Raw genomic sequence first — 112,201 nt, forward strand, 5'->3', positions numbered from 1 at the left:
CCTGGGATAGAGCCCCACATGGGACTATTCCCTTGGCAGGGAGCCTGCTTAAAGACTCTCTTTCCCTCCCCCTCCCCTCATTCTCCTTCTATTTCTCTGTCTCTCAAATAAACAAATAAATAAAGCTTTAAAAAGAAAAAAATACATAAATAAAGTGTACAGATTGGGGCACCTGGCGGACTAACTCACTCGGTAGAGTTTGCAACTCTTGATCTTGGAGTTGTGAGTTCAAGCCCTGTGGTGGGTGCAGAGATTACTTAAATAACTTTAAAAACATAGGGTGCCTAAGTGGCTCAGTTGGTTAAGCGGCTGCCTTTGGCTCCGGTCATGATCCCAGAGCCCTGGGATCCATCCCTGCTCAGCAGGGAGCCTGCTTCTCCCTCTGTCCCTACTTGTATTCCCTCTCTCACTCTCTCTCTCAGTCAAATAAATAAATAAAGTCTTAAAAAAAAAAAACAAAAAAAAAACCAGAGGCCCAGGCAGGGGTCAGTGGTTTGCCTAGGACTGGTCAGCTGGCAGAGCAGGGACTGGCCCAGTTTTCCCCTCTCTCGAGTCTCTAACCTTAATACCCTCTGATAAGGCCCTGTGTTGAGCCAGGAGCTGGCTTTCCACTGATGGGACACAGCTAGCCCTAGAGCGACAAGGTACTCTTCTTTTCTGGTTGTTGGTGGTAGCAGTTCTCAGTTGAGAATAGTATAGTGGCTTTGGGTTGCCTGAGTAAGGACAAGACCTCTCTCTTTGTGCCAGCTGACCTTTAAAGGGCTCTCTGTTCTCATTTCCTGCATCGTGGAGCTTTTATCTTCTCACCCAGAGTCACCTTGATGTTTGCCCTTTAAAAGTACCAAGACTGAGGGGCACCTGGGTGGCTCAGTCCTTGGGAGTCTGCGTTCAGCTGAGGTCATGATCCCAGGGTCTTGGAATTGAGCCCACATCAGGCTCCCTTCTCAGCAGGAACCCTGCTTCTCCCTCTCCAGCTCCCCCTCCTTGTGTTCCCTCTCTCGCTCTCTTTCTCTGTCATAAATAAATAAAATCTTTAGGGGCGCTGAGTGGCTCAGTGGCTTAAGCCTCTGCCTTCGGCTCAGGTCATGATCTCAGGGTCCTGGGATCGAGCCCCACATCGGGCTCTCTGCTCAGCAGGGAGCCTGCTTGCCTCTCTCTGCCTGCTTGTGATCTCTCTCTCTCTCTGTCAAATAAATAAAAAAATAAAATCTTTAAAAAAATTAAAAAAAATCAAAGTACTAAGATTGAGAATTCAGAGCCCAGGGTTTTTAGCATCTTGAGGTGCTTTGGTTAAATACCATCTTATCTGGTGGTTTGAATAATGGGGCCTCTGTGAGCATAGAGTTTGTTGCCTTACCACGTGATTTCTCCAACCCAGAGTGGAAGCATAAGCATCAGAGAGGCAGAGAATGAAGGTTAGTACTCCGCTTCTTTGCTTTTGTCTTGAGCTTTCGGTCTGCAAATCAGCCTTCCAGGACACTGTGGAAAGTGGTACCCTTCCTCAAACGAAACAAAACAAAAATCCTCCAGAATAGAAATAATGAAGCTGAAATGCCAGTGAGTGAAGGACCTCTCACTTGGAACTATACTATGTGGGGGAAGAAATCATCCACAAATGGATCAAGCTGGAAAGACTTCCTGTGGGGGATGCAAAGGCTCATGGGAAGAGCACCGGGGACTCCTGCAGCAGCTTCTCACCTTCTCTGCTGATGGTTCTCCCAAAAGCTTATGTTTTCTTGTAGGCTTATCTCTGTGAAGTGCTTTTCTCTGGGGGTCAGGGAGAAGGGAGTAATGTTAGCAACAACGGCCACCTCTGTCTGTCTCTCCCTCTCTCTTCCCTTCCACCTCACAGACACTCTTTACCCTCTGGGGAAGAGGCACCTACTGGAGGAAGGCATGGTTGATTCCCATTATTGGGGTCCAGGGCTCTGGGTTCCTAGAAGAACCCCCTACCAACCAGGAAGCCACCACCTTCCTAGGCTCACAGCAATCTCATACAATTACATCTTTTTGTCCCTTAATTTTCCTCCCTCCAATACATTTTTTTTCTGAAAAAGTTTAATCTGAAGACTTTATCTCCCAGCTGATTGCAGAAACAAGCCAGGAAAAGCAACAATGCTGCTCCTTGGAGATACCTCAGGCCCTTTTGCTGTGGTTAAAGGAAAAATCCCTTCCCTGGGGGCACTTGGGGCTTTTGACAGGAAGAGAGAATTTTCCTTCCTATATGCTCAGTTCCATCATTCCCCACTGCCGCCTGAGCCCTCAGCCCCAAACCCAAATTCATCCTCATTTGTAATTGCTCAGTTTGGGGTTTGTGTGTTTGAGCCCCACATTGGGTGAAGAGATTACTTCAAAATAAAATATTAAGAAAAAAGATGACCCAAAACCCTAGTCGCTGCATAATTTCGTGTCCTTCCAGAGGAGTGGAGTCTTCTTTAACTATAATGAGAGTTTTGTCAAAGATTTGTTCTGATTTGGGGTTTACCTCCTAACCAGCCATAGGCTTTCTCAGGACACTGTTTCCCAAGCTTCAGTCTTTTATGTGCCACGATTCTTGTCACACTTGCCTATCTCCTGCACCATGTTTTACTTAATATTTTTTCCTAAACCAACTCACTAACCCCCCTCAGGTACATTCATTTCAAAAGGAAACAAAAAAAATGATGTAGATAGGTATCAGAATCCTGTGTCTTAAATAAAGTGGTAACCCTAAATATATGTTTCTTTTTTTTTTTTTTAAGATTTTATTTTATTTATTCGACAGATAGAGACCACAAGTAGGCAGAGAGGCAGGCGGTGGGGGGGAGGGGCGGGAAGCAGGCTCCCTGTGGAGCAGTGAGCCCTATGTGGGGCTTGATCCCAGGACCCTGGGATCATGGCCTGAGCTGAAGGCAGAGGCTTCAACTCACTGAGTCACCCAGGTGCCCCTAAATATATGTTTCATGGAAAACAAAAACAATGTGAGCAGCTTGGTTCTGTCCTATAAGGCTCTGAATCGGAGGCTTGTTCTGGAGCTGGCTTGAGTGTGTTCTCTCTTTCTTTCTCTTTCTCTCTCTTGTGCACGTGCCCACGGGCACAGAAGGAGATTATCGGGTGTTACAGATTTACTGAGGCTTTCATCTTGACTTAATTAGGATAGAAACGGAAAAGGGAAAAACATTCTGGCTATAGAGGCCACCATTTCAAGTGTCCCTGCACCATCTACAATTACCTCGTTCCACAACTTAAGATAACGTGGCCCTGAGAGATGGTGCACTACGGAAGACTGCGTCTTCCCTCCCTGCTCAGGGGAGTCTTTTCACCTTTATTTTTCAAAATTAATATGCCCTGGAGTGAAAGCCTTAAACCTTTGTTCAGGACACAGTGTCTTAGAGTTACCCCAGGATCTTTTCTTCACCACCTTCTGGACAATTAGCACCAAGTTGTGACCCTGGCTTCTGCTTACTCGAATCTTCCTGGGCCCCTCTGCTTCCCTCTGCATCTACTGTGGTTCAGACTCTAATCACTTCTCTGACAGATTATTTTGATTTGAGCCCCTCTGTCTCTAGTCAGAACCCTCTTCCCATCTGTTCTCATTCTGCTAATGTGAGTTCCCCTGAACACAAATCAGATGTCACTCCTCCACTTCAAACTCCCCAGGGGCTCCCCAGTGCCTCCAGCAGAAAGTTCCAGTTCCTACCTCTACTCTTCCCCACCTCTAGCTCCATTTCCTGTCATCCTCCCCCACACATCCTCCACCCCAGCCACCTTGCTTTGTGTCACATCATGTACTTTCGTGAATCCAGTCTACTTTCCCTGTAGTGTCCCCTCCACTGCCCACCTTGTCCAGAGGGAGATCTCTGTTGAAAATGGTGCACAACACATTTAGATCGGATCAAAGCAGACCCGCTAATAGTAGGAGTTATCGGGAAGGCTCCTCGGGCTAAAACCATGGTATTTTTTCCTAGGAGATCTCTAGGGATATTTGCCTGCTTGCTGGGTTAAGGCATAGTGTGGCCCGGGGGTCATCTGTTAACACTGTTGGGTAGGAAGAGCAGACTACCAGAGGAATGCGACCCAGTCATATCTAAAGATTTAGATGATGAGATGTCACTTCTTGTGGAAGGTTTTTGAAAGGGTACAAAGAATGATTTGGAGGATTCTGGTGATGAGATGGGCGCCTGAAGACGCACTGCTTTGTCTATACTAAACCAGTGTTGTTCGTTACTGTGCTCCTGGCGCTGAGCACAGAGCCTCACCCATGGTGGGGACAGTAAATATTTGTTAAATGACTTCAGTAATATGGTATCCTACATTAGTAACTCAAAGCATTGCTATTCTTCTAAATATTTCTTTTTTAAATTTTTTTTAGATTTTATTTATTTATTTGAGAAGGAGTGAGAGAGAAAGAAAGAGAGAAAACAGTGGCGGGGAGGGGAAGGGAGCAGGGAGTACGACGTAGGGCTCAATCCCAGGACCCTGGGATCATGACCTGAGCCAAAGGCAGACACCCAAAAATTGAGCCACCCAGGCGCCCCTCTCTTAAATATTTCTGGTAATTTTATTTTTAAAATATAATTATTAAATTAACCTTGACATTTTACAAAAGATGGTTGTACTAAAAACTAATTCATGATCTTTTTTTAAAAAAATTATTTATTTGACAGAGAGAGAGAGATCACATTAGGCAGAGAGGCAGGCAGAGAGAGTGGGGGAAGCAGGCTCCCTGCTGAGCAGAGAGCCCAATTCGGGGGCTTGATCCCAGGACCTTGAGATCATGACCTGAGCTAAAGGCAGAGGCTTAACCCACTGAGCTACCCAGGTGCCCAAAAGTTTCAATAATTTTATGCCATACTTAATTTTTTCCCCTATAATTGTATGCTTTTCCATTTTTAACTGTTGTGTAATGTTCCTCTAAATAGAGTATGTATAGGTATATATATTTTTCTTCTTTTGAATTATTTTCTTGGGATATATTTAACTGTCATGATTTCTTTGCAGAAATAAACAGAAATTATAAATTTACTATTCTATGGAATTTTTTGTTTTGCAGAAATAGACCGTGGCCTAAAAATTTCTGAGAATCACTGGTCAATATTGCAAAGGTTTTAATGTCTTTACAGTGATCAAAAGTTATATTTAAAAAAAATTTTTTTAAAGATTTTATTTATTTATTTGACAGAGATCACAAGTAGGCAAAGAGGCAGGCAGAGAGAGTGGGGGAAGCAGGCTCCCTGCTGAGCAGAGAGCCCAACTGGGGGGCTTGATCCCAGGACCCTGAAATCATGACCTGAGCCGAAGGCAGAGGCTTTACCCCACTGAGCCACCCAGGCGCTCCTATATTTAAAAAAATTTTAAAAACGTTATATTAAATGCATTTTTGCCTTTTGGAGTTTATAATTTGAGTGGGCAGGCTAATCAGTTTGCCCTTGGAAAAATTACACATGTCAGCAAATGAATTCCAAATTAAAAAATGCAGTGAACGGTGATACGTGAACCTGAACTATGTGTTAAACAATGTGATAAATGTATTTTATCTGGATTTTATTTAATCATCAAAAGAGCCCTATGGGGGTGCCTGGGTGGCTCAGTGGGTTAAAGCCTCTGCCTTCGGCTCAGGTCATGATCTCAGGGTCCTGGGATTGAGCCCCGAGTCAGGCTCTCTGCTCACCAGGGAGCCTGTTTCCCTTCCTCTCTCTCTGCCTGCCTCTCTGCCTACTTGTGATCTCTGTCTGTCAAATAAATAAATAAAATCTTTAAAAGAAAAAAAAGAGCCCTATGAGATAGCTCCATTTTGCAAATGAGGTTTATGTTTTCAGAGAGGTTCTGTAACTTGCCCAGTGTTTGCCCAGCTAGCAAAGTGTTGAAGATGAAATGTAGGCTCCAGAACCCAGGCTCTTACCCATTCCCTAAGGGAATTCAGACCATGTGTGGGGAGGATGGTGTGCGAGGCTTCTCAATATCAATTATCTCTTAATTGAAGGTTTTTGTTTTACAATCTGTATTTGAAAGGAGTTTAAGAAAATTAAAAAGAAAACTGGATGCAACCTCATCAATATGTGAGGATTTTTTTTTAGACAAAAATCAGTCTTTATTATCTTGTTGAGTGTTATAAAAAGTATCCGGTACTTCAATACTTAAAATATCCGTTCTTTTCCAAAAGCTAAAGAGAACCTGTAAAATAAAGCATTTATATGCTGCAGAGTGGAGGATTTTTTTTTTTTTGAGTATAGTTTGACACACAATGTTATATTAGTTTCAAGGGTACAACATAGTGATTCCACAACCCTGTAAATTATGTTGTGTTAACAGATGAGGGTCCTATGTGGAAAAATTGCCTTTCAGCATGGTTAGTTTTCAAATGTCTTTTAATAAGTAATTGTGCTGAGTGACAGACCTTCAAGCCCAATCAAGCAAACAGAATCCATGTCCTCTAGAGACCCATCCATGTGACAACGCAGAGGACATGGATGTTTGAACAATGAACCAAGAGCAAGTGCACTGGAAGGCAAGATTACCTATTTACTCTGTATCTAGGCTTTGGACTTTTCCGTTCCACCAGAGCCGGCTTGACAGGAAAAGGAAGAAGTCTTCCTGGACAGAACGGGAGACAAAAATGAAGTATGAGTGGACAATGAATATTACTTTGGGTTTAAACGTGAGAGGCCAAAGATAAAAGGATCTGAGGAGTGGGACCAATGCCAGCCCAGTCTGACTTGGCCTCCTGCCCAGGACTGTGGCTAACTCACCAATCAGAGGCCAGCCTCTTGGTTCCACCCAATGTCAGTCATATTCTACCCACTGGCCCTGGGTGTTTCACTGTCCTGGGATGTAGAGAGAGGCTGTGTGGCAAGTTCCTCCTTTGACAGACATAAAAGATGGATCCTAGGGGCACCTGGGTGGCTCAGTGGGTTAAGCCTCTGCCTTTGGCTCGGGTCATGATCCCAGGGTCCTGAGATGGAGCCCTGCATCGGGCTCTCTGCTCAGTGGGGAGCCTGCTTCCCTCCCCCCACACCCCTGCCTGCCTCTCTGCCTACTTGTGATCCCTGTCTGTCAAATAAATAAATAATCTTAAAAAAAAAAATGGATCCTGTTATTTCCTGGCAAAAGTACTTTGTTCAGACCTCCTATGTATACCTATGTACCTATGTTGAGGAGGCAGGGAGTTTGTCTTGTGATGGTAGAGCTCCTTCCTAGCAGTGTTCTGGAGGAAAATTCCATCAGGGCCTTCTAGATTCCAATCTGTCTTCTTAGCTCTATCCAATATACTTAATACACAGTAATCAATCTGTAATATCCCAACACTAAATTCCACTGCCAAAAGCTCCATTCCCTGGCTTGTGTTTTGCTGCAGTGTGGCATCACGTGGCTCTACACTTAGGCTCAGGAAGTGTATGGAAGTAATTTTCTTCACAATTTATTTAATATTTGTAAATCACTGACTATGTACCATGCACTATTATGAGTGTTTTCCTACTACGCTAACACATTTAATCTTCATTAACAATTCCACGAGGTGTTATCACCATTTTGCAGATGAGTTACAGAGAAGTTAAGCAATTTGCTTGATGAGGCACAACTGGTTCCTGGTAAAGCTGAGGTTCAGACCTAGGCAGGCAGACTCCAGAGTCCCAGCTCTTAAACCCTGAACTATTCTGTCTCTAGGAGGACTTCACAGTGATCCCTGGTGGATGCCTGTTAATATCTTGAGAAGAGCATATCAAGGGAGTGAAGGCAGCCAAAACTCCAGAAGTGTAGCTGATCGGGAGATGGAGAGGGGATGTAAAAGAAACTTACATAGCCCAGGAGGCCCAGACACCCTCTCCCCTACTTTAATGAGTGCTGTTGTCTGTACTAACAATTAGTTGTTGCCTACTGAAAGTGGTTGTTCGTTGTCTCTTTTCTGCAGCTCTTGAGCCTGGATTTTTTTGTTGTTTGTTTGTTTTTTTAGATTTTATTTATTTATTTGACAGAGAGAGAGAGAGATCACAAGTAGGCAGAGAGGCAGGCAGAGAGAGAGGGGGAAGCATACTCCCTGCTGAGAAGAGAGCCCGATGCGGGGCTCGATCCCAGGACCCCGGGATCATGACCTGAGCCAAAGGCAGAGGCTTTAACCCACTGAGCCACCCAGGCGCCCCTTGAGTCTGGATTTTTATTTTTTTTCTTTAAGATTATATTTTTTTATTTGATGGCGAGAGCGCAAGAGAGCCCAAGCGGGTGGCGGGGGAGCGGGGGGGTGGGTGGCGGAGGGAGAGGGGAAAAGCAGGCTCCCTACTGAGCAGGGAGCCCGACCAGGACCCTGGGATTATGACCAAAGCCAAAGGCAGATCCTCAACGGACTGAGCCACCCAGGCACCCCGAGACTGGGTTTCTTAAGTAGGTTTTATTTACAAAGGAGTTCCCAGTATTAACTCTGTGATGTTCCCTGCCAGATAAACTCTTCTTAGTCTCCTGCCTTCCAGACATTTCAGTTAATAGAAATGCCAAAGCTGTTGCCCAGCACACGTGTACAACACCATGAAGGCCTTGCCTCTTCTTATGCTTCTGGAGAAGTCCCTCAGAATTAACACTGTCCTCAGCCGGCAATGCTGTTGCTGTACTCCTGTGATCAAGGTCCCCTACAAAGGGTGGCTAGGAACAGGCAGTGCCCTAAAGAATTCACCCCTCTGTAAGGGGCCTTTGTCCTTTGTAGCTTAATATTTTTGTCACTTTTTTTTTTTAAAGATTTTATTTATCTGACAGAGAGATAGCACAAGCAGGCAGAGGAGAGGGAGAAGCAGGCTCTCCGCTGAGCGGGGAGCCCGATGCGGGCTCGATCCCAGGCCCTGGGATCATGACCTGCGCTGAAGGCAGCCACTTAACTGACTGAGCCACCCAGGCACCCGAGTGTCACTTATTTTTATAAGAAAAAGTTTTTTCCTGGGAGCCTGGTGGCTCAGTGGGTTAAAGCCTTTGCCTTCCGCTCAGGTCATGATCCCAGGGTCCTGGGATCGAGCCCCGCATCGGGCTCTCTGCTCAGCAGGGAACCTGTTTCCCCCTCTCTCTCTGCCTGCCTCTCTGCCTACTTGTGATCTCTGTCTGTCAAGTAAATAAATAAAATCTTAAAAAAAAAAAAAAGTTTTTTCCACATGTATCCTTTCATGGGCTCCCCCAAACAATTCCATAAGGTCAGAGGCTGGGAATAGATGATAGTCTTCATTTGGTAGAGAGGAAACTGAGGCAACAGGTGATGTGATTTGCCCAGAGTCACACACTAAGGATGGCAGAGCCCGAGCTCAATGTCAGCTGTCCTGCCATTGGCAAGTCAGGGTATCTCTCTGGATCTTGCTTGTACCTATAGAGTAATGAGATTGGAATAGGTGCTCTGTAGGGGTCTTTTCAATTCAGCCATCGTGGAATCCTTTTCCCTGTAAGATCTGATTATCAAGACTCCCGAATTTCACATTCCCATCCATCTTATTTGCATCCATCCCAGAATACGACTTCATTATCTCCTAGCAAGCAGGGAGTGTATCTCTCCTATCTCCCTCCTTATATCACAGAGTATTTTTTGGAAGGACTTCCTTCTTCTCCTACACTCCTTAGGGACATCATTATACTAAGAGGCAAAATACTCTGGTGTAAGTGTAACAATGTATTTGCCTCAAAACCTGTGGCTTTTAACTTCCCAGTGCACCTCACTCTAACAATGGTAGCTGAGATCAACCGACCAAGTACGGAGCCTCGCACTTTACCAAATGTTTGACATGTGTATGTTACTTATTCTTCAAAACCACCTGACGAGGTAAGTACTGTTATCATTATTGCCACATTGCAGAATGGACAGGTTGGAGAAGTTAAAGCACTTACTCGGGATCCCATACCTAATTAGGTAATGGAGTCTGGATTCAATCCCCTGGAGCACGTCAGCAGCTCTTAACTGCTATGCCAACACCCCACGGCTCCTCCTAGGAGAAAAGGGGATTGTATTTTGCACACTTTATTTCCTCTAAAAACTTACTTTGTAATATTTAAGATAGAAAAAGAAGGCACATTATGCAAAGAGCATTTCCTCATTAATTCTTTCTTCCTTTCTATCTCTACCCCCCCCCCACCCTGCACTGTGTGCCAAGAGCTGTTGTAGCAGTCTGGATGTAGCGACAAATTCCTCCCGATGGAGAAGGCCAGGAGGAAATAAGGCAACGTTAGAAAAGTCAGTAATAGTTTCTAAGCCAGTGTCACCTATGTGTCTAGCATTATGTTCAGCAAGCCTAACTAAAGATAATTATCAGAAGACCTTGCTCCAAGGAAACCACAGAAAGTGGCTTAGTTTGGTTTAGAAACGAAGTTTGGCTTAGCGCAGAGGAAAGTCATTTAGTTTGCTACAAAGAAATGAATCTGTTTACAAGGACAAGGTAAAGAAGAGTGTCATTGTTTAGGACTGTGTTTTGTAAGCATCACAGACAAAAAGGAACCAGGGTGGTGGTTTATGGGTAGTGAAAAAGGCTCTATCCCGGGAGCCGGTCACCCTTTCATCAATGAAGCATTTTCTGAGGGCTATGTCCTATGACGCTACTGAAAACCAGGTAGGCAGGTCGCTGCCCTCCCGGAGATTATAGTCCGGTGAGAATATTCCCGTCCTGAGTCACTGCCAGGCTCTAGCTATGTGACCTTGGACAAGTGCCTTCTCCGGCCCCAATTGTGCAAAATAAATGGGGTCAGACTAGCGATCTGCCGCTCAAATTCCCAGTCCCCGGCGGTATCTCCATCGCCCCCCCACCCCGCGGCCGGGAGGAGGGTGGGCGAGGCGCCCCCGCCCGGCGCTGCGGCTAGCCGGACGCAGGGGGGCGCCGCTCAGGCCCAGAGAGCGTTCGCGTTCCGAAAGTGCTTGTCCCTCGCGGCGCTCCGTCGGCCCCGCCGCCCGCGGAGCGGGAGGAGGCGGAGCTGGAGTTGTCCCGGCTCCCAAGCGGGGAAGCAGCCGAGGAGGCGGCTCGGCGGGCCCCAGCCGAGGATCGGGCGGGGCGGCGGGGGAGGCTGGCAGGCGGTGCACGCAGCGCTGGGAGAGCGGCGCCGCGGGGTGGGCGCTCCCGGCGAGAGGTGTCCGCTCCATGCGTGCGGGCCGTCGGCCCCTGCGAGCCGCAGACATGAAGAAAGACGTGCGGATCCTGCTGGTGGGAGAACGTGAGTCCGCTCGCCGGGGCCCTCGCAGCCCCAGCCGCCCCGGGCCTGCTCGCCCCTCTCCGCGCTCGGGCCTCCCAGCCCCTTAGCTCTCCCCTTCCCGCGGCCCGCAGGCGGCCCTCAACCTCTCAGCTCACCCGGGCCTTCCTGACACCTCCCGCTCCTGACCCCCCAGTCGTCCTCGCCAGCCTTGTCCCCACGAGTCTCTCTGACCGCCGGCCTCATCCCTCCGAAGGTCCTCTCCTCCTTTTCCGCTTGGAATCCTTTCCTCCTGGGCCTCAAAGCGTTTCCGAGGCCGCTTCCTTTTCAGAGCCTCTTGTCTTCCGTGGAGATTCGCTTGTCACTGCCAGGCAGGTGCTGATACAGGCCGGCTGACCAATTGGGATAGCGTGAACCGGCTCCCGGGGAAGCTAGGGGGAGGGGTGCAGAACTGTTCGACTTGCCGGCAAGGTCAGGGTTCTGGGTTTTTCTCTTTCTTTTTTTTTTTTTTTTGGTGCTCGCAGTCTTTTTACCCTCTAGACATTCACTTCAAGGTATTTTCGGCGTTCCTTGCACTTTGCATTGGAATAACTCCCGCTATCCTCGATATTTCCCCCCAAATTTACTCTCAACTTCAAGTTATACAAGCGCTCAGTGAATGAATAATTATTTGGGGAGGGTCCTTTAGTTGAGAGAATTATTGTCACCAAAAAGCCTAGTCGTCCCCCCTCCCTTCCCCCCGCCTTAAGCATTATTTATTGGATAGCTACTTGGTAATTTGTAAGTAACAGGCACACAGGAGACCCAAACTGACACATACACATAAGACCCCCTAGAAATTCTTAGATTTCACCTTTTGAAGATATAATTAAGGAGAAATGCCTTCCGTTCACTGACTTGGGGACAGAACAGGGACTTCTTGATAGCAGTTGGCTAGTTACATGACTCATTTGGTAAGACTAAAATAGGAAAGTGGGCTGGGAGGACTGAATTGCTTGTTTGTACATTAGTTAATGCTATGCCATTGATGTTTTGAAGCATTCTGTTTCAAACCCCATTTCATCCTAGAGTAGCTTCTCCAGGTCACTGTGATGCACTCCCAAGGAGGAAAGCTAACACGTTTTTACCCTCTTCTGGAGTGTTCTTTGATAGTCATTGAAATCTCTGTTCACCTGCTGTTTGGAGAAGTCTTTAAAATCAGAATTTGGAAGGAAGGTTGGCCTGATACAGTTTACTTTTTGGTTTGCCGTTGTGAATTTTAGTCTTTATTTATAACTATATCTTAGTCTGTATTTTCCATGGATTTCCTTGACAAAGTTCAGGAGGGTGTTACTTAACATATGATTCATACCTGATGCATTTGGAATAAGGTAGGGAAGGTGAGTGGATGAGCCACTTAAAAAGCTGATCCTTAACTGTGTCATAAAATAGCTTTATAGTACAGTAATTGTAATACTAATTTTCTGGAAGCAAAAACCCTATGTTTTGGTTTTATTTTGGAATATAGGAAGCAATTACAAATAATTAGTCTGTAAAACATCTAAATAGAAATGCTATATATATGTAAGATATATTGTCCGGACTTAGGGTATTTAAATGAAAGTGTTTACAGTATTATTTAGAAATACATAAAAAGAACTCAAAATTTGTTAGAAAAATTAAAAGCCATGTTCTGCAGGTATGAAAGCAAATAGGAGAGTTAAGAAAAGTGTGCATGCATGAGTTTTTTGGTCACAGGGAGGACCTGACCTAAAAGACAGTTTTCAAGGAAGTTTTCAAGGAAGAGATTTTTCTTGAAAAGGTTTGTACCAAAAGTTTTAGGCAAGTTACCATATATATAATTTTTTTTCACATTTAAAACTTCAGAATTAGACTTAATATGAAATATGTAATTTTAATTAAATTAAAAGGTGGTATTTTGTTGGGGGGGAATGTTTGAAGCATTACAGGATTTAATATAAATATTTGACAGCTATTAGCCTAGCTGTACCACCTTAAATGCTGAGTAAATATAAATGTGACCAAGACTATTTTAATAAATTAAAAAAAATAAATTGGTCTAACACATGGATTTATCAGGAAGCCCACTTATTAAGGTAAAAGTGGTAGTAGTTTAGTTGTCATTTTAAGATGGTTAAGGGGAGTGGTAAAAAAAAAAAAAAGGAGCTTCATCTCTGATATTGTTGTAAAGTCTGTTCCTTCTCTATCGCTTCAGTACATTTTACTGCTGTTACTGTCCCTGAACCATACAGCAGCAACTTCATTCACTGAAGGTCCCAAAGAGTTGTGAATGGTTTCAACATTCTGTTGGCTAAACCTGTCCTGTACTCTGGAGATGAAATGGATCTTTTCTTGGCCCATCCAGAACCTGGATTCTGATCCATCCTGGCTTAAATGCTTACTAATTGCTTACTGTCTCTTTAGTTCTCAGGTCAAAGAATTTAGATTGTTTATAAATTTTAAGGTATTTATTTGCGGAGAAATCCAAAGTGTTTTAAATATCTGCACCTTACTTTTTTTTTTTTTTAAAGATTTTTATTTATTTATTTGACAGAGATCACAAGTAGGAAGAGAGGCAGACAGAGAGAGAGAGGGGGAAGCAGGCTCCCCGCTGAGCACAGAGCCCAACGCAGGGCTCGATCCCAGGACCCCAAAATCATGACCAGAGCCAAAGGCAGAGGCTTAACCTACTGAGCCACACAGGCACCCCTCTGCACTTTATTTTAATAATATTGAATGTGATAAGGTCCAATCAGGCCACGTTAAAAGTCAGTTGCCATTCTTTAAACAAAAAATTTTTTAAAAATCATTAAAAATACAACCACGCAAAACTTAGTTTTTCAGGTTATGATTTTTCATGCTCAGATTCTTTGGCCAGCATTTGTATTTAGCTAGATTTGTATAACTATGCTTAACAGTTGTCCTTATTGCAATAAAATTAGCATGAACCTCAATGGCCTTTTGTCTAAATCATGTAGCTACATTAAAAGTACACAAGATCTAGTTTTAGTGAAGTCTTGTTTTTAAATTGAGATATGTTTGTCTTTACCCTCTTTTTATTATTTATTTATTTATTTTTAAAGATTTTATTTATTTATTTGACAGACCGAGATCACAAGTAGGCAGAGAGGCAGGCAGAGAGAGAGGCGAAGCATACTCCCTGCTGAGCAGAGAGCCTGATGCATCGCTCGATCCCAGGACCCCGAGATCATGACCTGAGATGAAGGCAGAGGCTTTAACCCACTGAGCCACCCAGGCGGCCCACGTTACCCTCTTTTTAAATGAATGTGGTGGCTCTTTTTTTTTTTTTTTTAAGATTTTATTTATTTATTTGACAGAGAGATCACAAGTAGGCAGAGAGGCAGACAGAGAGGAAGGGAAGCAGGCTCCCTGCTGAGCAGAGAGCCCGATGCGGGCCTCGATCCCAGGACCCTGAGATCATGACCTGAGCCGAAGACAGAGGCTTAACCCACTGAGCCACCCAGGAGCCCCAAATCTGGTAGCTCTTAACGCAGAATGTCTAACTGATTAGTTTATCATCGAAACTAGTTCAAGCCAAACTTGCTCAGGCTTCAGTTGGCTCTGGCCTAGGCTTTTGTAATCTCTCTCCTTAACTGGTCTCCCTGCTTCTAATTCTGTCTATTCTCTATGTAACAGGCGGAGTCATCTTTAAAAAATATCTCAGATCCTGTTACCCTTTTTAAAAATTCTTTGATGATTCCTAATTTGACTTAGAATAAAGTCCAGACTTTTTAATGCAGGCCTGCCAAGTCCATCACAATCTGGCCCTTGCTTTACTCGTACACTGCTCTCTACTGCTCTCTTGACAAGAAGGCCCTGACTCGGGCAGTTCTTCCCTGTGTATTTGTTCACTTGTTTTTTGGGCTGGATAGTAAGTTTCATGAGGGCAGAGGCTTTGTCTTGTTCATTGCTGTATCCCCAGTGCCTAGAGTGGGCCTGGCGCAAAGTAGGCACTCAAATGCGGTTGACCCTGAACAACATGGGTTTGAACTGTGTGGGTCCATTGATATGGGGATTTTTTTGTGGTACAGTACTGTAAATGTATTTTTTTTTAAGATTTTATTTATTTATTTGACAGAGAGATCACAAGTAGGCAGAGAGGCAGACAGAGAGAGAGGAAGGGAAGCAGGCTCCCTGCTGAGCAGAAGCCTGATGCGGGGCTCGATCCCAGGACCCTGAGATCATGACCTGAGACGAAGGCAGAGGCTTTAACCCACTTAGCCACCCAGGCGCCCCTCTTATGATTTTCTTAATCACATTTTTTTCTTCAGCTTACTTTATTGTAAGAATGTAGTATATAATACATATAACATACAAAATATGTATTAATAAACTGTTATCAGTAAGGCTTCCAGTCAACAGTAGTTATTAGTAGTTAAGTTTTAGGGAGTCAAAAATTATCTGAGGATTTGGGACTGCTGGGGATATGGCGAGTTGGTTGGTGCCTTTAACCTCTGCGTTGTTCAAAGATCACCTGTAGTTTTTTGTTTTTTTGAGAGAGAGAGAGTGTGTGCAAGCGAACTGGGGGGGAGGGGTGCTGAATCCCAACCAGGCTCCATGCTCAGTGCAGAGCTGGTTGTGGGGCTTAATCTCATGACCCTGAGATCATGACTTGAGCCAAAATCAAGACTGGGACGCTTAACCTGCTGAGCCATCCAAGTGCTCCAGGTCATCCATAGCTTTTGGAAGAATGAATGAGTTCAAGTTAGTTCCATTTATTTGGCCTTTCCTTGTTTTCCAAACCAGTCCTCTTAGTCATAAACATTTGACCATTCTCCTTTCTTAAGTCCAATCTGATGTGTGGTTACTGTTAGCATTTGAGGGCAGCGTTCGTCCAGTGTCTTGTTCCAGGTCCTTAGCTTGGTTTTGCCTGGGAGATTCCTGTGTTCTGGCAGTAAAGTAGACCAGTGACTTCTTTTTTTTTTTTTTTTTTAAGATGTTATTTATTTATTTGACAGTAGAAATCACAAGTAGGCAGAGAGGCAGGCAGAGAGAGAGGAAGGGAAGCAGGCTCCCCGCTCAGCAGAGAGCCTGATGCGGGGCTCGATCCCAGGACCCTGAGATCACGACCTGAGCCGAAGGCAGAGGCTTTAACCCACTGAGCCACCCAGGCGCCCCAAGACCAGTGACTTCTAATGACAGTGTCATGTCTATTCTGTGTCTTGGCTGCCAGCAGTTATATTTCTTGCCAAAAGACGTCAGCTACTACTTGAAATACCAGCGGTCATCTTAGTGGGATTGGGAAAGATCCTTCAGGCATAAAGTAGGAATAAGAATCAAAGAAACTGGGGCACCTGGGTGGCTCAGTGGGTTAAAGCCTCTGCCTTCGGCTCAGGTCATGATCCCGGGGTCCTGGGATCGAGCCCCGCATCGGGCGCTCTGCTCAGTGGGGAGCCTGCTTCCTCCTCTCTCTCTGCCTGCCTCTCTGCCTACTTGTGATCTCTCTCTGTCAAATAAATAAATAAAATCTTAAAAAAAAAAGAATCAAAGAAACTTTAGTAATAACCTAGCATTTATGTTGTTAGAAAAAAAACTTTCTGCAGTCCCTTTATTATTTATTTATTTATTAAAGAAGATTTTATTTATTTATTTGACAGAGATCACAAGTAGGCAGAGAGGCAGGCAGAGAGAGAGGAGGAAGCAGGCACCCCGCTGAGCAGAGACACCTCCCCGATGCGGGTCTCAATCCCAGTACCCTGGGATCATGACCTGAGTTGAAGGTAGAGGCTTTAACTCGCTGAGCCACCCAGGCGCCACTCTGCAGTCCCTTTAAAGCCATATTGCTTTCCATTCTGGTCTTTGTTAAATGATACTTGAAGATTAAACTCCTCTAGTTTCAGTTATACCGTGTTTAGTACCTGGGTGATAGTTTGTGACCAAGGATGTTCAAGCCTAGTCTGAAGAGTCTCTTCTGTTCATAGGAAGTCTGTTCTATGTCATTCTCGCATGTGTATCACGAATCTGTCTTTTGTTCCTTTGGCACCGGTTGAGCTCTAGGGTTGATCTAGTTCAAAGAATAGGGATGGACCATCACGTTTGTTCTCCTGCAGCCCAAATAGTCTGCATGTGGTCAATGAAATTTTCCTTTGGAACAGTACTCAGCTATTGCCCCAAATGATAAAGTTTCCCAGTTAAAATTGTAACTCCATGGTCACCCTCCTCATCCCCGATATTCTAATTACATAATTTAGGAAGAGACGACAAGGCTACATGAGGAGCAGCAGATAAAAATGAGTAGGTCCCTTTTCCACTTGAAACACGGGGTGTTTGTTAGCAAGAAAAATAGCCAATATGGCTGGTAAGATGGTAATTAGAACCAAAAAATGTTATTTCTGCTTCATGAATATTAGGAATTTGCTGTCATTTAGAACTAGATGTTCAAAAGATGTGATGAAAAGACAAAGAAATTTTTAGCCTGGATGAATCTCGATAATTTGTTCTATAGCGATGAGTTGTGTTTCCCGTGGATGACCTACTTAGAAGCATGGAGTCTCAGGCAGTGGTGGGCATGTTGTGTTGAACTGATCAGAAGGCCTTCCGTCTCTGGGGATAATTGTGACCGTGCCTTTTGTTTTTAGAGATTACTTCAGTGTTTCTCAGGCAAAAGAGAAGAAGTAGAGACTGTTAGGTGGCTGGCTAACAATAATTTTTGGTTCTCCATAATAATATTTTTGTTAAATATCTTTCAATTATATTTTTACATATTATATTTTATTAATAAATTATTTGTTATAAAATTATGTAAGTATATATGGTATTTGTATTAAATATAAAATTTAATGGGTACAGTAATGAGAGAAGTTTGTTCCTTTATGGAAATTATTATTTTTTTTTAAGATTTTTTTTTTTTTAATTTATTTGACAGAGATTACAAGTAGGCAGAGAGGCAGGCAGAGAGAGAGAGGAGGAAGCAGGCTCCCTGCTGAGCAGAAAGCCCAATGTGGGGCTTGATCCCAGGACCCTGGGATCATGACCTGAGCCGAAGGCAGAGGCTTTAACCCACTGAGCCACCCAGGCGCCCCTATGGAAATTATTTTTGAAGCTGTTGAAAATATGTAGTTTTTTTTGTTTTTTTAAAGATTTTATTTATTTATTTGATAGACAGAGATCACAAGTAGTCAGAGAGGCAGGCAGGGAGAGAGGAGGAAGCAGGCTCCCCGCTGAGCAGAGAGCCCGATGCGGGACTCTATCCCAGGACCCTGAGATCATGACCTGAGCTGAAGGCAGAGGCCTTAACCCACTGAGCCACCCAGGCGCCCTGAAAATATGTAGTCTTTATACTCAGATCTGCCATTGTCGAGGGGCCTTTTGGATTGTAGGGTTGTTCAAATAGTTTTTAAAATTTAATATTCTAAAATGTTTTCATTGTTTCTAAGGTACTCATTTATTTCTCAGTTAAAATTAGTCTAAAATTACTGGCCTATTGTAATTTTAAACCTGCTGCTTCGCTGTTTCTTTTATGGTCTCATTCAGGGTTAGGTGGTTAGGCCTTAAAGGAACCAAAAAGCTCTAGTTTAGATTCACTGAAGCATTTCTTAACTGAATCACATCTGGCAATCTTTTATTAGTTAAAGTAGCTGTCATCTTACTGCTCTTCCAAAAGGAAACCCAAAATGATACTAATGAAAATGTACTCATTTTCTCCCCAAGTTCACTGTAATCTGTGTCTCTTGCTCTAATTTTCAACTTTTTTTTTAAAGAGGAAATCCCCCTTGGATTTTCATGTGGCAGAGATTCCTGCTCTTTGATTTTTAAAAGGCCTACTGTACAGTTACTTCAGAAACTAGATGGAATTGTTATATTGCAGGGAGTACTAAACTGCCTCAGATTTTTTTTTAACAGGTGAGGCAGAATATGAATGAGTAAATAAATGGGGCGCCTGGGTGGTTCAGTGGGTTAAGCCTCTGCCTTCAGCTCAGGTCATGATCTCAGGGTCCTGGGATCGAGTCCCGCATCGGGCTCTCTGCTCAGCGGGGAGCCTGCTTCCTCCTCTCTCTCTCTGCCTGCCTCTCTGCCTGCTTGTGATCTCTCTCTGTGTGTCAAATAAATAAATAAAATCTTAAAAAAAAAAAAAGTAAATAAATAAAAGTACCACACTCTAAGTGGTAGTATCCATAAAAAGAGCTCAAATTGGGGGCACCTGGGTGGCTCGGTGGGTTAAAGCTTCTGCCTTCGGCTTGGGTCATGATGGATCGAACTCCGCACGGGGTCTCTGCTCGGCGGGGAGCCTGCTTCCCCCTCTCTCTCTGCCTGCCTCTCTGCCTGCTTATGATCTCTGTCAAATGAATAAAATCTTAAAAAAAAAAAAAAGAGCTCAAATTGAATGATTCTCAAGTTTGGCGTCACCATCTGTATGTCTGTATGATCAAGCGTAAGTAAAGCTCTTTAATTGTTGTAGTTATGGTGTCCTTTTCTCCTGCCGGGGGTTTTCCTCCTCTGTCCCTGAGGCCTGCCCTGTTGGAATGGAGCTGGTGGCAGGTTTGTACTTGGGCCGGAGCTGCCTTGTTGAGAGTGGTAAAGAAATTGGAATGTTCTCAGAATGTTGGTCTTTCCCTTCTGAAACTATCCCTGGGAATGTAAGGGGTCCATGGGAAAAGCAGACAGGGACAATGGCCAGGAAAAGGGCTGTTCTGGTGAGTTTTAAGCAGAGAGATGAGGAAGAATGGATGACATGGAAGGGTTGTGGTGAGGGAGGGGACTTTAAAAGTAACGTGGAACGCCTGTTGAAGGCCTGCGTGGTTGTGAGTAAGGAGCAGTAAGTCTTTAGTTTTCTTGGAAATTAATAGGCCTTTTAATGTTGGTGTTTGACTTCATTTTGGTCATTTTTGTTGAACATTTCCAGTTGTGGATTAAAAGGTAGGTTTCTTCTGAAACTGGTGAGGGCTTTGGAGTGGTACGATAATTCTAGGGGCGCGTGGGTGGCTCAGTCATTAAGCATCTGCCTTCGGCTCAGGTCATGATCCCAGGGTCCTGAGACTGAACCCCACCTTGGGCTCCCTGCTCAGTGGGAAGCCTGCTTCTCCCTCCCCCTGCTCATGCTCTCTCTCTCTCCCTCTCAAATAAATAAAATCTTACAAAAAATAAAAAAGTAATTCTAAAAGGGGGATTGTGAGAGGAATCAAGGTCTGAAAGGTATTAACACAGATTTCTCAAGGACCAAGCAAGTATCAAGAAGCATATGAGTTATTGAGCATCTGATTCATTTTTCCCATTCTTAACATAGTTGATCAACGATAAGAATGTAGAGATGTAAGAGCTCTGCAGAAATGGAAGAGTTTCTGGGAACATCTGTGCTGGTGTTAGCTGTGGGTTTTTGGAGACACTAGGAAAAAAAAGCCATCTCTGCGTGGTTGAGAAAGACCCAGAAGTTCAAAGGTTACAGGAATTGTACAAGCATTGGATCTCCTAGAAGGTTTGTTGTTTTCAGTACTTGGGAGTTTTATTACTCACTAAAATAGTGTATAGTACAGGGCCTGGTGGACTTCGTTGAACTCACAGCAGAGGCAGCCTCCTGTCAGGTGACCCACAGGCAGCCCTGCTGTGTGTTGCCTTAAATCAGACATCACCTCTCTTTGGAAGGAACTTTATTAGGGCTCTTTCCCAAATGCATTCTTGCTTGGCAGCAGCTTCAGTTGCCAAGAGTAAAAAATAAGCAAGAGGTCCAAGTTCTAGGTTTTCTGAAGCTGAAATAAGGCAGTGGCTTGGTTCATGTTAAGATAACTGTTTGGCCTCCACTGTGCGTACTCATGTGCATAATCAGTAATTAGAATGGACTACTGTGGATTTGGAGATGAATGTTACCTTGAGCTAGCTGAAGGGTTGGGGTTTCTGGGACCCTAAATAAGGCCACGGTGAAAGGAGTTACTTAAGGAAAAAAGTTACGAAATGCTGATTGTTAGTTAGCAAGTTCTAGAAATTTCTGGACCCCATATTGCCTTGGAGAGTCCTACCTTGTTCTTATAGCTAGGTGAATGTTCCTGACAAATCACTTTCCCGTACACGAAATAGATAACAGATACTATTTGGGGATCTGTCTGCCATTGTTGGGGTACTCTAAGGTACATCACTGTAAGGTACATGTAATGTGCACTTTTTCATCTGTTACAGGCCAGTCTTCTAAGGTATGCTACACGATAGTGTAGATTAATCACAGAGTATAAGCATTGATAGCATCTAGTCTTTTTTTTTAAACTAATGAGAAAATTGGGGCCCATAGAGAGTCAGTGACAACTCAAGGTTATACTGCTAATTAGAAAGCTGATTCCCAGATCCAAATTATCTGGCCCATTCTAGTGCTCACTTAACTCCTTTAATTTAAACTGTGATCATGATCATCACGACAAATGCCGTTTGTGTGTTTAATGTTTGCCAGGTATTGTGCTGAGCATTTTGTATCTGTCATCGTAATTAATCCTCTTACCAACCCACCTGCAGCTGTTCAGCATTATATAGATGAGTAAACTGAGGCTTGACGACTTGCCTGGGGAAACACAGCTAGTAAGTGCTGGGACTAAGATTTCTGTCTAGTCTTGGCTGATTCCAAAGCCTTTATTTATTTTTTTCTTTTTTTTTTTTTTGGTGAAATATTTATATCAAAAGTATAAAGAAACAAATACCCATCACTTAAAGAAGACATTACCAATCAGTTGAAGCCCCTTGTATTTCCTTCTCTTTCTCTCAAAAGTAAACAACCACTTTCCTAATTTTTTTTTTTTTAAAGATTTTACTTATTTATTTATTTGACAGAAAGAGAGACAGCGAGAAAGGAAACACAAGCAGGGGAGAAGGCAAGGGAGAGGGAGAAGCAGGCTTCCCTCTGAGCAGGGAGACTGCCCTGGGGCTTGATCCCAGGATCCTGGATCATGATCTGTGCCAAAGGTAGATACTTAATGATTGAGCCACTCAGGTGTCCCACTTTCCTAAATTTCAAATCTGTGCTCTTAACCACTAAGCCGTAAGTTGCATTTACTAAGAGCATTTGCTAGGAGCGAAGATTCAGTAATGAGCAAGAAAGACACATTCTCTACCCTTGTGGAATTTCCTGTGGGTGATAATGAAATTCTTGTTCCTTAGTCTTTCCAGACACTCAGTAGCTGGTAGGAAAAGTAAAGTCTAGGAAGTCCTTCAGGGGATCACTGGTGATATGCTGGATGTTTGCCTAGGTGTTATACATGCACACTACTATCTTTAGAACCTACGTGTCTTAGCTCATTACTCAGTTTTTCCTCCTTGAGACCAAACTATACGCTGCTTTTATGAGCTTTTTTATTTTCTGCTATGTTTAGAGCAGAAAATATCCCTTTCTCTTCCCACCCTTCCCTGCCCCCTTTCCCTTTTTTCAAGCACGATTGAGCATAGCACTTGATCCCTACCTCTTTCACAGCAATTTTATCTATCTTGTTTAATACTTTTTCCATATTATCCCACAGAGTATGTAAGTTTAAACTTTGTACTTGGAAGACAGTCACGTAAATACTGAGCAAATGAATTAATAGGAGTCTGCACAAGGAAGATGGGTCATGTGAAACCATAAGTTAATACTGTCTGCATGATCTTCCAGTGGTTTTTTCCCTAGTTTGTCCAGACATGGGCAAATATGCCAGTATGGAACTTGTACTCTTGGATAGAAGGTCTATTACAGTGTTTCTCAGTTTTTGAGCCATCTCTACTTCTCATAAATACAAAACTGTCGTGCCCTCTTCATTCTGACAATTTTCTGAGTGTTCTACAATTCAGTTCAATTTTGACACTACCCTGAGTTAGCATCAGATCCTACAAGTTAAAGTCCAAGGTCCCCAACAAGATTACCCTTACTTTATTATTTTTTTTGAAGATTGTATTTACTTATTTGACAGAGAGAACACAAGCAGAGGGAGCAGCAGGCAAAGGGAGAGGGAGAAGCAGGCTCCCTGCAGAGCAGGGAGCCGGATGTTGGGCTCGATCCCAGGACCCTGAGATCTTGACCTGAGCCAAAGGCAGATGCTTAAATGACTGAGCCATCCAGGTGTCCCTACCCTTACTTTAGACCCCAACTAGAAACTGGGGTCCCTAGATCACCCACACTTCTTGGCTGACTACAAGTTTGGAACTTCCTGCAACCCCCTTAGGTTTGATATTTCACTAGAACAACTCACAGAACTCAGGAAAGTGCTATACAAATGAACAGCCAGATTAAGAGGTATGTAGGGCAAGGTCTTGTAGGATCCTGAGCACGGGAGCATCTGTCCTCATGGAGTCAGAGTGTGCCACCTTCCTGGTTCATCATTATGTTCACCAACTAGGAAACTCCCCTGAGCTTTGATGTCCAGAGTTTTTTTTTATGGGGATTCATTATGTAGACATGATTGATTAAATCATTGACTATGTGATTGAACTCAATCTGTGGGCTCTCTCTGGCCTTCACCCTACCAGCTGCTGGGTTTTGGGGTGGGGCTGAAAGTTCCAACCCACTAATCGCATGGTTGGTTTTTGTGACAACCAGTCCCCATCCGAAAGCTCTCTAGGCCTTCCCATCAAATCAGGATAAACTCAAGTTTGTTGAAAGAGACTGTAACAAAAGACATTCCTATCACCTAGGAACTTCCAAGGGATTTTGAAGCTCTGTGCCAGGAACTGGGTGGGGACAAAGACCAGATGGATTCTTTATTACATCATGCCCTCCTTTAATATTATTGGCAATTTCAACATTAATTATTTTTTATTAAACACAAATCGCACAGAGTAATTTTAGAATGTATTTTTCCCCTCAGAAGTTACCCTACTGTTCATAGCTCTTCAGCTGCTGTTAAGAAAAACTTTGAATGGGATAGTTCCAGAAGCTCCACGAGGTAGAACTTAATTTCCTAAATGGCAGGGCTGAAACGATAGCAATGCTGTTGTGCTTGGACAAGGAGAAAGTAAGTCAGATAATTCAGTCTGGCTGCTGTGCTAGAGGTCTTTCTCCCACTCATATAAAATTAGAAAATTCAGTTCATTATCAAATATTTGACTCTTATGTTACTGTAGATGCAGACATGTTAAATATGTACCTTGTATTCATAACAGTTTAGTGTTCAGTTATGTGGCACAGAAGTAGTCCAAAGAAGGAAAGGGAGGGCTGCAGTCGCCCTGGGATATCTTTAGGGAAGAGGTAGAATTTGTGCTGCCCTTGAGAGATGGTTAACATTTGGAAAAGCAGAGGAGGGAGAGGGAACGATGTGTTAGATGAAGAAAACCATGTGAGGAGGCAAGATCCATAATAGCCTGTTTGTGCTTACACAGACCAGAATGGCCTTATTTGAGCAAATCATGCATGTGGGAATAGTGGGAAATGAGATTAGATAGATGAAGTGGCATTAAATTTTGCATGATTTTTAAAGACCAGCAGAATGTTTCACCTTGATGTGGTAGGTAATTGAGAGTCAAGGCTTTTGATCAGATGAGTTAGAAAATGAAAAGATGTCTAAGAGAGAGGGGTTGCCATTTGTATTCTGATGGATTTTAATAAGAGGAGAGGTTGGAGGGAGGAATAGAAAATATCCTAATTACAGAAAGGTGGGAACGGAGAGGAAGGAATTAATATTTAAAATTTCAGAGGAAAATTTGACAGAATTCGAATGCTCAGTACAGAGGAAGGGTAAATCAAGCATGGCCAGTTTTTGAGTTTTTGCTTTTTATCCTGATATGTAGAAAGAATGTTCTTTTTTGGTGAAAATCTCATAAATCTGTTGGTATATAATCTCCATGAATGTAAAAATAGGGCAGAACTAGTGCCTTGATCAGGTGTATCCCCAGCAGCAGGAATAGTGCCTGGTCTATAGAAGTCCTCAAGAAATATTTATTGAAGGGGTGAAAGAATGCATTTAACATGCCAGTCTTTAGGTAAATTTTAGTTGCCCTTTTAAAAAAAAATTTTTAAGTAGGCTCCACGCCCACTGTGGAGCCCCGTGTGGGGCTTGAACTCGCAATCCTGAGATCAACACCTGAGCTCAGATCAAGAGTTGGATGCTTAACTGACTGAGCCACCCAGACACCCTGCCATCTATAAATTTAGAACATGCCAATTTTTACTACTAAATAGTGACTTTTAAAATTGTACTTGTTAACATTTTCTAGTAGCAAAAATTGTTTATATTTGTTGTAGAAAATTGGGAAAAGATGCAGAAGTACAAAAGCACAAAGAAAGTTGCAGTTATGTTTACTTCAGAGATGACTGCTGTTGGTGTATAGATCCTTCAGGGTTGTTTGTTTTTTTTCCAGTGTGAATACATATTTATTTATAAAATGAGGTCATATAGCAATCCTGATTTATACCTGCATAAATGTCATTTTTTCAGAGTAAAATGGAACAATTTGAGCCTCCAAATAATGACAGTAGTGGATCATAACGCGTAGAATAGTGTAGGAATCCATGAGACTTCTATGAATCAGAAGGGAGTTTTTGCTTAAAGCAGAATGCAAAGTAATGTAGAAGGACGATAGAAACACCACCACGTAACCACCACTAAAGCAACACAAGACAAGAATCATAAGTGGCTGCTAAAACCAGTAGGTGAAAGTTTGATGAGAAACAGTATTCACATAGTCTCAACTTACAGTTGACTATAGTGGCTTGTAGTCTCACAGGATACTTATCAATTACAAAGGGAATGATAATAACCTGCAGACACCACGTCCTCTAAGTGATGACAATTAACATCACCATTAGTGGGACAAATTGACATAGTCTCCCTTCTGCTGTGATGCACTTTGAGGGATACAGTATCATTTCTGGAACGTTCCTTCCCAGAATGCAAAACCTGAAATTAATTATGAGATAACATCATACAAACCCAATTAAGAGAGAGTCTACAAATAAAATGACTTTTTTTTTTTTTTTTTTTTTTTTAATGCTGAGGCCATGAAAGATAAAAAGAGGAACTTTTCCAGACTAAAGACTAAGGAGACATGACGACCAAATGCAACATTTGATCCTGGGGGAAGAAAAAGATTTTTCTTTTCTATAAGAGATGGTAATGGGACAAATGGTGAGATGTGAAATAAGGTCGACAGAGTAGATAATAGCACTGTTAGTGTTAATTTCCTGATCTTGACAGTACATCGTGGTTATGGAAGAGAATGATCTCGTTTTTAGGAAATACATACTTAAGGTGCTTAAGGGTAAAGGGGCATCTACAAATTACTCTTAAATGGTTTAAAAAGAGTAGGGGGAGGGAGAGGAAAGGAATGATAATATAATGTTAACATTTGAGGGATTTGGTTAAAGATAGATATGACTCCTTTGTACTATTTTTACAATGTTTCTGAACGTTGATACTTTCTCAAAATAAGTTAAAAAAAAAAGTGGAACCAGAGCTGCTGGATTAGTCACCAGTGAATCAGTGAATATTTTAATTAATTTATATAGTTTTTGTGTATGTAGTGCTTGCTGACTTTAGGGGCTATCATTCCTTCTCTATTATTGTCTTAATATTTTTAAAATTTTTTTAAAGATTTTATTTGGGAGAGAGAAAAAGAGCGAGCAAGTGTGCAAGAGGGAGCAGGAGGCATAGGGAGAGGGAGAAGCAGGCTCCCTGCTGAGCAGGGACCCTGATGTGGGACTTGATCCCAGGACCCTGGGATCATGACCAGAGCCAAAGGCTGACATCTAACAGATTGAGCCGCCCAGGCACCCCATGTCTTAATATTTTTTTAAAGTATGTTGCAGGAAAGAGAACACTGGCTTAGCCATCAGAAAGAGGGGTTATTCTCTTAAGTCTGCAACTCATTTTTTTGTGAGCCCTTGAGAGATCGCTGTTTCTGGGTCCCAGGTTCTTCATCTGAACATTTTTGCAGGGGGCTGGATAAGCTGACATTGATAACTGTATTCTAGTGGTTCTTTGAGATGGGCTCTGAATTCACTGACATGGTTGGAACTCAGAGAAGTGTTATCTTATAGTCAGCTGCTTGGAAAAGGCCCACGCCTTCAAACAAGAGTAAACTGAAAAGATCCTCAGAAATCGGAGCTAGAAGATACCTGTCGCTCAGTCTACTCTGAGCCTCCACTAGCAACACTTGTTTGCAGCACACCCTCTAGGTGGTTTTGACCCGCACTTTTTTTTTTTCTTTTCCAGCCATTCATTGTTTTTCCGGAGACTTGACTTGTGGTTTTCGTCACTGTTTCTTTTAGTCATTTTAAAAAAGGAATGTGACTTTTCTTCACTTTAAAATTTTCCAGTTCTTTCATATTTAGACTTTACCTTTGGAAACTAATTTGCTGTTACAGCAGAGATTAATAGGCGGGTGGATTGTTTTCCTCTAGAATCACAAAAGGATTTAGTTGATGCAGTTGAATGTATATGATCAGAAAGTGATGGGAATGGAAATGAAATTTCCGAATGAAAATGAAGATTTTTAAGTTTGTGCATTAAAAATCTTGATAGAAAAAAAATCTTGCTAGGTTAGAAAATATAGCAGGAAAGCTACTTTTGCTCTCACTAAGTTTTTCTATATGATAACCTAAAAAAAGGAAGAATGTAAGGATGTCCAAAGCAGACACACTTATCTTCTCTTGGTGAGGATGTGAGTTAGCTTGTCCTTTTTTTTTTTTTAAAGGTTTAATTTATTTATTTGACAGACAGAGATCACAAGTAGGCAGAGAGGCAGGCAGAGAGGAGCGGGGAGAAGCAGGCTCCCCGCTGAGCAGAGAGCCCGATGCGGGGCTCGATCCCAGGACCCTGAGATCATGACCTGAGCTGAACGCAGAGGCTTAACCCACTGAGCCACCCAGGCGCCCCTAGCTTCTTCTTTTTTAGAGGTGATTTAACAATAGTTATTAAAAATAAAGAAGATTATGCATGCTAACAAGTTTACTTCTAGGAATTTACCCTGTAGAAATATTCACTGCAGGATTGTTTATAAAGGCAAAAACTTGGAACAGTGCTCATCATTAGAAGACTGCATTAATAAATTAGGACATGTCTTATGATGGACTTACACAGCTGTCAAGAAATAATGTAAGAGATCTTTTATATTAATATAAAATGGATTTCCTGTTGCTAATTTTAAAAATTGTGATAAAATATTTAAGAAATACGGTTTGACATTTTAACCATTTTTGAGAGTATGGTTAAGGGGCATTAAGTACATTCACAGTGTTGTGTAATCATCAGCATTTTTTCTATCTAAAACTCTTTCATCATCCCCAATAAAACTCTGTGTTTATTACATAATAACTGTACCTTCACTCATCTTAGGAAAGTTTTACATATGGACATGGAATGCTACCCAAGTACATAATTAAATGATAAGGGAAGATTGTAAAATAGTATGAATGCTGCGATTCTACTAGTAAACTGTGTGGTGAATTATTATAATAACATAAGTAAGGAAAAAATCTGGGAGACTTCGTATACTAAACTGGTAAAAAGGGATTTGGGGGAAGATTTTTGCTTTTATGTATTATGGTAATTTTTTGGTTTTAAACAATGGGCATGTGTAACTTTTCTGAGCAGAAAAAAGATAAACTTTAAGCATTGTACTAAAACTGGGTGATTTGGATGCCTCTGATTTTAGCTAATGAATAACAGACTCTGCTGTGTGGTTGTTGAATTTGAGCTTATAGAGAACCTAGACATTTTGTTATTAAAATAATGATGTTTGTTTTCACAGCTAGAGTTGGGAAGACATCACTGATTATGTCTCTGGTCAGTGAAGAATTCCCAGAAGAGGTAAACATTTTTATGTCTTTTCTACATTTGAAATCTTTTTAATTTATCAAAATTGAGTTGAAGTGAAATAAATTCTGCACTTTTTTGATAGGTGTCCCCTTTCTGACAGCTGTGACTTTAAAAGGGCTCATATTTGTTTACACAGGGCATCCCTGAAATGTAGCGCAGGAGCAAGAATCAAACCAGTTCCGGGTTCACTAAGTCCTTTCCTTTTCCTCCTTTGGATCTTGGCTAGGACATTTGTCATCTCTGTGCCTTAGTTGTCCCATCTGTAAAATGGGAGCTGGAAGGGCTATTACAGATCATCTAAGCTGTTAATCCTTTCCAAAAAATAAAAGGTTATTCATAACCCCAAAATATAAAATAAGCGAGTATTCCTTTAGATGAAATAAGGGTGAAACGTCTGGCTGGCTCCCCACCTGCCTTCCATCTGACAGTCCCTGGTCTTTGAGGCATTAGAACCCCTAGGATTCCGACCACATATCTGAGAACCTTTCATGTTATCCATTACATCATTTTACAAATGAAGAAACTAATTCATAACACCACTGAAAGAATTGTTGTGTGTCTCAAAGGAGGTAAGGTTAGTAATAGTAGAGTAAGGTGATTTTATGATTACTGCAATATATTTGTGTTCCAGAATGAGGGACTGTTGGCTAAGGCCTTACGTAAAGTTAGAATTTTGTTTTGGGGAATGGGATTGATGCAAATGGGATGAACACTATTTATTCTCTTCACATAGTTGGTATTAGTAGTCCCACAGTTTGTATTTCCCTTTTCTTTCCTCTTGTTTAGTTAGGAATATCTGTATAATTTCATTGTTTAGACAGAAATTTGGTATATTATATGGTAGTGTTTTCAATAGTTACAAGTGTCACTATGACCATTCATTGTTTCTTTTACTTTTCTTCTCCCTCTTAAATAAGATACTGAAATAAGTAATTACTTAATTTGTGGAATGAAGTGTATCATCATCATATGATCACTTGGAGTATAATACCTAAAAGTTTTCTATGATCATTTAACTAAGTTTAGAATTGTCATTTTAGCAGAGTCCTCTTGGGTATGGATAAGAGGTTTTTAATTGGTTTTAAAATCATATAATCTTCCTTAAAAAATGGAGTCATTTAATAAGGCTTATGTAGCCAATCAGTTATCTTCTAGAAGAAATTAATTTTGATAATTTATTGTTTTATTTGAGAATTGCTTTGGATTAACATAGCTCCTCATTTGTAGAGTATTTTAAGCATCAACAAAATGGAATGAAAATAGCATTTTAAAAATCAAATGTTTGAAACACTGAACTAATTTAGGTATTGTTTTAGGCTGTGTTAGAGCTGAAGTATACTTAATATGTCCTGTGCCCACACAAGTAGAAATGTGCATGCTTTTTTTTTTTTTTAAAGATTTTATTTATTTATTTGACAGAGAGAGATCGCAAGTAGGCAGAGAGGCAGGCAGAGAGGGGGGAAGCAGGCTCTCCATTGAGCAGAGAGCTAGATGCAGGGATTGATCCCAGGACCCTGAGATCATGACCTGAGCTGAAGGCAGAGGCTCAACCCACTGAGCCACCCAGGCACCCCTAAATGTGCATGTTTTTTTAAAAGAAGCGCTTATCGGGGCACCTGGGCAACAGGGTTGTGCATCCAACTCTTGATCTCATGTCTTGATCTCAAGGTTGTGGGTTCAAGCACAAAAAATAAGCATTTAAAAGTATAATAAATCTTGGAAGGATAAGTATGGGTGGAAGGGGCTAATATATAGGTGAATTTACGTGATCTGATAACAAGTTTGATGGATAATAGCTGAAGGTTTTTGTTTTTTTTTTCTTTTCTGTGTTTGTTTGCAAATGAAGGTTCCACCCCGGGCAGAAGAAATTACCATTCCAGCTGATGTCACCCCTGAGAGAGTTCCAACACACATCGTAGATTACTCAGGTAATGAATATCCTCTTGTGGGTGAAGCTGCAGGGTTAATTGAATAGTCCTCAAAAAAGGGGTGCATACTGAGCTTTAAAAATGTGCCAGGATAGGCGTTCCTTTTTCTGTAGCAATAAATAATAATCATTTCCTAATCTTATCTCATTTATATCTCCCTGCCAACCCACACCCCACACCCCACATAAAGCCTCCGTCTTGTAGTTTTCTGTCCTAGATCTACTAAGCTGGGTTCCATAATAATGAAAAAGAAAGAGTGATGGTAAATGACGAGTAGTAGATAAATCATTACCCTCCTTGACTTGGCATGTTTGCAGAGGTAAGTTCTGGATTAATTTTGTTACCGGGCATTCAGGAATGCTCTTATGATGTAGAAAGAGTTCTGAGTTTGAGAATTTGTTGAGTTCTAAATTTGTTCTTTAATTTATCAGAATTGTCCCCTCCCCAAAATAACAGTTAAAACAGTCGTCAGCATGGGACGCCTGGGTGGCTCAGTTGGTTAAGCAGCTGCCTTCGGCTCAGGTCATGATCCCAGCATCCTGGGATCGAGTCCCACATCGGGTTCCTTGCTTGGCAGGGAGCCTGCTTCTCCCTCTGCCTGCCACTCTGTCTGCTTGTGCTCACTCTCGCTCCTCTCTCTCTCTCTCTCTGACAAATAAATAAATAAATAAATAAATCTTTTAAAAAAAAAAAAAAAACAGTCGTCAGCTTGCTTACATTATAGGATAATAGAAGCATATTTGTATTGCTTTTTTTTTTATTTTTTTTTATTTTTTAAAGATTTTATTTATTTGACAGAGATCACAAGTAGGCAGAGAGGCAGGCAGAGAGAGAGGAAAGGAAGCAGGCTCCCCGCTGAGCAGAGAGCCCGATGCGGGGCTCCATCCCAGGACCCTGAGATCATGACCTGAGCTGAAGGCAGAGGCCTTAACCCACTGAGCCACCCAGGCGCCCCTGTATTGCTTTTAATAATTTAAAAATTTTCTACCCACTAATACTTACTTTTTTTTCTTTCAAAGATTTTATTTATTTATTTGACAGATGGGTGGTGGGGGAGAGAGAGAGAGAGTGGCAGGCAAAGGGAGAAGCAGGCTCACTGCTGAGCAAGAGCCTGACCTGGGGCTCCATCTCAGGACTCTGTGATCATGACCTGAGCCGAAGGCAGATAGATGCTTAACGACTGAGCCACCCAAGTGCCCCTAGGACTTACATTTTAATCACTAAATTATTTCGTTCTGTTCTGGGACTTCTTTTAAAAAAAAAAAAAAAAGGAGGGGTGCCTGGCTGGCTCAGTTGGTAGAGAGTGTGACTCTTGATCTTGGGTTTGTGAGTTTGATCCCCACGTTGGGAGTTAGTTGTAACAGATGGACCACTCTGATGGGTTATGTTCATAAAGTGGGAAGCTATGTGGGGGCAGGAGGTATATGGGGAATCTCTGTACCGTCCACTCAGTTTTGCTGTACATTTAAAACTGCTCTAAAAAATAAAATCTGTTTGTAAGAATGGCATAATTATATTGGTAATACTTTGTTTTCCTAAGCTGGTATTCCACATACTTTAAAAGTGAAATACCAGGACTTGCAGTCCAGTACATACAATTATCGAACTCTTAAAATTTGGCTAGTCTAGGGGCGCCTGGGTGGCTCAGTGGGTTAAAGCCTCTGCCTTCGGCTCAGGTCATGATCCCAGGGTTCTGGGATCGAGCCCCACATTGGGCTCTCTTGCTCGTCAGGGAGCCTGCTTCCTCCTCTCTGCCTGCTTCTCTGCCTACTTGTGATCTCCGTCTGTCAAATAAATAAATAAAATCTTTAAAAAAAAAATTTGGCTAGTCTAAGCTGAAAAGTGCTGTAAGTATAAAATACAGGTGGAATTAGAGAGTTGGTGTGAGGGGCAAGTGGGTGGCTCAGTGGGTTAAGCCTCTGCCTTCAGCTCAGGTCATGATCCCAGGGTCCTGGGATTGAGCCCCGCATCGGGCTCTCTGCTTGGCGGGGAGCCTGCTTCCTCCTCTTTCTCTGCCTGCCTCTGCCTCCTTGTGATCTCTGTCTGTCAAATAAATAAATAAAATCTTTAAAAAAAAAAAAAAGACTTGGTGTGAGAAAAAGAATGTAAATCTCATCATAATTCTTTTGTTGAGTATGTGATGAACTTTTAATATTTTTGATACCTTGGATTAAATGAAAATGTACTTTTACCTGTTCCTTTTTACTTTTTGAGCAGGAAAGGGGCATAGGGAGAGGGGGAGAGAGAACCTTAAGCAGGCTCCACGCCCAGTGCAGAACCTGTCATGGGGCTTGATCCTACAACCCTGAGATCGTGACCTGAACCAAAATCAAGAGTCAAACACTTGAGCCACCCACGCACCCCACCCTTTTGATTTTTTTGATGTGACTATGGCAACATTAAAAATGACGTACATGGCTTGCTTGTCCAGCTGCTAGACAGCACTATACCAGAAGCGAGGGGGTTGGACGCTTTCTGTGGCAGTCAGCCTTATAACCTGCTTCATTTATGAAATTATTCTCTTACCGCATTGGAGTTGAAGGCATTACCCATTGATTACTCAGCACACGAAAAGATATTTAAAATGTGGCCAGTTATTTAGCATAAATTAAAATATCATTACGCTCATGTATGGTATTAGTTTGTATGTCAGAAATAACAGGCATTTGGGGGGAAGAATATTTAACATAAGGTAATCTAAATTAATGTCTGTACTGTGTTTCTCTTCATTTGAATGCTTTTTAAAAAATTTATTTATTTGTTTATTTATTTGAGCGAGAGAGAGCAAAAGCCAGAGGGGCAGGGAATCTCAAGCAGACTCCCCACTAAGTGCAGAGCCCAGTGCAGGGCTTGATTTCCTGACCCTGAGATCATGACCTGAGCTGAAACCAAGAGTCGGATGCCTCACTGACTGAGCCACCCAGGCGCCCATTCATTTGTATGCTTTTTCATCGTAGCTCTCATCATGCATATCCCCTGCACTCTGGGATTATATGCACATCCACCATTTGAGACCCATTCCAGCTAGAGATACGTGCTGGAAAGGAAACTCTTGACTCATCACTGTCATGTTTGGGTTTTGCTTCTGGGGCCTGCTCTCTTAAGATACAAGCTCTTAAGCTTGTATTGCCCAGATTCTCACCTGGCCTTCTGACCCTGTGTGAATGGACTCTTTGTCTGGGCTTCTGACTGCAGCACCTAGTCTTCTAGTGTGGGTTTCTGATCTCTTCGGCCTGACCCGTCTCAGCTCTGGATCAGAAGCCCTAGATTTATCACACAATGCCATCTGCTCTTCGTGCCTAAGTTATCCCCTGGTAGACTTGTCTTTCAGTGCCAACCAGCTTCCTTATCGTAGTCCAGCTCTTTCCTTTCCCTGGCTTGCCCTTGTCTTTGGCACCTCATCTGGCTCTACACTACATAAATGTCATGAGGGATGAAGGATGTTGGATGCGTGCCATGTAGAATGTTAGCTTGGCCATTAGTTTTTATGAAAATGTTTAAAATAATGAACGCTTTTTTTTACTTTGTCATTTGTAGAAGCAGAACAGAGTGATGAACAGCTTCATCAAGAGATATCACAGGTGAGTTTAAAAAAAATAGCTGTAGGGTTTTTTTTGTGATGATTTTGTGAGTGTCTTATTTATTCTCTCACTTAGGTCTTTTCAATTCTTTGTTGTTAACTGCTGACTTTGATTATGTATTTTTGCAGTAAGTTCTTAGGAACTCTTGGAGGCATGCTAAGTGTGGGTTTTTTTTTTTTTTAGGTTTTTTAGGTTTCAAATTTCAAATCTTCCTTTGGCCCAAATATGTTAACTAGATATTTAGATGCTGCCAGTTACATTTGTATTGTCTAAAAATACCATTAATTTCTTAATTTTTTCTTGTAGGCTAATGTCATCTGCATAGTTTATGCTGTTAACAACAAGCATTCTATCGATAAGGTATGAGCATGTGACTTTTTTCAGTATATCTAGTTAAATTTCAATGGGTGCATTTTTTTAAAAACTGATCTTCCATTTAGAGTTTTCAGAGAAGATCCTCACTGTGGCTTAGCTTTTGTCGATTTTCTTTTTAGGTAACAAGTCGATGGATTCCTCTCATAAATGAAAGAACGGACAAAGACAGCAGGTATATTTTTTTCCTCTGAAACTTTGTATATTGAAAAATTTCAAACTTAGAGAAAAGTTGCAAGAAATAGTACAGTGAACACCTGTAAACCCTTCACTTACATCCACTAGTTAACATTTGCCACGTTTGCTTTACCTATAGGTCTTTCTCTGTTTCTGCACAGACGCTGGTTTTGGGAGGAGTTATTTGAGGCAGCACATATATTTGTGAGCAAAGCAGAAAACCAAGTTCTGGTACTAGAATGATTTATAACTTCTGACCTTAAATATTTTGATCATTGATCTTCCATTATTTCTTTTTCTCAAACCAATGCTTAAGAAGTCTCCACTTTAGAATTCCTCTTTATCTGTATCGTAATTGCCTTCTCTGTGGAGGTGCCCCTTGGGTGAGGAACGGTTTCCCCTTGTCACTGATTGCTTACAGGGTGGTGTGTGTAAGGGCACGGGAGTGGGAGGAGAGCGAGTGCCCTCTGAGATCTGGCTTAATCCACTTGACTTCATTGCACCTTTCTTCCTCCTCTGTAGTGGAGCTGAGGCTAATGCCAGTCTTGGCTGCATGTGGTAATTTTGAGAATCCAGTGAAATAATGCACTTGTACTGCTTTATAAGTTCTCTAAAGATCGCTAGAGATCTTTATTAGGAATGTACAGAGGGAAATTTCTTGGAAATTCTTTGGAAGATAATGTGTGATGGGAAGAAGTAAGAGCACACACCTTCTGTATTTTTCATATGAACAGAAAGATAGTTCTGGGTATAAGTATTTTCATTTTTAAGTCAAATGGAAACCAAAAATTTTTCTTGCAGTATTATTTAATGGGACATATTATTTATGAGGCATTCTTAAACATTAGGGAAATCAGACTAATATCTGTGTATTGTACACATCTGATCCTTTATTTAATTTTTTAGATTTCTCTGTTGGCTGGACATTTTTGTGCCTTGAAACTGTAAAGATCTGGTCCTAACCAGATGAACTTGGTCGTTGACCCTGGCTCATGTATTTACAGAGGGAGACTTTGTGACTGTGTCTTGAGCTCTGACGGCTCCTCTTGGTCATAGTTTTAAACTTTGAAATGACTTCCTGACAAGGTGAAAAGGCGACAGTAACCCCGCAGAGCTACGCCATCCACTGTAGTAGACTCTAGTCAGTTGTGGCGATTTAACTGCAAATTAAGTAAAATTAAATAAAGCTAAAAATTCAGTTCCTTGGATACACATAGCCACATTTCAGGTACTTAGTAGCCACTTGTGGCTGGTGGGTACAGTAGTGGACAGTCTGGATAAACATCATTTCCATCAACACGGAAGGGCCTATCAGCTAGGGCTGCCTTCGAGGGGCCCACAGCTACATGCTCCTGACCCTTGGTCTTCTTAACGCACGCTTGAGCTGTTTCCACGGGGGACTCTTCAGAGAAGGCAGTTTTTCTGGACTCTTTATCAAGCACCAGGTTGGACCCCTGATTTAAAAAAAATCAGTTTTACTATGACAGCTTCCTAAAATTCTGTGGCTAGTTTTGTGGCCCTTTTGGTATCCTCTGAAAGTAGCTTTTAACATTTGAAGATCAAATTGAGTTTTCTCAGATGTGGCTGGGTTTTTTTTTTTTCTCCCTCTCCAAATCATATGAGCATACTTATTTTCTTGTGCTTGACTTGTCCCAAGGGGGTCTGTTTCTTTATTATATGGACCTTACACTTTCCCAGTAACTTCCTTCCCAAGCCTCATACCTTAAGTTTGTTTGTTGCACATATGTTTTCGGTAGGACTTTCATGCGCTGTTGTCACAGTCGTTCTTTTTTTTTTTTTTTTAATTGGAATAAGTATGTTTAATAAATACAGCTAAGTAATTTCTTAAACTATAAAACAGAAAACACCACAATTACATATAATAAGAAGATGCACAAGCCTGACATAACTAAAATGTTTCAACAGTTTGTTAATCTCCTGAATTTGTGACAGGTGTGTCAAATCTCAATACTTAATATTTTTCATCTTTTGGAAGTTTGAGGGGGAGATAGGCCACCCTTTTCCCCACCTTCTTCCTGTATGTATACACACTCATACTCCTACATTCATCCTGTGGTAATGGAAATACAAATCATTTTTTGCTGAGAAGAACCACCTTCATTTAACGAACATTTATTTAGTAAAATACCATTAACCAGATATTAATGATACTGAAGATTAAAAAACTAATAAGACATGATTTGTGCTCTACTATTACAAAGGCTCATTTAAAGAGATTGCGTTGTGAAGGCACTTTAGCATCAGCTTTGGGTATAGATGGACTCAACCCACATAGCTTAACTTGGGAAATTATAAAAGATCTCCCCGTATTTCCTGTAACATTCCTATTTGATTTGCTTCCTAAGAGACTCATATATCATATGTATAGATTCTACTAACCTCAAAGAATTTTTGTTCCTCTAGGGAATATCTGTGAATTTTTTTTCATTATTCCTCGTAACTAGTCGTCACAGTGGTTCTTTTTTTTTTTTAAGATTTTATTTATTTATTTATTTGACAGAGATCACAGGTAGGCAGAGAGGCAGGCTGAGAGCGGGGAGGGGGGTGGGTTGAGGGAACAGGCTCCCTGCTGAGCAGAGAGCTGGATGTGGGGCTTGATCCCAGGACCCTGAGATCATGACCTGAGCCAAAGGCAGAGGCTTAACCCACTGAGCCACCCAGGCGCCCCCCAGAGTGATTTTTTTTAAGGTTTTATTTATTTATTTGACAGACAGAGATCACAAGTAGGCAGCGAGGCAGGCAGAGAGAGAGGAAGGGAAGCAGGCCCACTGCTGAGCAGAGAGCCCGATTCGGAGCTTGATCCCAGAACCCTGGGATCATGACCTGAACCGAAGGCAGAGGCTTGACTCACTGAGTCACCCAGGTGCCCGTCACAGTGGTTCTTAATCAGGGATGCCCATCACTGTCAGCTGAGGTGCTTTCAAAGAATATAGGTGCCTTTTCCCCACCCCTGGAGTTTTAGAATCTATAGGTTTGGAGTAGGGCTTAGACGTAATGTATTTTTTGAAGCTCCATAAATTATTTCTATACACCTTTAATTGCAAACCACTACATTTTTGGAGACCCTCCTGTCTTTGTTAGGAATGTATATTTGGATTATATAATGGGTCAATCCCTTTACCCATAACCATGCTGGGGGGTAGGGGGACATAAATAAATGCACGTAAGAATTTCTCTTGCTCTCTGGAGTTCCAGCAAGATGATTTGCTTTTTCTCCAAGCTCTCTTGCAGGTTGTACAAATAACAGTTCTCTACTAGACTAGCTCTCTTTGATAATCCCCATTTAGATTTCTGATAGGCCTGTCAGACACAAAATCCTTAATTCCCTGCCTACTCCCCACTGTCGCCCCCTGCCCCCGAATCAATCTTTTGTGACTCAGGACATCTACTTACTTTGTCCAGCCAAAAACCTATGTATTTTTCTTGGTTTCTGCCTTGCCCTCAACCTCCATATCTAATCTACCACTTGTCCCTATCAGTTCTACTTCTAAAACTGATCTCCGGGGCACCTAGGTGGTGCAGTCTGTTGAGCCTCTGCCTTCAGCTCAGGTCATGATCCTGGGATCCTGGGATCAAGCCATTAGGCAGGGTTAGTGGAGAGCCTGTGTCTCCTTTTCTCTCTGCCTGCTGCTCTCCATGCTTGTGCTCACTCTCTCTTGTCTCAAATAAATAAGATCTTTAAAAAAAAAACAAAAAACTCAAATCTGGATACTTTCTCTCCATCTTCACTGTCCTAATCCAGCTACTGCATTTTAAAAAGCTTTTTATTATTGAAAAAAAATCAGACACATACAAAAGTAGAGAAGATTGTCTAATGATTCCCTCTGTATCTGTCACCGGTGTCAACAGTTGTCAGTTCATGGCCGGTTTGTTTCATTTATTACTCCTCCCATTAGGATCATTTTGAACCAATCATATTGTCAGTATTTCAGTCTGTATCTCCAAAAGGCAACATATGACTCGTTTTAAAATGTTGATCAGGGGCGCCTGGGTGGCTCAGTAGGTTAAGTCTCTGCCTTCAGCTCAGGTCATGATCTCAGGGTCTTGGGATCGAGCCCCGCATCAGGCTCTCTGCTCAGCAGGGGGCCTGCTTCCCCCTCTCTCTCTGCCTGCCTCTCTACCTACTTGTGATCTCTCTCTCTGTCAAATAAATAAATAAAATATTTAAAATAAAATAAAATGTTGATCAGATCATGTTGTGTCCCTATTCCTAATTCTTCACTGGCTTCCTGTTTTACACTTAAAGTAAAATGTACACTCCCTACCGCAGCTTATGTGTCTGGCCTTTGCTCCGCTTTCCAGCCCCTTTACATACCTCTTTCCCTTTGCTTAGTACTCTCCACCCACTCTGATAGTTTTCTGTTCTTTGGACTCACCAGGGTGTGTTTTCAGTTTGAGCCCTTTGTGCACACTGTCCCTTCTTGCGCAGCTCTTTCCTTCCTCTTCACAGGGCCCATTCCGTCTCATCGTCCATTCCTTGGCTCAGATGCCACCTTGTCAGAGAGATTTTCTCCTGATTGCCACATAATTAGCCCCCTCCCATGACTATCCCCTATCCCCCTATTTACTTTCTTCATTGCACTTATGGAATTGGAAAGTGTATTGCTTATTTGCTTATTGTCCATTTTCTGATTTTTCGCTATTAGAATGGGCCGGGACCTTGTCTGTCTTGTATCCTTCATGCTTAGAACAGTACCTGGCTTATAAGAAATACTCAGTAGGGGTGCCTGGTGGCTCAGTTAGAAGAGCACATGACTCTTAATCTCGGGGTCGTGAGTTCAAGTCCCAGGTCGGGTGTAGAGATTACTAAAGAAAATGAATTAACTTTTAAAATTTTTATTAAAAGTACTTAGTTAATATTTGTTGAACACGAACATGCTGTCTAGGGGACTGGAACTGACTATACAGTAGCAGGTTCATGTTGGGGGATTAAGTGAAGTTAATTAGAATGGTTATTATACCCTTTAAAATAGATATTTTAGGTCTTCTGCTTTCCTTATTATTGCAATATATCCTGCTTTTTCAGGCTGCCTTTGATATTGGTTGGGAACAAATCTGATCTGGTAGAATACAGTAGTATGGAGACCATCCTTCCCATTATGAACCAGTACACAGAAATCGAAACCTGTGTGGAGGTATGCCTTACCATTTGATTTAGAAATGTACTGCTGCTGAATTCTCACTAAACTGTGGCTTAAAATAGGATGTGAGAAGGTGTGGGATGGAATACTTTTCTTGCTGTTTGTGAAGTCATGTAAACCAAATACAAAAGAGAATGCAGAATTGGCTTCTGAGTCGTTTGTAGACATTAATCCTGTGATTTCAATGAAGAAAAGTTTTTCCTCTTTCTTCAAGCAATCTTGTTATTACCTTACATTGATGGTTTAAAAATTTTTAGCTCCTGTCATTGCTTTCAAAATATAACATTTTAAACTTTTTTTTCAGTGTTCAGCAAAAAACCTGAAGAACATATCAGAGCTCTTTTATTATGCGCAGAAAGCTGTTCTTCATCCTACAGGGCCCCTGTACTGCCCAGAGGAGAAAGAGGTAAACCCCTGCCCCCCAGGCTGTGGTAGTAGAGGCTGGAATATGTAGGTAGTAACTCTAGTAGTGATTTTTAGTAACTCTTGAGTATTCTTCTAAACTGCTGAAATTTTAATTTGTCTGTTAAACAATTAGGGGACTCCTGGGGGGCTCAGTTGGTTGAGCGTCTGCCTTTGGCTTTGGTCATGAACCCGGGGTCCTGGGATTGAGCCCCATATCGGGTTCCTTGCTTGGCAAGGAGCCTTCCTTTTCCCTCTGCCTGCTCTGCATACTCTTCCCCCTGCGTGTGCTCTCTCTATTTCTGACAGATGAATGAATACAATCTTTAAAAAAAGTCCTTATCTTTAAAAAAAAAAAATCAAAAAACAATTTTTCTAGGTATTTCAAAGACATTCATGTTAAATACTGTGAATAGTATTCCAGGTCAAATAGTATTTCAGGAAATGCCATTAAAACAAACAGCAGCAGGGGCGCCTGGGTGGCTCAGTGGGTTAAGCCTCTGCCTTCAGCTCAGGTCATGATCTCAGGGTCCTGGGATCGAGCCCTGAATCAGGCTCTCTGCTCAGCAGGGAGCCTGTTCCCCCCAACACCCGCCTGCCTCTCTGCCTACTTGTATCTCTCTCTCTCTCTGTCAAATAAATAAATAGATAAATCTTTAAAAACAAACAAATAGCAAAGTCTGAAGATTTACCTAATAGCCTACTTATTTTGCTAGTGTAAAGTTCACAGACTTAAAAACACACAGATGAAAACCTTGTGTAGGGGCGCCTGGGTGGCTCAGTGGGTTAAAGCCTCTGCCGTCGGCTCAGGTCATGACCCAGGGTCCTGGGATTGAGCCCTGCGTCAGACTCTCTGCTCAGCAGGGAGCCTGCCTCCCTTTCTCTCTCTCTGCCTGCCTCTCTGCCTGCTTGTGATCTTTCTCTGTCAAATGAATGAATAAAATCTTAAAAAAAAAAAAAAGAAAGAAAACCTTGTGTAATCAATTGACACGGGTACAGCATGTAACACAATTTGAATAATCCTTTTTGTTTCATAGCTAAGAAACAGTAATATCTAAAATTTAGCAATATTTGCTATAGACTTTTGTCTTTTTAAAAGAATTTATTTATTTGTTTTTTAATTCCAGTATAACTAATGTACAGTGATGTATTAGTTTTAGGTGTACAATACAGTGATTCAGAAGTTCTTTATGTTACTCCGTGCTCATCATAGTAAATGTACCCTTGGGGTGCTTGGGTGGCTTAGTCAGTGAAGCGTCTTCCTTTGGCTTGGGTGATGATCCCTGGGTCCTGGGATTAAGCCCTGCATCCGGCTCCCTGCTCAACGGGGATTCTGCTTCTCCCTGCACCTCTGCCACTCCCCCTGCTTGTGCTCTCACATGCTCTCTCTATCTCTGTCATATAAATAAATAAAATATTTAAAAATGAATGGTTGAATGAATGAACCCTTAATCCCCTTCACCTATTTGCCATAGACTTTTTTTTTTTTTAAGATTTATTTATTTATTTGAGAGAGAGAGAGAGAAAGAGACCGTGCATGGGCGTGCACACACTCCCAAGCTGGGGAGAGGGGCAGAGGGAGAGGAGAGAGAATCCTCAAGCAGACTCCACACTAAGCACAGAGCCTGATGCGGGGCTCGATCCCAGGACCCTGACATCATGACCTGAGCTGAAACTAAGAGTTGGCCACTCAACTGACTGAGCCACCAGGCGCCCCTGCAATAGACTTGTACAGATATACCACATTTTGTTTATCTGTTCATCTGTTGGTTGACATGTGGGTTGCTTCCATTTTTTGATTATTGTGAATAGAGCTGCTATTAACATTCATACAGAAGCTTGAATACCTCTTTTCATTTCTTTTGAATGTATATTGAGGAGTGAATTGCTAGGTCACATGGTAGTTCTCTTTAACTTATTTGGAATCACCAAACTGAATGGCAGGTTCCAGTTTCTCCATGTCTTTACCATGTCAGTACCCGTTATTTTCCTGTGTGTGTGTGTGTGTGTGTCTGTGTGTGTCTGTGTCTGTGTACACACTTTATAACAGCCATCCTAGTGATGATTGTTTTGATTTGCTTTTCGCTGATAACTTAATGATGTTGAACATCATGTGCTTATTGACTATTGTATATGGAGAAATGTTTATTTCAGTTTTTGCCTATGTCTTAATTAAATTACCCTTAAAAAAAGATTTATTTATTTATTTATTTGACAGAGAGAGAGAGAGAGAGAGAGAGAGATCACAAGTAGGCAGAGAGGGGGAAGCAGGCTCCCTGCTGGGCAGAGAGCCCAATGCGGGGCTGGATCCCAGGACCCTGAGATCATGACCTGAGCCGAAGGCAGAGGCTTAACCCACTGAGCCACCCAGGCACCCCTGAATTACCTTCTTATTGTTGAGTTTTTAAAAAATAAAAGTTGCACATTTTTTCCAGGGAAAGTTTATAATATCGGTGAGTGGCTGCCAGACTTTGGCTTATGGACCAAATTGGCCTGCCACCTGTTTTTGTATAGCCTGTGAGCTAAGAATTTATTTACTACATGTTTTTCATTGTTTGAGGAAAAAAATCTGAAGAAATAAAATTTTGTTATATGAGAAAATTCGGTGACTTTCCAATTTCATCGTTCATGAATAACATTTTCCTGTGACACAGCCACACTCGTCCTTTTCTGTTTTCTGTGACTGCTTTCGTGCTGCAAAGGCACGAGTAGCTGCCGCAGAGCCCGCGTGTGGTGCGCTCCCCTCCCCCTGCTGTGTGCGCATCGCGCTCACTCCGACCCCATTATGACTTGACGGCATGAGTACTGTGGGCACTGGCACCTGAGCATCTTAGTGTTTTATCGTCCGTGCATTACCTAGCATGCCAGAACAAAAGAAATGGATGGCAAAGCAGACAGATTTTCCGAGCTCAAACTCTAGTTCTTGCATCGTTTTTTGTTGTTGTGGTTTTTTAAAGATTTTATTTATTCGACAGAGAGAGAGATCACAAGTAGGCAGAGAGGCAGGCAGAGAGAGGGGGAAGCAGGCTCCCCGCAGAACAGAGAGCCCCATGAGGGGCTCCATCCCAGGACCCTGAGATCATGACCTGAGCCGAAGGCAGAGGCTTTAACTCACTGAGCCACGCAGGCACTCTTCTAATCGTTTTTTTTAGGGAACCTTGATGCAAATGCAAAGGAGATTTCCATGTTTGTAACCCATTTGACTGTGCACTTGAGCTTCCACCCAACCTTCAATCGGAACTGATTAGTCTGTAGTGTAATGACATGCTAACAGGAAAATATCAAGAAAAGAATCTAATTTTATAAGTGCCTTCAAAGCAGTTAATGTGCTCCATTAAAATGCTCTGTTTATGGATATGTGTCAGTATTGGCCATATGGATCTACAAAATGATTTTCAAAGATGAAATATGTGAAATCTCATTGCAGATCAGCATTAACAGACGAACATCTTCAGTCTTCATGATGGAGAACACTAACTGAACCCTAATTAAACAAAACATTATTCCTCCAAAAAGAATTCTATTTTTCTTAGTAGTTGACCTGTATAGCAAATATATACTCCATTATTGTTACATTTTGAATTCTGTCAATAAAAACTTGATGGAAATTTGATTCTCTCTTGCTATGTAATATATAAATACCTACATGAGGGGTGCCTGGGTGGCTCAGTGGGTTGAGGCCTCTGCCTTTGGCTCAGGTCATGGTCCCGGGGTCCTGGGATCGAGCCCCATGTCCAGCTCTCTGCTCAGCAGGGAGCTGGCTTCCCTTCCTCTCTCTCTGCCTGCCTCTCTGCCTACTTGTGATCTCTGTCTGTCAAATAAATAAATGAAATCTTTAAAAATATATATAAATAAATACCTACATGATATTCTTGATTTTGCCTATTGGCCCGGAAAGCCTGAAGAGCTGCTGTGCGGCTCTTCACAGAAAAAGTGCTGACCCCGGTATAAGTAATTAATCTGAGTTATCCCTTAATCTGACCCTGATTTACTCTTCCTTAATCCTGGTTTACTGTTCCATAATTGGAGTGCTTCCTAGTTTCCTCTTAGTCCAGTATTTCCCTAATTTGCCTCATAATAGTTACTAGGAACACTTATTAAAAACACCAATTCCGTTCTGATTCAGCCAGGTACATTATCTTGTGCTCAAGGAAATTTGGGAAAGCCTCATACTATGCAGATTTACCTGAGGGCTTGGCCTAGGTAAATTAATTCCCCTCTGTTGGTTTGTTCTCAGTGCTTGAATTGCTACTTTTTTCCTAGGCCTATTATTAGTTCTCCTAATCTGCTTATGTCCCTGCTCCTTCCCTAGACCCAGAGGCTAAAACTTTAGCCACCATCTGTTGCTTGTTTCTTAGGGGGACCTGCCTGAGGTAAAATGTGTAACTTTTAGAGACTAAACCTTGTTTTAGACAAGTGTAAACTTTGTGTCTAAGCTTATACCAGAACCATTTTTGTAGACAACAATAATAAACTCTTTTTTTTTTTTTTGTCCTAAGTAAACTCTATACCCAGCATGGGCCTGTAAGTCATGACCTGAGATCAAGAGCTGCACCCTCCTCCAGCTGAGCCAGCCAGGTGCCCCAACAATAAACTTTTAGCACAGGTGGCACGTGGGTGGCTCAGTAGGGTGAGCCTCCTACTCTTGATTTCAGCTCTGGTTTGTGAGATCTAGCCTGGGTCCAGCTCCCAGCTTAGCACAGAGCCTCCTTAAGATTCTCTCTCTCCCTCTGCCCCTCCACCCCAGGTGGTGGGCTCACACGTGTGTACATGCTCTCTCTCTCTCTCAAAAATAAATAAATGTAAACGGAAAAACCTTTTAACACAGATTTGAGGTGGAATCATCAAAAAAATAATATTTAAGATTAAAGCCTGATGATTAATTCAAAATTAATTCCAGTTATGATGGACTCTGTATGGCCCATGGAGTCCTCTGCTTATCTAATAATGAAAAAGATGTGACTTGTATGATAATGTTTATTGTGTGAGGGTTTCAACTACTCATATGCAAAATGAATTTTTTATTACTGTTAAATTTTTTACAGCCTTGTTGAGATATAATTTTTTTGAAGATTTTATTTATTTATTTGTCAGAGAGAGAGAGTGCTCATAAGCAGGCAGAGTGGCAGGAAGAGGCAGAGAGAGAAGCAAGCTCCCTGCTGAGCAAGGAGCCCGATGTGGGACTCGATCCTAGGATATTAGGATCATGACTGAAGCCGAAGGCAGCGGCTTAACCCACTGAGCCACCCAGGCACCCTGAGATATAATTCTTAATACATTTTAAACATAGTCAGATTTTGGTGTTATATTTTAAAGTAGTTACTATTTAAATACCTTATTGAGCCAATAGCTTAGATCACTTTAGCTTCTTTTTTTTTTGGTAAGATTTTATTTACTTGTCAGAGAGAGAGCACAAGCAGGGGGAGCGGCAGGCAGAAGGAGGAGCAGGCTCCCTGCTCATCAAGGAGTGTAGTGAAGGACTCGATCCCAGGGTGCTGGGATCATGACCTGAGCCGAAGGCAGACACTTAATCAACTGAGCTACCCAGGCGTCCTAGACCACTTTAGCTTCTGATGCATTTCAAGCTTTAATGAAAATTGCATCATTTCATTTTTTTTCAAATTACCTTTTTTTTTAAGATTTTATTTATTTATTTGACAGAGAGGGAGAGATCACAAGTAGGCAGAGAGGCAGGCGGGGTTGGGGGGGGGAAGCAGGCACCCCACTGAGCAGAGAGCCTGATGTGGGGCTCAATCCCAGGACCCTGGGATCATGACCTGAACTAAAGGCAGAGGCCTAACCCTCTGAGTCACGCAGGCACCCCAGGATATCATCTTTATTAATTTTGAATATCTAATATTAGGATCACATTTATAGAAGTTATATCTTACCATTCTTTAAGTAAAAAATCACCCATAATTGTAAACTTTCTAGCTTATGGCTCATTTAATACTCTTTTTTTTTTTAAGAAAAAAAAAAAAAAAAGAGATTTTATTTATTTATTTGACAGAGAAAGGGAACAAGCAGGGGGACCAGCAGAGGGAGAGGGAGAAGCAGGCTCCCCATTGATCAGAGAGCCCTATGCGGGGCTCGATCCCAGGACCCTGGGATCATGACCTGAGCCAAAGGCAGATGCTTAACGACTGAGCCACCCAGGCGCCCCTCAGAATTATTCTTAACATTACTTATGAAAGTCATATTTTGAATTCCCAACTATCTTGATTAACATAATTGTTTCTTTTCTCAATGATGTATAGATGAAACCAGCCTGTATAAAAGCCCTCACCCGCATATTTAAAATATCTGATCAAGATAATGATGGCACTCTCAATGATGCCGAACTCAACTTCTTCCAGGTAGCCCTCTTCTTCAGGGATTTCTGTATCTTGGGGGGTTTCTTGTTGAGAAAAGCTCTAACAATATTATTAGCTTAAACAATGTTATGTTGATAAGCATGTCTCTTTCATGTAAAACTGTCTTTCCCATCAAACTAGTTAAGTCTTCACCTGGGGTATAAAACTCTCTTATGCACAGGAGTTGAGGGGACCCTTTGACCATGTATCATTTCATGGGATACAGTGGATGTTTTAAAGATGACTTGAAGTTTGAACTCTGAGTTCTTTTCTTTCTTGGTTTTGTGTAACGTGGGTACACAAAGAGCTCTGTGTTTTAGAAATGCTATGGAGAGAGTAAGGAAAGTTTCTTTCCTTCTACATGTGGCATGTTTTAAATAAATAACGCAAAGCAGAGATGATCCTTTCTAATTTAGAATTTGGTTTGTTGTTATTACAATGGATTTAATATTGTTTTGTAGAATAATGTTTTATATTATGTGTGGTTTTAATGCTGTTTTGTTTTTAAATTTATTTTTACGTTTTTTACTAGAGAATTTGTTTCAATACTCCGTTAGCTCCCCAAGCACTGGAAGATGTCAAGAATGTAGTCCGAAAACATATAAGTGATGGTGTGGCTGACAGTGGATTGACATTGAAAGGTGAGTGGATGGTGTTTCCCCGCCTTTTAAACTTGATGTTTTCAAACTTTGGCAGAAGGTGAAGGTCCTAGCATTATGTATACTTTAAGAGGAAATATTAGTATTTACTGATAGGCTTAAGATCTAACTTGGTTATTAAGAGTTAGAAGAGATAAGCCATAGATGGAGATAATTATCCTTACCATCAGCATAAATTAGAGGTGGGGAAATTGCTCAGATCTTAGGGAATGCAGAGGTCCATCTGAGGGGCTGAGATTTCTGGTACAAATTTATTTTAAAATTCTTACTACTTAAAAGCATCCTTTAAGTATAAATTATTTTCAAGGCAGACATTTTGTCTACCAGTCACATTTACCAAGTACAGAATGTTCCTTGTAGAACATATTGTAGAGCCACAGTGAAATAAGAGATGAAATTGAAAACCACTGTTTTCCATTATAGAAATGAGTTCAAAAATCTATAAAACGGCTTCATTTATTTTTATCATATAACTTTGGGAATGTCAGTGTATTCCTTGGGATGCATTTTTGGCCCTTTTATCCATTGCCATCTCTTGCTGACTTGGGTGTGTATGGGAAAGGATTCTGAAGTCAGCTCTGTTTCATTGATAGATTTATGAACTTTGCTTTGATTTGACCTTCAGTGTGCAAAGCTGTATGCCTATGTTCATGATTCTGGCTATTGCCATTACATGTTACACGCTTTTCTCCCTTGTGACTTTGTACCCTTATTCACATCTCCTGTACTTAACTGATTTATTTTATTTCAGGTTTTCTTTTTTTACATACACTTTTTATCCAGAGAGGGAGACATGAAACTACTTGGACTGTGCTTCGACGATTTGGTTATGACGATGATCTGGATTTGACACCCGAGTATTTATTCCCCTTGTATGTACCTTTGGCTTTCTAATTGAGTTTGCCTGCCAAGTATTTTTAAATTTTATTTAGCGCACAGTTTAGGTAGGCTTTGAGCTACTCAGAACTAATTTAGACTTATAGAGAGGTTTATAGCAGGATTTGTCAACCTTGGCACTATTGACGTTTTGGACCAGACAGTTCTTTGATGTAGAGTCTGCCCTGTGTCTTATAGGATGCTTAGCACGTCCTTAGTTGCCAGTAACACCTCCTCCCCCAGCTCTGACAACTGAACATGTCCAATGTCTCTAGAAATTGCCAAATGTTCCTTCAGGAATGAAATCATCCCCAGTTGAGAGCCCCTGATTTATAGCATGGCATAAATTTTTCCTCCTCTTCTCATGGGGAATAAGAGTATCTTTTTTTACTCATCTTACTGAGGAAGGAGATGACAGATGCTGGACAGACTTGCATTTGGAGTCCAGACGTCAGAGTATATTGGTTCACTTCTTTTCCTTAGTCCTTCTCCTCTGTAAGTCTTACGGCCTTTTCTTAGCTCTGGATGAAAGAAGTTAATATTTCCTAAATAGCCTGTTGAGGAGTTTTGTGGTTCTGTTTATGGTTATTTTCCTCTGAGAATGATGTGTGTCAACTGTGTTTGTTTAAAACGGACCTGGTGTCATCTGAAACAGGAGACTGCTTTGCCGTGTGTTGCTTGTCCCATACCCTAGGGAGGGAGGCTTTTCAGGAAAGTGACATCCCCATATCTGGCCTTTTGGGTCTTCAGCCCTTCTTCTCTACTTTCCCTTGGCACATTGTCTTCATATTGTCCCTTTTTCTTTTAGCATAGCACCCCTAGCTGTCTATGTAGGGGTTCAGAAAGACTCTTGTTTTTTCATTTATCATCATCGTGGAGAAAGCAGTGTTCTTTCTGGTCCATCAATCAGGTCTAAGTTGAAACTTCTCTTGTTGGTTACTAAATCTTGGCTCAAGGAATTTCCCAAAGTTTTCAGTAAAAAACATATTGAATGAATGAATTTGTCCCAGAACCTTTTGTCAGGTTTTCTTTTCTCTGCCATTAACACAGATAGGTAAATTCTACAGGAAGTTGCTTATTACTTTCTTAAGCAGGACAGTAAAAAAACTTGCTTAGGGCTTTGTGGCTCACACTAACAATTCTCGGTTTCCTTATGCTGTCTGCCTTTCGTTTTCTATAGAATAGCCTGGTAGAGCTACCACTTGAATCTCTCTAGCCTTCTTATTAAACTGTCTCCTTCTGTCCTTCATACTGCTACTAGATTAGTAGATATATAAATACAGATTTGCCTATGTCACTTCCCTTAGAGCCAGGATAAAGCTCAGGCTTCTTAACATGTTACACAAGGTCATTCATGATCTGCTCTGCTCATGCTTCACTTCCTGCCTTCATTCTAGAAGTAAATACTACTACTAAACTGCTTACAGTCTACCAATCATCTGTTGTTTGGACTCCAGGCTTTTGCCCAGGGATTCTCACTTTTTCCCTCTCTCTCTCCCAACCTAATGATTACCTCTTACCCTTCAAGTCTGCAAGTCAGGTGATAGTGTCTCTGACACCTTCCCACCCCCATGCCAGAGATGTCCCTTTCCGTGTGAGCCCCCGTAGCGTCCTTGTTACCCATATCCACCACTTGCCTCATTCTGTTGCAGTAGTGAGGTTGTCTGTGGTCCGTCTCCTATTTAAATGTGGTTCCCTAGGGGTAGGGAGCTATCTTGTTTTTGTGTACTAGGGACACTAGCTTTGTGCACTAGCTCAGTGCCTTTGACTGAACTGAACTTAGGATGGGTCAAAGGACAAATCTGGCAGAAATAACCTCTTTACATAATTTTCAGCTCATTATAATGTTGGCATAAGCCATAGTTATGACTTACAATTTGTTTACAAGAAGAGCAAACCCATTACAGGGTAATCGGTGTTACTTGTAAAATTTTTATTTCAACCTGCCCTTCAGAAATTTAAGAAAACTTTATATGTCAGGTCAGAATGAGTGTTACTGCAGCTCTTGTGAGGATGGCCATTCTACCCCATTGACTTCCCCTGGGAAGGTCTAAATGGCTTCAGCAAAGGTATTTTATAGATGCTATCATCCCACAAAAAAGGACTTGTTGCAGTTTTATATTCGTTTCTTAAATTAAATTTTAGTATTTGGTTAATGATTTATTTTACTCTTAAACTTTCTTTTGTCAATAGGCTAAAAATACCTCCTGATTGCACTACTGAATTAAATCATCATGCATATTTGTTTCTGCAGAGCACCTTTGACAAGCACGATTTGGTAAGCTTTTAGCCACAGTTTGCCATGATTGTAATAATATTTTTTTCGTAAATGATTTGACTCTGTTCCCTTAGCTAGGGGATGCTCATGTCACATAGACAAAAATTGCTCAAACTTCTTAAGCTAGACTAGCAAAAGTTCTACTTATTTTATTATTTTCTCAAGATGAAAAAATCTAGTTTCTGATGGATTCTTATATAGGTTTTCTTAATACGTGAGAGGAATTTTCTTCAGAAAATGTAAAATTTCATTTGTTTTTAGAAGCGTAGCTTTACTAGGCTGGGGGTTCTGTGTGTGGGAGTTATTCTCTTAGATATCTAAACATTTTGTATACTTCTTTGTGTATCCTCAGGATAGAGACTGTGCTTTGTCACCTGATGAGCTTAAAGATTTGTTTAAAGTTTTCCCTTACATACCGTGGGGGCCAGATGTGAATAACACAGTTTGTACAAATGAAAGAGGCTGGATAACTTACCAGGGATTTCTTTCCCAGTGGACGTGAGTACAGAGCTCACCTGTTTTCCTTTAGTTACAGCCAGTTTAAAATTACGATGTGTCACATTCATCATTCTGTAAGTTGGTCAGGTCTTACCGAATGCTTCAGTCATAACTGCCTGTGGGCAGGATTTATAGTGCTGCTGCTGTGTCTTCGATGAACTTGAGATGTTCTGTCAATGTATCAGGAAGCTTGTGTTTGCTTTTGGATGATGTACAGGGAAACAGTAATAAGTCTCTCATCAAAACTGAACTAGATTTTAATGCTTTTTTGATTGAGGGAGTTGGAAACCTCATTGCTATATTACACAGTTCTTACACTTCCAGAATATGGGGAGAGCATGTTTTACTTGATGCTGAACACTTGAGGGTTTTTTTGGTTGTTTGTTTTTACTGCACTTCTTAGTGGGGGTTTCTCTACGGTCTACTTACAGCGTAGTTGACAGGGCACTAAGGACATCCTCTGGTCGCCCATGATGATATCACTACTTAAGCCTTGGTGAGACTAACTTTCTCAACACCAGGGACTGTTCCTTTTTCACATCACAAGAAGGCTTAACTAATTTCAAGTGCCTTTCAGTTATTTTTGCACCTTTTGCAAACCTTTTCAGATTTAATGATCAGGTCTGCAACCCGCCAGTATTTGCAGTACGCTGTGTCTCTTGGGAAGTGGCCAGTATGAAGCATCCTTACCGTAGATTTTACCAGTATCTCACTGCTCATCTCTGCGTAGGTATAGGAATCCCACTCTACCCCTGCCGGTCTTGCATCCCCTCCCTCTCTTCTCTTCCTGAAGAATGGCGGTGTAGGGAAACCCATGGTTGGGCACATGGGAAATTAAAAGAAGTCTGACAGAAATTATCTGGGTCTGGTGGTAAGATTATTTGAGCTGTTGGGATTTTTTTTTTTTTCCTATAAATGGTCTTTAGGAACTTTTCGCATGTCCACCTCCTCCCTTTCTTAGGCTCACTACCTACTTAGACGTCCAGCGATGCCTGGAGTATTTGGGCTATCTAGGCTATTCTATATTGACGGAGCAAGAGTCTCAGGCTTCCGCCATTACAGGTAAGTATCGGGATAGTACGCAGCTCATGCTAAGAAACATTTTTTAAATATTCCGGGTTCGTGTGTGAAAAGGGTGAAAATAAACTCCTCTTCATTAGTCTTCCATGATTGTACTCTGTTCTCTCAGTCATTTGGTCATTTCTTTTGTGTTCAGAGGCTTGATTTTACTGTTAATCAAGAAAGGAAGAGTATGGGCACCTGGGTGGCTCAGTTGGTTAAGCATCTGTCTTCAGCTCAGGTCATGATCCCGGAGTCCTGGGATCAAGCCCCGAGCCAGGCTCCCTGCTCAGCAGTGGGTCTGCTTCCTCTTCTGTCCCTCACCCCTCTCTCACTCTTTCTCTCTCATATAAATAAATAAAATATTTTTTAAAAATACTTAAAAAAAAAAAAAGAGGGGCGCCTGGGTGGCTCAGTGGGTTAAAGCCGCTGCCTTCGGCTCGGGTCATGATCCCAGCGTCCTGGGATCGAGCCCCGCATCGGGCTCTCTGCTCAGCAGGGAGCCTGCTTCCTGCTTCCTCCCTTCTGTCTCTGCCTGCCTCTCTGCCTACTTGTGATGTGTCTGTCAAATAAATAAATAAAATCTTTTAAAAAAAAGAAAAGAAAGAGTAGAGGTTTTACTTCTAGCTTACCCCTGAGGACACTCCACTGATGAACATCAGGGAGGGCTATGGGCATTAAACGTATTTTAATGTGCCAGTTTATCTTGTCTTTTCATTTTCTTTAGACATTAAAAACAATACCTGTTAATACATAATCCCAATACTGAACTAATTGTGTATCTCTTGGTTTTGTAACCATTTTCTACATTAGGAAATCTTTCCCAGACTTTATAATTCTTGCTAAGCAGTGTGCTCCACTTAAAGAATACCCATAGGTATGGAAATAACAAATTAGGGGATGGATTGTTTCAAGATTTTCTTATATCCCAGTTGGTAGGGGGAAATGCCATATCTTACAGGAGGTCCTGGCATAAGAAGACAATCATTTTTTTTTCTTTTTAAGATTTTGTTTATTAAAGAGAGAGCAAGAGAGAGAGAGAGAGCATAGGCAGAGGGAGAAGGAGAAGCAGACTCCCCGCTGAGCAGGGAGCCCGATGCAGGGGTCGATCCCAGGACCCTGGGACCATGACTTGAGCTGAAGGCAGATGCTTAACCCACTAAGTCACCCAGGCGCCCCAAGACAATCACCGACAGAGCAAGTACCCTTTAAAGTAGTTAACCCATTAGACAGTATTTAATGCAGCACCAAAGAACAAGAAACGAATTCCTAGCTAGCATGAGGTTCTTTCACGCTCACAAAATATTGTGGCCATCTTGCTCTGTCAATAAGTATAGTTTTATGTATCTTTAATGTTCAGTAGTGTGTCATTGTAAGGATATTGTGTAACTTATTTAACTGTCCCATGATTGTTGTATGTTTTTTTATCATTTTCAGTTTTTGGTTACCGTAAATAGTGCCTCTGGTGAGTTTTGTTGTAGTTGAATTTTGGGGTATAGCTTAAGGAGGTCTCTTTACCTCTGGAAGAGAGGTGCCCTTGCTCTGCTGTTGGAGCATTGTTTTCTGTTCTGCCTCTTTTACAGATTTACATTTGAAAGCCAGTGAACCCCAGAGTGCATATCCCTTATCCATTTACAAATTCAAGAGTGTGCAGATTAGAGATAGCATCTTTTAATTTTTAATTTATTGTGACATTTATTGCAGAAGAAAGTAGATGGGACATAACGTTGGCTATGTTCACTGTAATTTTCATTTATTTTTAGTATATAATTTTCCTTATGAAAGTGTGCTACTTATTTCATGATGAAATAAATGTCATTTGGTTACCAGAAGTTGTCTTTACAGCCAGCTTTCCGAAATACATCTTTTCTACCAAGTGAAGCCCTCCTGTATATTTAGTGCTTGGTTTCATATACAGCATGGCTGTTGCACAGTGTGTCTCTTTATTCATCATACGCTTCATAAAAATGAGAAATCCCAGTATACTATTTTGCAGAAGGTGAAATGGAGGTGCAGTGAGTCTCAATGGTACATCATTATTTTTTCTTTCTTCTTAGTAACAAGAGATAAAAAGATAGACCTTCAGAAAAAACAGACTCAAAGAAATGTGTTCAGATGTAATGTAATTGGGATGAAAAACTGTGGGAAGAGCGGCGTTCTTCAGGCTCTTCTTGGAAGAAACTTAATGGTGAGAATTCTCAGATAATAGAGCTTTATCCAACAGATTTGTATAGTCACGAGTTTACATGAGTTTTTCATAGCCACTAAGTCTTGTAGATGATGGCTGGAGCTCAGCGGCCTGTGTATATTAGTGAAGGGCAATCTGAGGGTAACAACGATCCTGTTGAACTGCCTTTATCTTCGTTTCGATGGTGTTAGCTGTCATTTGCCTCTTTTTCCTCGGCAGTATTTAGGCGGGGGTTGAATGAATACATATGTGAAAGCACCTGCCATGGCTCTTGGCATGAAGCAAAGTACAGTAAATATTTCCGTTTGAGTCCTGTATCTATTTCTGGATGTGTTTCCAGGTGGGTCTCATGTCAGACCAAATCATAGTGTAAGGAGAATTGCTAGCAGGTAGCTCTATACTACACGTTCAGTAATGTAGTTTCCTTCCTTTTCAGCTGCTCCTTTACTTTATGCAGAACAAATGCATTTTTGTCTTAGACCTTAAGAACTAAGAAACAAAATCAATGTCTCCTTTGTTCTGATAAATAATACATAGTGTAGGGAAGAATGCCCTTTTATTTATAACACACCCATACATACATGCAGAGTGGGTGTTGATGAAGACTTGGTACTGTAATTTCTGACTGTAAATATTGAGACTTTTGGTTGTTTTCAGAGGCAGAAGAAGATTCGCGATGATCATAAATCCTACTATGCGATCAACACTGTTTATGTATATGGACAAGAGAAATACTTGTTGGTAAGAAATTCTCTGGCATATAAAGATTACTAATTGTTAGGTATATCTTTATATGACTCTTTGAAAACATAGTTGCATTTAATATAATGGCTGTATGTAGAACTTGTGTGATTTTTTTTTTCTTTCACCTGGTTTATTCATTGGAATTAATTTTAATTCCCCTGATGGGTGTGGTGATCACATGGGCGTAGATACAAGTGAAAGTTAATCTATTCGTGTGCTTAATTGTGTATTATACACAATAGAAAGTAAAAACAAAAAAAGATAACTTCTCTTTCCTCTTTCTTCCACTTTTCTTTAAAAAAAAATTTTTTTTTTCCTCTACTGTTGACTGGAAATTAATATGAAAACCTCACTGCAGGTGCTTGGTAGTTTGTCTATACTCTGAATGGAGTTTCATCTATTTAGCAGAGAGGAGTATAGGTACCAAATGTGTTAGTCTAAATAAATGGATGAAAGGAGCATATGACTGAAAAGACACTATGAAATACAGTAGAAAGAGATTATATGTTCTTCTTGGATCCAGTCACAGTTTGGCTCGAACCCTGATCCACCACTGATTAGCTGTGTGACCTCAGGCAAGTGGCTTCCTCTCTCTGAGCCTGACTTTCTTATCAAGCTAGCTAATCTGAGGAGCTCCTAACAAATAATAGCTACCAGAAAAAGCTCATTTTCTTCCTTTTTCTTTTTGGAAATAGTTTGTTCTGCCAGACAGATGATCACATTGAATTTCATACAATTTTCCCTCTTTATGATAAACGTTTTTTTGTCAGTTTCTAATTTAACCTTGTTTATCTCCCATTCTTCTCCTGTTAAGTATAGATCTACTTAACTGCATACTCAGTAAATATAGCTGACTGTGAATATTCCTGTTTTTATTCTTATACTGTCTCTGTAAATTGGTATCTGTCACGCCTCTGACTATCCATGCTGTGTTTTATTTGGAAAATATCAAGTCACTTCTGACCTTGTACTTCCTTCTTCTCGACATAGGTGCACTGCCTTAAATAACTCAGTAGTACTGAATTTTACTCTTGCTGGATCATTGTCATAGGGGTGACATTTCTTTAGACGTTTTATAATAAACATTAAAAAAGAGTAGGCAGGAAAGAAAAAAGAGTAGGCAGTGGAGTAGAACAAAATGACCTTAGTGTAAAGAGTTTTTTTCTTTGTTGTTGTTGTTTTTTTAAATTGGTGAGGAGAAAAGGTGGTCTGGTAGAAAGAAAATAGACTTGAAATCATATTTGAGTTCACATTTTGGTCGGATGACTTGCTAGATGTGTTATCTTAGGCAGTTGACTTAATCTGTTTAGCCTGTTATCTTACCTATGTAGAGAATGTGTGTAAACGGCCTGCCTAGAGCAGGTCAGTCACTAAAATGTTTGCTCCTGGAAAACCTTAATCACCGTCAGTCCACAAAATCAGAAGCTACTTGTTGATCTACACTTCCCATCTTTAAAAATAGCCTGAAAAGTTATGCTTAACTTCTTTTTAGAAGTACTTTATTTGGAAGTCAAGCAATAATAACACATCATGACTTTAATGAAACATCAATATTACAATATTAATGTTTCTTATTATCTTTTTCTTTTTACAAGTTACATGATATCTCCGAATCAGAATTCCTAACTGAGGCTGAGATCATTTGTGATGTTGTGTGCCTGGTATATGACGTCAGTAACCCCAAATCCTTTGAATACTGTGCTAGGATTTTTAAGGTTTGTTGTTCTTTTGGTCTGTAACTGTTGGTTTGGGCTGTAACTTTATATGGAGTTAATGAGATTGTATAATGTGATGTTTTCTAACTAGGGAGATGTAAGAAAATCACTTGCAGAGCTTTTGAAAAATACATTTGTCTCCCATCGTTAAAGGTTTTGATTTCATTCTAAGGTGGTGGAGTCTAAGACATCTGTATTTTAAAAACATTTTTTTCCAAAAATAAATAGATACATACATACATACATACAAATAACATTTTTTTCCACATGTGACTCTGATGTGCATCCATAGTTAAGAACCTCTGTGTTACTGGAAGGTCTTCTTGGCCATTAGGAATACACATGGAGAGGTGCCACACTGGCTTAGTCAGTGGAGCACATGACTCTTCATCTTGGGGTTGTGAGTTTGAGCCCCACGCTGGGTATAGAAATTACTTAAAAATAATATCTTTAGAAAAAAGTAGTGTACATGGATTATATATTGCCAGTTACACCAGTAATAATAATAATAGAGCAAGGGAAAAAACCAGAGGCTTGAAAAGTCCTCAGATTGAGATTTTCACCAAGATGCTATAGGAGTTAAAAACTGTATATACCAAGGAATTTATTCTAGCGTTGTTGTTTTTTTTTAAAGATTTTATTTATTTATTTGACAGAGAGAGAGATCACAAGTAGGCAGAGAAGCAGGCAGAGAAAGGGGGAAGCAGGCAGAGAGAGGGGGAAGCAGGCTCCCTGCTGAGCAGAGAGCCAGACGCGGGGCTCGATCCCAGGACCCTGAGATCATGACCTGAGCTGAAGGCAGAGGCTTAAACCACTGAGCCACCCAGGCGCCCCTAGCATTGTTTTTAATTAAAAGAAAAAACTAGAAATAATCCAGATGCCTAAGAATAGGAGGATGCTTTACTAAATTAAGACAGAATGATACAGTGGAATGTTAAGTGGCCATTAAAAATAATGGTTTTTGAATTCTGAAAACATGGAAGATTCAGTGTTATATTTTTATTTTATTTATTTATTTATTTATTTGTAAGATTGTATTTATTTATTTGACAGAGAGAGAGACAAAGCAAGAGAAGGAACACAAATGGGGAGTGAGAGAGGGAGAAGCAGGCTACCCACTGAGCAGGGAGCCTGATGTGGGGCTCAATCCCAGGACCCTGGGATCATGGCCTGAGCTGAAGACAGACTCTTACTGACTGAGCCACCCAGGCACCCCTCAGTATTATATTTTTAAATGATTATGTCTATCATGATTGCAGCTATAGAAATGTTTATAGAGGAGCGCCTGGGTGGCTCAGTGTGTTAAGCCTCTGCCTTCGGCTCAGGTCATGATCTCAGGGTCCTGGGATCGAGCCCTACGTAAGGCTCTCTGCTCAGCAGGGAGCCTGCTTCCCCCTCTCTCTCTGCCTGCCTTTCTGCCTACTTGTGATCTTTCTGTCTGTCAAATAAATAAATAAAATCTTAAAAAAAAAAAAGATGTATATAGATGCATGTGTTAAGGACTAATGATATGAAAAATGAAAGTAGTGAAAAAATAATAAAATTGTGAAGCAGAAATTTTTAAAATGAAAGTAGTGTGCTCTAGGATAGAGGAATTTAGGTGGATTTCTCTTTGTTTCAAAATATGGTATCTTTTTAATAAAAAATATCAATTTTTTTCAGATTGTAATGAATCTGAAGAGTCGTTACAGATTTGTATGGTTACCAGCATTAGAAAATTGGCCCTGGTCTTATGAGACTGCCTGGTCCACTGCCAGTCTCTGCCTTTTAGTTTACTTTCTCCCTGAAGCTATGCTTTGCCTAGCCAGAGATAATTTTTAGTACACATTTAATTAAATGTAGTAATTTTTTAACTTGTCATCAGATTGTGATTTTAGTTTTTATCCCATAGCAACACTTCATGGACAGCAGAATACCTTGCTTAATCATAGCTGCAAAGTCGGACCTGCATGAAGTTAAACAAGACTATAGTATTTCACCTGCTGATTTCTGCAGGAAACATAAAATGCCTCCACCACAAGCCTTCACTTGCAATACTGCTGATGCACCCAGTAAAGATATCTTTGTTAAACTGACAACGATGGCCATGTACCCGTAAGTACTTGCTCTGCCATCATTTTCATGCCGCATGGTTCATAATAACATCGCATGCCGTGATTAGTCATGAGGGCGGGAACTTTGTCACATAGAAGTTGTTCAGCAACAGAAAGAGACTTTGTAATGAGAAGGAACAAATTTTGGGTAAACGTGAGTCTGGTTTGGGTGCCATACTAAAATCACACAAACAGTGCTCCTGATAGGATTTGTATATTTTTAAGCAGATAGTAACTATTTTAATAGAATAGTACAATGAAACACAACCCGCGATCCAGCATTTAAAAAATAGTCTTACTGCAGTCAAAGGGGGTTGACATCATGTTGCTTTATGTTTTTAAGACATTTCCATATGAACAGAAAGTTCATTTTAATATTTTTCTGTTGATTCATTGACCTTGAGTATGTGGAGGATTCTAAAATATTTTAGGAAATTATGTTTAAATTATAGATATGTTTGAGAATATAATGTCTTTTTTAAGTGCTGTAAAAAGTAGTTGTAATTGGAATTCCTGCTATATAAATGTCTCACATTAAGTGTTATGAACCATGAATTTTATGTACATTTATTGTATATCTATACATATGCATAAGCACATAACTGTGGACATTTTCATAGCTTACTAACTGCCTTAGAATTGCATGGTTCTTAATGGCATTCTCCTCAAGTACTGTGTGTGTATAATTCTGTTTTGTAACAAGATAGTTTTTCAGGCAGTGCGTTTCTCAAGACTTTAGCTTAACCTATTTGTTATTAATTTAGTCTCTAAATTATTTTTCCTCTTACGAAAATTGTGGTATAAAATAGAGTAATGATCAAATGTGGCTACGAACTGAAGTCTTTCAGAAAGGTGTTAATTTGTGCAGATTCTTCAAATCAGAGTTAACTTCACTGCTATTCTGTTAACTAATACTTTTTGAAAAAAAAGGCAACAAGCCCTTGAAATTCTATTTGTATTGGAAGACAAGTCATTCCTGTTACTATAAGATAAACAGAACTTAATTTATGTTTTATCTTTGCTTTAAAACTCTCGTGTATGTTATCTACAGAGAGGATCATTACAGAAACAGACTCTCCCGAGACATGGGCAACACTGATAGAATAGAGAATTTGAGAAAAATCTGGGTCTTTCTAAAAACTGCTTTGTAAGTTACTTTTTCTTTATGGCTTCTGTGGGATTTTTGTTGACATTTTCTTGTAGATGACCAGATCTCCTTTCCTGCCATAATTAACATTTAGTAATTATCCAGAAACGCACTGCTTGGTCAGGCTTACTGCCTAACTGTATATGACAGTAGTGTTTTTTTCTTTTTCTTTTTTTTTTTTTGTTTACTATGTAAATGCACTATTTTAATCTCGTAGATAACTGTAACTGTGTTTTCAGATCTGCATCTTTAAAACATTTTGCTGCGATTCATGTGTGTTTGTATGTATGTGTGTGTATATATGATAAATGTACATGCAGGGACACTTGCTTATATGGTTAATCCCAAACTACTTCTCATGAAGCATCTCCCTGTTGCTAAGCATACTTTGCATCTCTCCTTTTTGGTGGGTGGAGCCTGTGTATGTTGAAGAGTCAGACCGAATTGATAAAATAACAGATGGATTCCAGTATGACAGCTGGCAGCGACTTAGTAACATTGATATGTTCCTTATCACAAGTCAGGTTTTAAAAAAGGGATGTCTTGAGTCTATGAGAGCTTAAAAATTAATTCTCGTTTCTCTTCATGTTGGGAATTAGGCATTATTGGGATGCTGCTAATCTCCACCACCATGCCACCGTGCGATGTGGTCTCATCAGATCTCACAAGCTAAGCCAAGTCAGAGTGAGCCAGTCCTTTGACTGAGAAGCCTTTAAAAAAAAAAAAAAAGGGCAGGTGTTACAGGAAGTGCTGGCATTGATTCATCAGGCGGCGCTCTTCTGAGTGGGTTCGGCGCCAGTGCCTCTTCAGGGTGCCATGACGGCTTTGTATGTCTGAGTGGCTTTGACCACTGGGCAGTCCCTGGGGACCCCCTACTCTTGGTTGTTAGGACGGAGGTGAAATAGATTGCCCCATGTGCCTGTACCGACTAGTACAACTCCACTCAACCAGAAAGGAGTCAGAAAGCCTCCCTAAATTTCATATCTGATGCCAATTGGACCCATTGTTGATTTTTACATCCTCACCCAGAGTTTCATACTGTCATACTTAGCTGCTGTGTTTTTGCAGCAGATGAAATCAACCCTCTGTTTTGTCCACATGGAAATTTATGAAGCACTTTGATTTCCTTCGGGAGCCAGGGTGCTTGATGAATTGAAGACCATCTCCTCAGGGTTGAATATACTCGTCTTTTGACCCTTTTGTGTATTTGTCACTCTTCTCCTTCCTGGTTTTCAGGCATGGTGTATGCTGAGGGAGGAGGAGGGAATGGTTCCTTAAATGCTAGCACACTTTGTCCTTTTGGTGGGTGCTATGGCTTACTCAGTTTTTCTTTTTATTAATTTACACGAGGGTGCCATCTATCGCTGTGCATATTATTCCACTAAAACTCTTGTGATGATAATTCCATCCCCCCTCCAAAAAAACCAAGAGTATTAGCTAATTTTCCTTAGGTTTTCTCTAGGGAGGGAGGAGGGAGCTATTGCTATGTACTGTATTTTTGGTAAATGTGGAATTCTGCACAACTTTAGCATGCCCCACACTGTCCTTTTCCTTAGTGTTGCTTATGCCTAAATCTTTTTTTTTTTTAAGTTGGCACACCCTAACTTGTGCCGTATTTGTAAGTAAGAACTCAACTCCTGTCCTTCTGTGTGTTTTCGCAGCCATGCCCGGTTACGCTGTATGTGCACCTGCAACAGGTGTACATTTTGCATCTGTCAGAACTTCCTCAACTCAGACTTGCTGCAATCTGTAAAGAACAAAATCTTCACTGCAGTTCTTAACAGGTTCTTAACTTTATTTACTGGGTACCAGGCATTCTGTTAAAATACAAAAGAAAAAAAAAGTGGATAACTCTTCATTATACAGATACTCACTACAAAGACCACAAGCCAACCGATGCCCAACTAACTTCCACTAAAATTCTCACTGTGGTGATGATGTTTTCAGGGGACTATAAAATAAGATTTTGGATTTCTTTTTTCATGAAGTTTAAAGTATCGTTCATATGACAGGATAATATGTATAGGGAGATTAAAATCTTTTGGCTGAGAGTTGTAGAAATAGGTGAGGACTTTCATAGTAACAAAAAGACACATTGATCCCAAATGTGAAACTGTACTTGCTTACGTTCAACTAATATAACTTCATTAAAACCACACTAATGCAAACGGTATCTTGGGTTTGAAAATTTTCTGCATTATAAGTACCTGGAATGTTTATGTGAAAGAGCATGGCTTCTGGAAATGAGGATAATAGCTAACTTTAAGGATTCAAAGGATTATGAGAAAGAACAAAAGATCTGTAGTACTAGTTTTTGAGGTCTTTATAATTGAGCCCAAAACATATAGTATGCTTAGAAAGTGATATGCTTTTTAGAAAGGGAAGGGAAAGAAACAAATAAGATACTTACATTCCCTCAAAGCAAATAACTTGGAAGGTTATATTCTTATTCTGGTCATGCTTCCATTGTTCAAATTTACATTTTGTGAGCATTTAAGAGATTATGGGCTATAAATTTGTATCTGCTGTAAATTTTTGTGTCTAAAGATGAGTGTTTTGAAATCGACATTCAGCTGTCATTGGGAGCTGGGCTTGATTAAGACAGATGATCAAGCTAAATAGACTTTGGTTACAAATGGGTCCATTCTTGGTCTTACTGTTGGACTCTCACTGAAGGCTAGTGGGCTCTGACTGTAGGATAGTTTGTGTCCACCAGCACAACTAGTAGATGTGGCTATGGAACAGTGAGACTATATTTAATGTGGGTCAGAAACTGATCTTGAAGGCATTCTAAAAAGAGTTTCAGTGACGTTTTGAGCACTAGTAGCTCTGGAATAAGAATGCAGCCATCTCAGGTGACTGCTTTGAAGGGACTGCCACACTAATTTGGTGGTAAAGTTCTGCCTCTGTCCTTTGAATGGCATCTGATAAAGTAGTAACACAGATTCTCTCATGAGGACTATCTGAGAAAATGCAAGGCTAGTTCAAACCAAACAACATTCAGAAGCTCCGGTGTTGGAAATGCTACCTAGAGTCAGAAGAGATTCCAGAACTCTCTGGCCTAACCTCCCATTAGAATGCCTTCCTGAAAGCCTTCCTGTGGAGAGTACTGTTTATCTGCTGATGGCTTTCCTCACTGGAGAGGGTTTTTGCTTTTGCCTTTGCTCTTTATTTTTATTTTTTAACTAAAATGATTTCCCTGTAACTTTCTCTCCTTTAGTTTTAGTTCTGCCCTTTAGAACAACATACGACTATTCTACTCCCTCTTCAACCTAGCAATCCTTCAGACATTTGAAGACGGCCATCATGTCTCCCCTAATTTTCTCTTCTCCAGGTAGAACATCCCCATTTCTTTCAGCCTTTTCTTAAATTAGATGGTTTAGTGACCTCATCAGTCCTGGTTGTCCTCGTCTGAAAGCCCTTTAGGGTTTCAGAGTTCCTCTTAAAAGAGGTGCCGCTGAGAATGGGGAGCAGTGCTCCAGGTGTGATGGGACGAGTCTCCAACAGCGGGGTCATGTCCCACAGTCAGGACAGTACCTGTCTGTTGCATGAAGTGACGTTGTTAGCAGCCCCATCCCACTGTGGATGCATATGAATCTCGGGGTTCACTGAAATCAGATATTTTTTTCATACGAGGTACTATTAAGGCAGCATCCCCTCCTCTCTAATTGTGTACTTGACATTTTTAGTTGAGTCTTTGAATCTAAACACAGATACATATGTATCTCTATTAAGTGTCATATTCTTCTTTTTGATCCATTTGTTCTAGCTCAGTCATTTCAAACATTATTTCTGTCATTTGTCCCATTATCTATCTCTCTTGGCATTGTGTTATTTGCAAACTTGGTAGATATGTCTTCTTTATCATTCAAGTTATTGATAAAAAATAATGTTGAATACCAAGAGATTGGAGAGAGAGAGGGAGCCAAAGCCAGCAAGCCCTGAAGTATTCCCTCAGAGAACTCTTTTCCCAGTGACACAGGTTTAAAATTCTTGGGAAAAGATTATTCTGTAAATTAAAAATATTTTATTATCCAGTCCATATTTTATCTTAGTATCTTATAAGAATTTCATGGAGGGCTTTTTTGAAATCAAGATGCAGTTTCCTTTTTTTTCCCCCCAATATGTAATTTCTGACACATTCTTCTGATCTATCAATCTATCAATGTAGTAATTTTATCTAAATAGGAAGTGACATCTATTTGGTGTCTTATTCTTGGTGAACCCACCTTGGCTCTTAATAATTGCTAATCAAAACCATTTGTTTCACTTATTCTATGAGATCTTGAGTGTCCGTAACTTGCAGATTGATTGATTGTCTGCATCTTTAGTGACAATTTTATTCTTAGGTCAGTTTAGTCAGCTTCCAAATGGAAAAGGTTGGGTGTGTATTAATTGATGAGCTTGCTCATGGTAAAGTACTCTGTACAAAGATCTTTGAAGGGAAATCAGTACATCTTGTCATATCTATTTATAAGCTAGAACTAATTTAATGGTACTGTCGGCATACATCCCTGACATCTAGTAATCAAGAATGGAATGAATGAAAAAGTTAAGGAGGGAAACCAGTGTACCTTTCGAAGAACTCCTTCCTGATTCCTTGCAGTGTTTCAGAATTTTGTAGAAGTACGGTGGGAATTTAGGACTTCTGTACTGATGTTTCCCCTAGTTTATAAAAGGATATAGATAAGGTAGATGGGGGTGGAACCCCAGAACTTGAGTACCTACAGGATCGGGATAGGTAATGTCAGTGCACGAAGGTGGTCAGGTGTGAGAAGTAAGAGACGTAGGGACTGTGACAGGCCCAGTCTAAAAGAGGCAGCCACAACTCAGCTCTGGCCTTTTGTTGTCTGGGCTGGCTGGTGCCAGGTCTTCTGATTCTGTGAGACACGAAACATCAGGATTTTTATGTGAAATTTCCTGCTATTCAAATAATGGCAAGTAAATTTAAGTCTTTAAAAGTACTGATCAGAACAAAACATGTTTACAGGCCAGCAGCTTGTAACCTCAGTCTTAAGATATGGCCTAGAGTTGTGCAATTGCAGGCCAAAAAAAAAAAAAGAAAAACATACACCTAAGGAATGAAAATATCTCCTTCCCCTTCCCACCAACCAAGTTCTACTCCCTTTCTCATGAAAGAATCTGAAAAAAATTGTGGAGTGCTGGGTTTGCCTCCTTTCTTTCCTCTCTCTCTCGGGTTGTGGCAGCCTTTGGGTGTTGGTCACTATTGGTTCGCCATGCTAGATGTATCTTAATGTTATAAAGCAGAAAAAGGATTGATTAATTTGCTAAAAGTCATTTAGGAATTTTTCACTGTAATTCAGTAGGGAGGAGTCTCACTCAACAATTAGCCTTAGGTCTCTGCTTTTAGAAAGCTGCCATGTCTTGTGTTTGAGTTAGATGTGTAAAAGAGGGGTTTCAAAATTTTTATGGAAGCAAAGAGTTTCAGTAAATGTCTGCAAAGAAATTGACAGGTATTGGTGCATACATGTTGGTCTCAAACTTAATACCTTGTTTCAGTATGCTTGTAAACATGTTGGTTCAAATAAATCACTTGGAGAGATAGTACATGTTTGAGGCCACATTAACCCTTTATGCCCCGCTGCCCCTGTGATTTATTCACTCAGACTTAAGTACCTGCTTTAGATAGGACCCTGCTGTGAGCTGGGGCAGAATGTGAAGATGAAGAAGATAGGGACCTGCCTTTAAGTGCCTCTCCAAATATTATGTTATTAAAAATTTTTCCTTGAACTTTGGTTATGTTTTCAGGAACCTTAGTCCCTCAGGCTACAGAAGTAAGTGCTATCACCTGATCATGACAGAATTTAAGCTAATAATTTATATTTAGGCAGTTCCTACAGATTCATTTATGAAATTATCCATTTTTTCCCTAGCTATCTATTTTTGACCAGTAAACATTGTCCCCCTTTTTTTGAGCTTATTTACTGATGCTACATATTTTAAGTAGAGTAGTAATAAAATTTGTTTTCTTTTTAATGTAATTGAATATATATTTATTTCAAGATGTCAAAAGTGTTAAACTATGTATCTGACATGTAACTTTGTTCTTTAATAATTACGATCTCACCCTAGTGGTCTGGACAGGTTTATGTTTCTCTTTAGAACAGTTTATGAATAACGGGACTTATTTGAATTTAAATACATTTGGAAGATGATTAACGGGGTCAGATGATTTTAATCTTTGGCAATGCTTTCATTTCAAATAGTGTAAATCATGGTACTGGGAAAATACACCTTCTGGTTATATTTTTATTTTAATTACCTTTTTAATCTGAAAGTGTTATAATCCTACATGATTATGTAGGAGTGAGCTGGATTGTTGGTTTGAACTACCCAGGATTCTGGTTACCAAGTACTTATTATTCTGACTTCAGAAGACTCCTACTTTGCATGACTTTGTTACTCTTCTGCAGTGTGCTGTGGACGTTAACTTGTCCTTTCCTTTGGGTGTTCATTTTAATTTGTATGTCTGTGTCACTTAGTCACTTTTTTAACTTCTCTCAGCCCCTATCCCAGCTAATTTCTGTGTATAACCCTCCCACTTCTCCTAACCTATAATTTAATCAAAATGTTTATTTTATAATTTATTTTGGTGTGATTTTCTTTCATACGTATTTTGGTTTTAGGATTTCTTTCATCCCATTTTTTAATTTACATCAGCCATATAAATTATTTGTTCATGTTACTTCTTAAGTTTATTAGCAGCATTTTACTTTGGCAACCAAGTGCATAGATCACAGTGAGTGCTTAAGCAACCCAAAGGTATGATGGACGGTCATTGTGGCCATTGAATTCTTTGCCCTATTTTTTTAATGCGTTTTTAAAATTGGGTGTATGTGCCATTTATTTTAAGCCATTTATTAATGATATTTGCCCATATTGCTTTAATAATCACCTAAGTTGCTCCTTCATGTACTTTAAAACCATTTTACTTAATAGGAGTCCCTTTTTGGAAGAAAGGATTTTATTATTGTCACACTGAAAGGAACTGCCTTTTCATAGGATTGCATTATGAGGAGGATAGATACTTAGAAATCTTAACGTCCTAGAGAGTCTTCTGGGAATGTAAGAGTTCTTAGGATATTATGTAATAGTGAACTATTATATCCAACAAAGCCTGTCCTGTGTTTTGGTTTCATATGAAACTTATATGTTCCCTTGTATCAAGGTCCTTATAAGACATTTCTTTTAATTAGAATACAGAGTGCTATGTTTAAAATTATGCAAGAGCTTATGTTACAGATTCTCATTAAGTAAGCTGCTTGCTTATACATTTAAAAATTTTTTGCCATTTGGTTAGAATATTAAAGGATGCCACAAGGTAGAGTTTGTTCTGATTTTTTAGTATCAGTAGATAACATAGAGATATTATGTGTTTCCCATGTATCTATGGTCATCTGTAAATTTTGGTTCTTCTAATGCTTGGTGAAGCATTTCTTGACATTGATGCACATTTACGTCCTTTTCCAAAGTATGTTACTATTTAGGCATGCTCAGTTAACAGCTGCCTTATGATTTGTGTTGCAGTTCATCTGCTAGTTCCAGAACTAGCTCTAGTTCACTAAGATAATTGTTGTTAAAATTATTATTAAGAGTAATGGCATTATTATCAGAAACAAAGGTAAAAGACACTTCACCAGGCAAAAACAAAACACCAAGAAAACATTGAGAGGAATAAAAGCAGGGAGGCCCAGAAGACTTTAAAAAACAAGCGAAATATTCAAAACCAGAACATTTAACTCTAGTTTTGGTGACCTCGGTACAGGTTTTAACTTGAGCTACGGAAGTGCAACTAGGAAAAAGCTGTATGTGCTATCTGTGAGTCCTAGTGACTAGGTTCCGTGCATTAGTTACAGAGGCGGTTGCAAAGTATTAACTTAAAAATTCCTACTTGAAATCCATATGTGGGTAGAATTAGAAAATTAGAAGAACATTCATATTTCTGCATCAGTACATCTCTGCTTTGGGTTTGGAAAGGATCGGGTGGTGAGATGAGAAGAATGCAATCGAGGAAATTCGCATTTATTTCTGCAAAGTTGCACAGACAGCTGGTAAAAGCGCCTGGATGGGACTGCTCTTCGCTGCCTTGAGTTCGCTCCGCTGAACTTTTCTTTCCTCCTCATAAGAGCCTGCAACTGACATCTGGACCTTTCTGGATCCCCACCCCCCCGCCTTCCTTAAATTCTAATCTTTGCAGACTTTTAGGTCTCTGCCATATAGTGTTTATATCCCAGATATATAAAGACCTGGGACATGTTATAAAAAACAGTATTAAAAATACCCTATTTGGGAATAGCTAAAATGGGTTAATTCCATTGAGCCCTTTAGAATTTGATTATTTTGTTTCTAAATAGTGCAACTGATAACCATTCCTTTTATTATTGGTCAAATACACTGAACCAATAAAAATTTTAACTCATGTTCTTATATATGTCGTAAATTGCAGAGTGAATCAAAAGTATCTTGTCTGCCTGTTTTATGGCGTTCTGTACAGAGGTCCATAGGAATTGTGGTCACTCTCCTATATGCCTTGTGTGACTGTTCACACAGACACTTCTTAATTTAAGCCTTTATTGCCTGAAGTTTGAAACCTTTCCTTCTCTCCACCTTATTAAAAGTAGCAGTGTAGGGGTGCATGCCTGGCTCAGTCAGTAGAGCATGCAACTTTTGATCACCAGGTTGTGAGTTCAAGCCCCACATTAGGCCTGGGGCTTGTGAGTTCAAGCCCCACATTTGGCCTACTTTAAAGAAAGAAAAAAAAGCGCTTGGCATCTGATTGGCATATGGGCCCTCAGGATTTCTAAGCAGAAAGCCAGCATCCAATATGAAGAATTTTCCACCTAAGAACTTAGAAGCTCTGACAAGCTTCAGATGATTAAGGATTTTATTCCAGCATTTTGTCATTATTTCTTATGTTCTAATAAGAGATACTGCTGAACTAAATTATTGTACATAGAGAAGGAAGATGTGATTCTGGTATATCAATAGATTATTTTTTATTTTATTTTTATTTTTTTTAAGGTTTTATTTATTTGTCAGAGAGAGAGAGAGAGAAGGGGCACAAGCAGGGGAGGAGGCAGGCAGAGGGAGAAGCAGGTTCCCTGCTCAGCAGGGAGCCATGACCTGTGCAGAAGGCAGATGCTTAACCAACTGAGCCACCCAGGAGTCCCTCAGTAAGATTTTTTAAAGAGAATCTTTATATGTACACATGCACACACATTTTTGACCTTGTAATACTCATTTTTGGGAAGTCTCTTAAGGAAGCTCTACTAAATACAGAGAAAAATCTTATGTAGAAGTATATTCATCCTTTAGTTATACTCACCAGTAAGTAGAGACCGCCACCCACAGGGGAATCAGATACAGTAAAGCTGTTAAAATGAGGTTTCTGTAATTTATGAAAAAGTCCTTACATAATAGTAAATTTTAAAAAGATATAAAATTTTATAATTTATTCACATTGTGTTTGCAGCTGTGTAAGAAACACATAGAAAAAGTAAAAGGAAATGCCCTACATTTTAATTAGTTGCCTTAGGTGATGGGACTCTCGGTGATTTTTTTTTCTTCCTACTTTCATTTTCCTCGTATCTTATAATGAGCATCTATTACCTTTTTGACAGTAAAAAAATAATAATAAACTAAAAAGAAAAAAAAGCATGCCATAAGATAATTTATTCTAGAATGATATTTTATGTGAGTCATTTTGAAAGAATTATACTTTTGAATTGTGAAAGAATTATTTTTGCTTGAGTTTAGAAATGAACTAGGAGGCAGCTTCATGAAACTATTGCTCTGCTTTCAGCTTGAGACCTGAAGTGGCAAACATGGCTCAGGTCTCATACTTAGGGAGTACAGTTAAGATCGTCTCACTGTTCTTTCTCCAGGTGCTGTCAGTCAGCTAGGCAGTGACGAGTGTGCCATCAATTATCAATGCTTTGTCATATATAGAGAGCCTGGTTAGTGCACCTCTTAAATGCACATGCTAACTGCATAAAATAGGTCTCTAAGTAGCTTCCCATGTCTACAGGTATCTTAAGTAACCACTATAAGGTTGATGGAGTCATTGAAATGTATCTTATGAGTTAATAGTTGCCTTAAGTTTTAAACTGGGTACATCTTGACTGTGTATCTTTATTGTTTCTTATATATAAACATGAACTGCTATTCTGCCTATAGAAGGCTATACTGTAGCTTGGGGAAAACAGTAATTACTATCTTGAAATGCAAAAATAAAGCAATAAAGTCAGAATATATTAGTTCACGAATGGTAATACTTGCTTAAAATACAACAAAGGGAGTTATGTGAAACCGATTCCATACTTGAAAACTATTTATGAGAAATCATTTTGACTGATTTTACCGTGATGACAGCTAGCCGTAATCCTAGCCCTTTTCTTTCCCAAATTAAAAAAGAAAAAAATGTAAAAGAAATCTCAAAAATCCTTCATCAGTGAAGATGCATCAAAATCAGAGAGAGACCAAAGGTGAAGCAAAAGCTCTCCTGCCTTTTTAGCCTGTTTCTCACTCTAAATTCTACACGTCTCTATTGATTGGGAGTTACAGACTTCGAAACTCTCATCATTGGTCTCCGGGAGTCCCTGAGTTTGGACTCCATTTTTTGCAGACTCATGTTTGCAGTTGTTGGTGGTCTGCAGTTAGAAGCATCGGTCAATTTCCTGACTCATAGTCGTTAACCTCATTTTGATGAATACTTACGGTCACCACCTCCCATCAGGCCCTGCTGAGGAACTGGTTTCCAGGGCTTTTCTTGGTGTTTCAGATCTAGCAGAACGAGCCTCGAAGGGATATATAGAGAATGTACATAACAGCCTTAGGTTTTCTTTCCTAATATGTGAGTATTTCTGAAAAGTACCCATAGATACTTTTTTTTTTGAAGTTTGGCAATTTGTTACAGAATACATTTATTTTAAATATAGAAAGCATGAGATGCATCATATTAGGGTGGCAACTCAATTTCTGTGTGGGATGTTTAATTGAGAGATGTTATTTTCAGTCCCCTTCTCTTGTGAGCTCTGCTGTGAACTGCAAACTGTGTGCATGTGTATAAAAGGTTAAGAGCCCGGGTAGCTGAGTGGGGTGCCATGCTGTTAGCAGACGACGAAGGCAGTATTACTCACCAGGTGCACGCCGTCCGCTCTGTAGAAGATTCCATCTTCATGGCGTCATCTCATGGTCCACTTTTTCTTGAAGCCAGGTAACATTTCCCACAACCAGTGGGTTGGCCTTGTTGGAGTTTTTCCAGCTGGAAAACTGAAACCTACGAATTTTCTTCCCTAACTGGAAATAAATAAATAAATAAAACATTGCCTGTTGGAGGAACTAACTCACAAGGTGGAATGAACCCGTGTTATCACTTTGTTTTGTAAAATAATATGTCAGGAGTGATTTTTTCTTTCTTTCCTTTTTTCTTTCTTTCTCCTTCTTCTTCTTCTTCTTCTTCTTCTTTTTTTTAAGGAGCTGGGGAGAATAAGAAATTGGAGTGCTGTGTGTTGTTTTGCCATGGTGATAAGCATGGAGCACTCTGGCCTGTGTTGTAGACTTGTTTCTAGAATGGGCAGATTGCATTTTGTGATAACTGATCCGATCGGCACTCTGACGATTACTGAGGCAAAGTCGTTTTGTACAGTTGATATTCTTGGCTCTTAACTCTTTTGCATATGTCGGTGTCCTGGTCTTTTAACGATGTCTGACTTTTGCTTCAAAGCTGTTTGTTTCCTACTTGTGAAATAACCTGAACTAGACAGTCTCTCTAAGCTCTTAATTCTATAAGTTTTCTACATCTCCTCAGTTGTGCTCATTTAACTAAAACTCCAGTGACCCTTGAATAAAATATGCCAACTTTCGCTTTCAAGCATTATCCTCTTTATGGTAAGCTGTCATACTTGAGAACCTTGAAGGTGCTTAGCAGTGTCATTAACTGAGCATGCTCACAAACCCAGTTTGTGGTACAGGCTGTCCCTGTTCTTGTCATGCATAATACAGCTTCTTTTATGTCATTTACCTTTCAGTCCATCACGTTACATGATGTCCTTTAGTTGGTACCATTGTCACTGCCTGTCTGACTAATATCAGGGTTGGTTTTTTTGTTTTATTTATTTTTTTGTTGTTTTGTTTTATTCTGAATTTTCTTTCTTTAACCAGCAGTAACCAATTAATGCGAACTGGTAAATCTTCCCTATCCCCTTTGGGATTTTTTGGGTAAATTTTTTCTGGGGCTCAGTGTTTTTAAAGTTGACTTTAAGCATTGCTCTTAGAAAAGTATGGTCACTTGTCGCTTAACTGCTTACACGATAGCTTTTGATTCCTGGGCAGGAGATCGCATACTAAGTTCCATGAAATGGACTCTCAAAATTGTGAGATCTCGGTTTTACCTCTCATTTTGAAGGACCATGGTGGGATTAAAAAGTAGTAGGTTGATTTGTCTACGTTCTCCATTTTCCATGTGAAGAAAATGTCTAAAATTTTAGATGTTGATTACTCCCACGTAGTAGCTAATTGTAAAGACATTCGTCTTTATTAATGTCTACGTTATGTCGAAAGATAGTGATTATCTAAGCAATGTACGTGTGGCTCTATTGATAAATATTTTTGGTAAGCATTACTGTATGCAATTAGCCTGACAAGTGTGCTAATACTTCCCTAAAAGTAGACTGTTAATGTAATTGGTATTTTCATACTAATCATGTTTTGAACATTAATTATATTTTCTGACTACAGGCACGTGACACAAGCTGACCTCAAGAGCTCCACGTTTTGGCTTCGAGCAAGTTTTGGTGCTACTGTTTTTGCAGTTTTGGGTTTTGCTATGTACAAAGCATTGTTGAAACAGCGATGATTAAAAAAAAATGCCCTACCAAAAACAAATACTTTTATGTATTTATGTATGCTTTAAATTCTGCTAGAAATATTGAGATATTTATACATGCAGAGTTACTTTATTAATATTTGTAATTCATGCATTAGAGTATTTTAATGATAGTTATAACTGCAGTATTGGCTAGCATATGGAAAGAAAGAGCTTAACAGCCAAACTCAAATGGCTAAATTTCAGAGGCCAAAAGGGAATATTTTGTAAATAATGTACATATTCAGGCAAGATATGGTCTCCCAACCTGAATTCTAGAAATGATGTTTCTAGATGTTTCTACGTGGTATTGTTAGTGTTCGGTTGACTCACTCTCCTAGGTCTAAGTCAGCTCTGAGATTGTATTTACTCATGGATCACTTATTTATTTCACATTTTACTCAGAATGATCCTTTGGGTTCTGTAAAGAACACGAGGCACAATTTGCCATTTTCTCTCCATTTTTAAGAACAGAGGAGTCCTGGTCAGCTCGCACCTCTCTTTCAGTCACTTGTGGTAGGCCAGCCTCGAAGCCCTCGTGCAGTCTAGAAAGTTGCCTAGCTGAGTGAAGTGCTTCTTGAAGGAAGGAGTGAGTTAAAGGCAGTTAGCGGGGGCGTGACCTATATGATTATGTTGCTTCCTTTGTCTGTATGTAGAATTTTATAGCCCTTTCAATCAAATGAGAAAAAAGATTTGTATATTATCAATGTTTTTAGTTTAAATAAACAGTCGCCATTACTACTACTGAATTTCCTCCCCCAGTGTATGTCATTCTCTAACGCCCGTGTCTATGATAGTGTCCTACAGTGGCTGCATGTGTCGTAAAGTGTTCTCTATCTGGCTAGGATAACCCGGAGGCAGCACTTTTTTAAATGATAAAATAAATCCAGTGAACATAAACTCTCATGATAAACCTATTTTTTTCCATCATCAACCTTTTCGAGTATTTAAATAAATAACTGCTGTGTACCGTGACCTTGAGTTTTCTTGTCTTACGAAGTCAATATTCCTGTGCAGGTGTGAATGAAATCCTCTGGTTTTTATCTTTCTTACCTTGAAAATTATTTTTTGTTCAAGCAGATAATACTCATTAGGTAAGAAGACCAGTATGATTTGTATGTAGAAGAGGAAGTCTCTTTGAAAGCTGTGGGCAGATCTATTCTTTGAGGAGGCCAGTTGTGTTCTCCCGCATACACCTAGCTCATGTGGTTTCGGCTGTGACATACGTGTTTATCCGCGCCTCTAACATGGATTTTTTTCTTCCTTTTTGCTGTTCTGATGGACGTCCAAAGATCACACTCCCTGAGCAGCTGGAAACAGCGTAACTTATGCGCTCTACACTTGTAAAATGACCTGTGCTGTATTTAGCTGCGTACTTCTCTGTCCCCCCACTTCCCATTTCTATTCTAAAATTGAGGAAAGGGAAAGTTAAGCAGAAATCTGTTGACTCCTCGTTTTTGTCTTCTGGGAGCCTCCTGTTTACATGCGTCAGTTACACAGCCTCCAATGAGTCAGTTCTTTCCTTCCAAGTTCTTCCCTGTTCAGACTCAAATGGATACACTTTATAGATTGATATGTTTGTGAGAAACTGAGGAAGGTAGTTTGCCAAGATGTGAAAAGTGATGTTTATATATGTAGACTTTTCTCTCTCAGTCTTTTCATTCGAAGCTCAAGTGTCCAACTGACAAGAAGGCCAGCAGCACGCCTCCCCCACCCCCGTCTCACCTGCTCTTGACCCGTCCCCCCTACTAAGCCCAGCAACCTTCTAGTCCCATCAGCAAGTGCAGGGGGGCGGGCTTGCAGGGGGAATGCTCCCAGTTAATATGAGGAAATACGTGAATAAATAAAGCGATAGGCTTCTTCTGGCTTTTACGGTTTACTCTCAGAAGATGCAAGCTGTAAGAGCACCAAGGGAAAATGAGGAAAATAGGAACTTGAGGATTGGAAAGAAAATTTTGCTCTTTGCACCAATGGCATCCTGTCTTTAATGGATGGTTCTGAGGCTGCTTGCTACAATTTTTTTTTCCCCAAGATTTATTTATTTATTTACTTACTTGGCGGGGGGCAGACTCCCTGCTGAGCACGGAGCCCAATGCAAGTCTCAAACTCTCGGCCTGAGCCGAAATAAGGAGTCGGATGCTTAACCAACTGAGCCACCCAGGCGTCCCTGCTTGCTGCAGTATTTTCTTTTTTTAAAGATTTTATTTATTTATTTGACAGACAGAGATCACAAGCAGGCAGAGAGGCAGGCAGAGAGAGAGGAGGAAGCAGGCTCCCTGCTGAGCAGAGAGCCTGATGCGGGGCTTGATCCCAGGACCCTGAGATCATGACCTGAGCCGAAGGCAGAGGTTTAACCCACTGAGCTGCCCAGGCACCCTTGCTGCAGTATTTTAATGAACAGTGAGGCAGTCATATGAAGGAACATCACTTCGAAGGTTTGCGGTCCTATGGCATAATGTAGTAACTTAGCCTTACTTAGCACATCAGGCGGCTCTTGCTTCTTGCCCATTCATATGTCTTTTTTACGTTTGACCCCAAAATGAGTAATGTCCCACATTGCCGGAGCTTGTAAACCACAGTAGAGTGGACGGTGGGTGTCAGGAGCTGAGGGGCACATAATCCTCCTGAAACAGCCTGTGAAAGAAGAGGTAGGAGGGCTGTGGGTATCTGTGCATATCTGTACATCACCCATAAGGGGAAGGTGCCAAGGAGGAGACGTACTGATGAGCTGGTCCTGAATGAAATGAGAATTTTTCTGACCAGAGGGAAGGCAACAGAATGATGACTAGCAAAGGGAGAACAGAGGTAAGTGCTCAAACTCTGCATAGAGTATAAATCTTTCCTGAGTAGGCCCTGAGAATTCAACTGCTGTTAGCATTGGTGCCCCTCTTGTCTGAGTTGGACTAGTAAAAAAATCAACATAAAAGTGTCTTTAAAATACATGTGTACAAATCTTAAAAATGAGTATGTGACCGAGTTGTCATGAACACATCATTTATTTGTCATCATCCTTTCAATTTTAATAGTCTATGTGCTTTTAGGAAGCTGATTTGGGACTAGGTCCTTTCTGGGAAGTAGGACGTCAAGATGCTAAATTTATTTAATGTTACTGGGTTGACGGTGCTCCACTCAGGTAGCCTGACTGTTCCAAAAACCTCAGTCTCCAGATTTCACAGCCCCACTTGTTAAAACCTCTAAACTTGTAATTCTTGTCTTTTTAACTCTGTTTATCAAAAGTCCATCTGTGAGAATGAATGTCTGTTAACCCATTTGGACCTCAGCTCTGTTTTCCACTTCCATCTCTGACCTGTGAGGATCACAGTTACGAATTTGACATCTCTTTAATGCATCCCAAATTCAAAAACTCTGTGGCACATGCAAACTATTCAGAACCTTTTTCCCTGTTATTTTTGGCTCAGAAAGTATGGACACTTTTACGAGAAAGCAAGATTTTGACATCATTAGGAAGCCCTTCCTAACTTCCTAACGTCTTTCTAGTTTCTGGATGTATTTTCCAGTGACAGTGTTTTGCTCTGTAGATTTTATCTTCTCCTTCAGCATAGACCATTGCAGAAGTCAGACAGGGAAATTGAGAGCTTGCCATTCGTTCTGGGTTTGAAAGCTTTCTGTCGGGTGTATACTCACAAGGAGGCATTGCCAGTATTATCTTTATACATACACATTGGAAAAATCAAATTCCACATGATCACTTTTTCCTCTTCCAGGATTTTCCTATTTGTGGTCTATATTTTAAGTCTTTTATAATAACCCTTGGAAGTTTTTACTAGAATGATGTGGGCATGTACGGGGTAGAATAACTTATGGATCACAAACTTTTTCTGTAAAGGGCCAGATAGTAAATAGTTGAAATTTTTGCTGCTCCTCCACTCTGTCATAGCAGGAAGGCAACCACAGACAAAACAAATGGGCACGACTGATATTATTTATAATACAAATATAAATAATAAATATTTTATATTTATATATTTATTTTATATTTTATATTTATATATTTCTATAATAAATATATTATTTATTTTTAAAGATTTTACTTATTTATTTTAGAGAGAGAGCATGAGCAGGGTTAGGGGCAGAGAGAGATGGAACAGCAGACTCCCTGCTGAGCAGGGAGCCCAATACGGGGCTCAGTCCCAGGGCCCTGGGATCATGACCTGAGCCGAAGGCAGACACCTAACCAATAGTCACTGAGGTGCCCTGAATGAGTACATCCTTTTTAAAAAATTATTTTAGAGAGTGAGCGCACCTGTGAGCAGGGCAGGTGGGGGGTGGGGGGTGCAGAGGGAGAGGGGAGAATCTCAAGCAGACTCCCCAATGAGCGAGGAGCCAGTTGCGGGGCTTGATCTCACGACCCTGAGATCGTGACCTGAGTTGAAACCAAGAATCAGACACTTAAGGGACTAGGCCACCCAGGTGCCCCACCGTGACTGCATTCTTTTTTTTTTTTTTTTTTTTTTTATAAGATTTTTTATTTATTTATTTGACAGAGAGAGAGAGAAAGATCACAAGCAGGCAGAGAGGCAGGCAGAGAGAGAGGAGGAAGCAGGCTCCGCGCTGAGCAGAGAGCCCAATGCGGGGCTCGATCCCAGGACCCTGGGACCGTGACCTGAGCCGAAGGCAGAGGCTTTAACCCACTGAGCCACCCAGGTGCCCCCCGTGACTGCATTCTAATAAAACTTTATTTATAGGCATGGAAATTTGAATTTCATATATTTTCATTTGTCACAAAATATATTTTTAATTATTTTAACCACTTAAAAACAGAGAACCTACCTTAGTCCAAGGGCTGTATAAAAACAGGCCGTGGGCCCGATCTGACCGACGCCTGGTGTAACTGATGAAAATAGAGTAATAAATGCGTAGCAGGTTTTACTAGTAATTAAAAAACAATTTGCCTGATTGTTTTGGAAATTGAAAAGGTACAATACTGTATTGTATTCATGTTTTATTTGTAGGGAAACTAAGATTGGATCTGTAGGAGGTGTTTCCTTTGTTTCACTTTTGCCAATGGTGGTGTTCACCAGAACATAGCGCTGCCGCGGCAGGGCTGGGGCTCATCTTGGAGGGCAGCGTGGCCTAAGCAGGTAAAGGGGACATCAGTTTCACTTCCTCTGAGCACTCACCCTGGAGCTGTTCTTTTGGTACTTAATCCATGTTTGTTTTCCATTTGTGAAATTGTGTAATTATTGCACACCTGGAAGGTAAAAGAATCCTACAAGAGGGGTGCCTGGGTGGCTCAGTGGCTTAAGTGTCTGCCTTCAGCTCCAGTCATGATCCCAGAGTCCTGGGATCACCTGTGTCAGGCTTACTGCTCAGCGGGGAGTTTGCTTCTCCCTCTCCCTCTGTCCCCCCACCCTGCAGGTTTTTTCACACCCTCTCTCTCTTTCTCTCAATGAATAAAATCTTTAGGAGGAAAAAAACAAGAATTCTGCAAAAGTGGTTAGTTTGACCTCTAGTTAGGTAGGTGATCAGCCCCCTGTGTGCATGACAGTGTGATAATGCTTCTTATTTCTTTGGATATTAAAGTCAAAATATCAGAACTAAAATAGACCGAGGTATTATCTAACACCGTACTTTTATAGAATAAACAGCATGAAGAGTAGAAGTGACTTAAACAGAGCCACACAGTTAGTCTGTGCCTGAGCTAGGATTGGAACCCAGGTCCTGACTCCCAGTTCAGTGTCCTCCCACTGCAGGAGCCAGCCCTTGACAACTTGACTTGGTTTTTTCCCTTTGGGAAATTTGCAGTATGTTCAGTTTTAAAAGCCAGGCCTAAGCGTTTGGAAAAAACCAACAGCGTTTTGACATTTCCGTTGCCAAGAAGGGTTAAAGTGGGCAAAGCAAATTTTCTGGAAGACTTCCAGTTCCTGTGAGGCATAATGCCTTCACTTCTGGGAGCTGTCACCAGGTGTCTCTTTAGAGGAGTGCAGGTTTGGCGGTGAGCTTTCTTTCAGGGATAGACAACTGAGGGAAGTAGGGCTGTAACCACTCTCTTAAAGACACCGTTTATGGTTTTTGCTTACTTGTCCTTAAATTGTTAATTTTGGAAAAAAAATGCTTTCTCTTTTTTATAAATAGCAAAGTACCTTGGAACCGAGGCTTTACCAGAGGGGAAAACTCCTAGAATAACATTTTATCTCTGACTTAACTCTTTTTTGACCTCTGCTTCTCTCATTCGCCCGTGGGATTCCTGTGAGTCCAGCCCCCTGCACCCCAGCCATTTCTGGATACCTTCTAGACCGGAAGCAGCTGAGCGTAACACATCCAGTTACTCATTTTCCTGATTCCCTCGGAGATCTCTTAACTTGTCCCCCAGATTCTGGAAGCATGGTCACCGTGCTGGGGAACTTGTAAGGGATAGTTTTCAGGCCCCACCCCGGACCAAATGACTCAGAAACTTGGAAATTGGGGTCCAGCAAAATGGGTGTTCACAAGCACCAAGCCCCCCAAGCAGATCCTGACGCCTGCTGCAGTCAGGACTGCCCACTGGACATGGGGGCAGTCAGAGTCGTTCAACACATGGTCTTTGCCTTCAAAAAGGTTACAGTGTGCTGGGATAAGTAAACAGGAGTTAAAATTGTTTTCCAACAGAGTGATTATGCATCTGTTAAATAGGTTAGCAAACTTAGGTCTTTCTTATCTATTCATGATACCTTCAAATCATAAGTGGTTGACAAAACCCTGCAGACCCCAGCTAGACCTTGTTTGCCCCCCAAATTTGCACTCTCCCATCCGACTACGCTCCAGAGAGATCTTTCTGTTCTAACAATGCACCTTGCTCACACTCGTGGCTGCTTTGCAGTTGCTCCCTCTAAAATCCTTTCCTTGAAGCTCCTTATCCTTTAGGTCTCGGGAGGGTTGAGGCCTGGCTGCTGGTGCCCAGGATCTAAGTCTTGGTATTTAGGATGCATCTGTCCACTTTACCCTCCTCTTCACAGCGTGGCTTCCTAGCCCTGACCTGTGTTTTGTTCAGAGACCATCTCATCTACCCTCTCTAGAGGCTTCATTAAAGGCCTTAAGCAGGGGAGGGATGTGTTAGGCAGGTGTCTGCACATTGGCCTTTTCTCTGCCACTGAAGAACTGAACCTGGAGTAACTCACCGACCCTGTCCTGCCAGACTCTGCCTTGCTGGCTGTGCACTGAGTCACAGATCTTTGCCCCACTTAATAGTGCACCTGCCTACTCTTAGAATACCCAGGGGAATACATGTCCATCTCCTGTGTCTGACTTAATTTTCTTGATTTATGCAACCCTTTCTATTTATTTATTTTATTTTTAAACATATACTGTATTATTTATTTCGGGGCTACAGGCCTGTGCATCTTCAGTCTTACACAATTCACAGCACTCACCACAGCACATACCCTCTCCAGTGTCCATCCCCCAGCCACCCCATCCCTCCCACCCCCTCTCCCCTCCAGCAACCTTCAGTTTGTTTCCTGAGATTAAGTCTCTTATGGCTTGTCTCCCGCTCTGATTTTGTCTTGTTTCATTTTTCCCTCCCTTCCCCTACGATCCTGTGCCTTGTTTCTCAATTCCACATATCAGAGAGATCATATGATAATTGTCTTTCTCTGATTGACTCATTTCACTTAGCATGATACCCTCTAGTTCCATCCACATCGTTTCAAATGGCAAGATTTCATTTTTTATGGCTGCCTAATATTCCCATATATATATATATATATATATATATATATATCTATATATATAGAGAGAGAGATATATATATATATACCACATCTTCTTAACCCATTCATCTGTCGATGGACATCTAGGCTCTTTCCATGGTTTGGCTATTGTGGACATTGCTGCTATAAACATTCAGGTGCACGTGCCACTTCGGATAGCTACATTGTATCTTTAGGGTAAATACCCAGTAGGGTAGCTCTATCTTCAACTTTTTGAGAAATCTCCATGCTGTTTTCCAGAGTGGCTGCACCAGCTTATGCAACCATTTCTTGACAAGCAGCTGTACTCAGTCACTGCCACACTTGTGGGGACACTGACAAGCGGCTCTGGAAACTAAATGGTCTCCTAGTGGTATTGCAGGAGCAAGAGTATAAAGAGTATAAAGGCATGGACTTAAGAGCTAAGGTCTGAGTTTGCATCTCAACTTTGCCACGTTCAAATTACTTCACTTTTCTGGTTTTGTCTCCCCCTCCCCATAAAATGAAGTTTGGGATCATTGTGTACATTCACTGGGATCTGTCCCTGTTTTGTTTTTTTTTTTTTTACCTTCCTCCTTCCCCAAGAGAATAGTCCCCACAGCAAACACAAGGGTCTGCTCCTCCAGTGTTTGAGCAGAGCTCAACCATTGCATCTGGGAGAGCTGGAGAGGCATGGGTGAGAGCCAGCATTTTTTTCCTATGTGTATCTAAGAAATGCCTTGACTAAGTTGTCTTGAGTTTCGGGCCCAATAAAATGTCCCTTAGCACCCATTGCCTTGGCAGGTGGCACAAATAGCTGAATTTCCTATCTTGCTGGCTGCTTTGTCTTTTTCAGTCTCTGGCTGGCTATTGGACCTCTGCTGAAACTCTCCAGGGTTAGTGTTCTCCAAGGTTCTGTCCTCAGTTTTCTTACCCTACCTATACTCTGTCTCTAGATGATCTCATCGAGCTCCTTGACTATTTTTATTTAACTTTTTATTTCAAAATAGTTTGAAACATTTTACAAGTTACAAAAATAATAATAGGATTTGCCTTTTCTAGACAATTCAAGTAAGTGGAGTCCTACAACAAGTGGTCTTTTGTGACTGGCTCTTTCACATACCATGTTTTCAAGGTCTGTCTATACTGGGACACATATCAGTATTTCATTCCCCTTTTTTGGCTGAATAATATTCCACTGTATGGACATAGCACATTTTGTTTATGTTATCAGTTGAAACTTTTTGTTTTTACTTTTTTCATAACAATTTTTTTTAAATTTTTTTAAGTAAACTCTACGTCCAACTTGGGGCTTGAACTCATGACCCCGAAATCAAGAGTTGCATGCTCTAAGCCAGCCACCCTTTATTTTTTGGCTACTGTGAGTAATGCTCCTGTGAACATTTGTGTACAGATATGTTTTCCCACATCCTTGGGTATATACCTGGCCATGGAATTGCTGGGCCATCTGTAATTCTGTGCTAATATTTTGAGGCACTGCCAAGTGGTCTTCCAAAGTGGCTGCACCATTTTACATCCTCAGCAGCAATATATGAGAATTCAAGTTTCAACGCATCCTTGCCAATGCTCTTTATCTGTTTTTTATGGTAAACATTCTAGTGAGTGTGAAGTGGTATCTCATTGTGATAGTGACTAATATTGATCTTGCCCAGAATAGTTCTTAACTGTGATACTTGCCACATTTTCTACTTCTATCATTTCTTCTTTTATTAATTGGGATTGTACTGTCATAATTTTTTAAATTTGTATTTATTTTTTTAAGTAGGCTTCACACCCATCATGGAGCCCAAAACGGGGCTTGAACTCACAGCCTCACAACCTGAGGTGAGATCAAGAGATGAAGACCGAGCCATCCAGGTGCCCCCAATTTCATTCTTTTTTTGGCTGAATAGTATTCTGGTGTGTGTGTGTGTGTGTGTGTGTGTGTGTGTGTGTACATCTTCATCAGTTCATCCATTGGACACTTAGGTTATCTCCGTATCTTGGCTGTTATAAATAATACCACAGTGAACATGGGGCTGAGTGTATCTTTTCGAGTTAGTGTTTTCATTTGCTTTGGATAAATACCCAGAAGTAGAATTGCTAGATCATACTGTAGTTCCATTTTTAATTCTTTGAGGAACCTCCATACTGTTTTCCACAGTGGCTGCACCAATATTTTAAGATTTTATTTTATTTTTAAGTGGTCTCTACACCCAGGGTGGGACTTGAGCTTGCAACCCTGAGATGAAGAGTCACACACTATACGGGCTGAACCAGCCAGGAGCCCCTGTGGCTGCACCAATTTAAATTCCTACCAACAATGCATCAGGATTCCCTTTTTCCCTCCTCCTCACCAGTACCCATTCCTTCTTGGCTTGTTGATAATAGCAATTCTAAGAGGCATGAGGTGATACCTCATTGTGGTTTTGATGTGCATTTCTCTGATGATGAGTGATGTTGAACATCTTTCCATGTGCCTCTTGGCCAACTGGGTATCTTTGTTGGAAAATTGTCTATTCAGATCTTCTGCCCATTTTTTAACTGGATGGTTTTTTTTGCCATTGAGTTATAGGAGTTCTTTATGTGTTTTGGATATTAACCCCTTATCAGATGTATAATTTGCAAATGTTTTCTCGCATCCTGTAGGCTGCCTTTTCATTTCCCGTTGATGGCTTCTTTTGCAGTGCAGAAGCGTTTTAGTTTGATGTAGTCCCATTTGATAATTTTTGGTTTTGTTGCCTTGCTTTTGGAGTCAGACTCTAAAAATCATTGCCAAGACCACTGTCAGGGTGTCTTAAATCATCACTGTGTACTCAGGGCCTAGAACAATTGTTGGCACATAGTCAGTGCTCAATAAATATGTTTTGCTTGAATAAATGACCAGGCAATAAACAAGGATATTCACCTTAAAACTCTGTGGAAGTCAGTGCAACATATTGGACTGAGCGAGGAAATAAAAACTAAAGGAAACCTAAGTATTTTCTGCTGAGATGGGCTCTGACAGCAGCTGTGGGGAGGGGCCCCAGCAAAATCAGCTACAGAATGGCAGGGACTCAGATACAGGGATCCGGTGGCCACAAGCCTCAGAATTGGGGTTTGGGCTTTTCTTCAAGTTATCTGATCAACGAGCCTTCTTAGCCTTAGCTCAGCAATCTCTCTCCTACTGCAGGAGACAAGAGATGTTGGTGATGGTGGGGAGAAAGGGGAGCCCTCTTGCACTGTTGGTGGGAAGGCAAACTGGTGTGGTCACTGTGAAAAACAGTGTGGAGAGTCCTCGAGAAGTTAAAAATAGAGCTACCCTATGACCCAGCAATTACAGTACTAGGTATTCACCCTAAGGATACAAAAATGGTGATTCGAGGGGTGCCTGGGTGGCTCAGTGGGTTAAGCCTCTGCCTTCGGCGCAGGTCATGGTCTCAGGGTCCTGGGATCGAGCCCCACATCGGGCTCTCTGCTCAGCAGGGAGCCTGCTTCCCTTCCTCTCTGCCTGCTGCTCTGCCTACTTGTGATCTCTCTCTCTCTCTCTCTCTCTCTCTCTCTGTTAAATAAATAAATAAATAAAATCTTTTTTAAAAAATGGTGATTCGAAGGGGTACATACACCCTAATGTTTATAGCAGCATTATCAACAATAGCCAAATTGTGGAAGGAACTCAAATGTCCATTGACTGATGAATGGATAGAGATGTGAGGGAACCTGGCTGGGGCAGTCAGTAGAAGGTAGGACTCCTGATCTCTGGTTCTAAGTTTGAGCCCCACGTTGGTATAGAGATTACTTAAAAATAAAATCTTTAAACAAAAAGAAATTAAGATGTGGTATATATATGAAATAGTGAAATCTTGCCATTTGCAATCCCACGGATGGAGCTAGAGTGTTTCATGCTAAGCAAAATATGTCAGAAAGACAAATACTGTATGATTTCGCTCATGGAATTTAAGAAACAAAACAGATAAACACGGAGGGGGATAAAAGGGAGGCAAATCATAAGAAACTTTTTTTTTTTTAAGATTTTATTTATGTTTTGACAGGGAGAGACACAGTGAGAGAGGGAGCACAAGCAGGGAGAGTGGGAGAAGGAGAAGCAGGCTCTCCGCTGAGCAGGGAGCCTGATGCAGGGCTCGATCCCAGGTTCCTGGGAATCACGACCTGACTCGAAGTCTTCCTGATCATAAGAGACTCTTTTTTTTTTTTTTTAAGATTTTTTTACTTATTTAACAGAGCGAGATCACAAGTAGGCAGAGAGGCAAGCAGAGAGAGAGAGGGAAGCAGGCTCCCTGCTGAGCAGAGAGCCGGACTCGGGGCTCCATCCCAGAACCCTGAGACCATGACCCTAGCTGAAAGCAGAAGCTTAACCCCCAGAGCCACCCAGGCACCCAAAGAGACTCTTAACTATACAGAACAAACAGGGGGGATGGGCTAGCTGGGTGATGGGGATTAAGGAGGGCACTTGTGAGCTGTTAATATGTATGTGATGAATCACTAAATTCTACTCCTGAAACTGATGTTACACTATATGTCAGGTAACTAGAATTTAAATAAAAACTTGAAACAAAAATAAATAAATAAAAATAGGAGCTCCTGGGTAGCTCAGTTGGTTAAGCCTCTGCCTTCGGCTCAGGTCATGATCTCAGGGTCCTGGGATTGAACGCTGCATCGGGCTCCTTGCTCAGCAGAGAGCCTGCTTCTCCTTCTGCCTTCAGCTCCCTCTGCTTGTGCTCAAATAAATAAATAAAATCTTTACATAAATAAATAAAAATAAAGAATGGGCTGAGTGTGTGAGAAATAAAGCTGAAAGAGTTACGGTGTGGGGAGGTGCTGTATTGGAAGATTTTTGTCTTTAAGGAGATAATGTGTAAATAAGTGTCTATTGCAGGTAGAAAAATAATAACTATAGGATGTAAAATTAAGTGCAATGGGAATTCAAACAAAGGGGGAATTTTCTCAAGTTGAGGAGCTCCCCTAAAGTTTTGTGGAGGAAATCGTGTTCAACTTGAACTTGAACAACTTACACATAAAAAGTGTAAGTATGTATGTATTATTTTTTTTGTAAGGAGTACTTCGTTTCATCTGGGCTGAAAGAATTCAAGTGCCGGTGTATCTCATATTCCCAGGGCTAGAGATCAGCAATCACTTTTTTTGAAGGGATTTTCTCTAGCATGTTATGTAAAAATGTAGACACACACTTCTATAAAAAAAAAATGTCAAAAGTAGCAGCTGAATTTGAAAAATATGCTCTGTAATAACGTACTTGGAACAGAGTATGTGTTTATCTCAAGCAGCATGAAAGCTGTGTTAATCTGTTAGGAATAAGTGGCAGCTGAGACTTGTACCAGATTATAAACCAGGTGCATCTTACATTGCAATCAGGATTCTGCCATCTTTTAGGAGTCACATTTTGGGAGTGAGTTACTACTAGCCAGAAATGTCCTTCAAAGCCCAGTGATGAAGTTCTGCCTGCCCAGTAGTCAATAAGAAAGAATTAAGGGGGTGCCTGGCTGGCTCAGTTGGTAGAGCATGTGACTCTTGTTGGTGACTCGTGACTCTTGGTCTCAGGGTGGTGGGTTCAAGCCCACCATTGGGTGTAGAGCTTATTTTAAAAATAAACATAGTTTTTGGGTTTTGTTTTAAAGAATGAACTAAGAGAGGCATGTCATCTGCCAGAGAGAGCCTTAATCTTATGTAGCCAGGTCTGTGGAGATCTCAAAACCAGGCAACCAGGGAAGTTGGCCAAGGAAGCTTGCCTTTGGGTGTCTGCTGGCTTGTTTCTCTGTGTCCATAGAGCCATGCATCTTTAGAGCTCCCTGCTGTACTCCGCTGAGTGTATATTTATGCCAGATCAAATTTTTAAACTGATTTTCTCTTTGTGAATCATGAATTTTTGAAACGAAAATATATGGTTCTGGAAGTTGTGAGAGACAGGGACAGCTGTGCGTTCCTTTACTGGGTTCTTGCTTGGAGAAGGAAAACACTGTCCTCTGTTGTTCACCCCATGCAATATGGCTCTGGTCTTTAAGTTGCATTCCTATAAGGATTAACCCCTACCTGCTATATCCAAGGAACAGTTCAAGTGCTGCTTACTTTGCTTTTTAACTGAAGATCTCAAAAACAAAAGGAAATCCCTAGCTCTGACAGTCCAAGCAAGTGGAGGTCTGGGAGAATTGGCAGACAAGGATGTAGGTGAAGAGGCAGTCCACCGTCATCCTGTCCCTCCTTAGGTCAGCTCACATGAGCAGGGCTGCCTGGTGCGGCGATACCAACTTATTTCCTCTTTGGTTGATATTTTAAGAGGCACTTACATTAAGGGAGTTACCCATTCTTCGTATCTTTATCCACTCATTTGAAATGACTGCTTAAATCCCCAGCTAGCAGGTTGGATCCCCATATATTCTGTTGGCACGATGGCTCTATTTAGGGATGCCCCTTCTCAAAAAGTAGAAACAAAAAAGGCAACAAACCTTTCTGAGAGCATGTATGGGGTTATGACAGACCAGGGTAAGATGCCTATCACAAAAGAGAACCCATTTTGCTCATCAGTGAGCCATTTGTCCTTTGACTTCCCAAGGTCCTGGAGCAACAGGAGTCCAGCTGGCGCCAAGCTCGGGGGACTCCTAGTGCTCCAAGCAGTAGGTAATTTAGGGTGAGTGACGAGGTAGCACCCTGTCCCTTCTTGGTTAGGAAATGATTTCTGAGCCTACTCGTAGGGGGCAATACAGCGTAGGAAATTCTGGGTTGCAAGATGAAAATGCCTGTGCCAGCATGCTTCTGGCTTCCTGAGGATGGAGGGATCCCTAAACACGTTGATCTCCTGCCAGGACAGAAGTGGAGAAATGTTAAGAAGCATTAGAATTTGCTAGGTCTCTAGTTTTTCTACCTCGCCCCTCACCCCCACCCCACGCACAGAAGCTCCCTTACCAGCAGTACTGAAGAATTGTCCCCACCACCCTCATCTCAGGATCACCTACCTCCAGCCTATATGGGAACTCTGAACCTTGGAGAAAAACTGCTGACCTAGGGACTCAGCCCAGCCGATCCTGCCCGGCTTTCCTAGGATGAAGCCAGGACAGAGTTTGGCAGAACTACTGGATCCTTTCTTTGGGACATGTTCTCCCAGCTTCATTTTCCTTCCCTTGTTGCCTTTATTTCTAGAATTCTGGGAGCTGTACTGATCATTGTTTCTACCCATCATTATTAAGGGAAAGATAGGGAAATATTCCCATGGTAACAGTTTCATCTCAAAATATCTGAATGCTATTAGCTGCTTTCCCTCCAGGGAAAAGAGTAGATTTTTTTTTTTTTTATTGTTCATCTTCATCGTCAGAGTACAGTTGACAGGTCCTGTCTACGCTGCTGGGAGGCTAGCCTAGGTCAGGAGCAGAGAGATAAAAGTCCACAGAGCCAGATTTGTTTCCTAGCTGACCTCACTTTCTGAATAAAGTGAAAACATTTAGAAGAAACTTAAAATTTAGTGGCACCTGGGTGGCTCATTCGGTTAAGGGTCTGCCTTTGGCTCAGGTCATGATCCCAGGGTCCTGAGATGGAGCCCCATCTCAGGCTCCCTGCTCAGTGGGGATCCTGCTTCTCTCTCTGCCTCTGCTGCTCCCTCTGCTTGTGCATGCACACTCTGTCAAATAAATAAAATCTTAAAAAAAAAAACAAACCAAACCCAACTTAAAATGTATATGGCTTTCACATTAACCCAGAGAATTGCTGATGGGAACACAGATGAAAATATCAGCTTCTCCCAGGGAAATCATCACCTGAGAACACACAAGATGCACCAGCACAGACAAAGGCCTACATGCCATGCTTTCTGCAGAGCAATGTGGTTTGAGCAAATTCAGAAGTATATGCTGGTCATCATTGGAAAGGCAGGGAGATGATGGGACAAGAAAGCACTATCCTTTATACTCATGACATACTTTATGGGTGGCAAGGGACTTTTCATAGGACATTTCATATATATATATTTTTTTTAACTTATTTTATTATTATTATTATTTTTTTTTTTTTTTGGTGGGGAGTAGAGAGTGAGCACATTCTAGCAGGGGATGGGGATGGGTACAGGGAGACAGAGAATTCCAAGCAGACTTCACACCCAGTGTGCTGTCTGATATGGAGCTCGATCCCACAACTCTGAGATCATGACCTGGGCTGAAATCAAGAGTCAGATGCTCAACCAACTGAGCCACCCAGATGCCCCACAATTATACACACTTAAAACAAATGTGTGCTATCTCCTTTATCATCCCATTTCAATGGGATGGCTCATTCAGTTAGTCTAACTCTAAATTTTGGCTCAGGTCATGATCTTAGGGTCATGGGATTGGGTCCTGTGTCAGGCTCTGTGCTCAGCACAGACTTGGCTCGACATTCCTTCTCCCTCTGCCTCTCCCCGAGCTCTCTCTCTCTCAAATAAATATATAAAATCCTTTAAAATGTTTCATTGTTAGCTCACAGTTTGGGTGGGTCAGATGTTTGGGAGCAGCTTCCTTAGGTGGTTCTGTTTCCAGGTCTCTGATTAGGTTACAAACTGCCGGTGCAGTCATCTGAAGGCTTGAGTGAGACCTCGGGATCCCTTTCCCAAATGGCTCACTCCCCCTGGCTGTGGGCAGGAAGCCTTAGCTTCTCACCACAGGGTCCTCTCTCCAGGTGGCTGCTTGAATGTCATGGCAGCTTCCTTTACCCAGAGCAGGTGATCCAAGAGATAGAAAAACCAGGGAGAAGCTGCATTGTCTTTTATGACCTAGTCTCAGAGGACACACATTGGTTCTGCCATATTTAGTTCATTAGATGTGAGTCACAAAGTCCAGCCCACACTTAGGAATCGAGCTCCACCTCTTGAAGGAAGGAATATCAAAGACTTTGCAAACATATTTTAAAATTGTCGTATCATAGTAGTTATGAAAAAGAATGAGTCAGTGCTATATGTACTGATATGAAACAATCTCTAAGATACATATTCAATGAAAACAGCAAGATACGGAACAGTAAGTTTGGATACATTTGCGGTTTTTAAAAGCAACGAGGGATATATATGTACATACATATGCTTTCATATACATAGATTATCTCTTGGAGGATGTACAGTAAACTGGCCTCGAGGAGGAAGACTGGGGACAGAGGTAGGAGAGTGATTTGCTTTCCGAACCTTGTGAATTTTATTTGTGTAAGAATTACTCTTTAATAATAATAAAGTAAAATTTAATCTTAAAAATGGATTAAAATAACAGAAATAAATAACATTGTGGAAAGGACTCAGAGCAAGAGAATGACCAGCTTGGGGTAGAATTAATTTTTTTTTAAAGATTTTATTTATTTATTTGACAGGCAGAGATCACAAGTAGGCAGAGAGAGAGAGAGGGGAGGGAGCAGGGGAGAGAGCCCAATGTGGGGCTCGATCCCAAGACCCTGAGATCATGACCTGAACTGAAGGCAGAGGCCTCAACCCACTGAGCCACCCAGCTGCCCCGGGGTAGAATTAATTTTTAAAAGCTACTAGGGTTGGGGCGTCTGGGTGGCTCGGATGGTTAAGCATCTGCCTTCGGCTCAGGTCGTGATCCCAGGGTCCTGAGATCGAGTCCCATGTCGGTCTCCCTGCTGGGCAAGGAGCCTGCTTCTCCCTCTCCCTCTGCTTCTCCCCCTGCTTGTGCTCTCTCCGTCTCTCTGTCTGTGTCAAATGAATAAATAAAATCTTTAAAAAAATAAAAATAAATAAAAGCTACTAGGGTAGATGATCTGGAGGCGATTAATGTGCTTGCTTGCTTGTTTATTTTCTTTGAAACCAGCTTGCTTTCTTTGAAAGCATGTGTTGAGACAGGAGGCTCTAAGCAAGAGGTTCAAGGAAAACAGACTGAGCTCTCTGAAGGAGGGCACTTCCTCAAGCTCCCACACCATTGATACCCACCTACCTGCCTTTGTGTGTGTCTGTCGTGCTTTCTCTCCTCTTACTACAGATAAACTATCTACAAGCAGCCTGTTACTTCAGTGCAGGATTCCAGCCCCTCTCACCTACTCCAGCAACTCTCTCTCCCTCTTCCTCTCTCTCCTCTCCCACCGCCTTCTTCACTACCAACCTTTTTTCGTCCTGGATCTCTCTATGCAAATATATTGTTATTTCTGCCGTCTGAAAACATTGCCGTCTTGTCCCCATTCCTCTGTTTCCCTTTATTGCTTCTCTTCCCATGTCTGCGATTCTCTTTTTTAAGATTTTATTTATTTATTTGACAGGGATCACAAGTAGGCAGAGAGGCAGGCAGAGAGAGAGGGGAAGCAGGCTCCCTGCCGAGCAGAGAGCCCAATGCGGGGCTCAATCCCAGGACCCCGGGACCACGCCCCAAGCCGAAGACAGAGGCTCTAACCCACTGAGCCACCCAGGCGCCCCTGCGATTCTCTTTTTAAAACTGGGGATAGGGGCGCTTGGGTGGCTCAGTTGGTTGAGCATCCAACTCTTGATTTCAGCTCAGGTCATGGTCTCAGGGCAGTGAGATCAAGCCCTGTGATGGGCTCTGCACACAGTGTAGAGTCTGCTTGTCCCTCTTCCTCTGCTCCTACCCCTGCTTGTGTTCTCCTTCTCTCAAAAACAAAACAAAACAAAACAAAACAAAAAACAATTAAAAAAAAAAACAACCTTGGGGCACCTGGGTGGCTCAGTGGGTTAAAGCCTCTGCCTTCGGCTCAGGTCATGATCTCAGGGTCCTGGGATCGAGCCCCGCATCGGGCTCTCTGCTCAGCAGGGAGCCTGCTTCCCTTCCTCTCTCTTTGCCTGCCTCTCTGCCTATCTGTGATCTGTCTGTCAAATAAATAAATAAATAAATATTAAAAAAAAAACAAAACCTTGCAATAAAATTCACCTGTTTAAAGTGTACAATTCTAATATATATCAGTGGTGTCTAAAATATTCACAATGATCACAAGTAGGCAGAGAGAGAGAGAGAGAGAGGAGGAAGCAGGCTCCCTGCTGAGCAGAGAGCCGGATGTGGGGCTCAATCCCAGGACCCTGAGATCATGACCTGAGCCGAAGGCAGAGGCTTAACCCACTGGCCACCCAGGCACCCTAAGCATCTATTCAGGGGCTTATTGGTCATTTGTATATCCACTTTAGAGACGTGTCTATTTGAATCCTTTGCCTATTTAAAAATTGTCTTTTTAGGGGCATCTGGGTGGCTCATTCAGTTAAGCATTGGGGAACCAAGACTGTGCAGGAGAAGGAGAACTAGGGTTGAGGGGCTCAATAAAGTCTGTCCTTCTGCCACTAAAAAAAAAAAAAAAAAAATGCCCTTGGCTCAGGTCATGATTCCAGGGTCCTGGGATTGAGCCCCATGCTGGGCTCCCTCCTCAGCAGGCTGAGTCTTCTACCCCTCCTTCCTGCTTGTGTGCTCTTTCTATTTCTGTCTCTTTCAAATAAATAACTATTTTAAAAATTATCTTTTTATTATGTTATACGTGTTTGTTTCATATCGTGAATATTACTCCTTTATCACATATATGATTTTCAAGTATTCTCTCCCATTCTATGAATTGTCTTTTCATTTTCTTGATAGTAACCTTCGAAGCATATGTTTCTTTCTTTCTTTCTTTCTTTCTTTTTTTTTTAAGTAATCACTATATTCAATGTGGGGCTCAAACTCAAGACCCTGAGATCAAGAATCACACACTCTACTGACTGAGCCAGTCAGGTGCCCCAGCATTAAATTTTTAATCTATTTTTTTTCTGTTGTTGCTTGTGCTTTTGGTATCATATTCTATCAAAATAACCATTGCCTAGGGGCGCCTGGGTGGCTCAGTGGGTTAAGCCTCTGCCTTCCGCTCAGGTCATGGTCTCAAGGTCCTGGGATCGAGCCCCGCATCGGGCTCTCTGCTCAGTGGGGAGCCTGCTTCCCCCTCTCTCTCTGCCTGCCTCTCTGCCTACTTGTAATCTCTGTCAAATAAATAAAATCTTAAAAAAAAAAAAAAAACCATTGCCTAACTCAAAATCACCAAGATTTACATCTGTTTTTTTTTTTTCCTACAAGTTTTAGCTCTTACATTTAGGTCTTTGATCCATTTTGAGTTAATTTTGTAAGTTATGTGAGTCAGGGTGCCAACTATATTCTTTTACAAGTGGATATTCAGTTGTCCCAGCACCATTTGTTGAAAAGACTATCCTTTCCTACTGAATAGTCTCGGTACCCTTGTAAAAAATCAGTTAGCCATAAATGTAAGGGTTTCTTTTTCAATTCTATTTTATTGATCTATATTTTATTGATCTATATGTTTATCCTCATACCAGTACCCCACAGTCTTTATTACTGTAGCACTACAGTAATTTTGTGAGTCCTCCAACTTTGTTCTTTCTTTTTTTTTTTTTTTTTTTGCTTCCAAGATTGTTTGGGGTATTCTGGATCTTTTGCTTTTCCATATGAATTTTAGGATCGGCTTCTCAGATTCTGGCGGGGAAAGGCCAGCTAGGATTTTGGTATGGATTGCATTGAATATGTTTATTAACCTGGGAGTATTGCCATCTCAATAATGCTAAGCCTTGTAATCAATGAACGTGGGATGTCTTTCCATTTATTTAGGTCCTCTTTAGTTTCTTTAAAATGTTTTGTACTGGGGCACCTGGGTGGCTCAGACGATTAGGCGTCTGCCTTCAGCTCAGGTCATGATTTCAGGGTCCTGGGATCGAGCTCCACAGTCAGGCTCTCTGCTTTGTGGGGAGTCTGCTGCTCCCTCTCTCTCTGTGCTGTCCCTCTCCCCCCCCCAAATAAATAAATAAAATCTTAAAACAAAACAGTGTTTTGTACTTTTTAGTGTATAGGTCTTTACGTCCTTGGTTAAATTTATTCCTAAGTATTTTACTTCTTCTGATGTTATTGTAAATGGAATTGTTTCCTTTTTTAAAAAATTTTATTTAATTTTAAGTAAACTCTACGCTCAATCTGGGGCTTGAACTCACAACCCTGAGATCAAGAGTTTCGTGCTCCACCTGCTGAGCCAGCCAGGTGGCCCAGGAATTGTTTTCTTAATTTCATTTTCAGACCATTCACTATTAATGTATAGACATGCAATTGATTTTTGTATATTAATCTTATATCCTGCAACTATTAGCTCTAATAGTGTGTGTGTGTGTGTGTGTGTGTGTGTTCCTTAAGATCTTCTATATATAAGAGGCATGACATCTGTGTATAGAGATAGTTTTACTTCTTTCTTTTCAACCTAGATTCCTTCCATTAATTTTTTTATTCTTAATTGCCCTGGCTAGAACCCCAGTACAATATTAAATAGAAGTGATGAGAACGGACATCTTTGCTGTATTCCTGGCCTTAGGGGGAAAATATCCCATCCTTTCAGGATTAATTTAGCTGTTAGCTGTGGGTTCTTTATGGATGTCCTTTATCAGATTAAGTAAATTCCCTTCTATTCTTAGTTTGTTGAGTGTTTTCATTATGAAAAGGTTTTGTCAAGTGCTTTTTTCTTATCTATTAAATGATCTCTTTATCCTAAAAAGGGTTTTATCCTTTATTCTACTAGTATGATGTATTACATTGTTTTTGTAGGTTGAACCAATCTTGCAATTCTGGGATAAATCCCACTTGCTTCTTGTGAGATTTGTATATAAAAAGGACTTTATGAGATGCCTGGGTGGCTCAGTTGGTTAAGCGGCTGCCTTCGGCTCAGGTCATGATCCCAGCGTCCTGGGATCGAGTCCCACATCGGGCTCCTTGCTCGGCGGGGAGCCTGCTTCTCCCTCTGCCTCTGCCTACCACTCTGCCTGCCTGTGCTCGCTCGCTCTCTCTCTAACAAATAAATAAATTTTTAAAAAAAGAAAGGACTTTCTGATGAATTCAGTTTGCTGGTATTTTGGTGAGGATGTTGGTATCTATGGCATAAAGCATTATTGATCAGTAGTTTTCTTGTGATGTCTTTGTCTGGTTTTTAGTACCAGAGTAATACGGGCCTCATAGAATAATTTAGGAAGTGTTCCCTCCTGTATTATTTTTTGAAATAGCTTGTGAAAGATTGGTTTCCTGTTTTGTCTTGAACCCACTCTGATCAGGTTTTTTGCCTGCGCTACTGTGCTGAAGTTGCCCTTGTCAAGACTTCCAGTGACCTCCACGTTGCCAGTTCAATGGCCCGTTCGCAGCCATCGTCTGATACTCATCAGCAGCATTTGATACATTTTCTTCCTTCTTGAAATACTCTCTTTTCTTGGCTTCCACACTTTTCCTGGTTTTCTTTCTGCCTCCTTTTTTAAGAAACATTTTATTTATTTATTTGGGAGAAGGAGACACAGCGAGAGAGGGAACAAGAGCAGGGGGAGTGGGAGAGGGAAAAGCGGGCTTCCCACCGAGCAGGGAGTGGGGCTTGATCGCAGGACCCTAGGATCATGACCTGAGCTGAAGGCAGATGCTTAACTACTGAGCCACCCAGATGCCCCTTCTTTCTGCCTCACTGACCACTCTTCTCAAATCTCCTTTACTGGATTTTCCTCTTTTATCAGAGCTTTTAATAAAAGGATCACAGGCTGGGGTGCCTGGTTGAGTCAGTCGGTTAAGCCTCTGCTTTCAGCTCAGGTCATGATCCCAGGGTCCTGGGGTTTTTCCCTTTTTTTCCCCCTCTCCCTCTGCCTCTCCCCCGGCCTCTGTCCTCTCTCCCTGTCTCTCTCAAATAAATAAATAAAATCTTTAAAAAATAAAGGACCACAGACCTTGACATTTTTTTCCCCTATTTTGGGTGATTTCATCTGCTCTCCTGAATTTAAACACCAATTATATGTTGAAGTCTCCCAAATTTGGAGCCCATATGTGATATCTCTCCGTCTCTGGATTTATATGTCTATTGCTTAGTAGACATCTTAATGTGGATTTTGAACACACATCTCAAACTTACCACGTCTAAAATAAAACTTTTGATTTGTCCCACCAAAACCACCAGATCCCACCATCCTCCCCATCACTATTCACGGCAACTTGATCCTTCCGATTGATCCTAACAAAAATCTCGGAGTCATCCTTCTTGGCTCCTTTCTTTCTCTTACTCCCTACCCATTCCATTAGCAAATCGGTATGGACCACCTTCAGAATAGCCAGGGTATGACCACCTCTCACCACCTCTGTGAGTAGGTTATCACCCTGGTCTTTCTCCACTAGGACTGTTGTAATAGGGCTTCTAATTGTCTCCCTGCGTCTTCCTTTCCTCATCTTCAGTCTGTTCTCAACACAGAAACCACCCAAGAGTTAGTATCACGAGTAGATGTTGAATTGTGTCAGATGATTTTCTGCGTTGAGATTATCATTGTGTTGTTGTTTGGGTTTTGTTTTGTTTGGGGAGGGGGAGGTCTGTTAATGTGGTTATTGATTTGCAAATGTTAAACCAACTTTGCATTCCTAGGATTAACTCCATTTGGTCATGTTGTATTGTCCTTTATGTACATGTTGCGGTTGATTTGCCAAAATTGTAAGAAGGCTTGAATCTATGTTCATAATGGATATGGTTTTTTTCCTTCTCTTTAAATGTCTTTTTTTGGTTTTTGTGTCTGGATAATGCTAGCCTCATAGAATTAGTTGAAAAGTGTTCCCTCCTCTTCAGTTATCTGGACAAAGTTGTGCAGAATCAGTATTTACTTTTAACCTATCTTTTATTTAAAGTAAGTTTCTTGTAGATAGCATATAGTTAGATTGTGATTTTTTTCTTTTTTTTTTAAGATTTTATTTATTTATTTGACACAGAAAGAAATAACAAGCAGGCAGAGAGGCAGGCAGAGAGAGAGAGGGAAGCAGGCTCCCTGCTGAGCAGAGAGCCCGATGAGGGGCTCGATCCCAGGACCCTGAGATCATGACCTGAGCCAAAGGCAGAGGCTTAACCCCTGTGATTTTTTTCTTTATCCAGTTTAGCAACATTCTTTATTTTAGTGCTTGCTTTAGGGTTTACGGTATATACCTTTAGCTTATCTCCAACTACCTTCAAGTGGTATTATACCACTTTACATACTCGATTAAAATCTTGTGGACGAGATAGATAAAGGGGATTAAGAAGTACAAACTTCCAGGTATAAAATAAAGAAGTTACGGCGATGATAAATACAACATAGGGAATATGGTCAGTAAGATCGTAAAAACATCGTATGGTGACAGATGATGACTGTACTTACCATGGGGAGCACTGAGTAAGGTACAGAATTGTTGAATCATGTTGTACACCTGAAACTAATGGAACGCTTATGTTAATTATACTTCAATACTTTAAAAATAAAAAAAAATAAAACCTGTAACTGTATACTTCTGTTTCTCCAGTCCCCGGCTTAGGGCTACTGTTGTCACATATTTTATTTTCACGTATGTTATAAACCCCATGATTCAGTGTTACTGTTTTTGCTTTAAGAAATTGATTATCAGGGCACCTGGGAGCTCAATCAGTTAAGCTTCTGCCATCAGCTCAGGTCATGATCCTAGGATCCTGGGATCAAGCCCCGCATGGGGCTCCCTGCTTAGAGGGAGGCTCCCTACTTCTCCCTCTCCCTCTCCCCCTCCCCCTGCTCATGCTCTCTCTCTCTCTCTCTCTTTCTCTCAAATAAGTAAATAAAATCTTGAAAAGAAAAGAAATCGATTATCCCTGGGGCACCTGGGTGGCTCAGTTGTTGGAGTGTTGGACTCTTGGTTTTGGCTCAGGCGGTGATCTTAGGGTGGTGAGATCGAGTCCCGTGTTGGGCTGCATGTTCAGTGCAGAGTCTGCTGAGGCTTCTCTCTCCCTCACCCTCTCCCCCTCCCCACCTCGCTCTCTCTCTCTCAAATGACTAAATAAATCTTTTAAAAAACTGATTATCTCTTAAAGGTATTTACTTTATTTTAAAAAAATACTGGATTTTTAAGTAATCTCTACATCCAATGTGGGGCCTGACCAACCCCAAGACCAAGAGTCACGTGCTCTACGGACTGAGCCAGCCAGGTGCCCTTTTTAAAGACATTTAATTTAAAAAATACATAAGTACCCACCTTTTTTTTCTGGTGTTCTTTGTAACTCTTTATAGAGCCAGATTTCTATTTGATATCATTTTCCTTCTGCTTGAAGGTCTTCTTTTTAACATATCCTATAGTGCAGGGCTGCTCGTGGTGAATTCTTTCAGCTTTTGTATGTCTGAAAAGTCTTTATTTCCCCTTCATTTTTAAAAGACATTTTCATTGGGTAAAGAATTCCAGGGTCACAGTGTTTTCCTTTCAACATTTTAAAGATCTCGTTCCACTGCCTTCAGGCGTGCGTTGTGCGTGGCAATAAATATGCTGTCATCTTATCTTTGTTTCCGTGTGCGTAATGTGTCTTTTCCCTCAGGCTGCTTTTATGATTTTTCTCTTTATCACTGGTTTTAATCAACTTGATTAGGAAGTTCTTTTGTGTATTTTCTTCATATTTCTTGCACTTGGGGTTCACTGAGGTTCTTGTGTTTGTGCATTTATAGATTTCATCAAATCTAGAAAATTTTTCACCGTTATTCCTTCAAATATTTTTTTCTACTCCCTGCTTTACCTGGGACTTCCAACACATGTCAGCATAAACATATTAGGGTGTTTGATGTTGTCCCCCTGCTCACTGATACTCCATTAAGTTTTTAGTCTTTTTCTCTCTCTGTATCTTGTTTTAGTAACTCTGATTACTGCGTCTTCAAGTTCACGAATCTTTTCTTTTCCTTCTGTTAATCTTACCCAGTGTATTACTCATCTAGACATGCCTGGGATTTTTAAATCGCTACACATTAAATTTTGGTCATTTTTATATCTTTAAAGCTTCCATGCTTCTACCTTTGCCTGTGTTCAGGCTTTTGTCAACATGTTAAAATGTAACATGCTACCCCTTGGCTCAAAACTTTTTGGTGGCTTCCCATCTTAATCAGATAAAAAGTCGTAGTTTTAAAAATGACTGACAAAGGGTGCCTAGGTGGTTCAGTCATTAAGCGTCTGCCTTTGGCTCAGGTCATGATCCCAGGATCCTGGTATTGAGCCCCGCATCAGTCTCCCTGCTCAGCGGGAAGCCTGCTTCTCCCTCTCCCACTCCCCCTGCTTGTGTTCCCTCTCTTGCTGTGTCTCTCTGCCAAATAAATAAAATCTTTTTAAAAAAATATAGCAAATGACTGACAAGGCCCTATATGACTTAATCTGACTTCATCCATTACCTCTCTGACTTTATCTCCTTCCCTCACTCCTCTCCATCTGCTCTGAAATATATGAGCCATGCTTCTACCCCAGGGTTTTTGCACTTGCTTTTAACTCTGCCGTAAAGGCTTATCTCCCATATGGTCCAGTACCTTTACCCTCACTTCCTTCAGTGCCTTACTCAAATCTCACCTCAGTAAGATCTTCCCCTCCACCCCATTTTTAAAACTTCATTGTCTGCGCATATAGGCGTTTCCTGAATCTTTCTTTGCTTTACTCTTCTCTATAGCTCTTACATGATCTTACCTACTGTACTCTTTCACCTAATTAATTTTGCTAGTTGTTACTCTCCCCACTGTTAGCTCTGAGGGGGCAGAATTTTTCTGTTTTGTTCACTGCTTTACTCTCAGCTCCTAGCAGCGTAGCACCTGGCACATAGCGAACACTCAGACATCTGTAAAGTGAATGAGATGAATGAAACTTTTTTTAAGTGAATAAATGAGAGCCTGTTGACACCCGGGGTCGAGGGAGAGTTTAATAAAAAAAGGCAGGAGAATTAGCACATATATGGGAGCTGTTTCCAGAGTCCTTTTCCCATATCATTTAATTCTCATAACCAAGAGGCATTGTCCCCATTATAAATATAACAGAACCACCGCTAAAGGAATTTGAATCACCAGTCTCAGACCAGCGAAAGTAGCAGGACTGGGCTGTGAACCCACGCTCTCTGTCAGACACCATTGATTGAGGTGAGCACCCAGCTAGCAACAGCTTGAAAGGACACGTCTTAAGCTCCTTCCAACTTTGATAACACTTGTGACTATTTCCCCAAAGAAGGGGCAGAGCTTCTACCCCAGACTTGGTAGAAGCAATTCCCTGTTTCTGAGTTACAACCACCTAGGAGAACTCCAGCCTGGCGGAGCGAGCACACCACCTGCGGATACCCCTGAGAGCCTGGGACTTATTTTTAGCCCGAATAGGAAAAGTGCCGAATATCTTCTAGGAGAGTTGGCAGCTGGCGGGCTGCTGATACAGCTGTGTTTATGTAAGCTGATGGCAGAGGAGAGGGTGAGGCTTAGCGAGGAGGCAGGAGGTGCTGGGTCCACCTGTACTCGCTGATGCTCTGATGTCCGGAGCCATTGCTGGAAAGCCCTGGGTCAGAAGTTACTGCGAAGGAGAGGGTCGCCTAGATCATTCGGAGATTGCAGAGAGCATGGGAGCACGTGGCTCCCCCGAGTCAGAGCACTGGTTGAAGCCTCCGCAGGTCCTTGGCCTCTGCCTACTCTATCACCCAGCAGTAAATAAAGGAATAGAAGTGCATCTAGAAAGCATCGCCGTTCATCTGATTTGGACTGTAGTGTTCAGACATGCCAGATGAAAGCAATCTCTAACACACACAGAAGTTGTCAAACAAGGGGGTCCTGTTTTCTCAGAGGCAGACAAATAAAGCTCTTCAAGGAGTCATCTGTGGACTGAGGAGAATCAAGGTTGAAATGTTTTCTAGTGGGATTTTTTTTTTTACATTCAGTTATGAAAATTTTCAAATATAAACAAAAGTAAAGCAAACAGTGTAATGAACCCTCAGGTACTCCTCACCTAGCTTTAGCATATAACATGGCCACAGCCTTGGGGCACCTGGGTGGCTCAGTGGGTTAAGCCACTGCCTTCGGCTCGGGTCATGATCTCAGGGTTCTGGGATCAAGCCCCGCATCTGGCTCTCTGCTCAGCGGGGAGCCTGCTTCCCTCTCTCTCTCTCTCTGCTTACTTCTCTGTCAAATAAATAAAATCTCTAAAAAAAACAAAAAACATGACCACAGCCTTGTTTCATCTGTTCTCCCCTCCCACTCCAAGATTATTTTCAACAGATCCCAGACAGCACATCATTTCACCTGAAAATATTTCAGTGTGTACCTCTAAAATATAGGGAATCTATAAAAAAATAAATAAGCAACTGCGATACTATCTTCACACTTTAAAAACAATGAACAGGGATGCCTGGGTGACTCAGTCAGTTAAGCGTCTGCCTTCGGCTCAGGTCATGATCCCAGGGTCCTGGGATGGAGCTCCACATCGGGCTCCTTGCTCAGCAGGGACCCTTCTTCTCCCTCTGCCTGCTGCTCCCGCTGTTTGTGCCCTTTCCCTCTCTCTCTCCGTCAAATAAATAAAATCTTTAAATATGAACCATTTCTTTTTTAGGATTTTGTTTATTTATTTGACAGAGAGAGAGCCAGCAAGAGAGGGAACTCAAGCGGGGGGAGTGGGAGAAGCAAGCTTCCCGCCACCCTACTCGGGGCTCCATCCCAGGGCGAAGGCGGACACTTAACGACTGAGCCACCAGGCACCTCAACAATGAACAATTTCTTAAGATCAACTATACAGTGTTCAGGTTTCCCAAATTGTCTAAATAAGCGTTTTTTACCCCCTTCACTTTGTTTTAAATCAAGATCTCACAAAAGGTTCATCTCTTTCCTCTCCTCTTTGCGATTTATTGCTGAAGAAAGCAGGTCATTTTTCCTGCAGAGTCTCCCACAGTCTGGGCTTTTCTGATCACATTCCCCGTGGTGCTGTTCAACATATTCCTCTGTAGATTTATTAATCCGTTAACTGCCTATTTGTTTCCTGTAAATTAGTGGTTAGATCTAGAGACTTGATCAGGCTCAGGTTCAATTCTTTTTTTCTTTCGTTGTTCTTTTTTTTTTTTTTTAGAGAGAGAGAGCACACGCCAGCTGTTGGGGAGGGGCAAGAGGAGAGGGAGAGAGACGACCTTAAGCAGAGTCCCCGCCGAGCATAGAGTCTGACCCTGGGCTCGATCTCATGATCTCACAACCCTGAGACCATGATGTGAGCGGAAATCAAGAGTCAGACACTTTACTGACTGAGCCACCCTGATGTCCTGGCTCAGGTTCAATTCTGTGGCAAAAATATATCATAGGTTGGTAGACCTGGCTGGCTAAGTTGGTGGAGCACGCAACTCTTGACCTTGGCGTTATGAGTTTAAACAACACGTTGCGCGTAGAGATTACTTTTTTTTTTTCAAAGATTTTATTTATTTGAGGGGCACCTGGGTGGCTCAGTCAGTGAAGCATCTGCCTTTGGTTTGGGTCATGGTCCCTGGGTCCTGGGATCGAGATCCACATCAGCAGGCTCCTGGGATCCAGCCCCGCATGGGGCTCCCTGAGCCTGCTTCTCCCTCTCCCTCTGCCGCTCCCCCTTCTTGTGCTTTCTCTCTCTGTCAAATGAGTAAATAAAATCTTTTTTTAAAAAATCCCAAATCATACAGTTAAAAAAAAAAGATTTTATTTATTTGAGAGAGAGACCATGCACGCATGTGCACAACTGGGGGGAGAGTGAGAAAGAGAGGGAGAAGCAGATTCCCTGATGAGCAGGGAGCCTGATGTGGGGCTGGATCCCAGGACCCCAAGATCATGACCTGAGCCCAAAGGCAGACGCTTAACCAGCTGAGCCACCCTAGGCACCCCTAGATATTACTTTAAAAAATACGTCAAACCTGATGCTACATACTTTCATCGGAGGCAGCAAATGTCTGGTTTCTTTTTGTGATGTTAGCAGCCTAGAATCATTGCCTAGACCCCATTAATTGACTGATGCCTAATGAATTTTAAGGAACAGAGGTGGCTGCAGTAGCTGTCTCTAAGTAATGCATTCATGAGAGCATTCCCTGGAGAATGTGTTGTTTGTTATTTCCGAGTCATGAAGCCAGCCTGGAAGCCTGTCCTGGTGGTTGCACTATGGGGCCAATCCCTGGCACTTTAGGGAACCTGGGGCTTTGTGTGTCTGGGTCAGCTCTGTGGGGTGTTATGACGGTCTTCCCCACTAGAGGACACTGTGGCTCCAGGACTTCACGTTGTTTCAGTCAGTGTTGCAACTCAGAGGCCTCTCAGGAGACCAAACCTTTGGCATGCATTTATTAGGCACCAACTGTGTGCCTCTTGTGTCAAAGGGAGAGATGAAAGAGGTCAAACACAAAGTCCTGTGGCCTTGCTTCCCAAGGTAGTTTCGTTGTATTTTCCTTTTAAAAAGAAACAGAGGTATATCTACGGCTGTTCACCCCCTACAGGGGTGGCTGCCTCCGGCTGTAAACTGCAAACCAAATTTGGTTACTTGGTGTTGGATTTTTTTTTTTTTAACAACTGTGATATATGGGCTTTTTGGAATGTGAATGTATCCAAAAAAGATGCCAAAGTGTATTCATCTCTGAAATAATTTATTCATCGATTCAACACCATGTATTGAGTACCCAGTGGGGAAAGGGAAGGAGAGATGACGCTTGCTCACTGAGAGCTCCTCTGTGCCAGGCACTGCCCCATCCTTTTTATCTACATCCTAGCAAGATGTGTCATTTTAGCCTCGTTTAAATCTGAGACAATGAGCTCTGTTGAACTAACTTGGTAAAGATTATCCTGCCAGACGCAGATGGAGGTCTGTGAATAAGTATGTCAGTTTTTCACCAACCCGCCTAGATGCTAGGCTGACAGCATGATACTAGAGGACAGAGAAAGTGTGGCAATTACAAAGGCCTCCTGTCCTTATGGAGGTCATGACATAACATAGACATTATGACAAACAGACACATGATCACAGGTCCCCTAACATGTGGACACCCTCACCACCTGCCGCCTGCTGCTGGGATGCTGCCTTTCTGCAGGGAGGAGCCCTCTGACCACCAGTGATAGGAGCCCCCGGGGCTCTGCAGGACTGATGCCTTTGTGGTGACTGCCCACTCACCCTTACCCCATCTGTCCCGTGACCCAGGCTTTGGGGGTGTCTCCCTGACTCAGACCATGACCACCAGCCCACCTGGAATGTTTAGCAAAACCAAGACAGAGATGACCTCCAGAGATTACAATCAGTAGTTACATGGAGGAGGAAGGCACAGGCAGGCACATGCATGATCAAGCAAAAGCAAGGAGTTCTTGAAAATTCTGTGCTAATGTAGCAAATAATTTAAGATGCCCTTCACCATTCCTCATATTTTCAAACCCACTTAACCATTCCCCCAGCCTTGTCTCTATGGCCTCAGAGTTCAGCTCTGGCAGCACCACTGAACCCACATCATGAGAGCCCAAGCTGTGTAATTGACTAAATGCAGTCAGATACATTAAGGAGAGAGAATGACAGCTGGCAGCTGGGAAAATGAACTAACGGGCTTCAGCTGGGAAAGAAGATACAGGTGGCAGGTGTCTAAAGAAACACAGGAGTGCTTGGAGAAGACCAATCCCGAAAGCCACTTCAACCTCAGGCAATCACAGCTGCGAGGTTCTGGGGAGAGGACAAGCGTGGGTGTGCTTTAAGCCAGCACCCTCCTCCGAACGAGCCCCAGGATAATGAATGAGCCATCAGCCGGCGCCTTTGCTCTCCGAGGAAAGGACCTCCCTCTGCAGACCGTCCCTCTGCAAATACAATTGTGCCTCAGGAACCATCTGGCAAATGTGTCCGTTCCTTCAGCGGTTCTGGTATTTCCCTGACTTGCAGCCCCTTTTTCTTGGATATAAATTGTTGCAGCAAGCCAAGCCAGCAGAATGCTTATGATGCTTCACAGGCTATCCCCGAGCCTGGTTAACCCCATGGTTCGCAGGCTAGGAGGCTGCTCATAGCGAATGGATATCTGGGAGGCATGCATTTTCTTCTGTGCTGTGCTTACGTATTTCGGAGTCTACTTGCAGGCATGTGAGCTGCAGACCACAAGCGGCAGCAACCAGATTGAGTGCACTTCCGTTGCAGGACGTCCTTCACGGAGAAGGGACAGGTTAACTCCATCTCTCCGCAGAGGACTTGGACAGCTCCCCAAGGAGCCACAACAGGCTGCCACAGCTGTAGGACAGATCACGTGCTCTGGCCACACACGGGAGGATGGCCAGCAACCCTGATTGCCAGCCGCCGGCCCCCATTTTGCACAGAGCCACGTTCCTCTTCTGACCCAGCCTGCTGGTGTGCGAGGCTGGAAAATTTGTGGGTCACCTTGGGGCCCCCTTGGGCCATCCCCCTATTTCCAGCCTGCTTCACTGCTTCTAGTTCAGAGAACAGATGGACTGGGAGACCAGGCTGAGCCATCACTCATAAGCCCCCTTACCCCCACCTGGAGGGTACTGGATTGTCGCAACAGGGTGGGAGAGAAAGCAGTCAGAGCAAAGCCTCCCAGAATGTCCCCATCACCTAACAACGAATAGGCAGTTTCTATGCAGCTTTACACCTTCCTGCCTTAGTACATGCAGTTCCCTCTGTCTTGAACGCATCAAGCCCTCCTCCACCTGGCAAACTCCTACTCGGTCTTCTAAGATCCAGCTCCAGCATCATCTCCTTGGACCCCCTTTCTGCCACCCCATGCTCGGCATACATGTCTACTCAGCACCGATAGCATTGTGCCGGAAGGGTTTTCTAGCGTGTCATCTCCACCTGTTCTAGAGCTCACGGTGGGCAGAAACTAGGTCTCATTCATCTCCGTGTCCGGAGCCTCAGTCTGCAAAGATGTTTATAGGCGCTGTTTTGGAATGGAAAGTCAGAGATCGTGGGGTTTTGAGATGGATTCTTCTACTGCAATCTCTTAGTCCCCAGGGTTGCATGGCTAAAGAGTGACAGGGCTTGGACCAGAACCCAGGTCTGCTGGCTCGTGAGCCTGCTCGCAAGTGCTAAGGAATCACACCCTGATCTGTATTCCCCCCATCCAGCCTGGGTGGAAGGGGTGATGGGAAGTGAACGGGCTTCTAGGCAAGCAGCAGGAGGGAGAAGGGTCCAGGGGACCCAGCTGTATTTCAGGGCTGGGGGAGAGGTCACAGTCCATCTAGTCTGACGTCCATGCTCATGGATGAGACAATGGAGGCCAACGGGGGAGGTGTTTGGTCAAGGTCACACAGCAAGCTGATGGCAGAGGAAGGAAGAGAATGCATGCCTCCGAATCCCCGGAAAAATCGAGATGGCCAAGCCCTCCTGACCAGCTGCTCTCCGAGGGGCAGGTCCCTGGAGTCCTCGACTCTTCTGGGCTTTTCTTTCCTTCTCCTGGTGGCACAGCACTTAAGTAGGGTGCATTCTGCATAAATAATAAAGAACACTTTCCTTCCAGGGAGGAAGGCTGCGTCTGGGCAGGCACAGTGACAGATGGTATTTACAATGTGCGCGGAGAAGTTCTCACACCGCCTCACTTGGGCCGCGGCTGAGAGATGGAAGAAACAGATCCGAGTGCCCACCGTCTCACTCCCCTACCCGCTGTTCCCAGGCGGTGGCGGCTGTGGCTGCTGCCGTGTCCCCATCATCAGAAAGCTTGCCTCATGAGCCCTAAGGCATTCTTCACTGCAGCCCCTCACCGCAGTAGGTGTGGGATTAACGATGCTCCTTCCCAGAGGAGGCCCAGAAAGCCCTCTGAGGCCAGAGGTTGGGCAGACTTCCCAGGAATTCTGACCTCTGGGATGCCTGCCTTTGGCCTGGAGAAGTAGCAATGGGGCAGGCTTATTCCTTGAGCAACACTTTCGGAGAGCTTTCTAGGTGCCAGGAATTGTTCTAGGAGTCACAGCCACGGCTGTAAGTGAATAGAACCAAGTCCTTGCCCTCCTGGAGTGTAGCCTCCATGGGAAGGCTGACCCTGGGCCTCGGGGCCGGGTTCTGTTTGCACAGCTGGCTGGACACCCTCATGGGAGGCCAGCACTGTGCTGAGGCGAATGAAGGCAAACCGTCCCCCTCCTTCTGGCGGGAGATTGCACAGGCAGCTTAAGAGAAACAAAGCACAGAAACAGACCGATGGCTTTTTCCCTAAAGCCGAAGCCACCCCCTGATGCATACTGGCCTGTGACAACAACGGGACAAGCCCTGCTTGAGCACCCTGGTTGAGCCCTGCCTGGCTGCCCTGGGGGAGGATCAGTAGCTGGGGCCAAGGACACTCACCATGTCGGCTTCCCCCCATCTCCCTTTCACTCTTGAAATAAGAAATTTGGTGAGAGGAATGCAGACCCAGACCTCCTCTGGCCCAGGGGTTTTTATGTCCACGTTTGTAAAAGGGAGGCAGTTGTACCTATTCTGTTACCTCAAAAAGCCAGCTTTGGGGGGACGAAATGGAATGACAGACCTAGGGGCACCCGGGTGGCTCAGTCAGTTAAGTGTCTACCTTCGGCTCAGGTCATGATCCCGGAGTCCTGGAATCGAGCCCCACATCGGGCTCCCTGCTCAGCGGGAAGCCTGCTTCTCCCTCTCCCATTCCCCCTGTTTGTGTTCCCTCTCTCGCTGTGTCTCTATCAAATAAATAAATAAAATCTTAAAAAAAAATAAAAGAATGACAGACCTAGAAGCGCTTTGACATACAGGCAGCAGGCATACGATTGTATCTTTATTATGCAGAAGGATCTTTTCTCCATAACATCAGACTCCTTGCTTGTTGGGGGCTGAGAGTAATAATTCTGTAATTAGACTTCATGTCCTATCAACAGACATGCTCTGTTTTTCATTAAACAGACATTTGTTCGGCTCCTACGGTGCGCAATGTTGCATATTGTGATGGATGCAAAACCGAACGGGCCATAATAGCCTCTCCTTCAAGGAACAGACACTCTTGGAGAAAGAAGATAAAACTTGGCTGGAGGAAGGAGTGGTCCCTTTGGGCCAGAGGGTTAAGGAAAGACTTTAGGAAGGAGGGACGTGCCTCAGACAGGGGCATGCGATCCAGCGAGGGGATGGGACCTACCTCTCGCATAAACCAAAGGTCCCACAGTGTCAGAGGCCCGAAGAGAGTCCAGAAGTGGCACCCTGGGGACCAGCCATGCCCCAAGGAGATGGCAGAGAAGGAAGCCAAGAGCCGGCAGAGCGGCGGACAGTTGCCCTGAACGTGTGGCTGGCTACATTTTGGAACTGGGAGAGTCTCCTCTGTGCCCTTCCGAGCTTTGCTTTCGGGAGCCCACGCCTCTCTTTGAAAGAGCTTGGTGTCTGTGAACCTAGACATCCTTCCGCAATGATTTAAGTGTCTCGGCAAATTGGGGGCCCCGGAGGGAGTGAGAAAGGAAGAGACGAAAGCAAAGCTGCGTTGTGCCTTGTGCTGTTTGATCTCCAAGACAGTGGGCAATAATGGAAGAATGTGGGAGCTAGGACGGAGGGCGGTTGGGTTCCAAGTGGCGGTCTCCTCCCTGAGCGGCGTCTGCTGTTGGGACTTGCAGGCTTCAAACAAGACTGGGGGATTCCTGGAAGACAAAAGAATTCAGGGCTGGGGCTTGGATCTCAGTCAAAAATAACTCATGTCTTCATCTCAGGCAGGCACTGGGCGGCCGCTCGGGGCTGTTTGCAGGTTTCTCAGAAGATCAGAGCGCCAAGTCATGAGAGGAGCCTATAAGGGTCAGCTTGGGTTTGCTTTAGGGAGAGAAAGGGCCTTGAGGGGACCATTACCGATCGAGGGAGACCTGAGAATGGGAAACTGCTGTCGGAGAAGAGGCCCAGGCCAGAGAAGTTCTGGAGAAAATCACACCCTCTCTTCACCCCCTGCTCTGCATAAGCCATTTGCTTTGGGTGGTAATTACAGCCCTTAATGTTCCTTCCCTGGCTTCTCATTAGCTCATGTGGTCCACAAACTCCTTGGCTCCCCTCACCCTGCTTCCCCCTCCCAGTGGCTCCCCCTGGCTTTCCAGGATCACCACTGGCAACCCATTGTTCTAGCCCCCAGGTTCAAAGCATCAGATCCTTAAAACCCACTCTGCCCTCTCTTGGTGGGTCCACTTCAGAGGCTCAGCCCCCAAACAGCTCTTCCTCTTCCCTCCTTCCCCGCCGCCCCCCACCCCCAAGCTGTAATCAGAAGATTATCTGATTTTCTCCTGGGAGGACAGGGTCTGGGTCTTCCTCCCTTTGTATTCTCAGCACCTCGGCCAGGGTCTGGCAAATAACAGATTCTTGCAATGCGTTGGTGAATTGCATCCTTGAGCTGCTGCCAACTTAATCTTCCTAAAATGCTGCTCCAGTCAGGAGCCATCCCTGCTTCTCCCATCGCCTGCTGAGCGAGGTCCCACCTCCTCAGCCTGGCACTCAAGGACTTTCAAGACTGGGTTCTCACCACCTGGCCACTTGGCACTCACCCTTGGAGCTGTTCTCGATGCTGTCAGTGGCTTTCCTACCTCTGTGCCTTTGCTGCGGTGGTTTCCCTCCACCCAGAAACCCTTCCACACGGTCTCCCCTAAAGCTCCCCCATCTTTCGAGGCTCATCTCTGAACGGAGTTTGGCTCTTCGGAGCTCAAACCGCTCTTCCCCAGACTCTCATCCTGTGCTGCAGCCACCTAACAAGACACGGTTAGGAACCATAAGAGAGGTCACAGGTGTGGAGCACTGACAAAATGAAGAGTAGGGTATCAATCAAAGCCAGTCAGCCCTGGTTTGCTGTCACCTCCCAGCAGACCTAGGGTTCTCTGAGAGCAGGGCCCGGAGACAGTCATCTAACAAATGCCTGCCCCACGGCAGCCACAGCAGCGGCTCAGTGAAAGTGGGCAGGCACCAATGCCCATTCCCTCCTCTGTCCCCAGTGTGACACTGACTGCACCAGTCCTCAGATCATCCCCGTCTGGGATGGCCCAAAAGCTGTCAGACAGCCTGGCCACTCCCATCCCTCTAAGGGGTCCCATTGGCTGCTGGGGAGCGGAGTGTCCTGAGCAGATTGCCTGGGCCCCAGGGGTGAAGCAGACTGGCTGGAGAGGTGGAGGCTACACTAAAGGCTAACGGAGGTTCACAGAGGAGGCTGAGTGTTACAGCTCATCTCCAAGGCCAGATGGCCATTCTCCTTCCAGCCAGGGCCAGGGAAAGGGGAGCTGTCTCCGGAAATGAAGGTTCGGTTAGTGGTGTGGAATTCTTTCCTAGGATACTTTCGTTGCGGGTGAAATGTTCCTAGGGCAGACAGAGAAACAAGACATCTTCCTGGAGACTTCTTGGATCCTCCCTCTCCTCTAATTGCGGCTGTGCTCATGACCTCTTCCTTGGATGGCATCTCCCATCTTCCTATGCTCAAGCCAGCCTCCTCCTGTCTATCTTCATAATACAGCTGAAGGATTTTTTTTTTTGAAGATTTATTTATTTATTTGAGACAGAGAGGGTGCATGCACAAGAGTGAGCATGCAGGGGGGAGGGGCAGAGGGAGAGAGAGAATATTATTAAGCAGTCTCCCAGCTGAGCCCAGAGGCCAACACGGGGCTGATCCTAGGCCCCTGAGATCATGACCTGAGCAGAAACCAAGAGTTGGTCGCTTAACTGACTGTGCCACCCAGGTGCCTCTGAAAGGATCTTCCTTTCTTTCTTAGAGAGTTGGGGAGAGAGACTGCATGTGCACATGAGCACAGTGGGAGCGGGAGAGAGGGTCCATTTTTTTTTTTTTAAGATTTTATTTATTCATTAGAGAGAGAGCACACAAGCAGAGGAGAGAGAGAGAGAGAGAGAGAAGCAGACTCCCTGCTGAACAGGGAGCCAGATGCAGATGGTTAGTTTGATCCCAGGACCCCAGGATCACGACCTGAGTCCAAGGCAGACACTTAACCGTCTCAGCCACTCTGGTGCCCCAGGGGGAGAGGGTCTTAATCAGATGCTGTGTTGGGTGCTGAGCCCTATGCAAGGCTCCATCCCAAGACCCTGAGACCATGACCTGATCTGAAAGAGTCAGATGCTGAACAGACTGTGCCACCCAGGCACCCCTGGAAGGATCATCTTGTATTTATTTCTGAGAGAGACTGAGAGAGCACCTGTGCTCGTGTGGGGGAGGGGCAGAAAGGGAGAGGGGGACTCTTAAGCAGGCTCCATGCCCAGCACGGAACCCAACGTGGGGTGGGGCCTCATGATACTGAGATCAGACCTGAGCCACAATCAAGAGCCAGATGCCTAACTGACTGAGCTCCCACATGCCCCCCCACGGGCTTGTCACACGAAGGAGCCTGCTGTCATGGACTGCCATGCCAGGTTGCTCCTACTAGCTCCCTGCCATATCATACTGCTTCCCGTGCCCCTAGAATGCCTTCCTTTCAGGTTTCTCACTTTCCTGGGTTCTGGGGACATACCCTTTAGGAAGACTTCTTGGAACCTCAAGAACCCCATCCTTTGGGTTTCTATCCCCCCTGGACTTCCCTGACTTTCTCCAGTTGAACAGTTTCTGGGAGGCAGGGTTCAGATCCTCTTTATGTCTGTATTCCCGAAGCTCTGTCACCGGCACTCGTAGGAGCTCCATCCATGTTCAGAGAACTGAGCCTGCTGGGGTCTCTTTCACCTGGGGGGATGACAAAGTTGGATCTGTTGATAAGAGATGCCTTCTTCCCCTCACCCCACCCCAGGCTTTCTGGACAGCTGGTCCAGTCCCAGAGATCTGAGTCTCCCACACAGGTCATGTAAATGATATTCCGGAGCAGTGGGGAGGAGGCATTGACATTGACCTCAGGGCTCCATGCTTCCTTTTGTCCTTCCAGACCCGTGTCTTTCCACAAAGAAGTAGGCCTCTCTTCTGTCCCCCTGAAGGCTGTTTTCAAAATCACACCCTATGCAGACAGTTTTATTTACAAGGAAATCTTGGCAGGATCTTGACTTGTTAGTAGAGTAGGAATGGGGGAGGGTGGTGAGAAACAAAAATAGTTGAAATGATCACACTTTCTGAAGCCGAGATGAAAATCAGTGTCTGTAGCAAACTCACCTAATTAGAACGGAGTTAATTTCCTCCTCTGTGTTTAAGGGGAATAGTCATTGTCGGGTGAGATGGTCACAGGTTGGATTCTGGGGCTGGGTTGTGTGTCTGCTCTATGGTGATGAGAGCATTAATTGCAACTTTCACTGTTGGAAAAGAGTCTCCTTTTCTGACAGGGAGAGAGAGGAGCAAAGACCAGTGAGTGGGTGGGTGTTGGGTGGTGGGAGAAGGACTGGTAGGGGACTGACTGACCAGGACTGAGCCCCTGCCCTCTTGGGAGAGGTGGCATTTGTCCTAGCTGACCACTGGACCAATCTGCAAGCAGAGCTTCTGCTTCTGGGAGACAATCTCCTGGGAGGGCTTTCCCACAGGGAACCAACACCCTTTTTTTTTTTTTTTTTTAATAAGATCCCCTCTTTCTCTGATCTAACTTCAGTACTACTTGCTTTAGTTTCTTTACCTCCCTTCTCCCAGTTGGGGCACCTCTCTGGGCTTGCCTCTGTCAACCTGGTCAAATGAAGCCAGGACACGGTCACATAACTCTCTTGTAGAGAGGGCAAGATTTAGGATTTGGGGTCCCGACTGTCCCTATCTCCTGAGTTCTCCCATCCCTGAATTACTGGGCGTATCTGGACCTCCCAGAATCTGAGACTGAGGGCAGGCGGAGAGATAGAAGGGTGTCAGGATCCCGTCCTCCCAGCATCCCGCCCCCAATTCACTCCCAGTTAACCCCGACGTTGCCAACTTAGGGAAAGCCTCACCCCTGCCTCCTTCGCGTATCTGCAGCCTCCAAAGGGATCATTAACCCGGTGGGTTTGGGAAGTGGGCATT

The 112,201-nt window shown here is 42.1% G+C and overlaps 1 protein-coding gene across 6 annotated transcripts; it reads left to right on the top strand.

Annotated features, from left to right (window-relative positions):
- The first annotated feature begins 10,435 nt into the window (after positions 1–10,435).
- Positions 10,436–73,930, top strand: RHOT1 (ras homolog family member T1). 6 transcript variants are annotated; one of them, XM_080825982.1, is made up of 22 exons: positions 10,436–11,139; positions 28,765–28,823; positions 30,679–30,760; positions 34,298–34,341; positions 34,648–34,701; positions 34,836–34,888; positions 39,938–40,046; positions 40,357–40,458; positions 46,712–46,810; positions 47,340–47,448; positions 48,218–48,338; positions 50,536–50,620; positions 50,973–51,118; positions 52,080–52,180; positions 54,235–54,365; positions 55,023–55,106; positions 56,705–56,824; positions 58,716–58,918; positions 59,969–60,064; positions 61,726–61,848; positions 71,157–71,300; positions 72,824–73,924. In XM_080825982.1, the coding sequence occupies exons 1-22, from the start codon at positions 11,067–11,069 to the stop codon at positions 72,939–72,941; spliced, it is 2,256 nt and encodes a 751-aa protein (XP_080682108.1). In that variant the 5' UTR covers positions 10,436–11,066; the 3' UTR covers positions 72,942–73,924. The 6 variants fall into 6 exon arrangements, with proteins under 6 accessions (XP_080682108.1, XP_080682104.1, XP_080682109.1 ...); XM_080825978.1 differs by lacking the exon at positions 59,969–60,064; XM_080825983.1 differs by lacking the exon at positions 71,157–71,300 and having other exon boundaries at positions 72,824–73,918.
- Positions 73,931–112,201: the final 38,271 nt, after the last annotated feature.

The sequence above is a fragment of the Martes martes genome, assembly GCF_963455335.1.
Source record: "Martes martes genome assembly, chromosome: 16".
Classification (NCBI taxonomy): Eukaryota; Metazoa; Chordata; class Mammalia; order Carnivora; family Mustelidae; genus Martes; species Martes martes.

Excerpts from the sequence above, each read along its gene's own strand:
- RHOT1 (XM_080825982.1), top strand. The coding sequence starts at position 11,067 with ATGCGTGCGGGCCGTCGGCCCCTGCGAGCCGCAGACATGAAGAAAGAC. Across the intron at positions 46,811-47,339 it reads CCGAACTCAACTTCTTCCAG|AGAATTTGTTTCAATACTCC; the intron begins GTAGCCCTCTTC and ends GTTTTTTACTAG. Across the intron at positions 50,621-50,972 it reads CCTTTGACAAGCACGATTTG|GATAGAGACTGTGCTTTGTC; the intron begins GTAAGCTTTTAG and ends GTGTATCCTCAG.